The 138,221-nt window shown below is 39.4% G+C and overlaps 2 protein-coding genes across 3 annotated transcripts; one reads left to right on the top strand and one right to left on the bottom strand.

Annotated features, from left to right (window-relative positions):
• Positions 1-17,287: 17,287 nt before the first annotated feature.
• On the top strand, positions 17,288-39,406 carry NSG1 (neuronal vesicle trafficking associated 1). 2 transcript variants are annotated; one of them, XM_082482099.1, is made up of 5 exons: positions 17,288-17,478; positions 18,100-18,250; positions 21,731-21,847; positions 33,699-33,809; positions 39,120-39,406. In XM_082482099.1, the coding sequence occupies exons 2-5, from the start codon at positions 18,122-18,124 to the stop codon at positions 39,318-39,320; spliced, it is 558 nt and encodes a 185-aa protein (XP_082338225.1). In that variant the 5' UTR covers positions 17,288-17,478; positions 18,100-18,121; the 3' UTR covers positions 39,321-39,406. The 2 variants fall into 2 exon arrangements, with proteins under 2 accessions (XP_082338225.1, XP_082338226.1); XM_082482100.1 differs by lacking the exon at positions 33,699-33,809.
• A 136-nt stretch (positions 39,407-39,542) lies between these two features.
• On the bottom strand, positions 39,543-119,058 carry STX18 (syntaxin 18). Its single transcript, XM_082482101.1, has 11 exons — positions 118,845-119,058; positions 79,724-79,791; positions 64,803-64,918; positions 63,631-63,708; positions 63,460-63,526; positions 59,673-59,788; positions 54,144-54,232; positions 45,404-45,462; positions 44,510-44,579; positions 43,852-43,932; positions 39,543-42,254 (listed from the first exon to the last, which is right to left on the bottom strand). Exons 1-11 carry the CDS (start codon positions 119,007-119,009, stop codon positions 42,159-42,161), a joined length of 1,005 nt encoding a protein of 334 aa, XP_082338227.1. The 5' UTR covers positions 119,010-119,058; the 3' UTR covers positions 39,543-42,158.
• Between the last annotated feature and the right edge of the window lie 19,163 nt (positions 119,059-138,221).

Below are 138,221 nucleotides of genomic sequence, written 5' to 3'. Positions count from 1 at the left end.
AGCCATGACTATTGCTCATAAATATCCATAGCCAGCGTGCTGAGGGCTATGAATAAGCATCAGTCAATTGGCTAGTAGCAGGCACTGCTGAAGTGCCATTGTAATTGATGTAAATTGCATGCTATTTAAAAAAAAAGAAAGTTAACCAACCTGGCATAGTAAAATCGAAGGACTGCTAATTGTTATTTATTAGAATAGCAATCTGGCATTTCAGAGCTGCTGTTCAGTTCATCTCGCAAACTTGAATCACTTTTGTTTCCAGAAGACACAGGTAACTGCTTAGGGCTTTGTTTGGGTTTGTTCTGTGCAGAGAGATCTCTGTCATTTGACTCCAGTACAATATAAAAAAAATAAATGATAGTAGTGTTTAAACTTTTGAAGGCATTGGATAATTTAAGTGCATTAAACCTATACAAAATTTACCCTGCCATTTTTATGTGGGTATGTTTTCTGTGCGTACATAGGAAAATGATATATCATATAATTAAATCTTAAGTTCAAATTACTCCCCCTCCAAAAAAATTCCTCTGCTTGAGACTTATGATCCAGTTTAGTTAGAACTGAAAATAGAAAGTTGTTTAAGGAAGGAGAACTTGACTTGGAAGGACTTGCCACTTGTTTATTACCTGTTGCTATTGAGTATGTATAGTGGTTTTGTGGTCCGGGACTTATCTGCATTCTCTCATACTCTTTTTAACCCGGGCTTACTAGATATTTTGCAGTTTCTTGAATTCAGAGATTGGGCTTTAGAACACAGCACTTGTGCTTTGTTTCCATGGCTTCTTTGGCAAATCCAAATGGGCTTAAACTCCTGTTGATAATTTTATAGGGAAGTAATTGCTACACATGAAGTCTTCCCAAAACATCTAAGTGGCATATACGAGAGCAAGCCAAATTTAAGACAAAATCAGTGTGAAGCAAATGGAACTGGCCCCATAGGCCATTTGCTTCTGGAATTCACTTTTTTCTTTCCTTTCATTGTCTTCCCCACTGTGGGTAGCTCCATTCATACGTGGACAGCTGCATTCAATTCTTGCTGCTCACTTCATGCCACTTACCCACCCCTCATAATCCAGACCAGAGGTTAACATATTCAAGCTCAGTGAGGAAAAATGTAGAGGCATATAGGTAAACGGAGTCCCACATAGTTGTAAAACTCTATAAAAATCTCCAGTCTCCATGTTTTGGAGTGTGTGCTGGGATTTTGGATATTTAGCTTTCTTGCTTGAGAAGTGATACATAAACCAAACATGACAAGAAATGTAGCTGGTCCTGCTTGTACAGAAGACTTAACAGAAAGCAAGCAAACGTGAGCTTTATAGGCAGATTTGAAGGCGGAAAATGTGATAGCTTGGGAAATGTGTTCTAATGACAACTGAAGGGCCTTAGATGTAGCTATTTTGTAATTCAGTATGCTAATGACTTCAAAGTGACCTGTGCTCCACTGTGCTGCAAATAGATTTCTTTGTATTGGTACACACAGACTTGTGCTTTCTGGTCCATAGCCTTATTCATTAATCCTTACTGACATCTATTATTGAATTTGCCTTCTCTAAACAGTTGGTTTCTAGCTCTGTTATTAAATCTCCATGCTAGGAAATAGATAAAAATTACCTTTAAAATACAGCCTAGTGAAGACACAAACTAGTGACTCCGACATTGTTTTCTTCTAAAGACAGTTCCCCTACTGTTTAAATATAATTTTTTTCTTTTTTTTTTTTTTTTTGGTAGTTGATATTCACATGTGTGTTCAGATCTGACAACAGTTTTGTTCTCTTGGTGGGGGAATTTTTCCTGGAAGGTTACAAAAGCCCATTAATACAACTGCACAATGCAGTGCTGAGGAGCGTGCATGCATGAACTACAAGTCTGCCAGCTTTTTGTGAAGCTCTGCAGGGGGCAGTATACTGAAATAAAGCCTTTCAGGCCCTTTTAATGTAGTTCTGACCTTCTACTCTATATTAAACAGATGACTGGAACCAGAAAGATAGGTCATTGTGATTGCAGTTAATATTTGTAAGGACCAAAGCAGCTCTCAGCCTTTGAGGTAGAAGGGAATCATCTTAAGTGTGAAAATGTATCATCACAAGAATGGAGAGGATCAAAGGAAGGCCAGCTGGTGCTCGGACATCTTTTCATAACCTTTATTACAATGCTAGAATACACTAACCTCAATGGGAAGTCCATTCAGTTCGTGTATTTCAAATAGATAATCTGTATTCTGGTGAAACAAAGAAAGCTTAAAAAGCCCCTTCTAAAAAGGGGGTGGTCGACACAAATTTGCCTATGATTTAATCATATTGGTTTTCTAAAATCAGCTTAGCTTTTCCGATTGAAATAGATGAATGTATGACATGCCTATTTTGGAAGTGGCTGAACATTTGTAAATTTAGGTACAGAGAGTTCTAGCTGATTTTACTGTGTTTTACTTCCACTTCAGAATAAAGGCCCTCTGCATTTTCACTTGCCGTGCACAAAAAGTAAGGCACAGTATTTCAGGGAAAATCTATACAGAACAGCCATAAGCATTGTCATCCAGGAGGTGTGTATACATGGAGTCGTGAGAAGGCCAAGAGAAGGCTGACTAGTTTTGACAAACACTTAAATTTAAGCTTGGGCTTCCAGGGAACATCATACCACTGTAAGTATATATGAAATTAGCAGTATCAAAGCAGAAAATCAATGAAGGTTGCTGTTTAGAGGCAGGCTGTTACCATGAAGTCCTGTGTCCACAGGCTGAAGGCTGTGCTGCCAGATTTGTGCTGAATGGATAGGGAAAAGCAGTGGGACTGGAGACACAGACCAGAGGCGACCACTTCTGCCATGATATTTTTTAGATGGGGAACACTGGAGATTACTAGAATATCAAAGTTTAGACTCAAGTGTTGAACAGTTTATTGGTTACTTTCAGATTTGGATTTCCATCGGTCACTTTCTGAATTTGTTCCATGGATCCAGAATGGGGTAAGTATCCCTTCTACTTGTTGAGCAGGGACTTACTTCCAACTAACTTTATTAAACGTTTTGTCTAAAAAGTGACACCTATGTAAGAATTGCCTTACTTATGAAGTTAGGCTTTGACAGGAAGTTCAGCAGTCAGTCTCTTAATAGTGCAAAACAGTAAATGGACAAAAGAATATTGTCTTTTCCTACCCAGAAAGCGACGGCAGACAGTAGTCATCACATCAGCTGAGTAATGACTGCAGCCTGTGAAACAGGGCTGAAGTTCTGACAGCTTCGGGAGATGCAACAACTTTGTTTCAATTCAAAAGTCATTAAAATAAGTCCTAAATGCTAAAGCCCAGAAGAAAAGGTATTTAATTTCTTTTTCTCCAAGTAATTTGCATGTCAAATCTCTCTCTCTCTCTCACACGCACTCTCTCCCTCTCTCTCCTCTTGGTGATGTCTCTCTCAGCAGCTGTCTAGTTGTGAATCACTCCTGTCATCTGAAGCATATTTTTAACACTTCAGGACGTGCTCTAAAAGCAAATGCTGTTAAGCAAACAATTTACACTGTTTTTCCATACGCTCTCTTCACTTCCCAAAACCTTTCATAATCATGGTATCAAAAGCTGGGTCACAGGGGAATCAGGTACTGGAAAATACAACCTTTTGTATTTGTGAGAGTATCATAACGTTACATCAAGTTCTCATGTAATGCAGATCTTCTGTCAAACTTGCAGAAGACTTGAAGTTGCCTGAAGCTTGAGAATTTCACTTCATTAAGATTCATATGAATGTTGCCTTTGGTTTCAGTCATTGTAGTCTGCACCTTCTCAAGCTCAAACTTCACTTTGAGCTTAGGAATTGAGCATAGAAAAAAAAAAAATCACTGTCAAAGCTTAGTTCAGCTGCTGTTATGGTAAAGTAGATTTGATTACACCATGTTTGCTTCAGAGCAGTTATTTTACAGCCTGAAATGGAAAAAATAATCATGGAGCCTAATAAATTATTTGTCTTGTAATCATGAGTTTCAGAGCTACCAGAAAAAAAGGACACTGACTAAAAAGGTTTTGATCTTAAAAGCTTTTCTGCTTTTCTCATCTCTTCTTTGACAGCAGGATGCCCGCTGCGGCCTTAGGGACCCAAGGATGTTTGCTAGGTGCCTGGAAGGCCTTTGGAATCATACAGTAATGAGTCAAATAGGAAGAAAACAGTATTTTGTTCTTCTCCCACTGGCTAGTAAGTGACTCTTCTAGTAATTCAAATATTTATCAGGAATACAAGTTGTTGAGTTCTGGATCCAAATGATTACGTTGGCACATAGGCAAAACAGGAATCCTGATCGTGCCCAGCCGGAAAGAACTTTCTCTTTCCAAATAAAATGCAGTTTGTAAATACATGGGACCAAGTTAGTTTTGATTTTTCCAAAGCCTAGAAGCAATAATCCTAAAGGATGCTTTTGACTAAAGTCCTAACGCAAGTGTTATACAAACAGTATTTATGAGCCGTGCACTTCCACTTTGTGCTTGCATCTGAAACTTCTGTTTTAATTTCTTGTTGTTTTGATGTCATATCCCTCTGTATTTTTTAAGTGCTTAGAAGAACCCTAGTGTGACAAAATACTAAATAATAATCAAAATCTAGGACGTAAAATGATGTAGTGTAATGTATTTCTGTTATGGAGTGGTCTCACATGTGGACTGCAGTACGGATGAGAACCTTCTGCGCTATGACTGTCCTGCATATACCATTTGTCTTTGTTAGTAACTTGGGTGTAGTGGAATCATCAAAGAGTTATCACTTCTGAGCGTTTTCTTTTAGAAAAGGAAGCTTTGTCAACCACCATCAATATCGCCACTATTCAGTAGCTTAATTGTAAGACTTGTGCTATTTGCTGTTCTCAAAAGTTCTTCCCCCTGAAGATGTGATTAGGTAAAACCTGCCACTAAAAGGAGTTAGCCCTTGGTATCGCAAGAAAAGCCTGACATACTATAAGTGCCTAGAAATCAGAAGACGGAAAGCATTTCAAAATATTTGTAGCCATTTTTTGTAAGTCACATTCAGGATGCTTTAGAATATACCCACATGATTTTTGAACGTGCAGTTTGTATCAAGTAGTAAGCTCCTTCATCTCTGCCTTATTCCTCCATGAATTTAGGTTAAGCAATTTATTTTCTGCTATAAATCTGCTGGGCCAAACGTCTCTCTCATGTATCATCACTAGTAGGTCGGATCCAGAGTAACTGGCAGTTTGTCCACCGGGTGGCAGTGAAAGCCCGCGTTACAAAGGGGATCGTCCCAGTGGCTGAGCTGCTCCACTGCGGCTCCTGTGGAGTCGTTATTCGGCCTGGAGCACCTTCTCACTGCACAGCCCAGGTAATGAGACTGTGGCTGTGTCCATAGTGATAAACCTCATTCCTTTATGTTAGGAAGCAGTAATGTGTTAACTGGTTTGCTATCTACATATTTCACAAACTGTAAGGAAATAATTTCTTCTCCTAAGCATCCCTTCTGACCAGAGCTGGAGATAGCACTGCCAGCCACAGCCAGAATACGTCTGTGCTTCCGTCTTGTGGATATTGTGACTTGTGATATAAATAGCATTAGTTTTGTAATGTGCTTTATCACCACGTGTTTTGTCAACACTTGCTCCTACCTTTTGCCTTAATACTTTACAACTGTTCCTGCAGGTGGCTACAGAAAGCCAGCCAGCTCCCTAGCACTCGTGAGTGGTCCCTTGGCAAACGCTCTGACCCCATGGCAGAGCTCTGTGGGCTCTGGGGACCTCTTATTGTTTCCTGACACTATTTTTTAAAGAAACCCTTAATTACTTCTTGAAAGGATGCTCAGCACACGAATTTGTTTTAACACTACTTTATTTTGAATTTTCTGGTAACCACCTTTTGCCATTCTTCGATCGTATCATGTCCACCTGCCAACTCACCTGCTAACTTAGGAAGTTATTCCCTACTAATTCTCCCAGCAGAACAAATGTCTTGGCTTCTGCTTCTGGCAAGGATCTGAAAGTATGGTACAGCTGCATGTGTTCAGACTGAAAGCACAGGGATCAGAGAAACAAGTCAAAGCATAAACAGTGAGAAGTTGTCTGTGTTCAGAATAATTAAAGTATGAGTGTTTGGAAATTGCAAGATTGAAGTTGCTTAGCTGCACCCTCCTTAAAATGGGAGGAAAATAGTTAAAAAATAAATTAAAAAAAATCTCAAAGTGGTTCTTTTAAGAGTAAGCAAATATTCTTTTTAAAAATTTACAAAACCTAAAATCTAACATTAAAGTGAAAAGTACAGATTTTGGTCTTTACATGTAATTTCCAAGGATGTCTTGCTATGGAGTTGCAATATTTGGCTTTGTGGTTTTGGCTGTACAGTTCAGTAATAGGTGAAGATCAAAGACTGCGATTGGTTTTAAACCTACTTTACAGGTCTGGCAGCAATAAAGGTATCTGTGAAGTGTTATGTGTCAAATAGTACAACTTTGTCAGTACTTCAGCTTTACAGCCCAACTACATTTACCATTTGTGGTAAGGGCTGTCATCGCTATAACTGGTATTGCCGTGTTGTAACTACCTGTGCCACTGCCAGAGAACCAGCAGATTGCCTAAACTGAAACAGGATGTGCACCTCCCTCTTGCTTCAACAGGCATTTTGCTGCTATAGCATTTTCAACTCTGTTCAGTGGTATTTTTCCAAGTAATCTTAGCTAAATTTAAATGTGTTTATTTACGTGTTAGTTACTCTTTGAAAGCATATTGCTTTCTGTGTTTCCTGAGTGCACAGCAGCTGATAACCACAAGTACTATGCTTATTGTAAGTATCTGAAGTACTCAGCTCAACCAGAACTGTCAATTGCTTTACTGAGAAGCAGTTTTGTAATAGAGATCTGCTAAAATACTGTTGCCCAAAAGCATTCTAAAACAACGTGGAACAATTATTTTGCAGAAAACAATTACTTTCCAAATATTTTTAATGTTTTGTTACTAGTAGTGTCTTGGTAACTTTTTTAAAGTAATCTAAATGAGTTATGTACATTGGATGAGGATATTAAGTATATTCAGGCTGTTAGATTTGTAAAAGCACTTAGGTGTCTTAAAAAGACACCCTACTGTACCTAGCTATATACAGGCAACCCCAGATGTATGTAAAAATGTCTTTAAAAGTTGGTCTTCAGTTTCCAGCAGAGCTGGACATTGACAGTCTTTCAAGTTTGTGTATACAACGTATGTTGGGTTGGTTATACTATTGAAGAAACAGGTAAACCATAGTTGCTATCCATTTGTACTCAATATCATTATTTATGCTTGACATAAGTGTAATTTTTCCCAAATGAGACGAACAATAAGCTTCAGGATGAGCTGTAAGGATGAGATGTCTTTGTACAAATGGAACTGTCATTGCACTATGATGTTCTGTGGGCATGATGATACTGTTTTTTAAAAAAAAAAAAAAAAATCACATCTGAAACTGACATAGTTGTAGCCCAAGCAAAAATTGTGTTTTGAACAGGCTTAAACTTTCTCTGAAAATCCATGAGTTAATATGCTGTTCATCTAGAAAAATGTCTTGAGTGAGAAAGTAATTAAAAGCCTCTACAAATTAAGATCACAACTTTTTCCCAAAAGCAAATATTAACGACTTAGACTTACTGAAGCTCAATATGATCTAGTTTAAGAAAAAAATGTCTATATGGATTAAAAGTTATTCCCCTGCAGTGGGGAGGTGGCAACCCTGCTACTTCTGGAATGTTCTGTAATATCTATAGCTGCGCAGTAGGACTAGCTTGGCAAAACAGACAGGATAGCTCCTGAATGGCTGATGTCCTCCCTTAGTAGAAGTGATAGCTACTTTCTTGTCTTTGTGGAATATTTCCTTATGCAGCACTCTTTTTTTACTTTCTAGTAGTTGACATTTATGTATGATAATTGGAGATAGATGAAAACAAGAACAGACTACTGGGAAACGACAAAAATATCCATATGCTCCTCTCTGTGTCCGGTGAGCTGTTGCTTTATGATCTTATAACTATCTGCAAATTCTTTTTTCATTAAGAGCGACTTGGATCGAGTTCAGCTGAGCAAAATGCAGTTAGGCAGTTGGGAAGGTATTACGATACACCACTTTGGACTTCTTTGTAGGGATTATAACTTGGAGATTGTCACTAAACTACTACTGTGAATTATCTTGGCCATCCCAACACTCTTGAAAAATTGTCCTTATCTGCCTCTCAAGCCTCAGGCCTGATTTGCTTTGCTTTTGGAATTCAGCTTTACCTATAACGGGAAATGCAGCAGGGAATTGTTAGTTCGTCTTTGTCCACTGCTTTGAAGACGAAAAGTATTTTTGGAAGTTGCTTGGTACAGTTGCTCGTATTCTTCTCAGGCAAAGGAATCTAACATTTGCTCTCCACAGCCTGCCCTTAGCCGAGCATTCAAGGAGCTCTCGCTCCCCTTCTGTTCCCACAAGGCAACTGGATGTCTTTACTGCCAGTTCTGATTGAAGACTGATTCAAGAACCCAATTTATGGAGAGTCCTGAATGTGTTTGGCAATTTCCTCAGCTGCTGTACTTTAATGCTCAGTGGGAACCCTATCTTTCTGGAATTGTTCCTTGCTTGTCATTTTTATTTTCTATTTTTCACTGCGTTTTCATTTTGACTAATTCTTTTCCAAATGTGCACCACGTTTAGAGATTTGATGGATTTAAAATTCATAAGTACTGGGTTTAGATTTCTTAGCATCCAGGGTGCTTAATGGTCTCAGTTGCCGTTTCCTAAAGTAACATAAGTAATTCAAATACAGTGGTGACAATGCTGTATATTTTACAGCATGCAAGTAGGTTTTAAATTCTTAGATCTCTTGCTGTGAAGTACCAGTAATCCTGTGTGAGTCAACATCTGTGCTGTCTGGGTGTAGCTGGTCTTGGTTTTTGGTTTTTTCAGCGAGTAAGTAGAGCAGGAATTATTCCTGTGGCAACCAGATCCTGGAGAGTTAATACTACTGCTTTGAAGTTACTGCTGATATTGCTTGCTTCATCTTTTTGTCACCTTCCTTTGCATAGATTGTCAGTTTAAAGCAATGCAAAATGGGTTACCAGGATAGGAAAAACTCTGCTGTTTTAAAGCCACGATAAAGCTCTAATCTTACAAATGAGCGTGATATGCAGTACATGTAATCTGTGAATGAGGTTTTGCTGTTGCAGTTCTTATAACAGGCAAGACTTGCATGTGTAAAATCCTTTCCATCCAAGATATAAAACTAATAATATTGTGTTAATAGCAATACATTTTTAAGTCAAGATTACCCTTCTGATATTAGTTAATTAGTTACACAGTTCTACTTCATTCATTCAGTTATTCTATTGTGCGTGGAATGGTTCAAAGCTGCACAAGGGCAGGTTTAGGCTGGACTTTAGGAAGCATTTCTTTACTGAGAGAGTGGTCAAACCCTGGAAGTGGCTTCCTAGGGAAGTGGCCGATGCCCCAAGCCTGTCAGTGTTTAAGAGGCATTTGGACAATGCCCTTAATAACAAGCTTTAACTTTTGGTCAGCCCTGAAGTAGTCAAGCAGTTGGACTCGATGACCACTGTAGGTCCCTTCCAGCTGAAACTATTTATTCTATTCATTTCATTTTCTTGCTCCACCTGCCCAGAAAAATATTGATATAATAGTAAGCACAGTACCTTGCTGTTTAGTAACCTGTTTGGAGTTCTCTGTTTTTCAGTGTACCGTATCGAAAGCTTTATTAAAAAAAAAAAACAACAACTTACAGTGGAGAGCTGCTGTAGTCTAGGCACCTAATTCTAATAATTCATTACTTCCTAAAAGGCATAATTCATCCTTTCAGTAAAGGTAGCTGGCTCATTCATGACTTGCTTTGCAGGCTCCCTCTTAGTTTTCACTTGTTAGGCATCCACAGCGAGCAGGTGTTTTGTACATCCCCCTCTTTTTGCCTTTTGACATTTAGATATCTTTGTAAATAAGAAGCATATTTAGGAGCCACAAAACAACAGGTATGAAAACTGCCATAATTAATAAATGAAATCCCTACAGATTTAGGCTCCTCTGTCATTTGGCTGTTTTGGAAAACTTTTCCCATTATGCTGCATCCCTTTCCATTCATTTCAGCGTTTCTTCTCATTGTGTATTTAAATATTGAACAACTTTTTGAAGTGTTGACCTGAATTATCAAAAGTGATCATTAATTTCCCATTGTCTCAAATTTTAAGTGCTCAAATTAAGAGTGGATCTTGACTAGCTGGCTCCCTTCCCTTTGCTTTCTTGAAGCCTTTCAGTTTCCCTGCTAAAGACTGAGCTACCCCAGAATCACTTGCTGCTTTTGGCAATTTCTGTCAGTGGATACTGAAGTCAAAGTGAAATCTTCTTAGAATTCTATCACAAGTACAAATTGAATGAAAAAGCATAGGTTTGAATTTACATGTATGTTAGAAAATGCCTGATTGCTTTTTTTTTTTTTTTCCCCTCTGGACAAATTCTATTTGCAAACTGAAATACAACAAAATCAATGCCATGTGCAAAAACTTAAATGGCAGCTTTTGAAAAATTGCCCCATTAACCTGATGAGTTTCTAATTACAGTAAGATGTAAAAGCTTTTTTCCCCCATGCTATGTAGGATTTTGTCCTAACAGTTTTTTTTAAAGCTACCCTGCTGTTAAAATAATTTAACTGCAGTGTTTGAGTATAATTTGTCCTATATTTCTTTTGCTTTCTCTGAGGAGTTACATAACTTTTTCCATTTCTAATGAGTTTTCCTAAATATAAATTGTGATGTTATATTATGTACCTCCTTTGGCTCCAAACCAATTAATTTGAAGTGGTTCAAGGCCAAAGAGAAGTCTAGGATCGCATCCTAGTGAAAGGTTTGTTTATGCACTTTTTGTTATAAATAAATGGTTCAGGGGTTAAGTCAATCTTCTGTTGAAATTGATCTTATCCTTTAAATTCATGTAATATTCTAAATTAATAGAGGGATCATTTGGATAGCTGCATGACCTTGTGTTACTTAGATACTGTTTAAAATCCATTTGTATAATAGCCAAAACATTATTGTGCTTTTCTAAATCACAGAACTTCAGCCATTTAAATGACTGTTTAAATCATAAGCAGGATTAACCTGGGAAGAGATCAGTAAAAGATCAACCCCCCTCTACCCCTGGAGCGGTGCTTCTTTGCCTTTAAGTACATCCCATCACTGCTATCTCTCCAAATCCCTCTGCCAGAGCTCTGCCTCTTCATCATCAGGACTGTCACCTTTCTGCCCCAGCTTAGCAAAGTGGTGGGTCTGTCCATACTGCCTCTCCCTTTCTCCCCCAGACTCGGAGCACTCATTTCCCCTGCTGTACTTTGGCACCTTACCTTCACTAAGAGATGAATCTGCAGGTCTACAGATGGTGTGAGGAAATACAGTACATAATCTGCCTTGCAGCACAATTTCTCCCTCCTGCTGCATCTGCAAGCTCAGAGTACTGACTCTCGGAGCGATCCTTCTGGCTTTTACTGCGCTGTATTTTAGGTGGGTATATCACTGATGCTTGCTTCACCATTTGAGAAATGCTGCTCTTGAGAACCTGAGTGCTTAGAATGTCCTCTGTCTCAGTGTTATTTCAATGTGTGGACTACGTTCCTTCTGAAAAATCTTATTTAGATGTCTACACATGAATTCAGGGTGATTAACATTAGGAAGCCAGATTTGAAGAATTTTTTGATGCTTTAAAGAATTTCACAGCTTTCCAGTGACCATTTCTCAATTTTCCCCAGTCAAAAAAGAATTCAATCTCCTCCTTTGCAGTGATTTTTGAAATAAGAGGTCTGAATCCTTCAATAGCAATACCTGTATTTCCATTTGGCAATTGAACAAATCTGACAGTAATTGGCAGTAACTGAAAATCACAGTTTTTTTGTATTGCTGTTTTCTGTCATCAACAAGGTATCGCTTTTGTTCATGCATAGGTTCGCTACCCATTTATCAGTTTCAGCATGAATGTAACAATTCCAGTGTTGTTCACACATAAGCCTATCACATATACATATACAAACTGGAGAATACAATCCTAAAGAGGAAGTTCAGTTTTAGCTTCATTGCTGTCCTGGTGTGGATTTACTGGGGAGAGAGAGGGACTGAAGAGGCTGTAAAAACCTTAGCACTATCTGGTGAGGTGAACTCCTGCTTGTATCATGTGCTGGTAGCCATGCAGCTAGCTCTACCTGCCTGACTTTGCCGTGGATTTCTTGCATCTCCTTTGGTACATCACTTAATCTGTGTTTCTCTATTACTGACTAAGAGTTTAATATAATTTCCGGAGATTATTGGCTTGTTAAAACAGACTAGTGGTTCGTCAGCATTTAGATGAGAATGCCATTCTTCCTTTGGTATTTGTAAGTTACCTCAAGATTCCGAAGGGAGGGTCCGCTTGATGCTTTTGGGTAAATAAACTGCGGGAACACCTGACAAACAACAATAGGTAGTGCTGCTTTTCTTCAGCAGAGTTTGTCCCTTTTCATGAATGCTTATGTTGCAGAAGCAATTGCTGCATTGCACTGCATCAGCACTGTTCCTAATCCTGATTTGGAAACATCAACTGTTAACTTGACAAAGCGTGACACATGGTATGTTGAAGTGTTTTCAGCTGCACTAACACAACAAATTGTAATGGCTCCAGAAGAGCCATTTCAGTTGATTGTGTCAATAAACTACAACCCACAAAGAAAAAAACACGTGGCCAACCTGAATAAAGCATCACCAAATCACAAATAATAGGTTAATGGTCACAATTTTTGTCCTCATTTTTAGAAAAAGTATTTTGCAAGAAAAAAACATGTAATTTCTAGAGCTTTTGCGGGTGATGAATCAGAAGTCCAGCCCTATGGCACTTACCAGTTTACAATATTTCCTTCATTTCCATATGTAGAGGGTGTGTGACTTTATTCTTCATACTTCTGTTACAAAATGAGGACTTGGCATGTGTTCTCGTTTAGGTCAAAATGCAGGCTGTCCCATGCAATTGGTCTTTCCCCAGCTTTTGTGAGACATAGGCCTACTGTTATTTAAAGATGACTTCTGTATCATTTACTGGACCAAAGGCCAGCAGACACAAGCTTAGCATTACTTACTTTTTTTTTTTTTTCTCCATTACTTAGTTCATTAGGAAGAACTACATCTGCTTGATGGTAGAGCAAATTTTATGCTTTCACAGTTAGGTTGATGGTACACACAGTGAATTCTAACCTCACTGAGACCATTAAGGTTTCAGAGTAAGTAAATCAGGGTCCAATCTGACTTAATGAGACTAGCCGCTAGGTCATCAATTCTGTGCATTCGCTGCGTTTCTGTTGCCTATGTGCCAGTCAAAACCCACAAGGAGCTATCGTATTTCCTCAGAGATCACTAATATTAGGTAAAGATTGCTGGCCATGACACTTAAGTGGCTCAGCAAGGATGTGCGTTATTTGTTAAGCACCTGGAGCTTGAGTTACTCTGTAGAAGGTACAGAGGAGGACAGTCCTTTTCCCAAATTTACAACCTCCTGAATAACCATAGCAAAATGACCTACAGCAGGAGCCCTGGAGGAAAGAGGTGTGCTAGTTTTGAAAGCACATTTCTTTTCAAATATTCTTTACATTAATATATACCTTTTTGCATCCTTAAGGCAGCAACTTCTGACTAGGAAGCATGTTTTCTTTTGTTTTCTTAGTTATCCCATTCTTTCTTCTAATAAAACCATCAGTAGCAAACTATAGGTGGTTATTTGCTATCAGAAATGAAATCCTCTTAGCTGCTCATTTCACATACCTGGTAAATAAAGACACTTATTAGTCACAGGTATGTGTGTATGTGTATGCACACGCACACACAAACACATATCTTTTTTCTGTTACACCATACTATATTGGGTGAAATGCATTTAAAATGAAAAACGGTAAACCAAGTATTTGTAGTAGTAGCAAGTGGCAACAGTGCAGTATCTAGTTGCTTAACAAAAATGCTATGTAAGATTTTTTCTGTAAAACTAGAGAACTGGGTGAGACTGTGCCTAGTTAGTGTAAATTCATAAAAGGCAGATTACCATTAAAGAAATGCACAGCACCAAAGAGAAGAATAACTTACATCATAGGCTATCTAAAATTCTCTTTTTCTCTACAAGAGACAGCAAAACAGAATACTCTGTGAATATGTTCAAATAACTGACAAAAAAGCTTCACTAGTCAACTGGGGAATTTACATCCATTCATCTTAATCTGATACTTCCTCAGTCATACATTTAATATACAATTGCCCATCGTTGTTGACCATCTTCAGCCAATAGAAGGGCTCAAATATAAAATCACGGAAGCTGGAGATGAAATGACCTAGTCAGTCAATTTGTTACACCATTTGTGGTGTTATTTTGGCTCCCTATAGTATACTGTCAAATATACTTCTGATCATTACTTGGGACTTCTGGTGTCATTGGGATTCTGAATGACTTTGGCTTCACACACAAATGAATGGATTACACTCATCCCTTGTGGGCTATTCATCTGTTCTGTTCAAAAACACTTGCTTGTAAGACAAGGTATTGCCAAAATGAAATAATTAAAGTGCTTCATGTTTTCTGAGAAACTCTTTCATTTCCACTTGCAGGTGCCATTTTCTGTATAAAATGAGTAACACTTTTTTTTTTTTCTACTTAACACATCCAAGTATGATTTATGAAATGTTACTCAAGTAAGACAAGCTTATTTTACACTTTATTTACTCAGAACAGAACACTGATGGGAGAAATAAATGAGGTAGACAAGATGATCCATAGTCAGAGACATGACTTGCTTTATGCCACAGCCAAGAAGGGAATCTGGGCCTCTAGCATTACAGACCATTGACCTTGGAAAAAAAAGAGAGATGGAATGCATTTTGGATTGGATAACTGGAACAAACCACGTAAGAAATGAGTATGTATTGAGAGCTAATGACTGGATGCCAGACACTTGGGTCAAGATGCTCTGAATGTGTAAGGCTGCAAAAATAAAGCATCGAGAGGTATATAAATGCTGCAGCCCTTATAATGCACAGAGGTAAATTCACTGTTTCAGAGTCCTCATCTCCTCTGTTTGGTATGATCTTCAACAACAAAATCAGAACTGCTTGCTCCAGTAATTCAGAGGCACAACAATCAATTTCTACCTTGAAAATGTTTTATTTGGGAGTATTCCGTTCTACATTTGAAGTAAGCTATTCCATTGAGAATGTTTTAAAAATAAGTATTGGCCCACTGATCATTCTAATCTTCCAATATTTTTATTTGGCTGCTGCAAAGGTAGTTATCCAGACAGCAGTTTAACTAATTAAGTTGTACTTCCCAGAACTGTGCTGACGACACTAGCGTTATCAATGATGTTAATGACAAAAAAACAAAGCCAATGAAGGAAAATCCATTGTTCTGTGCCCTCTGAGAAAGGAGAAAAAAAAATCAATTATTTGTGAAAGAGCAAAAATGAAAAGAGATGATAGGAACCAGAGCACCTTTAAGAGACCAACAAAAAAAAAGTTGTATTACCATTTTAAACTGTGAGATTGAGATTTATTTTTATAACAATAGGATGTTAAACAGTCTTGAGTACATTTTTTCATTAACTTTGTACCAGATTCGCTGAGATTCTCCTATGTGAAGTGAGTGAAATCATGACTCCAATGAAGTCAACAGGACTTTCTCCAGTGACTGTAATCGAACTCGGGTTTCACTTGCACTAACACCCACTGAAGAACTTGCATGAGATCTAAAAAAGGATGTAGATGGCTAATGTGATTTTCAGACAAGATAAAATTCTCAGATTAAAAACAATACTCGTAAAAGTGGATTTTTTTTTTTTTGAGATTTGGAGAAAACCAACCCCAAACAACCCTTAGTTTTGCTATGCTCTGCGTAGAAAAGCCCAATTTCCCATTAAAGACATGAAATTCTGACTTGTATGTGGCAGGGCTCACTGCTGAAATATCTCTGCTTTTCTCTACCTACGCACATTATGACCTTGCCGTTTTAGAATTAGCCCAAATTCAGCCACCGGTGACCGGTGTCTGGTGCTTTTAAATTCAAAGCAGGAAAGCCGTGTCTGTAACTATCAGTTCCCAGGAGAAGACAAGCTGTGACCAGCACGGTTTGACTTTTATCCGCATTTGCACCAGCACCGTTAAATATTTCTGTGGACTGAGAACTGTATCCCAAGCACAAGCAGTCCTTTAGTCCCTGCCCCGTGTGGTACCAAGAAAAAACCTTCTCCGAATGGCAGAATAAACTCGCACAGCGATGCCCTGGGAGCGAGAAAAATTGAAAGAAGAATCGAAGTAACTTCCAATTCCTGACTACAATCTAATTTTTAATACTCGGCAGTAATTTGTGCTTGCACGAAGCGCAGCAGGGAAGCAGAGGGGCTGCTCCTGCCATCATCCGTGAAGAGGACGGCTGCTTCCGACGCACGGAACCGTGCCCGGGCTGAGCGCCCGCCCGCCCCTGCCCCGTCTCTCCGCCATCACCGCCACTTGTTGCGCGGCCCACAGCGCTTGTCCCCCCGCGGACTGGGAACCAGTGCGCCCGCCCGGCTGCGGGACGAGCGTGCCGGGTGCCGCGGGTTAGAGCAGACAGCACAGGCAACAGGAATCGCTTGGTTTGTTTTATTTATTTATTCATTTATTTATTTAAGACAGACAAGATGATAAGATGTCCTCTCCCCCTCGGGCTGCAGAGCCCTGCAATACGCATTTTACCTTGAAATGACGCGAGCGCCGGCTCCAATATTCGCGTTTTTCCGCCCTCCCCCAATCCTTAAGCGAGGAGGAGACTCGGTCTCACCGTCCTGCCCCGCACCCTCGTCCTTTCCCTGCAGGAACCACCGGAGGGCATAAAAAAGGAGACGCGCCGAGGTTGGCGCTCACCCGCCGGCGACAACCCGCCGCCTCACGCCCCGCCGGCGAGGCGAGGCAAGGCGAGGCCGGAGCCCCCTCGCCGCCACTGCCTCATTAAGCGCCATTTCCCCGCCCGAGGTACCGAGGCTCCCCTGGGGCGGGCACCACCTCAGGGACAAGGGGCTGCCGTGAGGGGCAGGGCGGCGGCCCGCTCCGGCAGCCGTTAGCGCAGGGCAGGGCGGGCCGCCGCCCCCGTACCGTACCGTACCGTACCGTACCGTACGGCTCCGCCAGGGGAGGAGCGTGGAGGGCGGTGCGTCCCATCCCGCCCCCCCTCCTCCTCCACCTGCTGCCGCTGCGCCAGTCGCCGGCTGGGGGGAGCCGCCCGCCTCATCCCCGCGGGGACCCTTTGTGCTGCTGCCGCCGCCGCCGCTCCAGAGCTGCCCTCAGCCAGGCGGCGGCTGCGTCACGGCCCAGGCGCTGCGGCCGCCCGGAGTCACCCCGCCGAGGGAGCACCGCCGCCTCGCCCCCCTCTCCGCTCCGCCATTGCTGCGCGGGCCGCGGCGGAACGTACGCCTCGCCGCCCACCCTCCCCCCGCCCCCCCGAGGAAGGGCCGGCAGCCGCGGCGGTGAGTGGCGGGGCCGCCGCCTCACACCTCGCCGCCTCCCTCGCGGAAGGGCCGGGAGCGGGCGGCGGCGGTGGCGGTGGCGGTGGCGGGGCGGCGGCGCCCGTTGTTGCCCCCCTGCCCCTGTGAGGGGAGGCCGGGAAACGCCGTGGCAGGGCGCGGCGGGAGAGGGGCCGCGGGGTGCCTGGCGGGCACGGCCCCGCTGCGGGGGACAGGCAGCGAAGGGAGCCGGGGCCGGGCGGGCGGGGAGATGCGGCGGTGGGGCCGGGGCGGGGGCCCGCAGCGGAGCCCGCCCGACCCCCGCAGGCTGAGGGGCGATGCCGCACCGGGGCCGGGCGGGAAGTCATCGCTCGGGTCAGGCTGCAGTGGGGGGGGAGGGGGGATTTTGGGGGGGATTTTGGTTTTTTGGTGTGTTTTTTTTTTTTTTTTTTAAACTTTGACAATAGAAGCGCTGGCCGTTGTTCTTCCTTCCCCAAACGCCAAAATGCAACCGGTTCACAGAGACCGACCCCTAATTTTCTCTCGCCGTAGGGTGTCTCGGGTTCCCCGGGGGTGGGGGGAAGCTCTGGTGCATTCCCGAGGTTCTGATATTTTGCGTTTCTGCGCGCGTGTGTGTGCCAGCAGAAAATCCTTCTATCCTGGAAGAATGGTGAAACTGGGGAATAATTTCAGCGAGAAGAGCACAAAGCAGCCCCTTCTGGAGGATGGATTTGACACCATCCCCCTGATCACACCCCTGGATGTCAATCAGCTCCAGTTCCCACCTCCTGATAAGGTACGGTAGGCTTTAGTTTCCACCCTGGAGACTCACACCCAAATCTCAGGCAAACAACAAAAGAACAGGTTATGTGTAATGAGCAGCTTAGAAATGTCAAGAAATACTGAGTGGTTCAAGCCACGCTGGTTCTCTCTGGGGAAAAAAACCTAACGGTTAAGCTAATGAAAATCCAGTAGTAGTGATTTGCATTAGAAAGCAGTAGGAAATGTTAGTAATAAGCATGTATAGATTTCAGTGCTGCTGTATGAAATATATAAATGTACAAATGTAAGCTTCTCTATGCTGTATGGCCATAACCCTTCCTACTTTTTTTTTTTTTTTTTGTACGTGGAAGGTACTGCACGTTCTCTGTGAATGACGTGAATTTTCTCTGTCCAGAAAAAGCCCCCCTGATGAGGGGATAAAGTCCTGCTTTATACCTCCCCATGATGTATGTGGGCAGACTGGCCACAGAGAGAAAGAACTTCCATGTTCCTTCTGTGCTTCAGTAGGAAATTAATGCTAGCCCTAGACAAGCCGAAATAATGAGATGAGAACAGGCCACTGAGTTTTCTCCTTGGCAACTTATTTGGTTCAAAATCCTCCAAATAGGTGAATCGGATGCTCCGTAGCTCGAAGGGAGCAGTCCAAAGAGCTGCGCACAGGTTGGAAGAGAAATGTGCTTTTTGGATTATTCATTACATGGCTCGATTACTAAGGATTTAGGAAGGTGATGTGATAGCCTGTAAATTTCTTTATTTTCGTAACAATAAAGAATTGGGTAAAGTGTTACTACAGGTAAGGCATATAGTAGTAGGATGCTTTTTCAGATATTTCAGTATTCTGTTTTTCAGTATCCTATTTTAGTAGGATACTTACTTGCACATTTCTCACATATACATCTGGCAGAAAAGCTTGGCGGTCTTTGAAAAATACAAAATTTAACTGGGAAATGGGCAGTGATATCTTCATGCTGATTTTTATTTTTGGCATTGTGTCCTTCATGAGCTCAATTCTATTTGTAGATAAACTGACAGCTATACATTTCTCAGCTCAAAAAAATTGACGTAATCTTATCTTGGGGTAAAGAATTTTAGCTTGTGAAACTTGCCTCGGTAGAGTGTTGCTTGTAGGCAATACAAATAAATTTGTGACCTCCATTTTAATTGCTAGCAACATCATTCTGTGTTGTATGTGGTGACCAGTTGGCAGGCATAAATGCAATCAGCCGTAACAGCTGTTAGAGAGCCTGAGGGTCCATTTTCTGCCCTCGGTTACATGGGTGTAAATCTTGTAACTGAGGACAAAATTGCACCCTAAGGCTTTAAAACAAGTTAAGTCTTACGGCGCCTGCCAACTGGTGACTGGATATAACAGATTACTAAGGACCAATGTCCAAAGGAATTTGTTATGGTACTACACTGCTAAGCAGAAGTCTGAACTAAGGACCTGTATGGTAATAGGTTTAACCTGAGCGGAGCCTCTGTAGGTGAACCCAGGAGGTTCTCTGCCAGCCTGATTGCTCCTACTAGAATGGGGCGGAACTCCTCCCACCTTTGTGATGTTTGCCTTGAAAGAAAGCAAATGTACAACTAGGCTAGAAGCATAAATAAAGGAATATTTGTTTGGCTCTTCTACTCTTTCTTCTATTTGTATATTAGCTTTCCTTTCCTTTCCTTTCCTTTTGCAAACATAGAGGGAAGGAATAAAAACATGTATTTATTCGTCCTACTCATTTCCTTCTGTAACTTTGTGGTCAGTCATGTCAGTGTGTCTTCACTAGTTGCTACAGACTCCAAGGCAGTAGTAGAGTGACTGATGTGGAAAAAAAGAACCAGTATTAAGTCAAGATTGACACACAGATCAGATTCTGAAGTATGAAGACACTCATGTATAATAAATAGGAGTACATACTTCATATATCTATGCTTATTATTCACTTATAAGGCTCCAGTGTGGCAGTGAAGCATAACTTCTTGAGCAGTAGTGACTACAGTGCTGAGAATTTGATCATTTTGACAGCTTCTAAATTAAACGGATGAACTGATGTAAATTCATATTTAGGTGTGTTAAACAAAAGAAGACATTACATAACCAAGCAGATAGAACTGTACGTTCAGTGTCAGCTGAATGTGATTTGAGTTGCCTGAGATTATGCAACATAAAGGAGGGAGGAAGGGAAGTAAAATGTTAAAAAATATTCAGGAAAAATCTTCAGGCGGTTTACTTTGATCATGCTGTTGAGCAATCATGAAGATATGTAGTTATAATTGTTATCTTACTAATTTTAGCTGAAATAGGTTTAGAAACTACCTATGTCCTGCATGTATGTGTATAATGCTGTAAAAGGGTCTAATAAGCTTTGTGGTACTGAGTCTAGGTACAGTTACATGTTCTAGATACCATTTCAGGGAAGTGAGAGGGGAACCCAAAGCTTTAGTTTCAGTACCTGGTTACCTGCAAGTGTCACAATTTTAATTTCAGAATAATGTAGTTGCTATTGATACCATGGGCTGCTCTAAAGATAGGATCTGGTTCTAAAAATCTAAATCATCTAGATGTTTATTCTTTGGAACAACAGAGAAAATTGAGCATATCTTACTAGCACCGTCAGTACGGTAAACTGCACCCTACCTTGAGAGTGATACTTTGAAAAAGATCCTGAAAAATTGTAGGAGACAAAAATGAGGCAAATAGGTTAGGTTTGTGAAAATTTTGTACAACTAGAATGCCTAGGAGAGCACTAGAGAGGTGACTGACGTAATGAATATTTTAGGAACGCAGGTAAGGTGCTAAATTGTGTTGCTTGGGGCCATAGCTCATAGCAAGGAATAAACTGAAGTTAAAGAGCCCTGGGTGTTTCTCGAGAAATCTCATTAACACAAGGGTTTGTGTGCATCTTGCTGCTTTCAGCTGATAATTCAAAAGTTAGGTGTTAAAGAGTGCCAAGACCTCTAGTCTAGCACATAATGAATAGCAACTAGATGGGTCATTTCACTTCTTTTTAAACTCAAAATCCTGCCATCAAAGAACATGGCTACCGGCGGCATCATCGTCTGCTAGATTTCTATGGGTACTCTTCAATGCTCTTCTCATCCTATTGGTCTCCAGTTTGAAATCCCATTAATGAGATCTCCTGAACAAAACAGGAAGATTCAGGATTTGGATTAGAATGAAGTAGATGCTTGCCTAGTATTGCAGCAGAGTACCACCATGGCTGAAGAAATTGAATGCTGGCTGTTCCATAACAGGTCTTCCTGTAGGTCCATTAAAAACACTTTGGGAGAGTTTTTTGAGAGAGAGAGTTTTTGAGTTTTGTTGATGACTGCTACGACAGGAAAAATAACTAACAGCTTACAGCTTCCAATGAAGAATTACAAAAAGTGGGGGTAAAAAACCCATTGTGCTAGATATGCTTGTAAGTAGGTAGAAGAAGAGTTAATAAGATTCCTGTGACTAGTTTCAGCTTATGGCTTTTTTTTTTTTTTTTCCTTACAGGTTGTGGTCAAAACGAAAACAGAATATGAACCAGATCGCAAGAAGGGGAAGTTCCGTACTCCCAAAATAGCTGAATTCACAATCAGCATCACTGAAGGGGTTTCAGAAAGGTTTAAGGTAAGCAGTGCTATCTGAAGATGTTAACAAGTCAGTTGTGCTCACAGAAGTGTTTAAAATCAATTGCTGATCATAGTCAAAACTGGCTATAACTAACAGTGGCTGTTGTGGGTATAGCTGGACATGAGGAAAATAAATTCAATGTTATAATAGTTCAGTATTAAGCAATTAGAAGCAGAAGCAAATCTGGCGGCATTATTGCTTGCAATCACTCACTGGCAGATGAATTCAGAAGGCACTTCTGTCAGCGTGCGGGTTTCAGAATGTGGCTGGCCAGGTTATGTGGGTTGCATGCAGGTAGCTCTCATGGCGTCGATAAAGCTCCTGTTAGTATTGAAGGACAAGAACCACAAGAGTATTTGTTTTCTTTTTGGCTTGTTATTTTTCACTGTGGCCAAACCATTCTCTTAAAAGCACTGTCATAGTCCATTATGTATTTTTTTATAGTTAAATGTGTAACTTGGCAACTCAGGGCTCTTTGCTATCAGTTTTCCAGGTCCAATTGTATCTTACAACTTGATGGCGACTGTTACTGGCAGATGGCAGTTCAGCAAGACTCTGGCTCAGATTTACTCCTTAGCGTCCACACCCCTATTACTCCCTTTAGTAGTCCGGGAGGAAAGCTGAGAGCTTAACTGGTGCTAGGATTGAATTTCCTTTCCCCCTTCTCACTGGAGGATAGGTTTTCTTGCTCTGTGTAAGTAAAGCAAAGCAGGAAAGTTGGCACTTCAGCTCATGTTTTCCTACCCATTCTCTTAACAAAGGAAGACTACAGCTTTTCAGTGCTGTTAATTTGGCGTCTTACGCAAGGATGCCAAAGCATTTTTAAACAGTAGGTAACCACACTGTTCATCACACGAGTACAAATACATTTGGAAAGTCCAATGTTTAGTATGAGGGGAAAAATACAGAGTTTCAATAAAGATGTGGATTCTTTTCACATCGCATGCTTCTAGCCTCTGTTTGCGTGATAGGAGTTCTAGGGCACACCCAAAGATGCTAGTTCTGTAATTTGAAGAATGAAACACAGGAGCTGTGCCTGACCACTGATTCTAAAAGCTGCCGCGGCTCAAGCCTACCTCAGAAGTGTATATACAGCTCTCTGTTTGTTTAGCAAGCTCTAATTCCACAAAGTGAAGCCTCATGGAGGGGTTAGATGCTTTAGGCTACACTTGCAAAAGAACTTTGCAGAGTGTTGCCAGCACAAATGTTTTAAGTGCAGGTCACTTGGTGGAGTCTTCAGCCGTACAGTGAAGCATGTAGGTTCCCAGTAAGCTGTGTGGGGAACCATCCCAGATAGGTAATAAGAGATGTTATAGGGTGTGGCAGGGGTTAGAGGTAAGAAACCTAGTTCCAGTTTTTCTATTCCTTGATTTGAAGCAAGGACATCCCATCCCTCAGGGAAAATGACTAAGGTTCTCTTTCTCCTCCTCACACCATAGTACCAGTCCTTGAGAGTAATCGCCTTCCTCTCAGGTGGGGGTTGTGCACACTATGTTGTTGGGTAAGATGCAGATGGGCAGCTCAGAACAAGGAGGGCTTCTGTATGGCTGTCTCTTGTGTGTGTCCTGGTCACACTAAGGTGATCTGAAAATGCTTACTATGTTGTAGAAGAGAAAGGGGAGAAAGTGTTTAATTTGAGTACCCTGCTAGGACTTTGGTTCCAAGCAGAACCTCTACCTGAGGAATTTTGAGCTTATCTGCTAGCTGTAGGGACCAAGGGATTTCATCGCTTGAACATTAAATTGTAGGTAAGGAAGGGTTTTTAATATCTTAAATGCATCTAAACATTTTGCGCATCCCTTTGTAGATCTGGGTTCTTTCCGTCTTTGTTGGGAGAGTTGAACAACAAATAAATAGCTTGTCATGCTGTTGGGTAGTCTTTTCTAATTTGTATAGCTGAACAGTTAGAAGCCTGAGCATTTTTGCATTGCGTTTTATATACCTTCGGATGGCATACTTAAATAAAATGTCTTTTAGATACTACTTTATGATGATCACTCTGGGATTAATCTCATACTACAGGGTTGCTAGGTTTTGCTGCTAGGTAACTACTGCATCAGAGAGAGGTTTCAGTAAGATTTGGTATCTCTTGGGAATTGCAGGGTGATTCACGCTGTGGCTGTAAGTCTGGGCTTTAAAAGAAGAATGTGGGAGTTGATCAATTAGGAAAATTGTGGTTCAGTTAATTGAAAACAATAGTTCCATGCAGAACATTCAGATCCTAAAAATGTCCCTTAATCTCTATATAACAGTTTTAGAATTGAATTATGCTGCTTGCAATGTTTTAAAGAGAACTGACTGGTTCTCCAGCAGGGATGATTGTCATATTCGCCACTCCCAGTAGTAAATATTACATGAATAATTGATGAAATTTCATAAATATGTAGATGAAAAGTACTGATTGTGTGAGGTTTTCTCCTGGGTCCTTATTAATTGTGAACCATCGTGTTAACTGCTGCTGTTGATTCTGAGAGAGCAAAAGGATATTTGTTTGAAAATTAAATATTTGCTATAATTATGAAATGCATTATTTAACTGGTGGGATATTGACTTTGGCTTGTGTTCATGAAAAATGCTTCGGATGCCGTTTTAATGACTTCAATATTGTGCATCACCGATGCATAAGCTTGCCACAAGACAGAGCCCGAATGTTGCGCTAAAAATAAAAAAATCAGTCAGTCGTATTTACAAATAATTCACATGTGTATTCTGAGATGTACTTCTTAAATAAGGACAAAGCAGATTGCATTTTTGGGATTCAGCAGTGCAGATCATCTAAAGCTGTTCTTCTTGAAAATTACACATTATAACAAATAAAGCAACTCCAGCACAGGCATATGTCATGTAGATCACTTGGTGTTTTAGCAGCTGGGTGAATAAGAAATTATAAAATGTAGTTTCTGCATTCAGTCCACATTACCACAGTTATTACAACAGAGCTGAGAATGTTTACAAAGAAAACTGCAAGTATAATTTCCCTGGATGAAGCCACATTCTGAATTCAAATCAGAATCTGTCAGAAGAATGTGAAGACTTCCTGATTCTGAGAACCCTGTTGTCTTAATTTAGTTTTATGGCACTAACCACACCAAGGAAGATGTGATTTTTTTCAGTGAAGATTATTTTTCATTGAGAAATAGAAGTCTTGCTTTTGTTCTTGTTCTTTCAACAGTGTAGGCTTATGTGGGGAGTTGGTCCTTCACATCTGGAAAGCAACTTTGAATGAGGCAGATTTTTCTCTCCTATAAATTGTCCACTGTACAGAATAACATAACAAGGCTGGAAATGTCATTTCAAAGGAGTCTTATGAAGCGGGACATAGGAGGGAGCTATTGCAGGAGAAAATTGATGGTATCAGTTACCCAAGGCCAAACCTTTGCCCCTCCCATTGACAGTGCAGCGTTTTACAAACTCCAGTTGGATTTTGCAGTGGGATGTCTGTTCTGGCACCCACTGAATTGGGCTACAGTTGACAGTTGTGCACAAACACACCAATTTGAAAAAATGTCTGTTGTATCAGAGCATGAGATTTTTTTTGGTCTTTGGGGAAATCTGAATAAAGAACATTCAGAAGTATTTTGAAAGCAAACACTTATGTTTCCCAATAAATTTCAAGCCCGTAAATAAACCCAAGCTGTGGTATGTCTTCAACCATTTGGTTCTATTCAAAGGCAATCCAGTTCTTTAGACTTTATCCTTGACATCTCTACATAGATCTAACTGTGGAGCCAAAGCCTCAAGCTTATTTCCGTGGTAAGACCATATGGTGCAAGCCACGTACTGTCAAGTAGCAAGTAGTAGTTTGAAATGTCTGCATGAGGTTATGGAATAGGAATTGAGGCTTCCTTTCAGAATCAGTTCTCACAGTTTTACCTGGTCATTTTAAGGCTGAAAAAATGTACGCAATAAATATTTAAGTATTCCATTTTTGATGTCTTGAAGGGGCATCCTTTAAAACATGTTTCTGCCTCAAGACTTTTTTACCTGTTCTTAGTAATACCAACGATGATTATTTTTGCAAAAATAATCAGAGACAAGGAAAATACTTCTCTCTGTTTCTGTGTGACTACTCTGTGTGTTGAGTACCTCTTTGTTCCCACTTAAAGTCTGTTAGGTGCATGAGATGTCAGCTGATTCCCGTACAGGATATCACTTCCTTAAGTATATTCTGCATCTGTCACTTAGTGCTGGAAGACTGACATGTACTTACTGCCATAAGTAGCTCTGTTTTCTTCAGTAGAACTACTGACGGATTAAAGTTACTCACAAGTATAAGCATTTGGCAGGCTTTGAATTTTTCCATTATTACTTCAAGCAAGAAAAATAAAGGAGATTCTTCTTCCAATGTAACTGCTATTAAAACAATTGATTTTAGTAAATCACTGCATGGCAACTGTTGTTTTTCCATTTTTTTAAATGTTTGATAATTCTCTGATATGACATTGACAGTCCTGCTAAATTTTTGTCTAAAAGGAATCTTTTTACAGTCGGAGCTGGAAGATTTAAGTAAAGTGGGTGCCCAGCAGCAGCTCCCCTGCTCTAAGTCAGCTGTCCTCTTCCATTGTATCCATTAGAAATCCTTTTCTTGAAGCAGAACCAGCGACACTGGTGACACATGATCACAGTATCACAGTATGCTAGGGATTGGAAGGGACCTCAAAAGATCATCTAGTCCAATCCCCCTGTCAGAGCAGGAACACCTAGATGAGGTTGCACAGGAAGGCGTCCAGGCGAGTTTTGAATGTCTCCAGAGAAAGAGACTCCACAACCTCCCTGGGCAGCCTGTTCCAGTGCTCTGTCACCCTCACTGAGAAGAAGTTTCTTCTCAAATTTAAGTGGAACCTCTTGTGTTCCAGTTTGAATCCATTACCCCTTGTCCTATTATTGGCTGCTACTGAGAAGAGCCTGGCTCCATCCTCATGACATTCCCCCTTTATATATTTATAAACGCTAATAAGATCACCCCTCAGTCTCCTCTTCTCCAAACTAAAGAGACCCAGCTCCCTCAGTCTTTCCTCATAAGGGAGATGCTCCACTCCCTTAATCATCTTAGTTGCCCTACGCTGGACTCTCTCCAGCAGCTCTCTGTCCTTCTTGAACTGAGGGGCCCAGAACTGGACACAATATTCCAGATGCGGTCTCACCAGGGCAGAGTAGAGGGGAAGGAGGACCTCTCTCGATCTACTAACCACCCCCCTTCTAATATAGCCCAGGATGCCATTGGCCTTCTTGGCCACAAGGGCACAGTGCTGGCTCATGGTCATCCTGCTGTCCACCAGGACCCCCAGGTCCCTTTCCTCTACACTGCTCTCTAACAGGTAGTTCCCCATCCTATACTGGAACCTGGGGTTGTTTCTGCCCGTGATGTTTTGGGTCTTTCCAGATGCAACACTTACATAGCCTTTTTCTCTTCTGTAGTAACATTTTCCAACTTTTCTCCTGGCCTCAGTAATGTCTTCTGGGTTTATATGGGAAGGTAACAAGGTTCTTTTCTCAGGGCCACAGGGTTTCTTGAGCTGCTTCCTCAGATCACTGTAGTTCAGAAGATAATACATGGTGCCATGTGATGGAAGATGATGGGAGCATTGTTATGAACAGCTGTTTTAAGCCACAGTGCTAGACTCTCAAGGCCACTGCCTTGTTAACCTGTTTTTTTCTAACGGTATCTCCCTCAGGTTTCATTAATTGACTCCCTTGCAGGCTAGTTCTGTTGTCTTGCACTGTCACTGTTAATAAGCACTGGGTCTTTAGCATCTTTTCAGTTACTGTTCTTCATGAGTCTATATGCCTTTTTTGCTGCTACTCCCAGTCATCCCCAGGTAAGCATCCAAACCACTCTTCCTCTTTGGCATCTCTGTTTGAGACGGACAGTCTTTTGATTTCTCCTGCTTTTTCTGTACAATCTACCCCAAAACTATCATCCTCTTTGAGCACAAAGGTTTGATGGGAGTGTTCTGGTGAAGAAGTTGAGTTTAATAGATAAGATGGCAGTCATATAGCTAAACATGACATGATGTTAGAAATAGTCCTCTGAAATGAGGCACCTGGTTGTCTTTTGAGTCACCAGTCATCTTGCATATGTATGTATATTCCTATAGCAAGTATGGGAAATTGTACCAGTTTGTTCTGTATAATTTGGATTGTTCTGTATAATTTGTCTTCATTGTAAATGAACGCAAGTCAAATGTTGCATGTATAGATGTGACTTGCTCTTTTTTTTTCTTTCACGTTGCCATTTACTCCAAATTGAACATTTCATAATCCGTAAGTGCATTGTTTCAGACACGTTTTTCCTGTAAACTTCTAGGGACAGGCCCAGCTAATAACAAACAAGAATATAATTTTGGAAGAGCAGGAATGTTAGGGGAAGTGGAGAGCTGATTTCAGTGTTCTGTAACATGCTGGTGGAGGGCATTGTGCAGCTGGAGATGCAGGATTTTAGTGGAAAGAGGTGAAATGGAGGTCACAGCCATTTGCAGGGAAGTCAATGTGATGATGTTTTACGAATTTTAGTCTGTGGGATGTAGCCAGACGCAATCTATTGTAATTATAGTCTGCCTGCCTAAAATTCTCTTGTAGTTTAAATTGGATAGCAATAATCTTAATTTCCTGTCCTAAATGGTTGTACAGAGTTGCTGTATTTCATCCCAGAGGGCTTTGCATTTCACTAGTGAGCAAAGCATAAATTGGTGTTAAATCACTTCATAGGAAAGGTGCTCTATAAATGAATGTCTTCACTCTTTTTGTTTGGTGCTAGCACCAAGTCTGTGCCTAGTACTTTACAGACAAAGCAGAAATGGAAGTTGCGTTCCCAGGAGGCTGCAATTGAAATAGATAATGCATAGATGTAGAGCAGAGATGAGATGTGACCAAGTGCCAGTGATTGAGCAGTGAAAATTACTGCATGTCTTGTTAGTTCCACTTTAGTTCCACTTCTCGTGATAACAGGAATGCTCCTAGGTGGGTTTGTAAGCTGAAAGATGCATGATGGAAGGAGAAGCATGAAGGGAAGGTGGTGCAGAGCAGCACAGTAAGAGTAGGTTAATGAGAGAATTTCAGGGAAGAGGAGGAGGCATGACGAGAAAGGTGGAGGTGAAGGCAGCGGTAAAACAGATGGCACCCAGGCTTTAGTGGGACAGTGGGATACAGGCAAAATGGAAGGAGATTAAGAGGAGCAAAAGGGGCAGACTTGTGCATGCCTTGAAACATGGCTTGTAATTTGTTCAGAAAGGGACAGGAGCCAGTAAAGGATGCAAAGAGAAGCAGGCACAGTTGGTGCAGTTGATGAATTTTGCTGTAATATCCTCTTGATTAAAAAGGGAGCACAGTAAATGTTAGCGAAGTGAGGAAGGAGGAGACTGCAGTAGCCAGGCTGAGAAAATACCACTCTCAGTGTTTTGCAGCTGTAGGAAAGTAGGATGGACTGATTGGGAAGATCTGGCAGATCTTGATGGTAAAGCCTTATCATGAGCTGTTTGCATGTTAGTGTAGTAGTCAGATCTGGTGAGTTTCATTTGTTTGCCTAAATGCTTACAGAAACTTAAGACAGGTTTATTTTTGCTGTGGGTACACTTAGTTCATTCATTAGTCATCTCTCATTTTGATTACTGTAATGGCTTCTGACTAGACATTGTCCTTCTTCTGCTCTTCACTTACAATCTATTCAAAAATCTGCCACATACATAATGTCTTGTCATCTTTTCTGTTCGCTTAGTTTTGCTGCCAGATCCCCTTAAAGCCAAATTTAAAGAACACTCTCCAGATGAAAACAAAACCACACTTTGAGTTCCTTGTTAAAAGAAATGGTTGTTTGTGCTATTTTGTAGTTATTTCATAAAAAGCATTTTAAAAGCCCGTCACTCGTGTGGTTTGACAGGCACCTTGGAGTTCTTTAGGATGTACATCGCAGTGAATGATCATAGTAATTCAAAAGACTTCTGCCTCCACTGTGTGGGGTCCTGCACTCAACCAGCTGGCTGCTGCAAGGAGAAGAGATCCAAGATTTTCTTCTGGAAGAGAGGGAGTGGTGCTTGTGCATGCATTGCATCTTCTCCTATCTCGAAGAGAGGGAGAGGGCAAGTTGCTGCTAGTGCCCGGTAGGAAGAAGAGAATAACTTTCCTTCAGTTTATAGTGAGTGTGCAAAGTTACCCTGAAAGAAAGCAATAAAATGCCAGCTTAGGTAGTGCTCGTGGTCTAAAGAGCAGCTTGTCGCCTTCCCTCTTCCTGTGCTTTTATTTCTGAAAGGCATCTGGGAGGAGAGGGCTCAGAAGATGAGGCAGAGAGGTAGCATTGTGCTGTGTTACCGGTAGGGGAGAGAAGCTGACTGTCTCGCGTTCAGAAGTGATCTGACAATTGTGGACCATTGGTGGTGGGTTATTATGACAGTGACGGAAGATTGCTATTGGAATTAAGAGAAGGATTTTCAGTTTATAAGGGAGAAATGGAATGGATAAAGAGGTGATTGGGATCACCTTGGAATCCAGTGATTGGTTTCTTTCCATCTGTGGTGTTTGCATGTACAACTCTCCTTTACTTAAATAGAAGTTACTCATATCCTGAAGGATGGTTAGAGAAGGGAGCATCTCTCCTAATAGGAAGGAGGCAAGAGCTTACTTGATTGGGGATTTGCACATGGAGTATGATTGCAAATTATTGGAGATAATGAGAGTAAAAATTACAAGTTAATACCAAAATTAATAACATTAGGAAACACAGTAAGTGTGTTTCCAACAGCTTACTGTGTGGCAATGGAAGAACCATGCTGGACGTGACTTGTATGAGCAGTGAGAACTTGCAGCTCCACTTAGGTCAGTGAAACAAGTAAATGCTCCATGTCTCAGCAAGTCAGCCCTGAGTCTGTGGCTCTGCAACTTGCCAGGCTCCAGCAATCCACACAACTCTGGGACTTTGACCTTTCAAAAAACATAATCACTTTCCAAAACAGTTTCAGAGCCTTGGAGAGAGTGATTCTGCAGTGATTGTGGAAATGGTAATATTTTTCTGTTGTCTAATATTTCTCAACTACAAAATAGCTTGTTAGCTTTACAGTATGTTCCTGACACCTCATCTGTATGTCAGAATGGTTATGACTGGGAAATAATGTTATAATTCTACTGTTCCTTGCTTAGCAGTGAATGACCCAAAATCTGCAACTTGGGCCAGGCTGTGTGTGTTGTAGAGCTACTGGGCTGGGAGAGGAGTGCTCCTTCCTTTCTGGTTCCTCACCTTCCCGTGCTGCCCAGCAGCAGCTGGAGCTCAGTGGTGGAGGAAGGCCTTGGCCCCGTGGCCTGACACACAGACAGGCCTGCAGACCTGCCTAGGGACCCAGGCATGGTTAGGACCCCTTGTCCTGGTGGGGCAGGTGGACCCTGGGCATCTGCATCAGGGTGCAGCGTGACACAGGCAGTATGTGGGACTTGGAGATACCAGCAAGGCGTTAGGGAGGTGGGACAAGGAGCCCCAGGGAGGAACCGCAAACTTGGGGGAGAAAGGTCAGTTTTTCTAGAGGCTGAAATGCAAGGAGAATTTTGGGGGGAGAATAGAGAAAGAGGCTCGTTACAGTTGTGGGGAGCAGAAAACACTGGAAGATGGGATGCAACATTTGGGCCAAGCCAGGGTTTGAAGGTACGTGTGTGTGAGTGGGATGGGTGAGGAAACACAGGAAGGGACCCCAAACAACTGTAGAGGAAAAAAGGGAGAGGCCTGATTAAAACCGCATGAGAAGGGCTGAGCTAGGGCGTGGGTTGGCCTAGGGAGGTTATGTTGTTCGTTATTAAACTGGGCCACAGAGAATGACTAGAAAGGGAAATGTGGTTTATCTCTTGGCTTCGTGCAGGACATAGTGAGACATGGGACACGTGAGCAGAAAATAGGAGGTTGGCAAGACAGAGTGATCTATCCATGTTAACCTTTGTGTATGCAAACGAGTAATGAACTTGGGGAAAGACTAATTGGATTTGAAAATTGATGTCAGTGTGAGGTTTTAGAGGGTGATTATGATTTTTATTTTTTTTTTGTAATCCAGTGACTGTTCTGAGAAACTGAAGATGTTGCTATTAACCAGAAAGGTCCTTTGCTGCATGTCTCATTTCGATCGGCATTGTTACATTAATATCTACATTTCTTCTGCTAAATTACTTTCTGATCTGCAATTCTCCCTGCCTTTCCTCCAGCCCTCCTTATTTTTGCTTATTTTCTGTCTATCACAAATCCTTACACAATCCTCAGCTTCAGCAGCACACAATACTCCCCAACCCTGTTTCAGCCAGGAAATTTAGTACTCACTGTTGTCTGCCCATGGTGAAGTTTACTTCCCCATCTTGAGAAGTCCCTGAAAGTTCATCTCAGTCCTTCAGCGTACTAGTCGCACTGCCACACGCAGTTTGCAGTGTTGCAAATCCTATTAGTTCTGGGGTTTATCATAAAGGGAGTGTGTGGTGGGTTTCTTTTACCAAGAGGCTTTTTTTTTGTTGCTTTCTCAAATACCAGATTATTCTGGTTTGCATAATTGACCCTGATGTGCCTAAGTTCTCTTTTCAGGAAGTGAATGTAGCTGTCTTACTGCTTTTCCTTTAAAATTAAGGTTATATTATACTTTGTTTTAATTAATTAATCGCATAGTCTTGTTTCTGTTTATTACTGTTTCTTATGCTGTAGCACATGCTGGCTTCTTTCTAACTTGCCAAAAAAAAAAAGCTCAACCACTCTTACTCTGTAATCTCTGTGAGCTACTAATTTGTTTATCAGTAGAAGCTTTAGAATAATAAAAAAGCACAGCTAGGACACTCTCCCAGGTAACGAATATGTGCTCAGCCCACACCTTACACAAAAATGGGTCTGAATTAGGGAGCTTTGCAGTGTAACTGTGAGGCGAAAATCTTGTGCTTTCTGTTGTCAATGGGTGAGGTAATTCTAGAGGTAGTTCCGTCTTACATCTCACCTAAAAGGCTGCTGGTCTCCAGCTGCTCAGAGTTTATTCCTGGGAAAGGTTAGCTTGATACTGACACTGAATTCAGATTCAATTTAGCTGCGTCTTGGATTTTCCTCCAGCCCAAATTCAGGACCAGAGAGGTACTTAAAGGACATGGTGAAAAGCCAGTGCTCTGTAATGCGGTCTGTAATGGCTTCTCTGTGAGCACAGTGGAAAGAGGTGGAACAGAACTCCTGGAGGCTAGCCCGATGTTGAACATGGTGTATTCCCTTATGGATCTGGCAGTGAGCTATTCCTGTATAGTCTCTGTGATGAAGAAGTAGTGTTTCGACCTATAAATTAAGGAGCATTGAGCAATGAAGCATGCAGACTACTGGAGTAACTCTCCATAGCAGGTGCAACAAACTCTCATCCTAACAAGAGAGGGCAGACATCAATTTCTCCTTGACCTGCTAGAGTCACCTTTGCATTACCTGGGTGACACCTGTGCTGACTTGCTGTCACCCGACTCCATTCTTCGACAGGCACAGGGGAAACAAACATGCTTATCAGCCGATGTAAACTAGACTTCCACTTACATCATCCAAATACTGAAAAAGCAGCAGACCCAGGTTACCTCGCTGTGTCCTTCTGGCCTCATGTGTACACTGAACAGAAATAGAGCCAAAAAAGCCTTGCAGTACGGAGACAACGGGCCACTGACCAGATCATCTGCTTCCTTCTCTGAGAAGGGGGAGGTAGAAGCACTTGTGTGCTGCTTCCCTGTTCTCCCTCAATAATTAAGTAGCTGTTTTTATTCTTTGCTTGATTTTTACTGTAGAGTGCATTCATAGCTGGCTTCTGCCGCCTGTAGTAACAAACAGCGATATAATAAGCAGTGCATTACTAACATGAGCATGTTTTGTTTTTCTTTACAGGTAACTGTGCTGGTCCTTTTTGCCCTTGCGTTCTTAACGTGTGTTGTATTTCTGGTAGTCTACAAGGTTTACAAGTATGATCATACCTGTCCAGAAGGATTTGTTTTCAAGGTAAATTGCATACCCATTCTAGAAGAATAGGAGAATATGTAATGTTCTGTGTGTTTTCTGCATAACCTTGATTAAGTCACGCTGTATTGCATAGAAATTTGTGTTTGTTTTCATAGGTTAGTGTGCTTCCTGCTATGTTTCTTTCTGCTTAATTTATAATCGAGCTTGTACTGTTGTACAGTTTTCACGATGTTGTTATTTTGCTGGTGCTTTAAACATTGAAAAATATAGTGAAAGTCCCAACACCAGTGTCCTTCAAACTTCATCTGCAATTGTCTGGACAAAGCCCTCATCTATTGGGCATGTGGTTTAATGTTGTGTGTTCCTCCAAATTCATGTGTCTTAGGAAAGAAGAGAATGATAAAACCTGGAGAGAAAAGAAAAAAAGACTGGAATACATGTCAGAATAGAGTGATGCTCTCATTAAGAGTAGCAGAGTTACCTTAGGGTTATTTTTGTAGAAAGAACTTCTTGTTCTAGAACAGTGACCTCCGAGCCCTACTGCCACAGGCCAAAAGTGATGCCAAAAAAGGGAAAACACATTTATTGGAAAAAAATACTGGTTTTAACCGAAAGGGAGGCTGGGGCTCACTTCCTTCATGTGAGATGGTAGTGCTCACTCCTCAGCTGTGACCTGGGCCGAAAGTCGGAAAGGTAACATTGATTTCTCAGTTGTAAATTTAGCAGGATTGAACTTGGCTGTAATTAGATGAGAAAAGTAGCAGTGATTATGGCATTCTTCCCTCTAATTTTTTAAGAATATTTAGTCATGTAATGAATCAAATGGGTACCTGGTATGATCTTTAAAAGGATTTAAGAAGGAAGGGCTGCCTCAGCACTCCTTGACGATCCTGTTCAGTACTTTCGATTGTCACTTCAGGCACATGAATATCTCACAAGAATCTAGTCCAAAGTGACAATCAGTGATCCCCGGCTGGATTAATGTGGCTCCGAGCATTCAGTTTTAGGTTACTGCTTTCCCTTGGTTAAAGGGGGAAAGATGCTGTGGTTAGAACATTTGGCTGTAACACAGGAGATCCAGCTTTTGGTTCTGCTGTTGTTTTTTTTGTGTTGTCTCAGGCAAGCACTGGAACCCCTCTGTGCTCGTGTCTCATGGGCCTTTTTTTCCTAAGCTTTCTCTTGGCTTTGAGCAATCTGCAATAAGGACTGTACGTTCCTACTGAGCCTATCTTGATGGGATGCTGACTTGACAAGAATGGCCAGTTACATGCTCTTGTCATAAGTCTAGTAACAGTCTGCTGCTTCTGCTTCCTTTCATACCCTGTTGGCCCTTCCTTTGACTTGCAGCCTTCTGGCTTGTCTTTTCTTCCTAGTGTCACAAACTTTTAAGGGGAGAAGAGTTCCTTAGCTATATTTCAGTTGCACTGTGAACAGTCTGGTTGGGTTTGTCTCCTTAGGGCCCTGTGTTTGAAACAGAAATTAGTTTGGCAGAACATCTGTAGGTCGTGCTTTGTTTTTAAGGTACGGCACATACACAGGGCTGCGTTACTCTCCCGGTGTGGGGTTTTGTGGAGGCTGTTTCCTAACTGCTTGATGGCATAATGCCAGGAGACATAGCATCTTTGGTCACGTAACTCTCAGGAGTTTTACAGAATAAATGTGTTAACAAATGACACAATGCCTGAAACTACAAGTGTTGACATGAATTTGTATTTGCTGCCTTTGCATCTTTTTTGGGGAGAGTCCATAGTACGTCATGGCATAGTTTGGCACAGATGTCCTAAGAGAGATGAAGAAGTCTGTCATCTTGTGACCAGTGTCTCTCTGGACTGGCTTTGTGCTTTGGGTGGACTCAGCAACATTCCCTGGCCCGGATGTCCCCAGGCTTTGGATGCTGATGTGGTTTCCTGGTTAAGTGGAAAGACGTCCCCTGCCTTAGGAAGCCTGGTACCACGGGAATCTCTGCATAAGGCTGAGCTACCACAGCTGTGAGTCACTCACTCTGCTCTGCTCTGCTCTGATGCTCTCATACATGGAGTGGTTCCAAAGGTTTCAGTGTTCGCAGCCTTTTCTCTGTCCTACACATCCAGGGCTTGAAGGTGTGCTTAGAAAAGGTGCTAACTTTCTTTTGTATCGCAATCTTAAACTGCTGGAGCCTCAATTTTGTGCTTGCTCAAGCTTTCTGACACAGCCCTAATACTGCTGTTGTGTAGATCATTCCTCTGAAGCACTTTACTGGGTGTTGGTGAGACTCACTGGAATTTTCCTTAAAAGACCTGAGTGTACTTACATCCTGGAGGAATTTCTCTGGGGCTTCAGTATGCTCCATCCTGCATCTGTTACCCTTTAGCTTTCCTTGCCAAGGCACCTGTGTTCTGTCAGACTCATGGACAGTACAACAAAGTAATTTAAATGCACTAAAGACAACATCATCAGCTATTAAGTTTGGAATTCCTGACCCAGCAAAGTGAATAGGACAGAAGATACCATTTATAAGTAGATACCACTGGGGTCTTTATGTCAAAGGAACAAATGGAGTCATCTTAATACAGCCAGATATAGACTGGCAACCAGGATTTTCTCTGGCATCAAAGGTCTTAACCCATAACTAATTTCTGAAATAGAAGGGGTGTGAAAGAAGCAAGAGACTGGCAACTCACTCTGGAGCATCCCAGTTTCTCCTCATGGCCTTCCTTCTTTCACCTGGGAACCACCAAAACAATCAAGAAGGATGGAGAGGAATGTTCTGCGTAAGCTGAAGGTCTCAGGGAAGCAGCAGGATGGGAATCAGCACCAGTTTCCATCGCTCCATCACTCCTGAGTGCTGCATGGGTTGCCTTGATTAGGAGCTGAGCAAAGGGGGCTGTCCATGGGCAGTACACAAAGAGCAGTGAGTGAAATAGGAGGTTTTTCTCGTCTTTTCTGGAAGCATGAAATCCTGGGAGCAAAAATGCAGTCAAGATGGAAACTGCTGTGTGTTTCTTTAGGCTTTTCTGTCAGATGTTGTGCGTGTTTGTGACTACAAAAAGTAACATTACTGAGTCATTTTGCCTGTTACAAAGCAAATTGCTTCTAAAAGCAACAAAAGATTCTGTGGCATTTTGTTAGACTGGCAGTAATCTTGGCTTGTCTTCAGTACTAATAATTATATTTGCTTGAATTTCCTTGGCAGATTTCATTAGATTAATGGATTGCGTTCCTTCCTCAATTTTAAATATTTAGAATTGTGACTACATCCCATGACTGGGTGAAATAATCACTACAAAGATGTCTGTGTCTGCGTACTTCCTAGTAATTTTATCACATTGGAAGTAGTGTTAGTTATCCCAGACAAAGCATGGATAATACTTCCAGAAGATGGCATGGTTGATGTAGGTGAACACGCATATCAAATAGCTCCATTCCAGAGTTGTCCTGGATTATTTTTTTTAAATCCAGGTCCTGCTCTTGCAGCTGGTGCATATGATGATTACGACCATGGGGAAACCTCCGTTGACTTAAGCAGTGCTGAAAAGGCATGAGTGTCTGCTTAGCTGGGGTGAAATCCTGTCTTGCTTTGCAGTGCTACTTCAGAGCTGTGAGGGCAGATTTGCCCTGGCTGCTCAGTTGACAAAAGATAACAAATAAAGGGAACCTGGGTGGATGTGGTAACTTTGAGCACTGCTGCGGGTCTGACACACATCCAGGCTTCTGCTGCATGAGCAGGTTAGAACTGATGAGGTGTGAACTCTGTGGGAGGGCTGTTAGTCTTGTGACAGCAAGTCTGCTTTCAGCAGTCAAATTTGCCACAAGATAGTATTCATGGGCAGCAGGCAGGTTCATAAGACTACCTGTAGGCCTGTTGTCTTGCTTTTTTTTCTTGTGTACCTTTTGATGCTTTTTTTCACTCTAACATTTCTAGGATGCAAAATTATATTAAGCCAAGATTGTCTGCTGGATCTTTCCCCCAGTCATTTTGTGTGTAATGATTTAAACCATTTGAAACTGTTACTACTGGTGCTTATTTACGCCGCTTTTTTTTTTTTTTTACTGACAAGGACAAGAGTCAACCCACAGGTAAATGTGGACACATTTGACATGATAGCATCTGGTCCTAAAATCCATGACATCTTTGCATGTGTTTTTGTGCTCAGAAATTTCCAGTATTAAGTTTCGTTTGCCAAGTTCTATGAGAACACTAGCAGGTCCAAGTTGCTGTGCTGTGGTGTTACAAATTTTAGTCTTCCAGTGCTGGAAGCAGGAAGACTGAACAGCCTATTTATTTTTGAAATGGAGTAGAAATGATTAAATTTACTTTTTTTCAAGCTGCAACTACTCGTAGCTTATATTTTAGAGGGTCAATTCAGTTGCCCAGATGAGTGCCCCAACACGCTTGAGGCATCAGGCAAGACTGGCAGATATGGCAGAGGACCTGCGGGGAGACCTGTGACCTTCTGGAGCAAAACCGGGGGGGGGGGGGGGGTCACAGGATAGTTATAGGTAATTTTTTTCCTTCAGTGCAACTAGGTGCTTCGTAGGCTTTTACTGTGTCATCACTGGAATGGTTGCTAGATGATACCTGCTAGCTAATGCACTGCGCGTGCATGTTCACTTTGATTTTTAAGGTGACAGCAAAGTTTGGATCTTACTTAGTATTTAACTCCCTGAATCGGGTATTTCACTTCCAAAAGCTCTGGGCATCCAGCAGTTTCTATGTAGTGCCTTCACGCTTCTGGGAAATTAAATAATGTAGTCCTACAGCTAAAGATAGCTTTTTAAAAGTCTGCTATTGGCTACATCTTTCTGACACTCAAGAGTGAAGCATTTTGTATCTGTCTACACACTTGCACATAAGCTTGGCCACCCACGCTGTTTTCCCTGTGTCTTATTTACTGGGCTATAAAACTGTTCGTACCTTGGCACCAGTATATCTATTAATTTCTGTCCCTCAGAGTGAAAACACCATATTAAAGTGCCTGGAGCAAATCTAAGGGTAGGATGCAGACATCTGTGATTGTAGCCCAAACAGCTGGAACTAGGTAGGGAGGAAATAAAAAACCAGCAAAACATGGCTGGAACTAGAGATTGAGTACTTTGAAAAATAATTTTAGGCAAGCATGTTTCTTGTATGTTAATTATTCTGGCATAGAAACCCAGACAGGTTTTCCTGGCAAATGCAGGAGTAGTTTCAGGATTGCAGGGAAGAACATTTTGAACACAGTAGGACAACACTGTAGTTAGTTAATTGCTGTACGTTGCATCTTGACTCACAGAAAGCGAATGTTGGCTCTGACTAAAAGGAAGAGGAAAAAAAAACCTAACGTACTTCTGGTGTGTATCTGTAATCTAAGTGATGGATTTTCTTTTCAGAATAATCAATGCATTCCAGCTGGCTTGGAAAACTACTACTCTGAACAAGACTCCAGTGCTCGAGGGAAATTTTACACAGTCATAAACCACTACAATCTGGCCAAACAAACCATCACGCGCTCAGTGTCCCCGTGGATGACAGTACTGTCAGAAGAGAAACTATCTGAACAGGAGACTGAAGCCGCTGAGAAGTCAGCTTAGTATGATAAGCTAATTATTAACACTATGTCATTTGAAGGTAACTAAGGGACTTTAAGGAACTTTTCATTAAATATCATTATGGATAATTTAGAGGTTACTCATGTTTATGGTGCAATTGCTTCTGTTTGCTGATACTGCTTTGCAAAAAGAAAACAACAAAAACTTGCTGCAGAACATTCATGGGCATAAACCAAGGTGCATATCAGCATTGCTTTAGAGCTTTGACACCATTTTCAATGTTAAAAAAAAAATCCAATATTAGATTATGTTCTTGCAGTTTATTGGATACTGACAGATTTCTTCACTGGCTTTTCAGGGCTTGGACCTTAGATAAATCATGTGTTCTGTTGTCTGAACTGATATTTTATTTATTAATTTTTTTATTCTTTGTCATTTTGCAAACTGAAACACCCCAGCCATAACTAGAGTGATCTCTTGTTCAGCTGAAAGCTATATTTAATACTTAGTTTTGGCTCAAGCAAGAATGATAGTCAGCATTGATGTCAAGGGCATAATGTAATGACTTGTATGGAGAAAGAAACATGTCAGGTAGCATTTTTCTTATATTTTCTTTACTGCTGTTTATTTGTAAGTGATAATGAAGTTCTCTGCAACAAGGCATGCTCAATGTTTTATTATTGCTATCAACAGGATTTAACTGCATTTCCACTGTGGCTTAGCATCTTGGTAAGGATGTGCACTGAAACACAAACTAGCTAGACATTATGGAAGAAACACTGACAGTTTTAGTGACGGATGTTGAGGATAGTGTAAAAAAAAATACACAGTTCAGGATGTTCTAATGAGAAATGACATCTTTTGGTCATACTTAAAAGGCAGAAAGCCTATTCACAGTAGATGTAGTCCACTATGTAATTTGTTGGATACAACTGAGGGAGTAACATGTCTAAATTTTCTCTTTTATTACATGAACATTTTCCCTTTTCATTAATTAGAAAGAGCTTTCAGTTTATGTATGGTTTGCAGTTTGATACTTTTTAAAACACAGAGCATCACAAATGAAACAATAGCATATTAGGTAACACGGCTGGCTGTTTTAAAGCTACATGTGAAACTGAGTGAAGAGTAGAACTGTTTATGTATGGCTTGGGAGGGGAAAAGATGTAGAAGAACATAGTATTGTGGATGCACGTTAAAGTTCCATTGTAATTACAAACTTATTTATTCTTTGTGTGAAACCATGTTTTCATTTTTATTATAAATCTTAAATATATATTACAAAAAAAGACATCATTAATTTAACAGTTAGACAAAGTAAGTGTGTGAAGCATCTGGGCAAGCAAGCCACCTTTTTTCTTCATGTCACTTGAAGGGGACAAGGTGTAGTGGATATGTCAAAAGTTTCTCTTTTTTTTGTAAAGATTATACAAAAATGAAAGGAAAACATCAAGATCTACAGTAGAACAAACAAGGTCAGCTCTGCCTTTATTTTTTCTCCGGTAGAATTGCTTTATCAATAATACAGTCAAAACAACCATTATTACTTAATTCTCTAGATTTGATCTGAAATGTGCATTACACAGTAATACCTGTAAAAGGCTTTTTATTAAGTCATTATGGTATGTGGAATGCATAAAAAGCAATAAATTGTGTGCCAAATTTTTCTTTGTATTTAAAAATTTCAACCTTATATTAAGATATTCAAAACACACCATGTTTGCATTTTCCAACAGGTTTATGCTTTATTGACTGTAACTAATTCACAGGTAACTTTTGACATTTTCACTCTGTGCAGAGTAAAGAATAAGGACGCTGCTGCTTGTTGCTTATAATGTATAGAAATACACGTTTTAGAAGAGAGATAGCAAACCACAGATTTTCATATCAACATATTTACAGAGGACATTCAGATTTTACATGTTGGAAAGATCTGTTCCCCGAGACTGTCCTACATAGAAGTGATTCATGATACATCTCCCCTTAAATTTAGGACAATAAAAACTTTAATGCACAAGTAAATACTGATGAGAAACAACTTATTTCTCTCTCTCATACCAATAAACATTAAAAAACACTAAGCTTTATGATCTAGGAGAAACAGATTGATTATGCTTCTTGAAGTCAAAACCATTTTTTCCTCTGATTTAACAGGAGGGAGTTTATTGAATTTTTTTTTTTCCTCCCAATTGTAGTACTTTGAATATTTTGGCTTTGATATTGTCTATCCTTTGGCTTTGTTCTGACATCTCGGAACACGTGTTTCATTGCACAATCTGTTTGTGTTGTATTCTCTCTTTTCACCTAGAAGTAAAGCTTTTTAGTTCGCTTGTTGTTGTTACTATTAAATCAGCCTGATCTCTGACTCGAGTAGTTTCAAAGGATGAGAAGCAGAGGTCATGGATGTGCAAAACGATTGCTGTGTGCTGCAGCGGTATGAGGACTTAAAAGCTTAAGACGGTGCCGATGCTGTCTCATGGTAACAGTTTCCTCTTGATCTGGTCTGCATGCCTGGAGCTGGACTTTAAACATCACAGATGTGGGGGTGACTACGATAAAACTCTTATCCTTGTTTTTTTTTTTTCCTTCTGTTAGCTATGCTCCAGCTTGTGGCTTTCTTACCGACTCTTTCAAAGGTTTCTGTGTTCTTTACAGGATTAAGTGGGGTTTTATGTTTGATAAAGGGATTTTAAATGAATGCTATTGGTCCCCTCTGCCCTAATGGAGATATATATATATGCTTATTTATTGGAAAATATTTCCATTGCAGCGGTATGAAAAAAATACATAAAATATACAGGTATGCCCTATACCCTGCTCGTTAGAAAAAAATGTCAAAAGTTCTACAAACAAAGCATGTAGACAATGTGACACTTTTAATTAATTATCATACCAGTCCAGGAAAAGCAAGGAAAAAGAGCACATCACAAGGAAGAACAGGATCCATACTCGAAATCCAGCATTGTTTTTGATGGCCTGTGAGGAAAAGGTTATCTCTGTTACCATCACCAGTAAACATACAGTAGAATTCCAACAGTGGCACCCCCAGGATGACTGTTAGCGGCTTCACTCTTCCCTCCCACAGGAGAAAGAACCAAACTTGCCATTAATTGCAGGTGAATAAAAGTCAGGTTGGCTGTGCGCCTCTTTAGGTTGATAACATTAAAGTTTCTCTCAAAATCTTAAAAATTTAAAAAATAAAAATCTCAAGATCCCACACAATGGAAATATGCTCAAAGCATTAAGAGCTCCGTCAAAACATACATGCTTGAAGGCTAGTTTTAAGTTCTGAAAGTGAAATTCTGTGATTAAAAATAATCAGGCCTTCTTCATTCTATTAAAATCTTCTGACTAAAAAAAAACAACCAAAGCCTGACAGCTATTTCTGGAGGTTGATCCAGCACTGTCAATCACTTATTTCAGTCTCAGAGCAAGCATGGCAACTATTATTCTTGGATTCTCCTTCACAAAATTGAAACAGGGGACCTGTTTTTCTTTCTCATTTTTCAGATTTACACATGAAATAGATTTTTTTATATGGTACCAACATTAACATGAGTGATCAAGCTTTGTATTTATCACCTTTCTCTACTGTTTCTCAGTGTGGTTTAGGAAACAGTTCTACCTACAAATATAAAAAATGAAGCAAAAGTAATTTCAGTTCATGCCATGTTGTTGAATACTGATCTCTAACTATGAACGGGGGGCGATCAGCTGACATCGATGGACCCGCCAGGCATCCCATAGAAAGCGCTTAAGGATTGCGATTTAAAGGCGGAGTAACTGTATGCCAGAGTTAAGTCTTTAAAAAGCCAAAACATCTTCCCCACCATGTGCCATCCCACCATGCCTGCTGGCCAGCTACAGAAAAGAATACTCCAGCTATTCTACTCTGCTTGAAGAAATGCGGAAAAAAGTTCCAAAGCAGAAATTATAAGTCCCTTTGTTACACTTGTTGGATGCACTTTTCAGGAGGGCTGAACAGTAGGTAACTCGTCCTTGAGTTATATGTTCTGTGTGCTTTCAGGAGGGAGAAAAAAAAGAACTGAGCCACTTATTAGCCTAATTTAGGAACTCTAGTTTTTACTGAAATCTCAGTTCCTGAAAGAAAACATCATCTCATTCTAATTAGTAAGACATGGCATAGATTTGTTTACTAGGAGCATGTGAGATGCATTCAGTATGGTAAAGAGACTCTGCTGCTAACGCTCAGCATTTTAACTCCAGTTTCAGCACTGTCTTTTATTCTTAGTCTGCAATTTCTCTCTCTTTATTTTTTTAAACACATCACATGTGCTTAAATACATGCCAGGTGACCTTCGTGTTTAAAAAAATAAAAAAGGCCAAGTAGTTTTCTGCAGACCCTGTATAGCTATTCAGATCACGGTTAGGGAGACAAGCAATGCAAACTACAAAGCAGCTCAGCTAACTTGGACAGTTTTTCCAAAGTCCTGTCCTGCACCCCGGCACACATTGCGCCTGTACTGGAGGTGAGCTTGTACATGCTGTTCAAAACAACACTTGGGCAGAACCGGAAGTTAAGAGAGTTTAAAACACAACTTAGAGACGTTACCTCTCTTATGTCTTCGTTCCCTTCTTTGATATTCTCTGTTGCACCCACAACTAATTGATGGATATTGTCAATATCAGTTTCCTGTTAAAAAAAAAAGAAATTGAGAAACAGTGATGCATTTCAGGAAAAAACACACTTCTAAGGACTTGGAAAACAAGCAGAACTCAAAAATAAAATAAAATCTGGTATTATTAATAGCTTAGTTTTGATGACAGAGGCAATTAAGTTAAATTTGAGGCATAGAGGCAATTAAGTTGTAATTTCTTTACCTATGATTTTATGAACCTGAATGGAGACCACCAAGACGAACAGAAAATCTCCCATTTATCTAGAATCAAATTTAACCTGTCTTAATTTTTGCCAGCTCTTTTGGAAGAGGTACCGCCATTTACAGAAAAGATGCTATTGAATAACACATTCAACAGGATACTAATTCTGAGGCGCATTCTAACACACACATATGTTGCATTTTCCATTCCCAGGACATACTGATGTAACAGTAAATATCTTGATTTTGCAAAACAAAAATCTTTTCCTTCACATTTGTGTCAAAGATACATTTATCTTATGTTCCCATCTTGCATGCAGCCAAGACCAAAATACCCCCAAGACAATCCTTCAAGCTGTACTTGCTGCTGTAGTATTAAATTATACCAACCTGTTGCAAGACTTTTTCAGTGAAGATCTCTTGCAATCTGGAGATTTCCACCACTTTTCCTTCAATTTGTCTTGGGGAAGAACAGAAATACTCCATTAGAAACTCGTGCAAACACTTCCTGCTCCTGCAGATTCAGCCTGCTGAAGCTGGTAGACGTGCTCTTCAAAAGGCAGGGCTGGTTTGTTGGCCATCTGTTCTGCAGCAGTAGCCTGTGACTAGTGCTCTGACAATTACTGGTTTCAAGTCCACCGGCCCACAGTGAAGCTCTGGGAGAGGCCCACCCGGGAATTTGCAGATGGCAGCCTTTGCTGCCAGAGCTTCATCTCTCTTCCTTCTTCCATCCAATATATCAAAAACCATGGTGGGCCCCAAGTAGTCAATTTTGACATACCCTTTTTATGTGCTACTATGAAGTATGGAATTCACCTTGCCTAGTACTAATAATCCAAAAGTAAAGCTCAAGCTTGAGTTAGTCATTCAGGTTCTCCTCACTGCAAGCAGAGAGCAAGTGGCACCACTGCTCTGCCAAAAAGACAGGTCTCTGCACGGGGGTGAGCAATTGCACCTCCCCTCCTGCTCTCTGTATATGCAGCGGACAATTTGCTGTGAGTGGAAAACTTAGTCGTTTAAAACTTGAATAAGTGAGACAGACCATAAGCCTTCCAAATTTAACCAATACTACTTTGCACAGTTTGTGTGTCACTCAGAACCTTTCTTTACACTGTGGGACAGCACAATGTGTAAACTCGTACAGTTCACTTCCAGGGCGCTCCTATTTCATCCCTCCTCCTGCCACAGCACTGCAATTCACGCAGCCAATTCAGTGTCTGAGGGTGTTGTCCGGGTTGTGGGACCAGCACGTGTAGCAATCCTGCAAGTAACAGAAAACCTTACCTGACTTCATCAAAGAGATTATTCATTTCACCAACAAGTCTCTGGTTCTCCTGTTCAAACTGGAAGAAGGGAAGAAGGAAATCACACACATGAGTTCACGTGCTTGGACTCGGGGAGCTTCTTCAACCCCCACCCTGACCAGCCAACTTCCACCCTTCTTTGCAATCTATTTACAACGTCTCAGCTAAAAAGATCTTCAAGAATTACTCTTACTGGCCTAAATGAACAATATGAATCTGCTTATTTATATCCAGTCACTGCAACACTCATCATTCTCCCATTAATGAAACACACCCAAAAATAATGTGAAGATTTTGCTCAAGTTACTTTGCAGTAAGGAAAAATATAGTGAACAAAATCTGTCCTATTTTAGAAATTTGAGTGGGGAAAGCTTTCATGCTCGTGAAAGTGTGTGATGCTCTTCATGCCATCTTTGCACTGTCATTCACATTATTCAAGTACTGCCAGTGGCACGAAGTTAAGAGCTTTTAGATTTTGCTACAATATGAAATATTTTGACATCTAGTGCTTCACACTTTACAAATGCATTGGCTTTAGTTATTCCAGCAGACCTCTTCCATTTGAAACTCATGAGTAATCAGTGAAACTGCTGGCCCTACATTTTTCAAAATATAAGCATAAATAGAAGACATACAGGAAAACAAGCTTTGACTTTTTAGCTGTACTTGACTGTCAGATCATTTGGGATTCGTTACAGAACAAGTGATCACGCAGCAAGTGCAATGGCACGCTTTGCTGAAACAAAACCTGCACAGCCACAATACAGCTGCGAAAGGCATTCCATGTCGTAGTGGAGTTCGTTGGAAACCACATCACAAGGACTGTGTTTTAGAGACAACCCCTTAGGACACACTGAGCTGGGAATTTCAAGGTGCCAGAACGAGTTTGGTCCTGCAGGCTGGCAGCCAGCTACAGCTGGATAAAGGCCGGAGAGGGGCCTGCAGCGTGCGGCTCCCTGCCCCAGAGCCCCGTGCCCTCAGGGAGCCCCGCGCCTGCCCCGACACAAAGGCTTCTGCCATCAGGGACAGCACAGCCCCTCCAACACAAAGGCTTCTGCCATCAGGGACAGCACAGCCCCTCCAATTGGAAGGGTCACAAGTCCCACGTTGGGGGAAGGCGGGGAAGCGTATTCAAGGTGTCTCTGCCAATTAATGCTACACGGCCAAGGCCTTGGTAACAGCTGGACCTTTGTGATATGGACACAACTGACCCCATCTGCATTTTTCTCACAAAGTTAGGAAAGACCTGGTCTAGGTGGTTATAAAGAAATAGCACACGGGATATACATTTCTGCTGAAAACGCTACCTGCTATGCACATCCCACAAACCCGAGTGATGCATGAGGCAGTGTGAATACCAGAAAACAGGATTCAGAATGCAAATAATTTGACACAGGAACTGTGCAAGACAGCAAGGCCTGTTCTAGTTCAGTTAATCTCCTTATTTTGAACTAGCCTACATAACACACTGGGATTTTGGCATAATTCAATCACATTACAATTTCATTAGCAGTAAAAGCGCAGCAGTCCTCTCAGCCACCTTGCAAGGTCTCGTTATCCTTTTTAAGGCAGCGCAGTTTGTTGTCAAAGATGAAAACGCCAACAGAGCAGCACTGCTTACAGGTCAGACTTGGTTGTCAGTCAGTGCAATAGGAATTGCTCGCGATCTCAACATATGCCCAGAGAAGATAGTAAGAATTTGAAAACGACTATCATCTTGTGCGAAAAGCAAAAGGAAGGAAGGAGGCGGGGGGGAGGGGAGTCTGATGCACAGAAAATTATGGTAACAGCGGGGGTCGTGTTACATCAGTGAAAGGCAAATGGGTGTTTTGCTTTTAAAGCAGTGCTACTGAAATAGCTGAAAATGAAGCACTTGGTATTTCAACGTAGTTTAAAAAACAATAGTCATTAAGATGCAACATGAAAATCAGTGGCTATAATATGACATAGAGTTCACCTGACCCATAGCTTCTTTCACAGAGCCGATCTGTAGGAGTACGTAAATGTAACATTATTGTGCTACATTTGGTGACGATCTTTGCTTCACCACTGTGACCCCCACCCTGCCCCAGTCATGCCACCAGCGTCTCTATCCCAGGTCTTTTAAGATCTTCCTTATACAGCTTGTGCAACTCCTCGTGCACATTGCTTCAGATGCTGATGTATCTTGAAATGATCCAGAATGTTCCAGCTGAAACTTCTGCCATATCAAGTACTTTCATAATCATAACACAGAGAGAAATAAAGTGTGTATACTATGTAGGGTGAAGTGAAGAAGATCTAGTGCAGCCACTGCAGAATTTGTCCTGCTCCTCTCTCTCCCCACATACACAGTCCTAAGCAAGGGCTGCTGCTCATCTGACATTTTAGCTCACTAACCACATTTTCCTCCCGAGTTTTCTGGTAGATTAGTAAACTGAATCCCACCACAGGATGAGTTGATAGCGCTGGCTTAAGGGAGAGTGCATAGCAGGAGCTGAGAGAGACTTCTGCACTGCCACAGACCAACACAGAGAAACAAGAAAACAAGAAAAGAGAAGCCACCTTTCATACCCTTCACCTTCATTCCCTCCTTCTCACACCAAACACCATTGCCACCTGTCCCCCAGGGGTCAATACTTGGTCCAATTTTGTTTAATATATTCATTAATGACCTGGATGAGGGGACAGAGTGTATCCTCAGCAAGTTTGCTGATGATACCAAACTGGGTGGGGTGGCTGACACCCCAGAGGGCCGTGCTGCCATCCAGCGTGACCTGGACAGGCTGGAGAGCTGGGCAGAGAAGAACCTAATGAGGTTCAACAAAACCAAGTGCGAGGTCCTGCACCTGGGGAGGAAGAATGCAAAGCACCAGTATAGGTTAGGGGCGGACCTGCTGGGAAGTAGCTCGGAGAAGAAGGATCTGGGGGTCCTGGTAGACAGTAAATTATCCATGGCCCAGCAATGTGCCCTTGTCGCCAAAAATGCCAATGGAATCCTGGGCTGCATAGGGAAGAGTGTGGCCAGTAGGTCGAGGGAGGTCATTCTCCCCCTCTACTCTGCACTGGTGAGGCCACAACTGGAATACTGTGTCCAGTTTTGGGCTCCCCAGTTCAAGAGGGACAGGGAACTGCTGGAGCGAGTCCAGTGAAGGGCAACTAAGATGATTAAGGGCTTGGAGCATCTCCCTTATGAGGAAAGGCTGAGAGAGCTGGGACTCTTTAGCCTGGAGAAGAGAAGGCTGAGGGGAGACCTTATTATGGCATACAAGTATCTGAAGGGTGGGCTGAAGGAGGATGGAGCCAGGCTCTTTTCAATGGTTCCAAGTAACAGGACGAGGGGCAATGGGCACAAGTTAGAACACAGGAAGTTCTGTTCAAATACATAGAAAAACTTCTTTACGGTGAGGGTGACAGAGGCTGGCACAGGCTGCCCAGGGAGGTCGTGGAGTCCCCTTCCCTGGAGATTTTCAAGACCCGCCTGGATGCAGTCCTGAGTAATGTGCTCTAGGCAATCCTGCTCTGGCAGGGGAGTTGGACTAGATGATCTCTAGAGGTCCCTTCCAACTCTGAAAATTCTGTGATTCTGTCCCCCATGCTTTGTGCTGTAACAGCTTTCATCTTGCTTAAGGCCCATCAGGACCTCAGCAAAACCGTACCTGACTCTCCGCTAACAGCAAATTAAATGTCAACCCGCATGACTTAGGGGGAAATGGTTACTGCGTTAAACATGAGAAATTTGTAGGTTTAATTTGGCAGAAGTGAGTGTGAAATGACAGGTATGTTTAAAGAAGGGTAACAGTGAATCTCATAGAAAAAGGTTTAGTCTTCTGACATAGGTAATTTATGTCATGAAGAATAATGAAAAATTATTATTTCTTTTAAAATACAAATTTGTTTTTGTACTAGAGGTTCACTATCTACCTGATTGGCAAGAACAGCCTTCTCTCCTTGGTTAAAGGACTCCAGAGAGTCCAAGATCACAGATGAGGAGGAGGGCTGTCGGGCACTGTCACCTTCACCCTGGGGAAGGAGCCCAGCCCCATGGGTCGAGGGGGAATGGAGAGGAACATACTGCACAGCTCCCTGAAGTCCCGCTGATTTCCACCCTAAAGATCCAATAGTTTTGTTACATAAAAACATATCAGTGTGGCAACACATTCAAATGTCATTGTCACTGCTGTCTGTAGTGTCTCCTACACAGCAGAGCATTTGTTAAAATATAATTGACTAATACAGTGATATTTACTTCACAGCAGCATATGGGTAAAGGTGTTTCATCACTGCACTCCTTTACGTTGACACCACTGTATGTCTCGTTCTAGTGGAGTCACCTCAGAACAAAGTCAAGGAATGGAGCAATGAAACAGAGCCACGAGATATAGCACTGAGTCACTGGTTGGTCCTTAAGCGACTAAATGGGGTCAGCAAGCAGTAATTGTTTCTCCGACTTCTGTAAGGATAAGTATTTCTGCACAAATATTCAACATCAAAAATTCCCTGTTTTGCTGCCTTAGTAAAACTGAGATGATAACTAATTTAGAACACAAATTTTCAATAAAGACACAGTGAATGATTTTAATCCCTTACAAATAGCACAAATCCATTTGAGAAAGTATTCTTTAAAAAGTCCCTTTGATATTTAAAACCCTCCACTGGCACGGACTGCCTTTTAAACTGCTAAATGATCTTTGCCATTTGAAATCATGGCTGATGGACCGCCTGGTGCAGACACCAGTAAGATATGCTAAAACAGTCAACTGAACAAAGGGTTAGAGCGCAGAACACATCATCTACCAGTGTGTCACAAAGGGATTTACATGATGGGAACATAAACCAAACGCTAGCAATCAGTATAGCTCAATGATTTACGGCTTATTAAAAGTAGCCTCTTTTATGCCAGTGAAATATGCTGTTACCAAAGTATGGCATAAAGTGACAAACTGCTTAAGATATGTCTAAAAATCTAATGCATAGAAGAAATAATCACAGTTCTTTTTTGTTACCCATGAGATAAGTCATTATATGTGCTGGACATGAATTTAACACAAAACCAACCAACCAAAAAAGATAAAGTCAGGGAAAATTAGATATTTTCACAACTCAAACCGCAGAGCCAGATTTGTTCCCACTCAATGCAACCACAAGACATCTGCTCACAATAACTATAAAAACCATTAATATACCTGTACTCAGGGTTATAAACTGAAATTTATTGTGCAAATCATACAATAGCCTGCAACCACTTTGAACAATGTAAAGTTCTCTCCTGTGGGTAAAATACTGATAGAAATTGCTGCTGTAGCAATATGATAGGGCTTTAATTCCTTATTTTACCCATAGGAAGGATCACGGAACTGTGATTGAGAATCGTTAAGTACGATTTGACACAACACATTCCAATTTAAAACCAACACGGCAGTTTCTACACTGTAACCGACCCTCTTCTGAGAGCTGCTGGATTTTCTAAACAACTTAAATGCAGTTGGTCCACGATTCACAAATCAAATGTGGAAATTAACTTCTCTGTAACAGCAAACATAACGCAGAGGAGAAATAATTCACTGTCCTTTGAGTGAATAAATTAACTAAAGCTTTGAGGGTTTGTTACATGTTTGTAATGACCCTTTGATTCCTGCATTAAAAGCACAATGAAGTCATTAAATATTGGCAAGTTAGTATGAAGGATTTATGTGAGCAATGAAAGAAGCAACGCACATTCAAATACACAAATTATTTCCAAGCTACACCTACATTTACACCTTGGACCCAAATTTACCTGAAAATTAGAATTTAAAGCCTTGTTAGGAATGAAATTATACAGTATCCAATTTTTACTAATAAAGGCCAACTTTTAGCTCTAAGTTTCCTCAAAAATGCACTGAAAGAGCAGTTTCACTGTGGAATCCACCACATACATCCATAGCCTTTGTAAATTAGCTAATTTTATTGCTTATAAAACAGAACAAACAAAAAAAACCCACACTCTCTGTTTACAGTTTGACAACTCCAATAATATGCTATTCAATCCAACAGTAAAAAAAAATTACCTGACAAGAAACGACCCTCACTGGGAGGCATTAACTATAACTAGAAACAATCAGCTTGCTTTCTACGTGACAACAGGCGGAGAAAGAAAAAACTCTCTGTATTAACACTGCCATGAATGCTGACTCACTTTTCTTTTAAATCATAATAAATGTAGACTCCTTCCAAGGCATAACGTGGAAGGAACTGATGCTCGTTAGTTTGCAGGAGAGGTAGGAAGCAAGCCTGCATTTCTTCACAACAGTGCCAGCGTGAGACACAGCTGAGATACAGCCCGCCCTGAGTACTGGCGGTCACGCTGGCAGCCTGCAGCGAGGTACAGCAGGAGAGAACAGCTCCGCCTGAGATCAGAACCACGGCAAGATTCAACAGGAGATCAGACATCCAGCTCAGAACCAGCCTGCTGCAAAACTTCACATAAATTAGAAGCAGAGAGGAGGCTGTTCTAATGGTAACTTTCCTTTGTATGCTTTTTTCAATTCTAGTTTCCTAGTAGCAGCACCAAAATACAAGTACTGACAGCACATAACAAAAATAAATTTTAAATGCAAATTCACATGTGGAAATTTAAGAATAAACTATGGCACAAGAGCAATAATAATATTTCACTGTATGAATATATATAGGACTTCAAAGTATGCTCTTTTTATTTTGGTAGCATTTTGATCTTCTGCTTCTCTGAACAGACTAGTAAATTTGTCTCTCTCTTCCCATGGAGCAGACTGATAAACTTAAAGCTGAGATCTAAAGTTTCCAGCACAAATAATGTTTCTAGGCTTATATCACAGCACTGACATCAAGGCACTTTTATATATTATAAATTTTCTTGCAAGCTATAGGCAGAACTGTGTAAGGACATATTATAGTCTGAGCTAAAAATTTATTTAATTTGGAGTGGGTTTTTGGAACATTATTTTTATACCCCTCTTCACAGGAAGTGCAACTCCTGAAAGCACAAAAGAAGTAAATCAGTGTAAAACAACCAGTAAAAGTTTAAAAAATATATAATAATTTAAAAAAAGCATAGCACAGGAGAGGTCTGAATGGGTAAAGAATAATAATGGATATTTTAAAAATGTCTGTTGGCTCTCTCCTAGGAAGAGCTGTCCGAATGCCTGATAAGAAACAGTTTAGGATTGGAGGTTCAGGAGTCTAGAAATCCTTTAAAGCATTACACTATGAACATAGTTTTTTCTCTTACTTAGGTCCCCTCACAAGTCAATAAAGAGAAGTTATTCCAGGGAAAAATTCAAATCCTCAGTGGGCAAAAATCAGCATTTTGAGATGTTTATCTTTCTTCACTCTTGATAACAGAAATAGAGAAAAACTCACAGACTTCGGCAACTCATCTAAGTTGTGAGGTATCTGGGGCCTTGCTCTAAAAAGTATAAAAGGATTTAATGAAAAAGAAATGTATTTATTCCCAAGGCACCATGGCAAGCGATGTAACATGTTTAAAACTTAATTAGAGTGTGAAGTCTACAAAAAGCAATCCAACGTTTAGTAGTCAGATTAGTAAGCCCTGTCAGAGCCATCACCTCTGACACTTGTTTCCTTCTGAGCCCCTGGAAGCTTACAGCAAGGGGGCTAATAATATTGTGCCTATACATGAAGAATGAAAATATGTAAAGAATTCTCTTTAAAAAGAAAACAGAAAGCAGGAGTAAGCCTTTAGATTTCAGACTGGCACTCAAGAACAATATGAGAGCATCAAGAGCAGCCTCTGAAGAACCTTTTCTCTTTGACAAACCTTACCATAATTACACGCAATTTACTCATCTCTGATGGGAAGAGTGATGCGTATTGTGTTTGGGAACATCTCTAATCACTGCCAAGGAAGCTTCTTCACATATTCGTACTGCAGCAGCCCTTTGCCTTAAAGCTCACAATTTTGAAAACTAGCCAGTAGATGGGCAGTTATAAATCATTTTTTCTTTCTCTCTATAAAACAAGGCAACGTGTGCTAATGTAGAGAGGTTTTCTAAGAATTCTGAGCCATGTTCAAAACAATAAATGTTAGGAATATCAAAAAGTCTAACAGATTGGTTGTCAGTAATCAGGCCTATCTCAGAATTTTTATAGTATATCACTTCAACTGTAAGTAGAATTGGATCAAATAATATGTAAACATGGCGATAGTGGGGAAATGCAGAATAGGTAAAATTAATGAGATTCTGTTGGGAGAGAAAGCTTGTAGCTACTCCTTCTAGTGAACCAATCTGATTTTTATAATCCAAAAAAATAAAAAGGAATAAAATGAAGCGTAACTTCACAGCTATACTTAAATAGTGTAACTATTTAAGGTGTGTTCTAGTCAAGTAAAAAAACAGCCAGCACGTTATTCTTTCAGAAGTTTCATAATGCATTTTCTGATGTTGCCCTGACTTCTATTGTTTCCTAGCTAACAAAAAGCAATTAATAATTGTAATTTTAAAAACAATTTTGATTCCAAGTCTTGAAAAAATAGTTGTTACTAATTTCATGGGTCCATGTAGGTATGTTGTAGCAATTTTAAATATTAGCTGCTACCAGAAGAACCAGGAAGCCATGTGCAAAAGGTATGCCTTGTTATGGCTTTATTCTGCATAAAATGAAAGTTGAGAATGAATTTGGGTGAATCAGTGGTTTCTTAACACATACGAATACAGCAGAAAATACAATAAAATGGACAATAAGACACAAGATATACTTACCATTTGTATTTCTTCAGGTGACAGCTCATCTTCACCTTTGCCATCCCCCCATAATCCAAGGTTACTTTGGGCATCGGGCAGATTCCTGTCTGTAGAAGAATCACCAAACGCTTGAGACAATGCAAGACACTGAGTAGTGAAGTGATAATCATTTTTCATGCATTTCAGAATGTTGAATGAATTGTTATATCTCATTTGTCATTAACTGAGATTGACCCTAAGTTTACAGCACAAAACTACACCAATAACCTTTAACTTTTAAAATGGGACAAAAGTCTATGCATATGTTTAATTTTGTGAACTATGAGGAGTTGCACTGATATATTGACTGTGAAGGATGTAAAACAACTCACAAAGACTTGTTAGGGCACAAAATATTGTTGCATTTGTTTTTTAGCAGAATAAACCACACAATTTTCAAAATGACAGTGTATATGCAAACTACTGTCTTCCAATAAGACTTGGCAGAACCACCAGCTCCTCATTCCAAAAAGTGAAAACAGAATATGAAAGACATTTTGAGCAAAATTCACAGGACAAACTATTTCCTCACACTGTTCAAACTGCATATTACAGTGCAAATCCTACAGCATGTCGTACAAGGGGTCTTCGTGCGTATAATGGGAATCAGATCCCACAAACTAACCCTTACACATCATAGCTGCTTCAATGATTTCAATAATACTTCCCCTTTGATTAAAGCTAATCATCTGCATAAATCTTAACAGGAGTTGGGCATAAAAGATCTTAAACGGCTATTTCTGAGATATTCCCTTCTGGAGGATTTATTTTTAGGCTTAATTATGTACTTCTGGTTATAGATGAAGAAGTTAGAATGGGAAAGACAAGAAAGTATGCTACAGGAACCTACTGTTTCTGAAGCTGTTCTAGCATCAGTGTTTAAAATCCTAATGTTAAGACTGCCCTCTTGAGAAGGCGTCTCTTCTCCCCACTGGCTGTGACATTTTTATAAAACCCAAAAGACAGATTTGCACCACCACCAATCAAAGCTGAACGTGATCTGACTTAATCAGATGCAGGTTCCAAATTAAAATACAGAGAGATTTAATTTTTACTTTTTCATAGATTTCAGACTTCCTATTTATCCCAGTCAATTTTTTCAAGCATTTATAAGTATTTTCATTTGTTTTGTTATAACCACCTAAACCTAATTTTTTTCAATTGCATCATCATTCAGATACTGACTTCTCTTGGGAATCCTCTGAATGGAATAGTTCTATTTATAAACAAATATACGAGAAGGACTATAAGAAGAATTTTTCCCCTTTATCCTTCATTATAATATTTATTTTTCAATAGTTTTCACAAATATTATAAGAGTATTGTTGCGTATGTCTCCTTTATAAATGTGTATTTTGCTTCCCAGCAACCAAACCAGGATGTACAATGACAATGTTACAAATGAGGGATCTGCATAAGGAATATAGTAAATTTAAAGAACCACCACAAACCGAAAATAGATCTGTTCTTTGTTACAAGAAACAAGAATATCTTTAAAGATTGTTTAGAAAGGATTCAACTCTATATTTTCCATGGAGTACCACCTGTATTTCACAGAAACACAAAACTTATTTGCTTAGGTAATCAATGTATTTACATTATATCAAAATTACAATGAATTATTTATTGGATTCAAAGAAGAGAAGATAATTAGTTTGTGTAGCCAAGATATAAGATATATTCCTATTTTATCCCAGAGGAACCAATTACTTTCAGGCATTGTCAGCCCTGTTAAAAAAACAGCACCTGTATCCAATGTGATTGCTAATAAGCAAATATAGTTATGGTAAGAGGTAAGTGAGAAACACGTACCTCCCCAGGGCTCCTCCTGTCACTGCGGTATGTTTGTGGCTACTGGGAAAGTTGTTCTGCAGCTTTCATTGAGCTGACTTTAATGCTTTCCTGCAATTCACCCAGCAAAAGCCAAACTACGTTTCTTTTGCAGAAAGAGTAGTTGTTAACGCATGACAGAGACACAAAGTAATGATCAAATCCCCTGAACCCTTTTCCATGATGAAAGGAGACAGCTGCTAAGCTTGTGGACCAGTTCAAAAGCTACTCATCATTTACATGTATTTCCATAAACTAAATATAAAATTTGTAATATGCAAATAAATACTGTCAGCGTATAAAAGCAATCTCCAGAGAGACTATTTTCCTACCATGAGGCATGTCCAGTATAATTCTAATGTAAACAGGTGCTTTCCCTGAAAACAAAAGTTATCACATTTTGCTCTGGTTTCTGAACAAAAAAAAAAAAAAAAAAAAAAAGGAGAAACCAGACAAAACCCAAGTATTCAGCTGTTCACCATAACGTTCAATTTAAGGACAGGACCACAAGCTGCTCTCAGAAGAACTATCTTTACAGCGGAGATATTTATGCAAGGAAGCCAGGCACGCTGATAATGGCTAATTCATAAATACAAATGATCACCATTCCCTAAACCACCAACATCCTAAGGATGAAATAGTTTATTTCTAAACATGGTATTTTCTCCAATTTCTTAAAAATTTGAAAAGCTACTTGTAAAAAAAAATAAAAATAATAAAAATAATGAAAGTCTACAAGATTTAAACTGGGCTTCTTGTTCCCTAGCCATCTTGTTCATGCAATTCCCACACTTCGACAACCACCTACCAGAAAAGTCACAAGGCTGATTTCTATAAGCAGCAGAAACCAACACTTACACTTATGTGAGGAATCACAGGCTGTGTGCATTTATAAACCGTTTCAGACAGATTTATTTTGATATACAAGTTCCATAGTTTTCTCAAAGACTAGCCAGCAATCCCTCCTAAGTACTGCATCAGCATCACTTACGTGATGGGACCCCTACTTAAAGCATAAACTAATAAAAGTGAAAACTGGAGTAATCAAAGTTAATCTGCAAGAAACAAAGCTTCATTTCTGTTTATTGCAGCGGTTTGTTGTGTCCAAGGCAACGAAAGAACAGTGTTTTCCATGGCGTGGCACGCATTTTTGGAGCTAAAAATCCTAACGACACTGTGCAGTGGGAGTGCGCGCTTTCAGAGATTGCGGAGACATTCCATAACAAGGCAAGAGCACGGGGCAACAAAGATGCTACTAGGCTGCTGCTTCTCTGTTGGCACCAGCTCACAGCTGCAGAACACTGATAACGTGTTAAGGTGAAAGTCATCTGTGTGCCCTTCTGCTGCATCACTTAAGATATACTATAAAAACATAGTAAGCACTAGAAGCTACACATAATCAAAACCTTTATTTCTTACAATAAATTCAGTGTTGGGGGGAAAAAAAAGCCCAACATACTGATAGGGCTGCAGAAGTACAAACTGGTTAGGAAGCAACGCCATATCAGAAAATGAAACGGTTTGCACGCCATGAGGTAATTCAATATTAGAGGTTTCATCCAGAAATGAAGTAGCCACTTCACATGAATCCACCCTTTGTATGGCCCTAAAGTCACCAACCAGAGGAACTTTACTCTTAATAAAAAAATCACTAAGGAAACAACAACTGATTATCAGAATAATATGGCCACCCAGTGCATTTCTTTTATCTTGATGAAGTATTACTCTAACGTAATGTCACATTTCATACAGTTTCTGTTTCTCTCCAAAAATAATTTTCATGCTGTGAATCACAGGTTTACCTTGGACTCCCCTAGACAGCACAACCAGAACTCAAGCCAGGGAAAGCAACTCCAGAATCACAGAAAGAAGACTTCTCTTTAGGTATGCAACCTGAAATTATCTGCATAGTGGTGGTACTCCAACAGGCACTCTGCTACATCCCACAACAGACCAAAACAGCTAAGAGAATAGAATTACATCCCCTGGCCTCAGAAGCAGGCCACTAAGGAATCACAAGCAATGTTCACAAGTCATAGAATCACAGAATGGTTAGAGTTGAAAGGGACCTTGAAGATCATCTAGTTCCAACACCCCCGCCATGGGCAGGGACACCTCCCACTAGACCAGGTTGCTCAAAGCCCCATCCAACCTGGCCTTGAACACTTCCAGGGATGGGGCATCCACAGCTTCTCTGGGCAACATGTTCCAGTCTCACCACCCTCAGAGTAAAGAATTTCTTTCTAATATCTAATCTAAGTCTACCCTCAGTCAGTTTAAAACAGTTACCCCTTGTCCTGTCACTACACTCGCTGATAAAAAGTCTCTCTCCACCTTTGTTGTAGGCTTCCTTTAAGTACTGGAAGGCTGCTATGAGATCTCCCCAGAGCCTTAAGTCCTGTCAATGACCCTGGGGTCAGAGACACTGCTTTGGATTTCTGGCTGTCTCCACCAAAAGATGAGATGCAATGCTTCCAGCAGGGCAACTCAATGATGTGAAGAACATCCCCAAAACTACTGAATACGGCCAGCCAGTAATCTCCCCTCTGTAAGCATATTCTACCTTTGAGTTCCTACTGTAGTGTCCAACTCAAGGTCTCTGTGCTTAAAAAATAGAAAACATTCCCAGAAAGTCATTGAGGTACTTTCTTAGCTGTGAGTGAAAGGAATATGGAAAAATCAGACAGACCTTTGAAGATAGGTAAGTAAGTGGTGTCACAGTTTAACCTCAGCTAGCAACTTGGACCACTCAGCCACTTGCACAAGAAGGGTAGAGAGAAGAGGGGAAAAAGGGAGAGGAACAGGCTGCCCAGGGAGGTTGTGGAGTCTCCTTCTCTGGAGACATTCAAAACTCGCCTGGACACCTTCCTGTGCAACCTCGTCTAGGTGTTCCTGCTCTGACAGGGGGATTGGACTAGATGATCTTTTGAGGTCCCTTCCAATCCCTAGCATACTGTGATACTGTGATACTGTGAAAGGGAGAAGAAAAAAAAACAAACCCAAACTGACTTGTGGGTTGAGATAAAGACAGTTTAATAAAACAATAACAGAAAAGGAAAATAACAATAATAATAATGACACAGGTCACTCTCACTGCCTGGTGAACTGGTACCCTCCCTGAGCAGTGATTGTTGATTCCACCCCCCCCTTCCTGGCCAACCCCCATTTATATTCCAAGCATGTCGTCTGTGATACAGAATATTCCTATTGGTCATTCTATTGTTCTGCCTATGCTTCTTCTCAGCTTCTATGGGAAGCTGAAAAGAGTCCTTGAAAATTATAAAACATCACTTCGCAACAACTACAACGATATATCGTATTGACATCCTTTTCACAGCAATCACTAGAAAGAAAGTGAACTCTTTCCCAGCTGAAACCAGAACAAAGGATATTGATAAAAATAAACAAACAGGGAAGAGTTAACAGAGTTTATTGAGAGGATGAGGAATCCAGCAACTCATAAGGCTTTTTCAGCTGGTTGGAAAAAGCATGTAAAAAAGTTTAAGAATTTGCTTCCTCAGTCTCACAATGTGCTCCACAAAAGCATGATCAACTCATGGAAGATGAAAACAGAGAAGGTGCAAGTCACAGGAACAGGCCTTTGTAATGTGAAGGAAGTACTATTGACCAGACAGGCCCTGCCACAAAAAGTAAAATATAACTACATTTTATTCTTACCTTTGCTTTCCTCAGCAGAAAGTTTTTCTTCAGAATCATCTAAAGGATTCTGTGAAGATTTTTCTGGGGAAAGATTTGATTTGGACACATTGCTTTGCTCAGGTTCAAGTTTGGACCTAGAAGCACAAGAGCCTATAACTTAACTGATATTCCATGTTGAATGTCTTTAAAATGAGAAGAAGCACAGATTACTAAATTCGTCACTTTAACTCTTGCAAACTTCATATTAAAGGTTTCCCAGTCAAGATACAAAATGTACTTAGCAACTTTCACTCTTTCACTGAAATATTATTACAAAAGCGAAGAGAGCACAAATAGTATTCCTGAACAAAGCACATTACATGTTCAGAGTTGAGGAGAATTTTGAAGGCTATAGCATAAAAGAGACAGACATTTTATTAAACTTCCTTTCACAAATCCAGTGTATTAAAATATATATATATTTAAAAAAAACAAACAAACATCATTTTGGTCATATTGAAAATTCTTTTTAGTAGCAATGACCAATGCCACTACTTTATTTTTTTCAAGTAATAATTACAATTTTACTTTATTTTGTCAATTATCATAAAGGAAAAGTAAGAAAATACAACAGAATTAGCTTTTTTCCTGAAACAAGTATTTTTATTTAACTAGCTTTAAAGAATAATTTAACCAGGATGAAAGTGATCCTTCCTTGTCTGCCACAAGACCATTTAGAAGCAAGGAAAAGAAAAAAATATATGCAGTGGACAGATATATACTACAACTAAGCTCCTGCTATGTAATTTTAATACAAATGCAATGTAAAAAATGAGAAGCATATTCAGTGATTATATATTAAGTACTTGTCAAGTACATTTCACTGTGGCACCAAAAAAAGTTTAAAATTAGAGGCAACATTTTTTCCAGTAAACTTCTTTGGTTTATTATTGTCTACAATGAATTCTGTAACTGTTATGTAGTAGACAGTTAAATGTTTAGCAATTATACTGTTAGAGAAGCTGAAGAACAAAAAAATCAAAAAGCAATGGGCTGAATCACTTGCTGTGCCACCTTCATCACTTCCTCCCCTCTTAAATATAATCAACAGTTAATCTCATTATGATGTGCAATCTTCCCCTGCTGCTTAACAGAAGGTGTTGCATTTTGTGTTCCTTTCCTTCTTTGTATTGTGTCTAAATTCTAACCCATAATTAGAAAATTCTGAGAAAAACAGAATATAATGCATTAGTCATCCTGAGTGACTATGTTATTTAAACAAGAAAAAGTAGTAACAGGGAACCTTTCTTAGTTCTAATAACTCTGCAAGTACTGGGATTCTGGCAATTTTACAAAAAGAACTCTTCTTTCATCTACTTCCTCTCAAGTCCTAAATTTGCCTAACAATGAGGAAAAGAAGACTTACCTGGATGCCCATGCAGTTCGAATAATAGTTCTGATACTAATAAACACCAATTCCCCAGATAATAAAAATATCAGCTTGATTTGAATAATTGCATACATAATTCACAATATAGTCTAATGGCAAATGAAGTTTAACATTAAATTAAATATAATTTTGAATACCAATAAACATAAAAATTGAAAATTACAACCAAGTACCTTTACAGAAAAAGCTGCTTGTGTTTTTATTTCTCAACTTTTCATTCTGGGGAACTAGTCCTATTTAATTCGCACAACTTGGCACAATCAAAATTTATGATTTAATACATAAAGGCAACTTATGTAAGAAAATTATAACACAGGCAATTTGTTGAAGAGCTTAGGATGTTTATCAGTATAACAGGAAACAAAATGAAGTACATTTCTACTGCAAACCTTTCAGTATTGTCTGATACACACATATTTTAAGTTGCCTAAATTACAGGAAAGAAGATCTGCACTAGGATTAATTTACTTTTAAAGAAATGTATTCCTTTATTGTTTGTTGTCCTTACTTTGCACAGTATGCTAGTCTAAGTTTTCAATTAAAAACTAACAAAATGCCTGGGATGCAATATTTAAAGAATGCCTTGTTCTTTTAAGTGATGGAACACGTTCTTAGTATCACGTAGCACGTCAGCTGAAATCATTGGAGAAATTACAAATCAACTAGTTGAAGGCATATGAAAAAAAGACAATTTTTCTTCAAATCATCACAAGGATTGGTTTATGTCCTGTGTTTTATTTAAATTGAATTTTATTTACATGCCAATTTAGCCATTGCATCACATCTGCAATGCATACAGACTCCACCAGGTCAACAACTCTTTTCTAGTTCTTACATCCGTAAAAAAAGGCAAAGAGCTATCCTCCAATATTACATAAAAGGACTGCATCTTCTAGGTTATTTTTTAAAGCCTTACTGCTCTTTATTTAAGTGTTCCAGGTTTAGCATACATCAAATTGAGTTGTTTTCTTTGTTTAGTCATCTGAGAAATCTTGAACCTGGGATTTCACATGGAAACAATAATATAAGAGTAGAACAAACAGAATACCTGGTATTTGTTAGCCAATTCTATAACTGCAGGAACCATGATATCTTTTAAATTCTTTAGTGTGAAGAATATTGATAAAGTTATATATTTTTTACACATGAAAAACATCACACAGTTTGTTTCTGTATATTTTTTTCTGAGAAGTTACAGGATTACAAAAAAACCAATGCCTTTTCTCTCATTACTTCTCGCCAAATTTCAGAACTGGTTTGGGGTATTTTATTTGCTTTACTTTTACTACTATTTATGTCTCAGGAAGATATATCTGAGTGAATCTAATTGTGCTTAATCATGCTGAATCAATCTGAACAAAACATACTTCTGGACTTTTGAAAACTTCTCTCTAGTTTCAATGTAAATAGCAGATCAAGCCAAACACCAAACTGATAAAGCAGCATGAAGTCTTGGAAAAACACTCAAGAACTTATTTATTGATGTGTATGTTCCAGACTTTGTTATTTTTAAATTAAAATGTACATAATGGAACTTAAGGTTAGACTTCAAATAATGCAGATTGAGAAGATATGGAAAGCCTTTCAGATATTAAATAAATTGCAAACCTGTTTATTCCCCCTGCCATTCTTCACCTGGGAGTATGCAGAAAAAGAAACTGAAAAAGTATGTTTTTTGATACTTGACTGGAAAAAATAAACAACCCCAAAACAAACCAAAAAGCCAGCAAGTACATCGTCTTTAACTTCTCCTAGACATTTTCACCTCTACATGAGCAGCCTGAATGTATGCCTTGTTAGGAAGCTGAAACTTTTTTGTTTTAGTTAAGAAATTACATTCGAGATTTTTATTTTAATCATGTTTCTACTTGCCATGAAGACCCACTGTCTCAAGTAGCATTTATCAACAACATAATCACTAGAAAGATAGTGGCTTAAAAAAAAGGGGGGGGGAAAGAGAAGTGAACATCTCTTCAGTAACCTAAATAGCATATTTGAGACATATTACTTATGTGCAGGATTTCATTCTAAACTATTTTATGCAGAATATTACTTAATGGGACACACAAAAATATTTTGTTGCATTTGCAGAATTCCAATAGGTTTATTAACCCCCATTTTACTAATTTGATGCTTTAATCATTTAGATAAATGAGAAGCAAAACACTATACCGGCAGTCTGCCATTTACAGAGTTAACTTCACATGCCAGAAGTGTAGAAGAGCCCTGGAATGCACCTGCTGACAGCACAAGTTGCTCATACAACTACAGATTTCCATTAAAACAATCTCCTTAGAATCTAAATGTGAAAAATAGTTTTGTTGACTGTCCTACAAACAAAAGGCACTGTTAAACTATTTTTTTGACACTACTCACAGTCTCTTCTTATCTATCACTCGCTTAACTCGGATGGCTCTTTGTTCGGAATACAGCTTACACACTCCTGTTCAAGATAGCAGTAAAAAACACTTCAGGTTAGAAAAGCACGATTTCTTTCTTGGAAAATAAAATAGTTAATTTTTAACCATTCAATAAACGCTAAAGTACTTTTTAAGTAATCTTCAATGAAGTCCAAGACAGCTGTTCTGTGCTCCTTTACCTGAGCAGACTGGACACCCTTGTGTGCTGAAATAAAAAAGAAAGATATAACACAATCTTTTTACTTTTTACTGAATTTCTCAAAAGTTTGTGTATTCAGTTGATTCAGTTATACTCAAGAGTCTATTAACAGTTTATATACGTAATATATTAGTATTTATTTTAAACATAGCTATATTTAAATATAGGTTCTGTAAAACAGCAAATCATTACAACAACCCAAAAGCTGAAAACAACTAGTGTCTTACAATATTTATGCTATTGATTTATTGCATATGCCACTGGCTCACGTCAATTAAATTTCTAAACAAGAATAGATGTCACCAAGCTAAGCATAGCAAAACAAATCTACAGCTTTAACTTGCTGAAAATATTGAACTTCTAATGTTTTCAATTCTCCAGTGTATAAACTATGTGGAAATCTTTGGGATTTATTGTGTCAAGCATCCTTTCAATTCACATCTATTAATATTTCTTATTTTGGTACTACGTAGCTCCCATGCATGACTGACTTTCAATGATTCTGAATAATGCTACAACTATGTTTAGATGGCTTTTCAAAGACGATGAAAATCTTTGTATATTGATAAAACACGCACATACAGCAAGTCAACTTGAAAACGGCAAACCAGAAGTTCTCTCTACAACTTTCATAAGATAGCATTATAAAGGTATGACCCCATACTCAAGTTGTCAAAAATGCTGTTACTTTACCAGGATTGTGTTAAAGTTACTTAATTATCTCAAACTTGGAAAGATTATACCTGCAATGCCTTACAGGTGGACAAGCTAGAAAGACAGCTTTGGTTCAGGCCTCTGTGCCACAGTGCTAAATTACTATTCAAGTAGTAAATATTTAAGACTATCTTTTTTACACTTGCTAATTAGTGTATTTGAACAAATAGACAAAATTCTATTCTCTGGCTTCTCCTTCCACTAACGTTAAAGAAAATTAAGTACAGTACTAATCAGCCAATGGGATTACACAGATGCAAACAAAAAGGCAATGAGACTTCACTGATCTCTCTCCAAAAGCACTTCAGATTCATCATCCGATATTCAGCATTATATTAGCCTTTATCAATAACTAAGAAAAAACATTTAAGACTTGCTCAGTTTACCTTCTGTTCTCAGCTGATGAATGGCATCGGCACACGTCCTCATAAATATCTGAGCATCTTGATCTATCTGATCACGCTCTGTATCTGTCATCCTCACATACTCAGACATAATATGGCTGAGAAACAAGACAAACTGTCACTTAAGAAATCCCCAACAAAAAAATTTACAACATAAAATTTAGACCTTCTTCCCACTCACCATCTCCACAGAAGCTTTTCTGCAATGATGATTTTCACAGAAAACACAGTAAAAAGTACAGTAATCATCACTGATAAAAATGCCACTTCTATAAAGCTGAGAGGGTTTAAAACATTTTTTGACTAGTAAAAGATGTAAAAAAGCAATATATGCTGTCATCTTGTACATAATCAAATACTGAGCAGATAAGGATAGAATACAACTAGAAAATCTATCATTACTCTCAGTACTTATTCCTGTGAGGCATATTTCAAGTCTAAAAACACAGAAACAAGTAGGATAAAGGAATAGCTCAAATGCTGAAAGTAGTACAAAAAATTGTAACTTGTTTTACTTAAAAGTATGCTTTCATTATCCTCAATACTGAGCTTCACTTTTAAAGCAGCTGTACTATGAAATCTGTGAATTCAAACCATAGTAAAGAAAAATATTGGAAAATAATGCATATTTTTAATATCAAGTCGATTAAAAGATTTAGTAAAAGCTGTTCCCATTGTTTATTTATGTTTTAGATTATATAATATGCAATATTTTATAGTAAGATTAACATATCTTTTTGTTACTAAATTCATAAAAATGGAGGCCTGTCAATAAAATACGAACACACTACAGATAACCACTAGAAAAGCATACTGTATAGAGGTATTTAACAGTGTTTCCACAGCCACAGATGACAGGATGATAAAACTTTTGCTACTGCAGCTTATCTTATGTTCATCTTGGGTTTCCTGATAATACAGTCATCACAGCTTATTACATTTGCCTATAAAAATAGGAAAGAAAACCTTAACTCATACCCTCATTTTAATTTAGATTTTTATTATGTGAAAATTTCCCCACTCGTTCAAGGTACGCATAACACAACTATATTAATGCAGCAATACAAGTAAAAAGAGGGGGTCTTCAATTTGCAAAGGTAGCCTGATACCCTTAGCTATCTCTCACATAATTCACTGCAATAATGCCAAATCTTCCCCGTGTGTGCTACAATCCCTGCCACGGGAATGCCTACAACCAATTCACATCGCCCCATCTCATCATCTCATCACATACAAAAACACCAGCTCCTTCCTGCATCTTCAATGTACTGTCAGCATGGGTCTCCCAGACCTCCTCCACAAGGTTTTAAGCTTACTCTAACATCCCTGAGTATTCTACCAAAATGTCTTCATTCCCATCCCAGGTGATGGATTGCACATCAAAAAAGCAGCACATGGTTCACCCGGCTTGAAAATTAGTTTCTGCTTATTGGCCAGCTAGCACACAAGCACAGATTAGCTGGCAAACAGTAAGGCAAACTAATTAGAAGTAATTTGCTGTATTTTACTTGTTTGTTTCCAACATTGCCATGTATTTGACTTCTAAACATCAGGATTTTTTCCCCCTTCTCATTAAAAGTACTCTAAATGTTATAAAATAATTTTTTATAACTTACAGAAAACCAGCCATATATAGTGTTTCCATTTATATTTTACTAGCTGAATTGCTCTTCTTTGGTCAGGACAGATGGGTTTCATAAATTTGTGGTAAAACCCCTATCACAGCTGTAATCAGTGGTCTAAGCTGTAACCCTAATTTGCAGTCTCTGAGAGAGCAGCTTCTGAATGCTGAAAGATTTTAGATAGTCTGATTGTAGAGACATCTGATGGAAAGGCTTTCCACAGCCTGGTTAAGACGTCATATTGATAGCTACATAGGCAATATAAGGTAACTCATACTGTTAAATACATTAGGACAGATCTCTCCTCCACTCCCTTGGCACAGCTTATATAGATGGGGCTTTTTATTACTAGTCTGTGGCACAGGCAAGTTCTCAGCATGTGTAAAGCCAGAATATCCATTCTTACATCCATCTCTGCGCAGGCCCAGACAGAAGGGGACCATTAAGATCATCTGCTATGCAACGATCATCTGCTATGCAATAATGTGTAACATTGTTCAGTGATCCACACTGAGAGAGTTACTTGAGCATGTTAGGGCACACAGACTTAGGTGGAAAATGAGGATGGACAGCTTCATGACAGCCCCTTGATGAAGAAAAAAAAGTCTCCACTCTTCTATTTCAGATTAGAGTAATAAGTTCTGGCTGGTCTCCTACTGAGCAGAGTATGAAGTTTTTCTCTTTACAAGTATAGGTTCTTGTACCCTGCCCATCTTTGTGGCATTTGCAGAGTTCTAAATTTTCAATGCACTTTTTAACATTACAGGGTAAAATAATGATTAAAAAATGCAAACCAGAATTTTCTTTTAAATCAGACTTAGAAATACATGTGAGAAAACCTGCCTCAGGCAGGCTTTATGTTTTACTAACAGTGTAACTTGTAATATAGTGATACACTGAAGATAACTGTCACAGCTGCAACATTGGGAAACAAGTTGTTTAGTTACTTTTCATAGTTGCTAATACAAAATTATAGTAGATTAAATTCTTAAATAGGAGTTCCAAAGCTTCAAAGGTAGCAAAATGCAGCTTAATCCATTAAAAAAGAAACAGAATACTTTTCCTTTCATAACTGCTTACAGCTTACATAGTGTCTGGTACCAGCACTTTTGAACAAGAGCACGACAAGCCACCCGGAGGCAAGGATACCTGAAACCCAGCCTCCTTGGGAAGGCAAGAAGAGTGCCATACAATCCCATCCCATTATGTCAAAACACATATGGCATCCACTAGTACTAACAGGGTACTGAAGTCCCCATTGCACTCCCCAGTAAATCTGCCCATGGAGATTATACTGAAAATCCGTTTAGGCACCATCCTCTAGCTTTACTGTAAAAAGAACCATTCATTTAAAAAGAGCTGGCCAAGGAAAAACAAAAACACACAAAGAAAAACCACAACCAAACAAAAAAATTCAGCCATGTCCTGGATGGCAGATACACAAATACTTGCTCAGAAGTGCAGTGGCAGTATCACAGCAACAGGCTAATACATTATCAAATCAAGAAATGTCAAATGAACTAGTTTTTTTCAGAAGAATTAGCCAAGACACACACTGGCTAGTGCATGCAGATAAAAAAGGGAGAAGGGGGGAAAAGAAATTCTTCTAGATTTTTATCCTAATCATAGGAGAAAACTCCATGAGAAACATGGGCTGGAAGGCAACTCAGGTAGTTTGTGATTTGTAAGAAGGTGGGTGAAGAGTAAGATCAAGGCAGTGGCCATCAAGTAGGTAGACTTCAATAGCCTAGAAAAATTAGTAGGTTAAATTGCATAGAAAAGGGTAACAAAAAGAAATGGAAAATAATTCAGGTGAACTAGTAGTTTTCATACAGAAATGACATTATAATAATTTGCAATTCTGCCCTTGATGAAAGAGAAGACTAGGCAATCCAGTAAGAGATCAACTTAGCTACTTCATGAGCTCTTCAGAGAACTCAAACACAAAATGCAGAATACAGAAAGTGCAAACTAGGCCTGATTGCTACTGACGAGTCTAAAGGAATACAGCATGTAGGGGAAAATCAGAAAAGGACGAAGTGCAGGATGAGACACAACTAGCAAGGGATGCCAATGATAACAAGAGATTACTCTGCAAATATTACGAAGAGAAACACCTAAAATAGGAAATGCATCAAATGAAAGGATGTATCCTAAATGCCAAGAACTCGGGGAGAACAAGTGAGTGTTAGGTCGATGAAAAGATGAAGTGTAGCAACTTACTTTAAAAAAATAGGGTTAAGGGGACTTACAGACCACTCAGCCTAGGAAAATATAGGAGCAAATAATCAATCAATTTTTAAGCACTTAGGGAAGAACAAAAATATAACCAGTAGCTCAGATGTATCAAGAATAAGTCATATGCAGTGTAATTTACTTCTGGGATGCAATAACAGATCTTATGGATGGATGAAAAGCAATCATTGCTATCTATCTTCTCTGTAGTGTGGCTTTTGTTACCATCTCACATGACATTCTCATAAGCTACCAGCGAATAAATGAGTTAGAAACAAGCACCATATGGATGTGAAACTGTTTGAAAAGCAGAACTTGGAGTAGTTATATACCAAAACAGAAGGACGCAGTGAGATGTGTTCCACAGAGATTTGTCCTGAATCTGATGCTATTTAATACTTCCATTAACAACTCAGACAGTAGAATGGAGTATACACTTATTAAATTTGCAGAGACATAAAACTAAGTGAATTAAAACTATATCAACAGAACAAGACTTCCATCCAAAACAATACTGCCAACCTGGAGAAATGACATGAAGAATTTGAATAAGGAATGGTCAAAGCCTCTTTGTTGCAGCAGGAACAATTATCTGAACCCACAGAGAATAGGGAACAACTGATTAGGGAACAGTTCTTCAGAAAGTCATCTGGGATCATATTGGATCACAAACCAAACATAATAACAACATGCTGTTGCATAAAAAGTCATCGTTACAATGGGATGCATAAATGCAGTATAATCCATTATGAATGAAAGGTAATCTTTCTGCTATCCTTAGCTTTGGGCAAGGCCTCAGCTGGAGTTTTGTTTCATTTCAGCACCTCACTGCAACACCAACCGAGACAGAGTCCAAAAGAGAGGAAAATGTATGATCAAAGGTCCAAGAGAACATTTATGAAAACTCAAATATACTGTAATTGTTGATTCTAGAAGAGACTAAGGAGAAATCAAAATAAGTTATAAAATTCTAGTAGCATGGATAAGGAAACAAGAAAAAGCAGAGGGAAGATATGGAGTTTCCACTGAAAGAAATATTTAAAAGCAAGCAAAACATGGTGGTAGAATGACCTAGTCATTCTCTTTTTGAATGTGTCAACCATGCTCCTTTCCAACCTATCATTTCTATGATCCTATTTTGCTGGCAAAGCACAAGGAACCAGAGCTGATGCAGGCGTTACACCAGCTTTTGGAATTAGTAACTCTTCTGCTGGTGCATAAAATATTTTCTGCTTACTGATTCAATAAAGACACCAAATCAAGCAGAAAAACTTGATTTTCCTCCAACAATGTATTACGAAAGAGACAGGGGCAATAAGCTGAAACAGAACAGTTCTAAAATATTGATATGTACTGTTTTAGCAGAGATAGGACCAATTTACCACCTGCAGATATTACCTTACAAATATATACATAAATGCTTCCCTCTGTAAGTGTGTAGGTATACGCGCATATGTACATGTATGTATAACCTTATTTGTAAATACAGCAAACATTTTTAAACTTCTTCCCATTGGGCACCTAGTAGCTTTTAAATTATTTTATTTCTTATTTAACTACTAAATTTAAACCTTATTATGTTTTGTGCATTTGAATTTATTGCCTTTTTCCATCCAAATGCTGTCCAACATAAATCAAAGGTAAAAACTTGTCTACTCAAATGACAAAACATTCCACAACAATATATTTGAAACTTTTTTTTTAAGTCTGTGGGGAAGCTTCAGCTACTAGAACAGGCAGTACAGGCATACCTGAATCAGTATTTTCAGTTTTGTAAAATATTGCTGAGAATTTCCAGAATGCTGCTATGAAGAGTTACTATTTCTAAAACCTGATATATGAACTTACTACAATCAAAAAAGAAGTAATTTGAAAGTAATACCGTGGAGAAGAGGAAAATGCCATATGCTCTTCCATGAAAAAAGCCCTTACAGATTATCTACATGTTTTACTATCTTAGTGTAATAAACAAACCCTTACTTCTGGTAGAAACACAATTAAGTCAAAGCAAGAAAGCAGTCTGGCATTGTACAGGAGCCAGCAAGACACTATTTTTAGAGTTCCTTAATGGCTACTTCTTTTCTTTTAGTGGTTAAGCCATGGGAACAGTCTCCACAAAAAATAGGTTAAGCGTTCAATGATTTTCTATTAGGTGACAAACATGTAACGGATTTATTGCTTCTGTTTCTTTTTTTTAGCTTTATTAGGCAGATAAATGCTAGGGCAAGAGGCATAATTACTGGGCACCAACATGATTTTTTAAGACAGATAATTTGTTAAGAATTTTTTCAAAGTATATTATTTGCAATAAACAACATGAAATATTCAAACACTTAACTGTCCAGAAGGACCGCAGAAGCATGTAATGAAGACACATCAGAAGCCACCCATCCAGCCTTTCCCACAGAAAAAGCATCGTTTCTACTCAGAACCAATCTACACTACATTCATGAACTATGTGAGCATCTCTGCAGTTGCAAAAGACAATGCATTAGATGTCTAATAATCCCAGATGGAAAGCTCTTCTCTCACAGATTTTCCTTTTAAGTGTGAGGTATTCTGTGGTCAAAATCTAGAATTCTCTCAATTCTTTTCCAATGCCTGATTAAAACAGTAGGAATAACTACTGGTCTTCAAACTATCTAAACCTTGAACGACCCTTCAGAGAAACTGGAGGCTGTGGAGGAATCCCAAGAGGACCATTTCACATTCCCAAGTGTTAGGGCGCTACAGCTAGTTCCTCAAACTATATTTAACGCAAACATACAAACTGCCTTGGCGGTTCAACGATCAAAAACATGAAAGAGCTAATGATGAAAAGCAAAGGCACAAGTTGTTCACAGACAAAACATTAGACAGTTTACCAAAGATTGAAGATAGAATCATAGAATCACAAATGGGTTTAGGCTGGAAAGGACCTTGAAGATCATGCCATAGGCAGGGACACCTCTCACTAGACCAGGTTGCCAAAGGCCACGCCCAGCCTGGCCTTGAACACCTCCAGGGATGGGGCCTCAACAACCTCTCTGGGCAACCTGTTCCAGTGCCTTACCACCCTCAAAGTGAAAAAGTTCTTCCTAATGTTCAATCTGAACCTGCCCTCTTCTAGTTTAAAGCCACTCCCCCTCATCCTATTGCTACATGCCCTAGTAAAAAGTCCTTCCCCAGCTCTCCTGTAGGCCCTCTTTAGGTACTGGAAGGCCACAATAAAATCTCCCCGGAGCCTTCTCTTCTCCAGGCTGAACAGCCCCAAATCTCTCAGCCTCCCATCATAGGAGAGGTGCTTCAGCTCTCGGAGGCTCTCCTCTGGACATGCTCCAGCAGGTCCATGTCCTTCTTATGTTGGGGACTCCAGAGCTGGATGCAGTACTCCAGGTGGGGTCTCACGAGAGTGGAATAGAGGGGCAGAATCACCTCCTTTGACCTGCCGGCCACACTTCTTTTGATGCAGCCCAGGATACGGTTGGCCTTCTGGGCTGTGATCGCACACTGCTGGCTCATGTTGAGCTTCTCGTCAATCAGCAACCCCAGGTCCTTCCCCTCAGGGTTGCTCTCCAGCCACTCCCTGCCGAGCCTGTATTTGTGCTTGGGATTGCCCCGACCCAGATGTAAGACCTTGCACTTGGCCTTGTTGAACTACATGAGGTTGGCTTGGGCCCACCTCTCCAGCCTGTCCAGGTCCCTCTGAATGGCATCCCTCCCCTGCAGTGTGTCTACCTTGCCAAACAGCTTGGTATCATCGGCAAACTTGCTGAAGGTGCACTCGACCCCACTGTCCATGTTGCCGACAAAGATGTTGAACAGTACAGGCCCCAGTACTGACCCCTGAGGAATGCCACTTGTCACTGCTCTGCACTTGGACATCGAGCCGTTGACCACAGACCGTCCAGCCAGTTCTTTATCCACCGAGTGGTCGATTTGTTGAATCCATGTCTATTCAGTTTAGAGACCAGGATATCGTGTGGGACAGTGCCAAACGCTTTGCACAAATCCAAGTAGATGACATCAGTTGGTCTTCCCTTGTCCACCGCCTTTGTAATCCCTTCATAGAAGGCCACTAAATTTGTCAGGCATGACTTGCCCTTGTTGAAGCCATGCTGGCTGTCACCAATCACCTCCTTGTTTTCTATATGCCTCAGCAGAGTTGCCAGGAAGATCTGCTCCATGATCTTGCCAGGCACAGAGATAAGACTGACTGGCCTGTAGTTCCCTGGGTCTTCCTTGTTTCCCTTTTTGAAAATAGAGGTTATGTTTCCCCTTTTCCAGTCAGCAGGAATCTCGCCAGACCGCCACAACTTCTCAAATATGATGGCTAGTGGCTTAGCGACTTTATCTGCTAGCTCCCTCAGGACCCACAGATATATCTCATCAGGTCCCATGCATAGTGACATTTCATGGTCACTACAGCCCAGGCTACCCTTGAGTTTAACACTGTCTACCAGCCCCTCCTTGTTGGCAAGAACAAGGTCCAGCATAGCTCCTCTCCTCATTGGCTCCTCAACCACTTGGAGAAGGAAGTTGTCCTCAATGCAATCCAAGAACCTCCTGGATTGCCTATGCCTGGCTGTGTTATCCTTCCAACAGATGTCGGGGTGGTTGAAGTCACCCATGAGAATCAGGGTCTGTGAATATGATGCTGCCCCCACCTGTCTATAGAGGGCTTCATCCACTTGGTCTTCTTGGTCGGGTGGCCTGTAGCAGACCCCCACTGTAGTGTTCCCTGCTCCCGATTTCCCTTTAATCCTGACCCACAGGCTCTCAGTTGGCTCTTTATCCATCCCTAGGCTGAGCTCCATGCATGCCAGCTGCTCCTTCACATATAAGGCAACACCACCTCCTTGTTTCCCTTATCTGTCTCTCCTGAAGAGCCTGTAGGCCTCCATGGCAACACTCCAGTCATAGGAGTCATCCCACCAAGTTTCTACAATGCCAATGAGATCGTAGCCTTGGAGGCATGCACACATCTCTAGCTCCTCCTGTTTGTTCCCCATGCTCCGTGCGTTTGCATAGAGGCACTTCAGCCGTGTCTTCATTGAGGCTGACTTGGCTGGAGCAGCTGTAATTACATTGCGCTGTTCTCCAGGCAGCATTCCTTCGCCATGTATTAACGGTGCCTCCCCATTGGCTCCTGTTGGTCCAGGAGCTCCTGGCTTGTCTATGTAAGTCTTTGAGGATGCTGCAGCATAGCCAGCACATATTGGAGCAAATGGCTGCAGGCCCTCACCAGCACCCTGTTCCTCTATCCTTAGTACAACATCCCGTGGTTGGTCACGGGCAAACCCGATAATACCCGCTTCCCCCATCGAATCTAGTTTAAAGCCTTGTTAATAAGCCCTGCTAATTTTGGGGCAAAAACCCTTCCCCCCCTTTGAGTGAGCCAACTCCCAATGCTGCCAGCAGGTCTGGTGCCACATAGTCTATTCCATTGTTGAAAAACCAAAAATTATGGTGGTGACACCAGCCACGGAGCCACGTATTAACAGACTGAGCTCGTCTGTTCCTTTCAATGTCTTTGCCTGCAACAGGAAGTAGGGATGAAAAAATAACCTGTGCTCCGGATCCCCTTAGTGACTGTCCCAAGGCCCTGATGTCTCTTTTAATCATCCTCGCATAGGATCTCACACAGCACAGCATAGAAAGCAACGTAGGAATTTATTACAGCAAATAGACTGAGAGGAATAACATATAGAATGCATAGCAGTCATACCTAAAAATGGGAAGGTAAGTAACAATCCTCAGCTAAAAGGAATAATCAGTTTGCTTAATAAGCAAAAATAAAAAAGCATCCACATATTGCTAACATCTTCAGGAACCAAGAGTTCCTGCCTTCTCCTTTCCAGGAAGGGAGATCAACTTGTTCTGCTGGAAATAGTTTGTGACCAAAGGGAGACGAAAGAAATAGCCACCTACCCTTACAGCTAATTCTCTAGAGAATCGAAAAAAAGGAAAGGTACTATTCCTTTTTCTGTTATGGCAACATAAATGAGAAATTATTCCACTAAAGTCAATAAAGTCTCATCAGCATATCATTTGCAAATGTAGAATAAGAATCTGATATTCAGAATTTATAGAATCAGGAAGGGGCTTTTTTTTTTTTCTTAAGGTACTGTTCATCACTAACTCACTAAAGATACGCATTAGCCAAATGCAGCAATACTGGGAAAGTCCTAAAAGATCACAGTTTAGCAGGGACGATTTTCTAATATATAAGTGTCTAGTGTTTACCATATTTACTTATCAATTGAAACTTACTTTTGTGATTATCAAGTAAAACCAGAACTGATTAACTTTTTTTAAAGTTAAGGAAAAGTCCCATCCCTGGAGGTGTTCAAGGCCAGGCTAGACATAGCTTTGGGCAACCTGGTCTAGTGGGAGGTGTTCCTGCCTATGGCAGGGGGGTTGGAACTTGATGATCTTTAAGGTCCTTTCCAACCTAAACCATTCTATGATTCTATGATTTTTCTGACACATTGCCTCAAGGACTACACTCCGTATCTGCTTTCTGAACACCACTCTGAAGCTTAATAACCTTACTGGTTATTAAAAGCTGGTGAGGAAGTCCTTGAGATAAACCAGATATGAACAAATAGCCAAGTAGTGTTTACCATTCCTGTTTTTACCTATTGCCAGCACATTTTCCAATAGAAACTAATTAATTTTCAAATAGTCTGAGATGTTCTGAAGCATTTCTTGATTGTTGAGTTTCACTTCTTCCCAAAAAGTTTCCTGGAGAGATACTGCAGTTAACAACATCGCAAGTGACAGCTCAGAGACAGCTGCTATTAGAAGGAACAGTGATGATGCAATGCCCCATGATTCAGCTACACATTTCTTATGAAATATCCTGTCACTGAATGTGTTCACTCATCATGAGTATAACACCCAAAGGGCTTTGTTAGGTTTGAAATGTGTATATGAAGCCAGCAAAAAAATAATTTAAATTCTTTAAGTTATTTTTAAAACAAGGCTCTAATGTTAAATAAAAGCAATGGTACATATAATTAGTGGTCCTTCCCTTAGCAGATGTAACCAATAACAACATGAGTCACTCAGTCTTTGTTACTCATTCAGTGTTTTCATTATTTATTATTTTCCCTTAAAATATGCATTGTAGAGAAAGCCCAAGTTTTCATTATTATTGCCACAGATTTCAAGATGAATACAATGCCCAATTTTTAAGTCAAATGACAATAAATAACCACACATTTGGAGAGGAGCTTCTGTATGTGCCCCTCTGTAAATGAGGGTTTTTTAACAGGTCAGTTTCAAGTTTCTTTCCATCATAACTCATGCTGTCAGTGGAAGATGATACCAATCTCTAGTACCACAAAAGCTCTCAGAAGTTCTATCCAGGAGAGGATCACGGTAGACAAGATAAAACAGGCAAGAAGACAAAACAGAAGAGTTCCTTATCACAGAAAGCTGAAAACCAAGGTGTAAGGGAAAGCAAATGAATCCTGATAAAAAGGAGTGGATAAAGGTGCAATTGCTTGTAAGTCAGTAATCTTAGATCACTGCATCACAATTTTCATGTGTTTTGCCATTCACATATTTTATAGCTAACAGTCAAATCAAGAAGAAAGAAGGTGGATAAGCAATTACTAATTTTTGAGCTTTCTGGACTCAATTTATTTCTTTCAGTTCAAATATTTAAGTTTGATAAAATGGGTCAGGGTCTTAGTGCAATTAATCCTTCTTCCAGTTGTCTTTTGCATTGCTAAAAATCTTCCTCTAAAAAGGAATTAAAGACATCCCCTCTGTAGCAGGTTATTTTATGTATGCCAAAAATAAAAACTCTATTAATAAAGAATTTAGTCTGCAAAAGTAAGGTCAAAGAAGCAATCAAGGACTTGGATGTAACACATTATGAAGAAGTTTTACAAGGTATACAATAATTCAACTTGGTAACTCAAAAGACAAATTTCATCAACAGATCATGCTATAGTTAAAAATCAAATAGCAGGATTGACAAAATACAGAGTAGTCAAGTTTAATTAACAAAATTAAGCCTCCTACATAAATTCCAGCACAGTCTTTTGGTATTAAATTGTTTAAAAAATTTCCCCATAGCTGAAGTATTTAAAAGTTAATAAAACTGCTGTCTTGAATGAGTGAGGCATTTGCTAAGACTCCCGAGACTGACGGCATGGATGCTATGATCCTCTTTGCCATCTGCAAAGTAGAACATAAGCAATGTAGTATGCAATTTGATAGTACTATCTATTTTAAGTTTGACCACTAAGGACAGGATCAACTGCAATCACAGATGAGATCTGGAGGAAATGACACTTCTTTTTTTCCCTCGCCTTAGTTAATACCTGATATGTGGGGGACTGAAAAATCAGTGAGAATTACCATGATAACTGGTTAAAAGAGCGTTTACAAAAAGAACACTAAAAAGCTTTTAGACACCAAAATAGCTTGGGCAAGTTTTTACTCCTCTTATCACTTCAATTTTGTATGCATACTACTGTTACTAAAATGCAAATAGTACCCAAAATTTAAATGTTACTGTTTGCTCTTACTGCAATTATTTGCAGCTTCTCAGCTTATGCATTCACACGAAGCTTTCACACAGTAAAAAGTTATTTCAGTACTAAATTGGTAGCTCCACCTAGTGTTGTTCAGGACCTATTCCAACAGGAATTGAAAAGCAGAGAGCTAGTCATAACACGTAGCTGTACACTGCTTGCTGCTGGAAAAGCAGTTCCTCATGCACCTTGCACACTGAATTGACACCCCCAAGCTTCATTTTCACCAGCACTGACTACAAATAGCTCTCATGGCCTTACACTTAAAAAGCATGCCAAAAATTTTTTATTTATTTTTCATTTTTGAAACAACAAAATACTGCTTTTAAAATCTCAGGGAGATAAAAAAGGTGCCAGAAGTCTTCTGACATCTTAGGGACACGTTTCCATACCACTGATTGTATAGTATTGCTGTTACTGTGACAGACCCTTCCAGGCCTAGAAGTTGTTTCTCAGAAAGACTGTTCCTCCAGTATGGACCCAGCCCAAGGAATAGCAGACAGCTCATCTGTTCCTATTATCTTCTCCTGGGAAATGGGTATCTGTCTGGATAACGCTCCTATTTGGTATCTGTGAAGCCTTTAGGAGAAAGGTATTAAAATGACTTGGGACTCAGTTCCTTCAACCCAAGAGATGACTTTAGACTGCATTTTCTCTACCTTCATTGCAGCAACAGCTTAGCATTAGTCAGGGTTGTGGCAGAATCGGAATGCAAACAGGGCTGACTCATCCCATGCAATACTGCAGTTATGTTGAGGGACTGGAGAAATACAATACAGGAAACTGAAGTTTCAGAAGATCCTTTAAAAGCTTACCTACACTGTTTCATTTGGATATATGCCCCCCCCCCCCCCCCCCCCCAAAGGACTCCAACGAAGTGGGTCGTGTGCTTCCCAGATGACTGTGGAAAAAAGATATTTAGTTGTTTTAAGTGAAATCCCCTCTACCCCAGAAGGGCATTGCCACAATGAATCCACCTTTGTTACCTCAAGAACAACTTGCTGACATTCTCTTTGAAGTGGAAAAATTCACTTGGGAGAAATTCATTGGCTTCTTCATAAAGACTGCCTCCCAGTTTTTTAAAGCATCCCAATTGCAATGCATTGTGTTACACAAACTGTACTTTCTTCCAATTTTACATCTGGTTGGAGTTTTAGAAGTTTTGGTTTTGAACCACAAATCTCAAAATAAAATGGTGCCGCAAGCCCCGGAGAACACCTCTTTCCCTATGCATAACCAGGGTGGCAGACCAACCCGCTTTAAATGACAGTGTGACAAAGGCCAGGCAGTTTCACTGAGCATTCTTTCCCACATGAATATATATCCCTGAAAGACAGCATTAACTGTATGTTATGTTGGACTGTTCATTTTTTTTATCTTAGACATACCTATAGACTGAGAAGGAAGGAAAAGAATCATTAGTTAGATGTTGTGGGGTCTGCACTATGAAGACACACAGACAATACCTACTTCTTTCAAATAAATATTTATAGCAGTCATAAGTGTGTCACAAACCTACTTCTACAATATGAAATGAAATAAAATAAATCAGTGATTAGTTCAACTGAACTGTTAAACTTCTATTTGCAAAGTTAGTTAAGTGGAGATACCTATGAAGTATTTTCTATTTCTGGAATGAAAAATTGTGCAAGCTATGATGTGACTACTAAGTTTGCATGTAACAATGTTTTCATTAAAAAGCAAGCTTCCCATTTCTCAAATGATATGATTATTTGTACTCAGTTCACAAAAATACAAGTTGCAGTAAGATTTAGATCTTAGGATAACTTGACTTAGTAATTCACTAGGAGTGTTAAATCTGCAGATCACAGATAGTCTTATTTTTTCTTACTAACACCAACCTGTAAACTTGTGTTTTAATTTTCTAAAAAAACTTACTACTAAAGCTGCCAGCAAGTAAGCAGATACAGCAGTTTTGAATGTTTCCTAATAGCTGAAGAGAATCAAAACCTTCTCCACACAATAATAACGACCAGAACTGAAGCCTACAGTTTTTGTCACAGAAAAGCAAACTTTGTGCTGTTGTCCTCTGACACCATGTTCTCAATGGTGTCCTTCATCTGGAATTCACATTCCAGAGTCTGAAGTCTGACGAGTTTGCATCATTCTCCTCCAGGACCTGCTGATGCTACTGACTGTATACTTCAGTGGTAACATGTAAGTTTAGTGTCACAGAGTGAAAGGGAAAATCTAGATCACTGAATCTAGTATTCTGTCGTCTCAGGAACCACTTCAAAAACTTGCTCTGCAGGTCCTTAAAAGGTGTTACACTTGGACTGCCAGGTCATTTTGTTTCAGAACTCCTAAGAGAAATCCTCTTCAAACTCTGAGTCTCATTTTATTTAGGACCGTTTTTCACTTGTTACAGCACTATTCTTCATCTCAAGTAGTTTACAGTAAGCTAATTAATAAGCAATCTATGTTTTGGTTTTCGTCTTTATGCCTACAGATTTTTAAGATGTTCTGAAAACAAATAAACACAATGCATGCTTACCTGTAAGCATTAATGTAATCCTTTCTGTGTTGCAGAAGAAAATCTTTCAGCTTTCCAATATGAGAAATCTAAATGAATAGAAATCATAATTAAACTTCAGTCAGATAACTGATTATTTTTATGTTTAAAGTTCAGTATTCCATATTTCAACATGAATTTGTAAAACTATTTATTCTGTAATTAAACAGATTCATAAAATTTACTTTTATACTAGAATTTTCACATTTTGCCAGTAGTCGACACAAAAAAATAATCTAAAAAAGATCTGTTGCAAAGTACAACTCGGAGAAAGGTAGTAAAAATACATCTTCTATCCAAAAAGCATAAACTGAACACTGAACACTACTAAACACTAAATATAACTACACTATTAAACATTAAGAATATTAAACATTATAATAATAACAACACAAAACATTATCTAAACTGGTAGTCCAGAACTTAATGTACATTTTAGAAAATAATGTAATTTTAGAAGATCACACAGTAAAGTTTTAAACATTTTACTGATGACACAATATAAATATTCGAGTTCAGTTACTAGAACTTGTAGAACAAGGTGTTGTCGCTCTCCTTTCTCTTTTGCCATAACTGAGTCACCAGTTTGTGCCCAAACTAAAGTAATATCTCTATAATCTGATAATCATTAGGAAGTTTTGCCAGAGCCTCCATTTCTATTTCTGGATTTCCACTTCACTGTGGATATATTTTGCTATAAATCCACTTGATTTTCTTTATTAAAAGTCTTTACAAAGATCCTTTGAAAAGATGAAAAAACTCCTAAAAATCTGAAAGAATTTTTGTAAACTTTAGTTTGATTAAAAAAGATTCGGTCTAGCATAAGATGCTGCTTATCTTGGAGAACGTAGGAACTACAGAAATTGAGTTTAATTGCCCATAGAAATGAGATGACTACCAATATTTAGCAGGTCTTGAAGGAGACACGATACAGAGGAGGAGAAGGGGGGAGAATTATATACATAGTGGTATATATTTTCAAAGGGGAGGCAGGGGGAACCTTTCTAAAGCATATTGTCAAATATTCATTAATGATTCAGTATAAAAAAGCATGCAGGGAATTTTACAAAACAATAGTTGTTTTAGTTTACAAATACAATAAATGTCATTTACTCCATTTATCTGGGAAAAACCATCAGAAACTGTTCAAGTCATAAAATCCTATTTTCATGCAAATGTTCCTTGTAATTAAACAAACAAAAAAAAACCCCACAAAGAACAGAGAGTAGTTTGGATAAATAGAAGATAAATTCCCTCAATTACTTTTTTCAGAAGATCAGCAGCTCTTTGAAAAAAGTAAGAGCAAAAAATGTACTTAGTAAGACCACAGTGATTTGCACAACTAAAAATAAGTAGTTCCTTGTGCAAATAAATACACATATATTTCCTTATTATAATTTGCTCTGTTTCATTTTTACTATAACTCATCGTACTGGATGAGAATTTTCCCATTTTTTACATTTAAAGTTTTGCGTGTGATTAACAGGACAAGAAATTTCATCTCATTCATAGCAAAATGAGTTTTGTTAGCACCTCCAGTAGATCCAGAGTTTCCTAAAGTGTGTTAGCACTGCCATAAGTGATAGTAAGGGAAATACTGAAAACACTACAAGATCAATGAGGGACAAAGAACCATTCCACAGATGTTCCTTCTCATCACCACTGGAGCTTATTTTTGTATACTAATCTTCTCAGCTCAGACCTGGTATGTCATGAAATTTGCTGAATAGGTAAATTAAGCTTGACTATGAAAGGAAAACATTTAAAACAGTCATACAGTGTTTCAGTAGGACAATAATACTTAATAGGCAGAAAGAAAGCACTACAAAAGACAAAGAGTAGAAATGTAAAATAAGGAACGTGTTTCAAAACATTTACATTAATATGTGAACAAACACTAAACTAGAAAAGAGATTAGCAAAACTTTATAAGTAATAAATCTTAATATTACTGCAATAGCTACAATTTAGGAGTGATTAACAAGCAGAAAGAATCAGAATGACAAGCAAGAACACTGTCTTACAGTAATTAATTCATCTAGTCACAAAGAGCATTCTATTTAGGCTAAAATTGTCATCGTGTGTTTGAATCGCGCTGACCCCACTTTGCCTCTCCTTCATTTGTAAAGCTATTTTCATGAATTTAGAATGACACCATTATGCCCATACTCACATCAAGCTCTTAGTTCCCAAGATTTGCATCAGAAGTGAGACTTCTTGTTCTACTTTTCCTCAAATTCTAACAGCATCTTCTGTGATCCTGCACTGCTGCCATTTCTCTTTTGCTTTTTCTTACCATGTACTACTGGCATAGTTTTAAATTCAATTTGTCATTACCATATCAACAAAATTAAACAATTTTTACGAAAAATAATATCTCACTACTATAACAGAGAATGTGAATTTTATTGAAAAAAAAATTTTTTTTTTTTGGTACAACACTTAATCTTCCGCAGACACAAAATAACCCCGATTATACAAATATAAATCTTGAAAATATCTCCAGCGTCATCAACCTGGGGTTATCAGAGGCATACCATATACTCTTTACAAAGTTATCAAGCTCCAGCCTAAAGGTAATAAAACATCTCCCTATTTCAACTGAATGGCTTTAATGGAATCCTACTGTTCTTATTATGAATAAGATTTCAAATTTCCATGTTTACTGATTACCAACTTCCATCTGTTCTTGCTTCAAAGCTCTGCTTCCCTGCATGAGTGTTTGAGTTTACCAACAATAATCCTATCTCCCTCTAACTTCTGTAGCCCCAAATGACCCCGAGCTTTTAGTTTCTTCTCACAAGACAGTTCTGAAGTTGCCTAACCCTTAACTTTCCTTTGCATTCGCTCCAGTTTGTATTCATCCTTTTCCAACACAGACTATTAGAAGCTGAAAATATCTTTTCTTCCACCATTCTCATTGATTAGTTTTGAGCTTATGCTTTTTTTTGGTCTCTAAATACATATTCTACTACTGAATCTTTCTTCTCCCCACAACTCCAGACCTCAGAGTCAGTCAGAACTTGCTGTAACTGATCATGTGCCTCCCCCTCCTTCCTCTCAGCATTGCATCATCAGTAAATTTTATTGCTCCATCTTAGCCTGGGATTGATTTTAAAACTCATCTTGTTTAGTACTGCTCTTACTTTGGGGAATGCAAAAAGTAATTCCACTATTAACCTCCCTTCAGCCTAATCCTTCTTTCAATACAGAAGCATTGCTTCTGCTTATTCATCTTATTCAGTTAATATTTCCTCTGCTAATCTCCTGTAGACTTCTATTAGCACTTTATCAGATGTTTTACCATCAGACACCAGGTCACCTTAACAAAGGAGAAGCAGATTTTCTTAAAGCATCGAGTTGGTTGGGCACATCCTATTTTTAGTATGATAGTGAATTATACTGCATTGCATCTTGCTTTCTATTTGTCTTTTTTTCTCCTTAAAAAACTTTCTGAATCCCAGACCACTTCTGGGTCAGGCACTGCTGATGCCATTATCAGTTTCCCTCTGCTGACTTAATTATAGGCACTAAATTTGCTTCCTTCTCATCAAATGGTACCATCTTCAATTCAATGTGTTTTCATAAAAAATAACTGCCTTCAGAACTTGGGATTTCTCGATTCTACTGTGTGTGAACTCAATCCAGAGATTATTTGATAACCACATTTGACTGCATTAAAGTTTTGAGATTTTGTACAAATTTCCAATTCTGTGCTCTGGTTCTCAGTGCACATCTTGCTTTTACCCTGCTGGTCTATGGCTTTTTCCTTATTAATTTAGTCTGGAGACCATGCCTAAACTATTCTTAACCTATACTCCAGCTGCATTGCAGATCCACTTTTTCACCAATTCTTTTTTTATTTACATAGCTAAAGAATATTTTAACTTTAGGGGGTTTTAGTACCATTAGTACCATTTAGTACCATACTGACTTTGTCTCTACAAAGTCTGCCCTTCTGCAACAGTTTTCTTGGACAGACTCTCTCCCCCCCTGGTTTTTACTGTCTCTGGGCTAATTTTTTGTGTCTTCTCCAATTATTCTTTCAAGTAGACCTAGAACAATTTTAAATCCCACTTGCGTCTTCAGCATATCCATTTTTTCCACTCCATTTACCCATCCATCGTAACTGCAAGTTCCTATTTGCTGTATATACCTGTTTTCAAAACAATTATACTACCAGTTGACACAGCCAACAAAAGGATATATGAAAGCAATTTGAAGAGGAAGGACAAATACATCTAAGTATTGGCCTCTTGTTGTGGTTCCTATTCTCTGCCTCTGGAAATAAGCCGCCTTCTTTTCTGAAAGTCTGGAGCAGAGAAATAAGCCTCTACTTCAACCTCAAAATAATGAAATTATTTCCTTTTTCCCCCTGAAGGGATAGGAGGGCTTAGAGAAATGCCCTTCATAGTTGCAGCTCTCTTGCACTACATTAAGACTAACTTATCTTGCAGGAAAGAACAGTACTGAATTTCCAGCTATAACTGACATTTTTATGAGAATCATGGGAAAAAAAAAAAAACCTTTTGTCCTAATATTGCCAACATCAGTTATATCGTTATACTAACAGCATGTTCTCAAGCTTCTATTCACTACCAGAATAGGGAGGGTTACATTCTTTCTGACAAGACGACTGCTTATAAAACTCCTGGCTCTCCCTCTACTCTTCCCATTCCCAGTGGCACTCCCTTGAGGGTCAATACCACACACCAAAACAACTGTTTTTTTTAAATTACTCTTCTGAAAAAGGGGGTTAATAATGCTTAAGACCAAATATAAAGAATCGGCTTCTTTCATTTCAGCTCCACAAATACCTGTATCAGCACAAGGAAGGAAAAGCAGAATCTGGATAGCATGACCAAGGAACTTCCTAAAAGATGCATCTGCCATGAAAGGAGGTATATTTAGTTACAACTTAAGAAACTTAACATAACCTCCTAAGTTCAGGTATCAAAGCTGGAGACTCCAGGTGTCATTAAAAAATCCCAAGTGCAGTTCTGATCATGAAAAAGCAATTGATTCTCTACAGTGAAGCAGCAGCAGTTTTCCACTGAGTGGCAACAAAAGCATCAGCATCACACAAGTAAAAAACACTCTATAAATTCACAGTAAAGCCTGTAATGTAACTTTAAGTTACTTTAGATTCCGGTTTGCACTTTTAAAAGTTTTTCATTGTGCATGCGTATGCATATATGCTCTTTAATGCATATATCTGTGTTTTGTTGCCACTGTAGATTTTTTTTTAAACAGCTCTTATTAAAACATAAAAGCAAATATTGCATATAACGCAGGTCCAACACGAGAGGAAGCTGTGAATGGCTGCCATCTGCTACCACAGGTGGCACGCACAGCTCTATTTATACTTGGGGCCTTCACTAGAAATGGTAGATGTTCCTCTATTTACAGATTTTTCTTATGATTTTAGAGAAGGCTATATTTTTAAATAAGAGAAAAAGGAAAGCATTCCCTCCAAAGCAGCATCTTCAAAAGATGCATATACTTTAGAACGAAGACGCTGACTACGGTTCCTTCAGTATCTTAGCAATAAATACAACATTTCTCTCCACTCCCAACAAAGAATTGATCACTCATGAAACAGTAGGTTCCAATTTGCATACGTTTAACCCACTGCAAGAAGCAGCAGCATTGTTTGCAATTAAAATGATTGGAGTAGGTTCCCGTGACATATTGTAGAGAGAATTCGACAGAGCTGAATAGTCATTTTCATTGAACAAACATAGTGTTTTATCAAGTTTACTCTTCCAGCAGAACAATAAGCAACTATTTACTACCATATAAAATTGACTGTTACACCTCACACAATGTTGCCACTATGAGTTTTTAAAACATGTACTTTGTTAAAGGAAACTTTAAAAATACTTAAAATGAAAACATAATAAAAAGGCTCTTGCAAAAGTCATAAACCACAGGGCATTTACTGTAGATTCAGCAGCATTGACAAGCACTACTGATGGAAGTGTCTCATTAACCACAAAAAGTTTTACATTTAATTTTTCTGTATGTCCAAAAAGCCTTGTCCTGATCTTCAAATGTCTTACCTAAATAGACTCCATCTACAGATTCATGAAAAGGTGACTAGCTTCTACAATATGGTCTCCAAAGAGAAAAAAAATAAGATTATTATTATAATATTAATATCTAGACATCTATCATGTTTTCGATTCCAAACATACAGTCAATTCAAACATACCCACTGCCTATGTCAGAAGAAATTAAGAATTTCAATAAGACATTAGGTGATGTACAGGGACTGCACGTTTCCAACCAAAAGAAGTACAGTCTCAGCACTAGGAGGAGATACAGTAATTGCTATAAGAACAAACCCCCCGTTTTTATTTAAAAAAAAAAAGTTTCCAATGTCTAAACCATATTAAAAAAAAGTTTTCCACAGTTAGTGCATGTAATGAAGACAAGTGTTTTCAGAAATCCAGAATAAAACCCAAAGAGATGCTATAAACAGAAACCCAACCTATATTAAATAAATTCTAGAAATAAGAGCTCGGACTCTTACCTAAACTATTACAGTTGGGAAAGACTAGTCAGAAAAGTTTTGATGCAGAAATGACTTCTATGGAGTTTTCCACTACAAAATCCCTTTGATTAGATAGTGTTACGAACTTTTTAAAACTACAATGCATGAAAAACCAGGTCCCACACAGCTTCTTTCTAGGTTATATTTTAAGCACTGTCAGCTCATTGAATACACAAGGGCTCCTGCAGGATGTTGCCTAAGAACAGACAAGATTTTGTTTCTTAGAATACTGTTACCTGGATTCTACGTTTCAGAAACTGGAACCTCCAAAAGATGAAACAATGTAATTCCCTGATACATTGATATGCCACTAAGATTAAAACAATAAAATGAAACCAAAGATTAAATTCAGAGCTGAAGCTTCAGCTCTGAAATTAATAGTGTGAAAACTGTCATTTAAAGGGGTTTGAATGGTGACTTATTAGTAGGCCATGTGGTGGTGCTATCCTACCAGAATTCACTGCAGAGGGGCACTGGCTGCCTTCAAATGTCAATTGGCCAGTTTTCAGCTGATTTGTCTCTTGAGGGAATACATTCGGTTTAGGTTTCCCCAGAAAACGTGAAAGTTTCTAAAATAGGTCACATAGATCGATTGCTCTTGTAATCCGAGACCCAAAAGAGCAAATAATATCTAAACTGTGGCATGGGGGTGGCCCAACGCTGGAAGCGGGTAGCAGGAGGCAAGGAGACAGCCAGCCTGGCTACCTCTAATCTCAGGAAAATTATGACTTTGTTCAGTTTCTGCTTTACATCAGCATATACGTTACAGCAGCAGCAACGAGCAGGGAAACATTTTAATTGCATTTTATTAGTAGTCTTGCATTCAGAGCAAAGGGATCAAAATAACCAAGAATGGGGGCATTGTATCAATAAAATGTGTGGTACATGCGATAACATTCAGAATTGAATTAAAAGCCATGAAAATGAAGATTGAGGCACTTTGACTCTTCAAGGTAAAGATGGTACAAAACTTTAAAAAGATTTTAAAAATAAAATGTGCAATAGTCAGTATTTTTTAAACTTAACACAGTATTTTTTTTTGTAAAACCAAAGTAACATTTTAAGGAATCACTGCAAACATTTGCATTAGCCATTGTAGGATATAGGAAGATAAAACCTGTTTGCAGAATACCACAGGCAATATTCAGTGATCATTAACCAACTGATTAAGAAACCTCTAAACTGCAGTAAGAAACAAAGCCAGTTTCCTAACACCTGGTCTGGAGCTGAAAATGCACCCTTTTACTTAATATCGAACTGGCAAAAAGGAAAAAGTAAAAAAGCACTGCCTTGCACACTAAAAAAAAAATAAAAATACAGTTTGCTTTTAAAGAAATACTTTTGCTTTTTTGTTTGTTTTTAATTCCTGCTTTACCTAACATATATTTATAAATACTAAAAATTCTCTCATTTATTTTTGCTCCACTCAGTTCACATTTGACACATTTAGCCTCTAAAGTGCACTTTAGAGTGCACTTGGTTATTTTGATTTTTTTTTTATTCACTGTTTATTACAAAAAGTGGAAAATTTGGTAGTAATTAATTCACTATCAGCCTAAAAGCCTCACATTTCATTTTATCACGCTTTCCTTAAAAATAATCCAGAATTGGCATACGATTTGGTCAAGTGCATGATGAAGAGATTATTTTTGGAATTTTGTGACACAACTGCAAACCATTTTCCATTCAAGACTCTTCTAATAAGAATAAGGTAAAATTAAGACCTAAAGAGCTCGAAAGATCCAGTTCCCCACTGACTACAATAAAGACTGAAAGTACCCAGTATTATCACCAGATGAAGGTTTTGCTGGGGTGTTATGTGGGTGTGGGGTTGCTGTGTGTTTTAAAAATGTGTATGGTACCTACAACAAACTCTAAATTTATAGAAAAAGTATTTTAAAGCCACTGATTTTTTTTTTAAGATTGAAATTATCCTAAAGTATATCATATATTCTTAAAACTATTTTAATACTTTATTTCAGACATTTAAAAATACAGAAAATAAGCCCCCTTATTTTATAGGATAATTACTTATAAACACTGAATTTCAATTCTGAACCAGAAAACTGCAATACACAGAGAATTTAAGATAAAGAGGTCTGTGCTAGTTTTGTCACTGCTTTCTTCTGTCTTGTGGGAACACACTGGTTTGATATCTGCACGTACAGAAGCACATCTAAATGTTCTGAAAATGTATTCTGAAATGGCTGTAGAGTCAACAGGAACATGAGGTGACCTCCAGAAAAAATTAACAGTAGACATTCTACAATGTAGCAACAGGCTAAATGGTTTTAGTTACCAGTCTTCATTTATTCTCTGTGGCAACAAATACTTTCAATAAAAAAGCAACATCTGATTTTAATAAAACTTACTATTTCCCTTTCTCTTGTTTACTGTCCAACTCTAATCATAACTTTCTTTAACATTTATATTTTTACACAATCATTCAAAACCTCATCGACTAAAATATAAACCCTACAACAATTGTGGGGAATGTTTTGGTTGAGAGATAAAAGCAAATTGGTCAAAATACATATTTGCAATAATTGGCCTTTACCATTGCTGTTCAAAACGCTCCATTTACAACCTTTCAGTAACTGCATTCAACTTTGCTTGCGTCTTTCTGTAAGAGATACTTTTCTTGTCCCTTGTTCTCACAGTCTGAACTCATTTAGTACTATGTTTTCTTGACTCAAAGATGTTTTACGCCATAAAAAGATTTCCGGTCTCGTGTAACAGATATGCAGTAATCATAGAATGGTTTAGGTTGGAAAGGACCTTGAAGATCATCAAGTTCCAACCCCCCCACCATAGGCAGGGACACCTCCCACTAGACCAGGTTGCCCAAAGCCATGTCCAGCCTGGCCTCGACCACCTCCAGGGATGGGGTAATAAAAGGTTACTCTGTCTGACCATCATTATGAAACTCAGAATCCAAGTTTTTGCTGTGCAATTCAGAGTCATATATGCATGTACTTCATTTTGGGACTGAAGTGAATCTGCTTCAGCAGAAGCCACCACAGGGCACCACCAGCACCGACGTGCTCTCTTTGCTGAAGCTGTGGCCGGACTGGAGCCTCCCTCATGCACACCGCAGTACCATGCTCCTCTGCCAGGCCCTTTTCATTCACAGTTCTACATTTTCAGTGTATTTACACTAATACATCTATACACTGATGTCTCAAAACCCTACCACTCTGTTAAATACGATTCAGGGGGACAAGCACTGTTGTGTTTTGGTGTTCAAGTATTTTTCTGGGGTTTTGTCATTGGTACAACAGTGTTCTTAGTGCAAAAATCCTTTTCATTATGTTTCAAGACCTTCATTTGTATTACACAGATGAAATGTTAGGTTGTTAGTTGGTTGCTCTAGCATTTATGCCCATTAAAACACTTGACTGGACCAAGAATCCAAGTGATTTACGGTATCAGCAGAAAAATTAAGACAAAGGTCCCTTTCCCCCCCACCTCCTCATGTAACAGGAAACCCCAAGACCTGGATCATCTGCCCTAAATCTTAGGAATTTACTGGGCCCTGGTCACTGTAAACCCTTACGTGGCTGACGCAGGCTGACACACTGATAGAGGCTACTCACATCTTCAGTAAATCTACACAAAGTTTCTCAATCAGGCACACAGATCTCTATTCCATGCTGCCTTACTTCAAACAGACAGCTTTGCTGCATTTTCTGAGCGAGCTACTATTCCTCTGTTACAGCACCTACGAAGTAGAACCAAATAAAAAAAAAAATCCCTCCACCATCCCTGGGGAAAACAACTCTTCTCAACTAGCCCTTAAAGCAGCCAAAATTTTGGCTAAACTGAGGCAAGGAAAACTACAGTAGCAAAAAAAAAAAAAAAAAAAAAAAAAGGGATAATCCTTGATAACACTTTTACTAACTCTTGGCCCCGAGAGAGATACTAACACAGTCAGTCTGAAATCCAGTCTGCTAATATTATCCTGTTCCTGCCACCCTGCTCCTTTCTAAGAAAGAGAAGTGTCTTATAAAATAGTAATTCAGGCAAATCATTACAAGTCATCAACTCTACAGCAAGGGCTAGTTTATTAAAGCACAAGCTGGCCTAAAACATCACTGAGAACAAAGGCACCTTACTGTGTCCCCACTCAAGAATCTTCTGACATGACCGAAGTCCAGCCATAATGTCTAGGAAAAATCCCTTCCTTTAGAGTGCATTGCTCTGTCATATACCTATTAAGTTAACTATCAAACAACCACTAGCTTCCTGAGGTAACGTATGATGTGGCATGAAAAAGTGTCTCTGGACCCCTACATTTGTTCACCACAAAATGCTACTCATGTTGGTTTTGATCTACTTAGGGGTATTTGCCAACTGGTTAGGCATATGAAAAAACTGGTCTCCCCAAACCATGGGAGAGAATAACTTCTAGTTGAAAAAATTCCAGTAGATAGTCATGTAGAAATTTATCCCGAGAAAATGCTTGCAGAGTTTGGGAGCAGTGAGCTTTTGCTGTAATTAAAAGGGACATCAATGCTATTCTTTCACATCTGAGTAATGCTGACAATTCAAAAGTATATTTTTAATCACTGAAAGCAGAAACTCCTGACAAGAATTTAAGTTGTGAAGTAATGCACTTTTCCTTTCTCACTTTTTCTCAGCCATGAATCTCAGTAAAATTTTTTAAATGTCCATTTCCTGTAATTTTGGTAATTTTAGAGTATAATTATTTTTACATTTTTATGATGCCTTTGGGGTATCATTACAAATATTTTTTAAACATTTAAACTTAGAAAAATAAAATTAAGTAATAGCTTCTCTTAAGGAGAGACTGTCAGCCCTGTTCTGGATAAACAATCCCTTTTAAAAGCAATCTAGAGGTTTATATCCACTGTAACCATAGAAATTAATCTTGAGATTAAACAAAATAGAATAAAACATAATTTATTTAACAACAATCAGAACACTGCTATTGCAAATGAAAGCTGGGTTTCTGTTTTTTGTGTTTGGTTTTTTTTTTTTTTTAATTGAATAGACAGCTTTGTATGCAGTCATCAGATTTTTACTTGATGGGCTACTTCTAACAACTTAATCATACTCACTTAACCAACTTGAACAAAGCATTCAGATTGCTGAGTATTTCAATTTTACTTGAGATAGATGTCAATCAGTAAGAAAAAAGCTAAAGACTTTAAATTAAAGAAGCTGAAATTAAACGTAAAAAACACTTTTAATGATAAGAGCCATCTTGAGAAACTGCTATGACATTGTGAGGCAAACAAGAAAGCATGAAATTTTTTTATGAGTTTTTCATATAAAAAGTTTGGGAATAGCAGAGAAGAAAAAAAAAAGCACAAACTGAGAAACATTTTTATATGTCAGCATAGCTAAAAAAAAAGACATGTTCAGAAAAAAAAAACCCAAACAACAGTGTTTCCTATAGACTAAAAGTATTTACAAGGTTGCATGAAACATTCCAGCATGCAGACCCCCAAAACCAATCATAATGCATAAAGAACTTCAAGGTTAAAATAATTAAATATTTACTGCTCAGTTAAGTAAGAGCTAAAATAGTATCAGCATTTGCTGTATTTTTAAAAAGCAAGGAAAAGAACTTGAAGTTCACATGACGAAATACTGATATGCTTCACAATATTACATCAATACAAGAAATCATAGCCCAAAACCTAGAAAAAATTTTCACATCACAACAGATCGAAAGTTTCCTGTTAGAACATCTGTAACAGCCACATAAATTTAACAGTTGTGAAAAATATGCAAGTATACAGCAGAATGAATCTTTATCAAACAAAATACAACCTAACAGATCATTTCTCTAATTCCCATATGTATTACGATAAACTATTATCAGAGTACCATATAAGAAAAAAAAAATTCAGCCTTACTTAGAACTAGAAAGCTAACCTCTGAACTCTATACTCTAAAACCATTTATTCTATCTATTATACAATGACAGATACATAATCACAGAAGAGAGAGAAAGAAAATTAAGCTGCTTAAAATCCAGAAGTTTCTAAAAAGACTAAAAATTGTTCATAAGCCAGAGTACCAACTCTGAAGTCTTCAGGAAGCTCCTCTACATGCGGTGACACCGCAATTTGAAAACCAACAAGTTGCTACAATACTTGCAGCTGAAAAACACAGTGTTTCCCATAATTTGAAACTTTATTCCAATTTTAATTTTTTTTCTCACTCCCTGTGATAAAGAGACGAGTTTCCAGAATGCCATTGCTCTTACCTACTTGACTGAGGGTCTTTTAAAGAAGTGGACAGCTGAATGTAAAAGGGCAACCATTACAAAAGCACTAATTTCAAAGAGTAGGGGTTTGTTGCCAATATATAAAATAATTACATTCTCTACCCCAATGTATGAACAGTTCTAGAATGCCCCATCAATCCAACCAGACTAAAATCTGCACTGTTACTGGTTTACTCCAAATACTTTTGTCTGGAGATCCCCCTGTAAAACCTCACTTGAGCAAAACCTGAACCTGGCTCTTCATTCACAGCCAGAAACCAAAGCGTTAGTTACAACAGCCTGAACTTTTACCATCAAGAACACAAAGATAATGCAATGCCACACTGACAGTATTTTTAACATGAGCTCCCTCTAAACTCATCTCTCTCATACAGAGAACATAGGTGACTTTTCCCAGCAAAGTAACCTTCACTTGTCTTGCAGAAAAGGTAGATTGCGTACTCCTGTTATCCTCCCCCTCCCTCCTTCACACACATGTACCCTCCCAGGAAAAATTTCTATTTCTTCCAGCTGCATGAAAGCCCAACGGCACTGAATGTTCCTCTTACCAGCACCTCAAAGAGAAATTTATGAAAACCTCTGTGTCTAGCAATGCTCCTTAGCAGCAATGGCAAAAATACGTCAAAATAGCATACATTTAGGGCCTGGAGCATCCTGGCCCAAATCGATCCTTGTTCTTGCAATGTCACTATTATTAGTAAGCAGAAAAGAAACTTGGATTTGAGTGGGGCAAGCTAAGCAACTGTGTAATAAGACACATAAATATGCATTATCCTAACTAATGCTAACATGGAAGATACAAGCTTCTGGTTTCCTCCTCTCACCCTAGTCTGTAAAGGAGAACAATCTAGGAGACGCAGCTCACAAGGCTCGTCAAGGCTCACACGGAAAGCTTGGCTTATAATACAAATGGGAAAGAAGAAACTCAACAAAGCAAACATTGCAAGGCCATAAAATACAACAGTCCATTCCTGTCTCCTAGATAACTCGCCTGTTTACTGGAAGGGGCTACCTCTCCCTGCAATGTATTACTCAATTCTGAAAGCATTATGTCTATCTCTACAAAGCCTCAAATTCATAGGAGCCCACAACTTAATGTAGTGGGTAGCTTTTTGATGGTATGCATCCACAGAAAAGAAAATACACAATGTGCAAATAGAGAGACAACACAGAAACAACTACAAAAAACACTATAGCAAAAAGCACTGACACACAAGAGGAGGAGAGAAAAGAGTTGGCTGAAATAAAAAGAAACAGCATCTGCACTGAGACATACCAGCACCGTACACTGCTGCATCAAGTCTGAGGTTTCAGCCAGCAGTCAACTAACTCCAAAGAGCCTCCAAGAAGAAAGGGCTGTAAACTATGGAGTTATCTTCATGGCTGCTCAGGAAAGCAACACAGCCTCCATTCTGAAATTATTAAGCGACTATAAAACTGAGCTCCCAGCCAGGTGTGAGGCAATCTTAGGAAGCAAAATGGTGAAACACACTGTGACACATCTTATATTCACAAGCACTTTGCAGCGAGAGCACACTTTGTTATCCAGCACTGAGATAAGACCATGTTAACTACCAGTGGGAAGAAAGACATTGTGCTTATTCTGTAAACTGATGAATCACAAGAGCTTCAGAAGACAAAATCTATTAAAAAACTATTTTGCAAAAATTAATTTGACTTCCAATTTTACCTGAAACAATCTACTAGAAAGAGTAAAACAGGGACTGCTTCCCTCCCTGCCTGATTTTCAAGATATATTTTATAGGCATCGCCACAGTTTTTCTACAGCTTGTGGCACGTGAACATTTCCAAGACATTACAGTTTTTACAGAGGCCTTACTTTTCACAACTTTCTGCTAATCTACATATGGCCATTGCCGTAGCATGTAGGGCAAGAAGGAACCATCAAGTAACTAAAACACCACCATATCAACAGGTAAACACATACAAACTGTCCACAAGTTTATAGATTAAGCAGTAAGAATTACTAAGAAGCTCTGTGTTAAGATTCAGTGTCCATCAAGCAGTTTCATTGTGTCTTGCCAACCTGTACATTTTGGGGAGGGGGAATCAATGTTACCTCTGTGCCTTCTGCCATAACAACTAGATTAGCCAGGCTGGGCTGCAATAGCTAAACGCTACTGCATTGCAGGGGGAAATAACAAAACAACTGGATAGAAAATACTTGCGTTTCAGCAGACACGCATATGTAGAAATAGGAGTATCTCTTGTAAGATGGATACTGGTTTGCATGCAATCTTCACTCAAGGTTAGATTAAAATGGTACTGCAATTTGCCACACCAGTGTTTCACAGCTCTCATATGAATTCTGTGAACAGTCTCTCATGTCAAGGACAGAGGTGATACCATGTTTTCCATTTTTTATTTGGGTTACAAACACCTTATTTACAGATGTCATACCACTGCTCCACAGTTCTGCTCTGCATTGCAGATGAGTCAGTACTACTGAAACACATTTTGTCAGTATTTCAGTATTCTGCTGATACACTGGCACAATGTACTTAGGAAGAGAGAAAGGCAAACATGAGGTACCTCCCCACTGGGGAGCGATCTCACTAGCAACCCTGAAGATGAACATTTTAAGGCTATTTATCAGAATTAAAACACAAAAGCTTACGGTAAATTCTATTCCCAATATTAAAGAGACTGTCAAGATTACGTGGTAAATGTCAAGCACATATCTGTGTGAATAGATGGAATGGGAATTTGTAAAGCTCACTGGCACAGAGGTGAAAAAATAAGAGCAACACTGAAAAGCAAAGGAAGGAAGGAATTGAAGATGGAAGAGAGAATAAAAACAGCAGGAGAAGGGCACGGTCTGTAATAAGAACAAAAAAAACCCCAAAACGTCATAAGCTGCATCCTGGCTAAAGCAACAATTATATTTTCAGTGCAAATGCGAGACAGACACCCGAGACACAACAGCCGGCATGTACTTGGAAAAATGGGACCCTTATTTATTGTAATAAAACAAAAAAACCACTTAATAGGGGGAAGAAACAAACCCCCAAACCAATAATTTAATCTATTAAGACGTAAAATATTCTCCTTGAAAGTGTTCAAAATAGACTAAACAAAAAACCGTATGCTCTAGATATACTAGCAAATAGAGGGTTAATGTGACCTCATGTTTTCAGTAGCATGTATTACTCCTTTGCGCATCAGCATTAGAACCAGAGCATCCCAAAATTATTTTTCCCCACAGAAACACATAATGATTTCAAATGCCTGCAGCTCTAATATTATACCAATGGAAAAGCACATTGTTGAATGCACTGTACAACTGTATAGCAGCAGTGCAGATATCAAAAGCCCCGATATCTAAACCAGTTTGAAGGTATTTTTTTTTTTGTCCTGAATGTTCTTGTCTCCTTCATAACTACTCAAACACTGTTTCTGCAATAAGCAACTCAAATGTCTGACATGACTACAGCATCAATAAGCAAGGAAGAGACAGACATAAATTACTAATCATAGAAAAACAGAGAAGGAAAGTAAAAACTGTTGTCTAAATAGAAAGTTTTACTAATGTAAATTTGCTTAGTCGTATTTAGTTGCACTGTATCAAATTAGCTGAACTATGACTTTTTATGAAGTTTAAGTAACACAACAAGATTTTTCTTTTATTTAAACTGATTTGAGGAATTTGCACTTTAGAAAACAAAAAAGCACAGCTTTAATGACTGCATGCATCTTTTAATTGCTTAATCAGCAGCCATTACTAATATTAAATAATGATATGAATGGAGCCAAGAAAAGGAAAAAGTCTAAAAAGTAAGAGCTGGGAAGGGGGGAGGCGGGGGGAAGACAAAGGAAAAAAAGTAATTATATAGATTAGAGCTTCACATGGACTGCCCTTTTCCTTTTAATTTCTTTGTCTTTTAAGACAAATTAGACAGCAATAAAAGGAATAAGCCTGCCTTCTGCTGCAGGAAAAGAATTAAAACAATTGACTAGATATTTGTGGGCAACCAATTTATCCTTCCTGGAGGTAAAATTTTCTTACTATTTAAATAAACAAGCAACTATTAATTCTGGAATATGTGCTGATAGAAAATCAGGAAACAAATACAGTAACAAAGGAATCAAATAGAGTGCAAATGAAGAAGAAAATACCAACAAAAACAAATCAGTAGCACTAAAACTGTGAGAAAGATTTCAAAAGACAGCTATGATGGAAAACAACAGAGACAGAAATAAAAACACACATTGTGAAAAAAAAAAAAAAAAAGCTTTGGAAGTAACAAATGAATGCAAAAGCAAGCTACTCTTTTAAATGAGTGAAAGAGGAGAAAATGGGGTGACTCCTGAAAAGCCACTACTTTTTGCCAAAGTCAAATCCAGGGATTATAATACTGTTAATATTCCCTTTAGATTTAAAAATGATCTTACAAGGAAAGTTAAATACATTTACTTGAACAGAGGCAGTTATAAGATGCATGCTCTCTGCCTGGTTTGGAGCATGTGTTCCGAGCCAGAGGACAAACGTACAATTGCAAGAGCTGATTTCAGTAATCTCGTTTGAAAACAGCAACACGAAAATACCCACTGAAGCATAAAGGACAAATACTTTCACTTTTAAAACTTCCCTTTCCATTAAACTGAAAACATTGTTTTTTTAAAAAAATAATAGTACTGATTGTTTTTCTCTTACGTTACAAATATAAAGTGTATGCAATGCACATGGCAGAAAAATCTATTAGGTAGTGTTAGTTGAATGCAACTTCCTAACTGAAATTTGGTAGTTTCTTGCAACAGTCACAAAACAAAGTCCTTTTGCTAATGAGCGAAGAGGTGGAACTGTACCAAACAACCCTCACTTGGGACAAACAGAGTTGATAAGGTCATGAAAAATCTTGAAAGAGACTACGAAACAGTCATTTTTCCATTTTTACTGTAACACAATTTTTGTGTACTGTAACAGGCATTACACTTTTAATGATTACTGTTAGTAGCCTAAGCATTTGGGGTGAGAGAAGGAGTGTCACCTTAGACTAAAAATTATCTAGATCAGACTAACACAGTGCAAAATCTAGACTTTTCATTTCAGGTAACCTACAGACTAAAGGCATTGCCTTAGTTTACTCTCAGAACATACTCATTTTAGCTATTGGTCTAAAATGCTTTTGTTTCTGAAGTTGTGTTCAACACTGAAGCCCTTTAAAATGAAATGGAGCACAAGCAACAAATTCAGCATCCTGGATGTAGTAGCCTTTTCCTATGAAGCTGTAAGACAATTTTATTACATAAATTAAAAATTCAGAAATTTATATCAACCATCCTTACTTTCAATTACAAAGCCTGATGGTATGTTGAATGGCAGCATAAACTTTACTGGAATTTCCAGGTGATTTGTTTATTTCTTATGGCCATTGCAGTAAAGAGGAGAAAAAAAAAAGTGCAAAGTGCTTAGGAACTTACTGGAAGCACTTGATGTTTTTAGACAGCGTATTGTCCTATCATCTATGATAAATCTACTAATACAAATATGATTGAACAACAGACTATGACATTTGCCCTTAGCAAAGGTCTTCTCAGCTCCTAATGAGGAGTTAAGGCAGCGAGGAAACAAGTTCTCAGTGCTTTTGTAAATAGGATTTTGATGAAAGACTGAAATTGAAGACCGGATTTCCTGACTTCTGACTGATGTTATATACCAAAAACTACTACATTTCTTTATCACCTACTATTACAAATTTTGCTTTAAAATTATGATTACGAAAATATTTTTATAAATTTCCCTATTACCTTCTCAGAACACTCTACTTCATCCAGAAAACTACTATACACTACATAAAAAACCCAAAAGACAAACACTAGAGAACTTTTTCCTATGCTTACAAAATATAGAGACAAAATGCATTCAGAATAATCAACGAATCTTTTGGGCCTCTCGGCTTTACAGTTAAACAACATTTTGTTAGATCATTTTTTTCCTCAAGTGTTACAAGGAAAACCAAGTACACATCAAAAGATTCCTGCTTGTCACATCAAATTTACTACTCATTGGAACAGTATGCCTTATTCGATAAATACGTGTTGACTTGGAAGTCATCGTGAACCACATTCTTAACTAATTACAGCAACTGCTACAAAATACTGATTACTATTATGAATCAGTAAGTTAAACTAAAAGCAGCAATTATCATAGCCTTCACTTGCCAAGAGATGCCATTCCATCAACAGCACACCACACAATTAGGAGTTAAAAATATAGTGTTTATTCTGTCCTTAATCGTTGCTCCTCCACTGCTACCCAAGAGATAGGAAATGTACTACTGCAACAACAGAAGTCTTGCATGCTACAGTTGGGTTTCTGCAAACTACATGCATCTTTATTGCAAAGAACATTTTTCAAGTGAAGGTTGCATGTAAACTATCATATAAGGAATAAGAATATCATGTGGGCAAAGTTATTATGTCAGACAGTGAATGCAGCACGAGACACTTCTCAGCAACATGTATATTATGTGGTTTGCTTCGTCTGTGGGATAATATCAAAAGATGCCTGGGCTTCCACTTGGTGGTCAAAGGGATAACCTACACTAGCTGCTAAAATTTGTAGCTGTGTATGTATTTTTTAACACTGTCTATATGGCTGAAAGGATAGTCTGTTTGCTCTAACTGAAATAAATTAACAAAATAGTTGAAAATATATTCAGCATAGTTTCTAATCCGTGTCAACAACTGGCAATATTGCAGTCAGGTAGATTTGGGGTTAATTTTTCTAAAAGAGCAAAACCCAAAGTTTTGGGGTTTTTTTAATCTGAACATTAAATATATATATGAGCACAGAGAATAGATTACATAATTTTGTTCATACAATTTCATTGTAGCAATATTAAAGACTCAAAAGAGCTAGTTAACTCACTTTTGCTACATTTTAAATTATGTATTCAGTAAACTCTTAGGACTTGGTGTCATTTTATTAACTTCACTGGGTTAAAAATGCCATAAACACTAGGTCAAAAAGTAAAAATTTTCATGATCTAGCAACTAGGTAGCAAAATAAATCCATTAAAAACTATCAAACAAAGCTAAAAATAAAATTAGATATAAATTCAAGTTTTAGACTGTGGTCAATTGAGGTCTAGACAAAACCCTATGTTTGTTCACTGCCTAGTCTCCAGTCTGCTCCAAGTTTGAAAAGGTAATTGAACTCAGTCTATAATTACTGGATTAGATACAGATGGGCTCTGTACATTTCAGGGGAGGAAAGAACTGTTTTGATTCATTTTATGATTGCCTGTAAGGTCAAACTTTTCAAAATGTACTTTCATCTGTTAAATGGTTTCTCAAAGTCCCAGGGGGACATCTTCAATAACTGATGTTTTAAGCAATTTGGGTCTATCAGATCCAGTCTTTGAGTGTAATACACTGTCCATTTTCTGGAATTATAAATGTGCATGTAGGTTAATTGCTACAACTCGTACATATTTTCAAAACTACACTTTTAAAAAAAAATTTTACTCAACAACTTCTATGTATAAATATTTGTAGAATTATTTTGGTTTAGGCTACAGAATATCTTTGGAAATATGAATAAATAGCACAAATTAGAAGTGTTCTTACTTGCAAGTCCTTCCCATTTGTCAGAAGTTTCTGAGAATGCTCTCTTAGGACCCAATTCAACAATGTATGAACAGTCCCAAAGAATTCAATTCGCTTCTTACAAACCAAAATAGTGAGAAACATACCTTAATAAAAAGATCCTAAAAAGCACTTGAGAAGACTTCTCTTTTAGCACTCTCTTATTTGAGCCTTCATCCTCACTCTCACTCACAAGATAAAAAGTAGAACAAACATTGAGCATTAAACTTTCACTCTGCTAAGAATTTTTTTCAAAATCTTTTCTTCAATTAAATCAACCATAACTCTGTAGCCTGCTTCAGTACAATCAGAATTTCATCTTGGATCCTTAAATGTCTTGCTTAGTTACAAGTTCAAATGCTCCACAAAGGATATCTAGCTCTGCTCTCAGTTAGGGACTGTCAGAGCTACCGAAATAGCAATTTAAAGCAGAAAACACACTATGCAATCAGAAGGCAATCTAATAGTTTGGTTCATAGTCTTAAAAGAGGTAGGAAATTTAATTCTAAACAACTTACTATTCAAGAGTTTATTTGCATTACAACAACCTTCTTAACAAAAAATACTTTCTTACTGGAATTTTATAGGCACAACATACGTTTGTGTTTAATCAACAACAATCTCTCACTGGCAACAGCCTCAAACAGTTTGCTTCATAGGATCTGACACCTATAAAGTTGTTCTGCCAGAGATTTAGTATTTAAGCACTGGCAATAAGGATAATAGGAAATACGTTAATATAATCTCCCTCCGTCTCCAAGTGTGCTAATAAAAGAGGCTTAAGAGCATAGCAAATTATCCCATTTAATTTCCATGATTAACATTTTATTCATATTATTTCAAAGTCCTCCACATAAGGGACAAAACCTGGAGTCAGAACCAACCACCACAAAGCCCCAGCAGAAAGATGCACAATAATAACAGTTATTCCTATGCCTGCTCTCACAGAAGATCGTGCCTATCATCAGCCGATTCATACAAATCAGTTTGTTCAAAACAGTTCAATCCATAAAATGCTTGCAAACAAATGATGGGTTTTTGTAATAGTAGGTCTTTTTTAAACACAAAAGCATCAGTAACAACCACATATAAACAAATTAAAAAAAAAGTCTTTGAAGTAAACTTCTTTTTCTTGTTAGTGTCAAAAAAAAAAAGCACTCAAATTTACTCAAAAGATAAAATCCATGTAATATTTGCATTATGTTCCTTCCCATCTCTCTAATGGATGCTTTTAAATGTAATTCTTTAAAACTGGAATAATATTCAAATTAGAATTTACATAGGGTGCGTATGCTTAATTCAATAAATAAAGATTGATTCTTTCTTTAAGAGCTATAGAGAAAAGGCATCTTTTCATTCATTGTAAGCAAAAAACGTTTCCTTCAAAAAACCACACGTCTTATTTTCCCTACAAAATAAAATAATAATTATTTCAAGTCTATTGTGTGAATCCACAAACCACTCCTGAAACTACTGTAATTTTTCAGACAATAAATTGTGAAGAAATGGTAAACTACTAGCCAGACCACTGTCCATTCCATATGCCATAACACAGAAGAAAGTAAATATGATGTAAGAAGTTATACTAGGTCACATTTTAGACCAACTAATTAACTTCGATATTTTTTCTTTTTTCTCCTCCTTTACATTTTGATTACCTCTAAGAAGTATTTTCCTGTATTTGCTGTACGCTCCTTTATACTGTATTCAAAACATAAGACAGTATCTGAGCTCTCATAAATATTTTTCATCTATACTTTAATGGGTTCCACAGCGAGCTAAAAACTAAATTATATCATTTCCTATTCCTAAGAGAAATTAAGTGTATTCTTACAATAAGCTAGTCTTGCTCATGTTATGGTGTATCATTGTGCCTTTACACAAATCTTTAAAAACCAAAGAAAGGAGATATCCAATTCATACACATGAAACTGGGTCAGTATGCAGACTACAGCAATGTAGTATTATTTAATCAATGAATACCTCACCTTGGTTAAGGACTTCTTCAGTCTTAAGAAAACCAAATCATTTAACTGTCTTTGTGCATCCATTCCTCTTCTGAAACTTGCGAGGACAAAAATCAGAAAAAAAATGAAACAAAACCAAGCCAAACATTAAAAAGTGGTTGCTTACTTTGCAGTAACTAACTTCTGTAGTAGATAACTTGATTAAGCACCCTGTTAAATCTAATATAGCTATTTTATAAATACTTTAACATGTTGTTTCATGTAAGTTCACTTATTATTAAAAATGAAGACAGAACATTCATACATTCACACAGCCTAAGGTCAGACTGACCAGAGTCATAGGTCACTGGAGCAGTAGTCTGGGATTTGGGAAACCAGTATTCGATTCTTTGCTTTGGTACGAAGCAGTGTCCCGTATGTAAAAAGGAATTCCTGAGCCATCCCGAGACATCAGAATTGGACACAACATTTTGTCATTTTAGTAGTGCTATATCCTTTTCCTTTAATTGATAATTCCTTCTATGTTTCATTAAACTTACATCTTCTGAAAACTTAAGAGTCAATACCGAAATAAAGACACTTATGTACAGTATTTACTAGAAGACGAAGAGACCGAATTATACCCTACCATATCCACAACCAGGATCAATAAATGCCCTACTTGCACATGCAAAGGTAGTATCATGCCCAAGAATCTTTGTATAATAATGTAATGTAATAACTTTTCTGTATAGTTGAATGAGCCATGCCTCAATTTAAGCCTACAGAAAGGAACACTTTCTATTGACTATCACAGCAGAAACTACAGTATGCTACACACCGTCCAGCTGAATCAACCCAAAGAAAATAACATATAACAAAGACAACTGAAGAAAGGAGAATTTTAAATTAATAAAAAATTTGTAGCTGTCACTTGGAAACAGGTATGCAACAAGGTTCTGAAAGAAGAATATCCCAAGAACACACACATCTGTTTAATATTACAAGCCAACTGTCAACATCCTAAGTGAAGTTTTAATTTAATATTTTTTCTTTCTTGATGTTTTACCTTTAGTCAATGCCTTATGAGAGTATCAGCTTTCTATAAGAAACTGTTAAATATAAAGAAATGTTATTGTAGCATGTTTATAAAATCATAGTTCGAGAACTTTTTATTTTTCTAAAGCCTGACCACAACTTAATTATCTGCAGGACATTCCAAGCTCACAATTGCAAGCTCCAGTTCCCAAGCAATTTTAAACAATATCTACTGTACAGGACATACGGTATTGTAAATACCACAACATGGTAGTGTTTCCAAAAGTCAGCATTAGAGTCTTTAGACGTGGGTTTTATTTTCAATAAATATTTGTTTCCATACTAATCATTAAATGGTTTTCATCACCTTTACATGTTTGTCTTTCCCATGACAGTTTGCTATCACCATTTATTTTTAATATAAGTGAACCAGTTATAAGACATACAGATATAATGTATAACATGCCTTATGTTATACATAAAGTATCGTAAGAGTAAGCAGTGTGTTCCTGTGCAGCTTACACAATGTTTTGCTCGTTTTCCAGGAAAGAGCAAGAGTAAAGGCAAGAAAAAAAAAACTTGTTAAACTGGAGATAAGGTAGGGGGAAAAATAAGACCATCAGCTCAGCCAAACACTCTCAAAGGAAAAGAAATTCCAGCCTAAGAAAGAGAAATCTCAAAAAGCCTGGGAATTCAAAGTTGTTCCTCTTTTGTAAGAACATCCAAACCACTAGAAAATAGGCAAGAAGAAAGAAAATCCATGATGCAATTATGCCTGTATTTTCGACATCAATCTGAAACCCAGCAGATGATGCAATACTTCTAGAACAACTCAGAACTCCAAAAGTATGTTTTCCTCTTCAAAACACCAATACTCTGTAGAACACCTTGGTTTCAACACATTGCTGACAAACTCCCCTGTCTTCCTACTCCTTAAATCAACCTTCCCTTTCTCTGGAGACTGTTTCAGGAGTCAGGCTACTCTGTGCTCCCCGGCATGCTGCCGCTACAGAGCCAGTGTGAGGAGTCCCCACTGCACCAGTGGTGGGCTGCCATATAACTCCATGCTTCGTTCTCAGCTCCTCTTTTACCTGCCTCGCCTCAAGTGTGCGTTTTGTTCCAGAAACCCCCACAAGTCCTGCAGCAAGATTATTTCTGGTCTTATAAACATAGTGATATTTTACTTTCACCTTTACTAAACATTGCAGGACTTACTTCCCCCAGCCCCAATTGAAACAAAAAAAAAAAAAAAATAATCACTGAATGATCACACTAGAATTCTAATTCAAATATTAGAGCTCTAATAAACTTATGAGTCAAACTAAGACCCCCTTCTGTTATTTTCAACCATAGACCAGCATAACATTTAAGAGATTCTGGTTATCCTCACAGGACCTCCAACAACATCATTTACTTGAAACCCATTTCACACTTGCTATCCAACTGAGACACGGAGAGGTGGGAAACACCAGTCAGTTGCATCTTGTACTAAAGAAACAAAATATTCAATTTAGAATCGGTGAGAATCATCCACATTCAAAACCGTTCAAAAATGTCAACCAAAAAAAGAAACATCCAGTGGGAAACAACAAGCAATCTATTAATAGTGGAAAAGCAAAGACTGAAAGGAACTTGGATTACATTTAAATGTATCTGGTTTTTGTTTTGTTTGTTTTTTTCAAATGCTGGACAATATCTACAGAAATGGAATACATTTAAATTTAGAGCAGATGCAGCACATGCACTTTTATATTGCTCTCACCACCCTCCATTAAAAGGGAAGGCAGAGCCAGAATGAAGGGGTAAAAACGGACAACAAACACCTCAGGGTTGGTACCTGATCACTATAAAAAGTCATTGTTTGGCAGATAGAAAGCTTTGACACACCACCCTGAAGTCAGGAAATTCACATTTTCAAGAAAGTATCCATGATTTAAAATTCTGTGCAATTATATCACACTGTAATATTTGCAACACTAAAGAACATTTTCCCCAAATTGCTGGAAACAATTCATACCTCAAATTTTCACCCTTTAATTGCTTTCATTGCTGAAGCTATCGTACCAGGTTTTTAATATTTGCCAGTCTGAAAAATATTTTCAAGTATAGTGGTCTGAAGTTTCAAAGCCAGAGTATATAATTACATAATCTTTCACTGGAAAACTATATCCTTTTGTCTATGGTAAAACATACAAAAACTTAATCCACTCATTACCAAAAACATCACAAAGAATCAGCTCAGTGTTACAGCAATAACTAATGCTGGTGATCAAAACGAGCCCCAATTAGCAAAAAATGCAAGTGTCAGTACTACTTGTGAAAGCAATGATTTGTAACCTATTTTTTGAGAATTTCCAAAATATTTATGCTTTGAAATAGATTAATTTGAAATAGAAAAGATTAAGAGAATTGAAACTTCTTTTTCTGATTATATGTGTGAAGCATAGCTGGCATCCTAAATTACAGTATCTCCCCATTTTATTAATATTTCAATACACTTCAGAGCTCAAAGCAATTAACATTTGTGATGACTCAGAAATTCTGTTCACTAATTGTCACAGAGAAGAAAACTCCTCAGTCCAAGTCTAGATTTAGCAGAAACTAACAAAAGTAGTACTTTTCAAATGTCCAAAAACATCCCCCTCTACCTAACTCAGCAAGCAGGATACACCATACACACAGAAAATGAGAACTGCAGGAAGCTGGGAAGAGTCACGGGTAAGCTCTTTGGGCTACTATCCACCAAACTTGTCCTATTTTCGAAAAAGAGGAGGAGGAGAATCAGAACCTTAAAGTTACTAACTTCCAGAGAAATTAGCCTTATTTTGGCTTCACTGCCAATACCTGGAAAAATAAATCCAAACAGTTAAATCTCTAATAAATCACACTGATATTCTTTTGAGTCTGCTTGGTTTTAAGTTCCTTTCTGTCCCAAACAAGAGACTACATTTAAAAAAAATACAAATACAGAGCCCAAAGCTTCTAGCAATGACAGTGGATCAAAATACTCAAAATAATGAGCTGTTCTTGCTCCAAAATCTTTGATAAAGTACTGAAGAGAAACAGTAAAAAGCATAAATGCATCAATTAAATTCACTAACCTGTAAGTTTTAAGTTTCATTCTCACTCTTCCTTCTTCCATTTCCCTTCCTGTCTTTCTTATTTAGATGTATTCTATCCAAACCTCCGTATCATTTCCTCGTATTATTTTTTTTTTACCCATATTTCTACCTCTCATGATAGACTGTCTCTTCTCCAACCTACGTCATTCTATTTTCTTCCAGTTAAGCCTGCTCACTTTCCGTTGTTTTTCTCCTTCATTATATCTCTCAAGCTTTTCAGATGCCCCAGGATCCACCACCCTGCCCCCAGCTCTCCTTTCTCCTTCTTCAGATGTCATGCTAATGTAACCTATGGTCGAGAAAAGAAGGAGGCTACACATGATAAACCTCCAGATTCTTCCATTTCAATATGCACTACAAATTTCCATGAATTTTATCCTTATTTGTGGCAAGATGACAAATCAAGAACTCACAGGAGGTGTTAGTTCAATGGACAACCATGGTCAGGAAAGAATTGACAGTGATCAGTTACATGATGCAACAGTTCCTCCAAAAAACACACAACCAACCTGGAAGGAGGTGAGGACGAAGACAATGTACTCAAAATGGGAACTGCAGCCTTAGATACTTTTGGACTCCTCAGCATCACATGAGGTCCAGTTAGTCAAAACAAAACTAACAGGCAACTAAGGAAAGTTGACTCCCAAGCCAACTTCCAACCCTGCTGTTCAGTTACATTCAGAAAACAATTCGCATGGAGTTAAGAATGTACTTAAAAACAAACAAACAAAGCAGGGGGGGACAATGACAGACATCTCCCAAATGTAAAAGTCTGTAACTCTTCCCCCAAGGCCAACCTATAACCTCACCACTTTTACTCATGTGAGTTTTCCTAAAACCAGAAGCATCACATGGGGAACATTAGTGATTTGGCATTTAATCCTACTGCATTAAACAAGGTGAATATTTCATTCCCCTCCAAAAACTTAAAAAAAAAAAAAAAAAAAAAAAAAAGAATCTTTCCTCTGCTATTTCCTTAATCATTTTTTTGTGTTTCTCCTCTACTAATTAAAATTATCAACTTCTTTCCCTTCCATCTCTCAGGCTAAATTTCTTCTCTAACAAGGATGAAGGAAATGAGAAGTAAAAACAATAAATGCCCATAATAAAAAACGAACATCAACCATAACTTACACAGAGGAAGAGATAAATCTGAAATATTAGAAAGCAGTACACTAACTCCCTATTTGAAAAAGTGTAATTCAGCATTATATTTTCTGCCTAGAAAATGGGGGAGGGGGAACCCATGCGCATGTAAACGAGTACTTTGTGAACAAGTACTGTGAACTTTGAGGAAAAAAGTGACTGTTCATAACAGTCAGAATTAATTCTAATGACCTCAGCTATGGGCCCAATTTACTATAACTTACCTCTCATTAAAAGTTAAGAAGTGAAATGAAATATCACTTGCTGTCCAAAATTTGGCACGGTCATTAATTTCTAATAAAGACTATAATTGGCTATACCATAAGCAGTATATATTTCCCTTGCATCTAAATATTCTCTCATGGGAGTTATTCTTATGTAATCATTAGAGTCAAAACGATTGTATAAACTAGCTTTAGTAAATCAGGTTAGAATTTTTTTAGTTTGAGTATAAAACTAAAACCATTAAAGCGCAGCATTTAAACCATTTTTGGCCATTTCCCTCACAGCACTGCTTAGGATCAGCTATGCAACTACAACAGAAGTAGTTCACTACGTGACCATGCAGTCTTTGATGCACTGCCTGTGTTCTGCCATGGACTTTAAAGGTACCACTCTCAGATATGGAAGGTTTTTTTTATTTGGAACTATTTTTGATTTGTAAACCCCTAGAAATTTTACAGTGAAGGTGCAGACTTGCCTTTCTCTATGTACTGGCTACTGACTATATACTGTAACCAGACCCATTACACAACTTTGGTTGCTGAATTTTATTCTTGGTACCTCTTCAAACAATCCTGAATATTCTGAAAGGGATCGGAAAGTATTTATGTTTAAAACCACTCACTTAATTGTGCTATGTCAATAATTATGTCATACTATTCAACATGGTCCTATACGGTCAATTTGGGGGACCAGCTACTGGTTTGGGCATTCCCCATGCTTTTTTAGGTTTTATTAATGCAGTAACAGTGGCAAAGATTAAGGCACTGTAAACACCATATACAAACACCCCTACCCCTTTTTTCTCCTAGGAAAATGCTCCAAATACCAAACTGTGCAAAGATGTGCAGGAAGATCCCATTTGGGACCAAGGACAAAACATCAGCTCTCCATCTCTTCCAATAGCAATGCTATTTTGAATTATCCTATAGGCTGTATCCAAACAATGAAACCCATTAGACTTATGCAGGTATTCATGAAGAGCTGTTTTACTCAGAGTATGTAAGATTAAAAAAAAAAAAAAAAAAACCACAACACACACCAAACAAACAAAAAAGCCACCACTAACCTACATGTAGCCAGAGCAGTACACTACAGAAGTCAGATTGCTTTGTAATTAAAAGGTTTGCTCAAAATTTACATTCAGTGTCATTTGTTCCAGCTTTCACAAGAACTAGTTTTGCAGACAAGTTTTATGTGGGGATTTTTCCTCCTCATTATATATTTTTTACAGAGTAGCCAAACATACTTTTGATGTGAATATCAGCCTATCATACCAATTTTTTTGAAGAATCATTTAATCATCCTACAGAATCCATACGCAGAAGTTATATGAATAACAGATGTTGTAGCCTCATGAATCTGGCATCCTTATGCGTTCAACAGCTTCAAACACAGACATTTGATCATTCTGAAATTTTGCATTAGAAACATTAACCTTTCAAATTTTCCATTCTCAAGGATATTTTTTCAGATATGTCTGATACTGCTTTTGAAGAATTCATACTCCAGCACTTCATTTTTTAGCTTTTCACAAGACCTTAAAGAAGAGGCTCTCCCTAGCAAAACACAAAATTTCATTCATGGTTGCAATCAAGCCCACCATGAAATTCTACTTGACCATTAATTTATCTTTATTTCTGTTAATATGCTATATCAGCCCTGATTCCATTTCTCCAACACATACTAAACATTCAGCAGTGATAAAAAATTCTCATTCCCTCAATATTTTCCAAATAACTAAGAAAGCAGACAGATGATATTCCAAATAGCTCACACTTGCCATAAAAAAGTAACAGGAAAGGCTTAAAAAAGTAACAGGAAAGGCTTAAAAAAGTAACAGGAAAGGCTTAAAAAAGTAACAGGAAAGGCTTAAAAAAGTAACAGGAAAGGCTTAAAAAAGTAACAGGAAAGGCTTAAAAAAGTAACAGGAAAGGCTTAAAAAGTCAGATTTCCTAAGACAGAAGTTCAAGCGCCAACCACCTTCCAAACCTGACAATCTTTTAAAATATCCAAAACTGCAGGTTTAAGACCATGGTAAAGCTGTGAACAAGTGTCACTAAACTGGGCCTATGCTATATCTGAACTGCTTATGTTTGTCACTGAGCACTTCAAGCACTTTTTTTTTTTATTTCACAGAATCACAGAATGTCCTAGATTGGAAAAAAACTGTAAGATCATCTAGTCCAATCATTAAACTAACACTGATAAGCCCACCACTAAACCATGTCCCTAAGCACTAGATCTACACAACCCTTAGATACCTCCAGGGATGGGGACTCCACCACTGCCCTGGGTAATGCATTCCAATGCCCGATGACCCTTTCAGTATAGAAATTCTTCCTAATATCCAAACTTCCCTTGACGCAACTTGAAGCCATTTCTTCTTGTTCTATCACCTGTTACTTGACAGAACAGGTCGACTCCCAGCTCTCTGCAACCTCCTTTCAGATAGTTGCAGAGAGCTGTAAGGTCTCCCCTCAGCCTCCTCTCCTCCAGGCTAAACAACCCCAGTTCCCTCAGCCACTCCTCTAAGACTTGTTCTCCAGACCCCTCACCACTTTCGTTGCCCTTCTTTAGACATGCTCCAGTGCCTCAATGTCCTTCTTGTGGTGAGGGGCCCAAAACTGAACACAGTACTCAAGATGCAGCCTCACCACTGCTGAGTACAGGGGTAAAATCATCTCCCTGGTCCTACTGGCTTCACTATTCCTGATACAGGCCTGGATGCTGTTGGCCTTCTTGGCCGCCTGGGCACACTGCTGGCTCATGTTCAGCCAGCTATCAATCAACACCCCCAGGTCCCTCTCTGCTGAACAGCTTTCCAGCCACTCCTCCCCAAGCCTGTAGTGTTGGTGGGGGTCGTTGTGGCCAAAGTGTAAGCCTGTTACACTTCATTGCATGCAACCCCAGCAGTGACAGAACAGGGGGCACATCTGTCTGGCAGAGCATCCCATCACCCCAGCAGTGCTCTCAGCATCCCACACCAGCTCCAGTGACCTGGGTGAGTCAGCCCAACATGGGGAACCAGCAGGAAACTCTGCCAGTAACAAAAAGAAAAGAAAAGGCAGAGTTTTCTCTTGACCCAGTGAGTTGAACTGATTCACCGGGCAGGCACGTGACCACTATTTAAGGGAACGAGAGGAAAAGATGGATCTGGTCAGCATATGGGGCCCTCTGTTCCCCTTAGAAGGGAATCACCCACCAACCGTTACCCTCCTTTTATTTTTAACAGCAGAAGTCCTAATACACGGGGCTGGCTGGCTCACCCTTGGCAACCTCCTGCCATGGGCCTTCCTCTGTGTCCTCATTCACCTGCCCCTCAAGTTCCAGAGACTCATACCTGCTGTGTAAGGGCAACTGGGAAGGTGAAGGAGGCTGGGGAGGGTTTCACCTGCCTCCCCGAGCACAGGCCTGTTGCCATTCCTCCCCATCCCTTAGGTCCCTTCCTGCCGGATGACAAGAGGGGAGGGCATCCTCTGCTACTCGCGGAGCCTCAATCTGCTCCCTCGGCCTCAGCATGCGGCTCCACCAATCCATCTCTCTCTCACACTCCCTGATGGCCCTTAACCTTTCCACCTCCTCTTTCAGTCCTGCCACCGTGCTGAGCAGACCATTCCCCTGCTCACAGCGCACACAGGTGTTGTCTTTGCTGCCCTCCAGTCTGAGGGACGGGCTCAGGCACTCCCTGCAGCCAGAGACCCGCACGGCTGCGGCTTTCTGTGGGAGCTGTGTTTGGCTCACAACATTCCTTCCAGCAACGGCTTTGGGCCGTGCAGTGACCGCGGTCGGGTCCTCTTCCCGGGCGGGCAGTGACTACTGCTTTGCCTATGGAAACAGCCGGGGGACCAGTTACTGCCCATCGCTCTTACCCGTCCGCCCGGCGGCGCTCTCAGCCCCCGCCCGCGCGCCCCTCCACGCAGCAGACGCCCGTGTGCCGCTCCGGCTCCGCGTGCGCTCTCCTGAGGTATCCCGCATGACATACGCCCACCGGTCACTGCCTGAGCGCCTGGCGCTTTCCCTGCCCGTTTATAACTGCCGCCTGGGGGTGTGGCCCCGCCCCCTCCGCGTCACAGCCCCGCCCACGCGCTGCCGGCCGCGGCCCAGGCCGGGCCCTCCTCCCGCCTTCCAGAAATTTCCAGAAGCCCCGAAAAGCGCCCTGTGTCGGCCCGCGCCGCCGCGACTCCCTTCCCCGGTGCGGACGTACCCGCACTGGAGCTGGTCCCTTCGGCAACCGTACTTTAATAAAAAGTATTATTTAAATACTTTTGCTCTAATCCTTAAAAATCTTCAGTCCCTTGGCACATTAACTCAGCTTAATCTCACATCTGATACCATACCAAGGAACTAATGTATTGTGTTTGCAGGGCAATATTTTGGTAGTGGGGGGACTACAGGGGTGGCTTCTGTGAGGAGCTGCTAGAAGCTTCCCCACGTGTGACAGAGCCAATGCCAGCCGGCTCCAGGACAGAGCTGCCGCTGGCCAAGGCCGAGGCCATCAGTGATGGTGGTAGCGCCTCTGGGATGACACATTTAAGAAGGGGGAAAAAAAAAGTCCTGCTGTGCAACAGGAGTGAGAATATGAGAGCAACAGCCCTGCAGACACCAAGGCCAGTAAAGAAGGAGGATGAGGAGGTGCTCCAGGCTCCAGAGCAGAGATTCCCCTGCAGCCTGTGGTGAAGACCATGGTGAGGCAGGCTGTCCCTCTGCAGCCCATGGAGGTCTACAGTGGAGCAGATAACTACCTGCAGCCTGTAATAAGTAATTTGGCAAAAATTTTGCTTCAGCTAAAATGAATGTGTGCTCGCTATGGCTTCAGCTAAGATGGGTGTGCGCTTGCTATGCGTTTGGAAAAGGGATAGTGTTAAATAAGATATCAGACGAAAGCAACAGTTAGAACTACCGAAACTTGCAGAACAAAGGGTGGTGTAGTTAGCTAAGATAACCACAGGAGTGTAAAGAATGAAGAAGCCACAAGAAGGACATGGTGATAAAGACTTCAAGCCTCCCTCCAACGACTACCAGGAAGACCCCTGAGGAAGCACAACGCCTGCACCGCTAGAAGGGAGGGGGCGTGCTCAGGGGTGGGTTGCATTCCAAGAACTTACTGATTATGTAATTGAGGGTGGGTTGTGTTCCAAAAACTCATTGATTATGCAAATTATGTTCCAAGAAGAAACATCAATAAGGATAAGGAATACAAAATAAAATCAAGCATTTGTAAAGGAAAAATGAGCCTCAGGAGGAGAAATTCCCTGTGTAACTCCCAGCGCTGTAATAAATATTCTTTGCTCCACCGAATTTGCCCCAGACTAAAATGCAATACAGTGAGCACGTTTCTCACAATTTGGGGGCTCGTCCAGGATACCTGAAGCCCAGGTTTGGAGCCTTGGACAGGTGAGTAGACCAGGACGGCGCACCACTGCTGATTTCAGCAATCCTCAGATTTTCCCCGCCCTCGGTGACGGACCAGCGGCAACAGCCCGGTGAAGGGGCTTGTGGACCAAAGAGGGGTCCCAGGGATAATACTTGTGCACGAGACCCGGGTAAGAAAATTGACTGTTAAGTACTACTCAATACAGTGAGCGCGTTTCTCACAAGCCCATGGAGGACCCCAGGCCAGAGCAGGTGGATGTCCAAAGGAGGCTGTCACCCCGTGGGAAGCCTGTGCTGGAGCAGGCTCCTGGCAGGGCCTGTGGACCCGTGGGGAGAGAGGAGCCCATGCTGGAGCAGGTTTGCTGACAGAATTTGTGACCCCGTGGGGGACCTGAAGGACTGCACCCCATGGAGAGTGCCCACGCTGGAGCAGTTCATGAAGAACTGTATCCCATGGGAAGGACTCACATTGGATAAGTTAGTGGAGGACTGTCTCCCACAGGAGGGACCCCACACTGGAACAGGGTAAGAGCGTGAGGAGTCCTCCCCCTGAGGAGGAAGGAGCAACAGAGACACCATGTAATGAACTGACTGAAACCCCCCATACCCGTTCCCCTGCGCCGCTGAGGGGGAGGAGGTAGAGAAAATTGGGAGTAAAGTTGAGCCCAGGAAGAAAGGAGGGGTGGGGGGAAGGTGTTTTTAAAGATTTGGGTTTATTTCTCATTATCCTGCTCTGATTTGATTTGTAATAAATTAAACTAATTTCCCCAAGTCAAGTCTGTTTTGCCCATGACGGTAATTAGTGCATTTTCTCTTCCTGTCCTTATCTCAACCCATGAGCTTTTAATTATATTTTCTCTCCCCTGTCCAGCTGAGGAGGGGAGTGATAAAGCGGCTTTGGTGGGCACCTGGCATCCAGCCTGGGTCAACCAAACACAACTATATAAGCCTGTGAAAGTACAATGAAATGCAGACTTTAATATCCCTCCATACTACATTTTAAATAGCCTTGTCACTGTAAAAGCCTAAGGAAAAAAAAATAATCTGCTTTTGTTTTAACTGACCAAAAAGCACTAACATATACATAATGAATTCTACCAGTCTTATGAATTTCAAGCAATGGAAAACCTGTCACTGTTATTGCAGCTTTCTTGCAGGGATTCCCTCAACAATCATTTCTTACCTGGTCCTAGTCAATACCTAACTGGTGAACAGGTGGAGAGATGCTCAAAACATTCACCATACATACAGTGCTAGTCATCTTTCATTACATATCAGACAACCCCAATGGTTGTACAATGCAGCTGGCAGCCCAAAAAAACCCAAACCAAATAAACAGTGATGGGTCAATGCTGTGGCAAAGAAAATATTTTCAAAAGTTCACAGCCATAACGTTTGTCTTTGATTCAGAAGAGGCAAACAGATCAGTTTTGTCACAGTTTAACAATATCACCAGCAACAGCAGCCTCTGCAACTAACATTACAATCGTTTTAGATAACCTGGTAACATCCTTTTGTTACCAACTTCCTCTCAAATACAAAAACCTTCATCAGCTCCCCAGACTGCAGCAATACAGTATCCCTGAGCATAAAACAGTCAGCTTTGAAAAAATACAAATACAGAACACTGAAGTATTTTTTTGTGACTAACACAAAATACCAAGAGCACACACCAAATGTATCCTCCCATCTCTAAACCAGTTTCCCCACACAATATTGACTCAAGTCAGAGCTCTTACATTCCACATTCTCCATGCCTACTTCAGTCCACGTAAAAATCATGCCAAGTTTGAGAATGTAAACCAGGACTTTATAACTGTATCTCCCAGGTGCAATTAAACTTTACCATAAATACAGAAGGCCACTGTGCAGACACAGAGTTTTCTTAGGAAAGAAAAATGAAATTCAACAGAAAATAAGGAACTATTACATCTTTGACAGCTGCTTCTCCAAATGCTAAGCACCTTCAATATTCCTTTTGAAACACCAGTTAGAGTCTGTCTTGGGGGGGGGAGGGGAGGGAAGTAAACATTTCCACAATCCTCAGATCCTACAGCAAAACTCATAGTCCTTCAGGGGGGGTAAAAGGAGGAAGAAAATATACCATGTATGATAGAGGGTTACATTGCGTAATACAGTTCAGTCAAGTGCTCAAACACATTAACAATGTGATACAAAACCTCTGTGGGATGGGATAGAAAGGAGAACTCTGATCCTACAGCTGTGTGGCTGCTCCAGGCAGGGCTGAGCACCTGCCCAGCCCCATGCTCCAGCTGTGCCGCATGTTTGGACCAGGGCTGGCTGCCGCTCCCACAGCTTGAAGCACAAGCAAAGTCAGCACAGCTCTACCTGCGAGAAGCTAGGCAAACCTTCCCAGAATATCACATTGAAAGGAGGAGGTCTGTGTGTGTAGACTCTGCATAAGCATTCCAATATTTCCATATCTGCATGTCAAATGGAAACCTTCAACTAAGGAATCTGGGTTTGTCTAATTTGTAGAAAAGGAGGCTGAGGGGCGATCTCATTGCTCTCTACAGCTTCCTGAGGAGGAGTAGTGGGGAGGGAAGCACTGATCTCTTCTTCCCTGGGATCCAGCGACAGGACATGTGGGAATGGTTCCAAGCTGTGTCAGGAGAGGCTTAGACTGGATACTAGCATTTCTTTACCAAGAGGGTGGTCAAACACTGGAGGTAGCTTCCTAGGGAGGTGCCAGATGCCCCAAGCCTGTCAGTGTTTAAAAGGCATTTGGACAATGCCCTTAATAATGGGCTTGAACTTTTGGTCAGCCCTGAAGTGGTCAGGCAGCTGGACTAGAAGATCGTTGTAGGTCCTTTCCAACCAAAACTATTCTATTTTATTCTACAACCAAATAAGGCATAATGAAAGTGGTGCCCAGGTGTAGATTATTCAGGGTCTCCACTGTTACCCTATATGGATTCTGACTGGTATCTGTCACAACAAGTTTTAAAGTCAACATTAGTTAACCATTTGATAAGTTCCTCAGATTAAACAATAAACAAAAAGGCTGTACATAGACATGGAAACATTCACTAGCTTTTGTGGAGCTTTTTAAAAAACAAATATGTTAAAGAATTAACGCATCTATCAAAGACTTCACTTGCAAGCGAAGTTGCATAACCTTGGCAGAAGCAGCTAAATTTTTAATTGCGAGGCTACAACAACATGTTTGAAAGAGGGTTTGACATATACATAATCAAACCAAACTGTATTCGGCTGAAAAAAGCAACTAAAATCGTAACTTATTTTACTACAAAGCTTATTCTTCTAGCTACAGTTTCAATGTTTTATTCACACATTACAATGGTGGTTTCTGGCCTGGCAGGTTGTTGACTCACTGTCACAAATGTAACTGAGTTACAGAAGCAGAGCAAGGCCAATCCATCTTACTCCTACTCACTGATCACCATGTTGATAGAAATCATGTTGAGACATGCTTCAGCAACACATTTTAGGCTTGGCTTTTTCTCCAAAATAATTTTTTATGCAAGTACCATTAATTAAAACCATTCTCCCCCTCAGATAGACCATTCAGCTCATCCACGTTGGCATTAGCTGTTTACTTCACTTGAAGTTCTTGTGGATAAAAGTATCTTGTTAAATTACATCTTTGTTCTTTCTGTTGCCTGGACAGTGCCCCAAGGAAGCTCAGAAAGGACGAGGAGCTCAGAGAGAAGACTGGGGCTAGTAGGAAATAGTAGCTGTGAACAGCGGGGAAACAAAGGACTAAGGCAGGAGGAAAAGGACGTAGCTCAAGCATGCCATCACTGCACAGGACTACAGCTGGGCAATGAGAAGAAGATGAGGGTGAGGCTAGGTTGAGTACGAACAAAACTTGAGAAAGAAAACCAAAACTGCAAGGAAGCAAAAGCAAGGGAAGAGAGAGAGAAGAGTCTAGAAGGGAGGAAGAAGTAGGCATGAGCCTAGTCTGAAACTATAAATTATTTGGAATACAGACACTGAAATTGAGAAGGAGGAACCAAAGTGCAGACAGACAATACTGGAGGCAATGGGGCAGAAGGTAAAAAGCTTCAGAGGGAATGAACAGAAGCCTGAGGCTTTAAGAGTATCTAGAATGGAACTTAAAACTCTCAGATTTCCTCTTGCTTCCTCTGCTACTGCAAATAACTGTGAAACACTTTGGCAAAGTATCCAAACACTGTCTACTGGTAAATCTTTAGAGGGTAACAACCTGCCCTCAGCATCAGCCCAAGTGCTGAAGTTCTGAATGGCAGATTTAAAAGTTGAATCAGTGTTGACGATGCAGATAAATGTCAACATGATGCCCTGTGATAAAGTTTCAATCCTTTTTAGAATTCTAGGTATTTACACACACACAAATTGTGTTATAAAGGCTGTCTTGTTCTAGAGTGAGACTGAAGGAGCACGTTCTCTCTAACACTGCAGAATGTGGAGTATCTTTAGTTAAAAATCAGTAAATGCAGCAGGTGAAAAAAGCTATATCTCATGGACAAAGATCCTGAATCTAGTTTTATGGTCTGGTTTGATCACTGCAGATAGATCCCTACCATAGAACTTCCAATTGACAAGTCACTTAAATCAACTTTTTATAATGGTTAATAATTATATGTTCATTTAATGGTACCCAGCTTGACATCCACTGCTTAGGCCTCAAAGCAGTCACTGAGCTACTGAACATCAAACGTCAAGTGCTACAAAACACATTAGTTTTTAAGTACTCTCTCTCAGAATTAGGAAAAGTACAATGAGCACAGAAATGCAACATTAATATCTGTACTTGAAAACTAAATTAATCATAAGTTCAAAAACCACAGAACAAGGTTACTTATGCATTCCTTGTTTAGTCCTAAACTTGCATATGCATTCTGTAAGCCTGTCTCTTTGGAGAGTGTACTGAGTAGTCTTTCAGTTTTTCAAAATATGGTCCAGTACCTTATTAAACATGTTATTCAAACCCTGCATTGGTATCAGAGTTTTCTCCCTGCCTTTTACTCAGAATGGAGGAAAATAATCTGCAACAAACGTTCACAGCATGACTGTGGACTGAGGACTATTATTAAAGCTGGTCAGCCTTCAGGTCTGTAATTCCTTAACTTCGCAGTGCTTGTCTTTTCAAGTCTTAAAACGTTCTGATTACCTTTTCACATGTAATTTGTATAAACTGGCACTTTATACCCATATTGTGTGACAGAAAAAAAAAAAAAATACTAAAGACAGCACGTACAGTGCAACATTACAAACGCTGACGCTCATTATCTGCCACGGAAGAGTTCCCTGACGTGGCAACTGGCACGAGGAAATGCTCGTGTGAACGCGCGCCGGACCGCGCGCAGACCCGAGGAAAGTCGGTTTTGCACGATGAGAAGCGCCAGCCCTGGCAGGAACGGGGCGGGGGGGAGGGTGGGGGGCAGCTAGCAGAGCCCCCCCCAGGGACGGGACGGCCCTGCCGCGGAGCGGGTCCCCGCCCGGCAGGAGCCGCGCCGGGGGGTGGGGGGGACGCGGGCGACAGGCGGGCTCGGAGCTTTCCCCAGCCGCCACATCAGCCGCCGGGCTCCCGGCTCTCAGGCTGCGCTCCCGCCCTCCCAGCCCACATCCGTGTGGGAAAGAGCTGCCCCGGGGTTGTTTGCGGGCGACTCCGGGGCCCCGCTGGCTCGCCTCGGGCCCCCGGGGAGAGCCGGAGGCGGCGGCCCGACGAGGGGGCGGGCTGCCCGCGGCGGCGCCCGAGGCGGAGCCGCTGACAAGGCGCCGTCAAGCGCCGGCCACCGGCGGGCCCGGCTGCCGCTCGTCCTCTCCCCCCCCCCCCCCCAGGTGCCCGCCGCCGCACTCACCACCTCCCGGGCCCGGCTGGTGAAGTCGCTCTTGGAACGGGCGGCACTCCGCTTAAGCAGCTCGTCCCTGGCGCTGTCTCCCACCGCCGCCACCCCCAGCGCCTTGTTGCGGGTCTTCACCGTCTTCACGCTGGCCTTGAAAAGCAGAGTGATATCCACCGCCATGGCGGCCCGCCCCCTCCGCCGCCGGACGGTGCCGCCGGCGCACTCTTCCCCGCGCAAACACGGCCCCGCGCGGCAGTTCCGGCCCGCCTGGGAGCGGTGCGGGGCCGGGCCGGGCCGGGCCGGGCCGGAGGCGGCTCCCCGGCTCCCGGCTGCCGCCGCCTCCCGCCAGACAGCAACTCTGCGCAATGAAAGTTATATTCCGACGAAACTTTGACGTCTTAGACCGCCCCGCGGTGGCGTGGTGGCAGGTGTCGCCAGGTGGTGCTGTTATACGCCGTCTCGCAAGGTTGTAGCTTGGCGACTTAGTCCGTGGAAGGACAGGTTCATTAGAGTTGATTAATACATGTTAGCAGATCTGCACTGGGACCGGGGATTGGGGCTGGTGTGAGATTCCCCTAGGAAATGGTCAGACGTGTTCACCCTGGAGAAGAGAGGGCTGAGAGGGGATCTCATCGGTGCTTGTCAGTATCTAAAGAGCGGGTGTCAAGAGGATAGGACGAGGCTCTTCAGTGGTGCCCAGTGACAAGGCAAGGGGCAACGGGCACAAGGTGGAACACAGGAAATTCCACCTCAACATGAGGAAAAACTTCTTTACTTTGAGGGTGGCAGAGGATTGGAACAGGCTGCTCAGAGAGGTGGTGGAGTCTCCTTTTCTGGAGATATTAAAAACCCAGTTGGTTGTATTCCTGCTGTAGGTGAACTTATTCTGGCAGGGGGGTGGACTAGGTGATCTCTAGAGGTCCCTTCCAACCCTGAGCATTCTGTGATTCTGTGTGTATGTCCCCTGAGCTGTACAGGTGGAGCAAACCTTCTTACACCTGGAACATGCAGCAACAATTTCTTCTCCACCAGGATGCTGACCTCCGAGGTTCTCCGACCTGCTGCCATCTGATGCTGGGACAGTATCACACCAGTACCTGGAAGACGTATCACAGTCAGTTACAATACAGTGCTGTTTGTAATCTAACTGATTCTGAAGAAACCTTCCTTATCGAACCAACTGTATTACCATGTTCTGTGCAGCTACGTGAAATTGCGTGGCACAGAGGGGAAAACTTTTGACCAAATAAACAAATGGTAGTGTTATGTGTGTGTGTGTATATATATATATATATATATAAAGTATGCCATATAATACTCTGGGATCCAGCAGATACCATGCACATTTTAACTGTGCTCTCACTGACCAGAAGCACATTCCCTGAGGCAGTCCCCAAAGAACACAATTTCAAAATCCTGCCTCTCCCCAGTGGACTGAAACTTCATCAACCACAACTATGTTTCCTATCTGCTCCAGGCTGTCTTCCATTGATGATTACTACCCTGCTTTCAGTTGAATTCTCATCATTTCAGCCTTAGCTATAGATTAGTGATTCCCTCAGAGTTGTATTGGGATTAGTATTCATTCACACTTTGTTATTATTGTTCTATTTAAAGTTGTGTTTTTATTGTGTTACAGATATATATATTCCTAATTAAAGGAACAGTTTTAAGTCCCTGTCCTCGGTGCTGGATTTACCACGAAAATCTATTTTAAAGTATTAAAAAATTGGACAATGAAGGAGACTAAACTTTTCATTCCAGGAATGCCAGCAGTATTTGATCGAACCTCGAACCAAATGCCTTCGCTCTTTCAAGGTTAAGAAATTGAGTATAAGGTACTTCAGCAAAGGACGTATTTAATACAGCTGTGTGAAATTTACACATAGTAAATCAGATAATTTCAGGTATGTTTCCTAAAATTGGTTGTTTTCCTTTCCTTTGCATTACCAAACCCAAAATAAGCACACTTAATAAAATTCCAGGAATACCTTGTTGATCCCACTGACACCCTCAGCCTGGAACTCCCTGAAGACACTTCTGAGACGCATTCCCCAATGCTACGTGTTAGAGTAGTTTTCACATGCTGTGGTTCTGCCATCCTTACTGTAACTAGTACCTCACTCCACAAGTAGGTTACTTCACAGGCAATGGCACAGGTAACTTCTTGCCAATAGAAATAAGCTTGGCCCACTGTAATTAAGCTCCTGAAAACATAGGTGGTAGAATTAACCTCTGGTTGCAGCATATTCAGCTATATAGCTTGTTCCAAAATTTAATGAAGTTAACATTTACACTCCCTTGAAGTATTACCATTGAAGTAGGCACTGGATAAGAATCTATAGATTTTTGCAATTAGAGTGCTGCTTTTTTACATTTAAACTGTAGGAATAGGAAAGTTATTTTGAAATTTTGAAATTTGCCTTCCCTTCTGCTTTCAGAAAACAATTTATTGGTGCCTATGTCATGTTATAGTTTACTCATTTTCTACTGAAATTTAGGTGCTTTAAAATAACTGGAATACTCTATATATTTTTGGATGAAAAGAAACTACAGTTTATTAAAGCAAAGTAAATTTTAACAGACATACTATAGTTTACCTCCTAACTTTGCAAAGGTTTATACACATACTAAACCACTGTGAATACTGTAAATACGCCCATTGAGGCCAGCCGAACCCCACATGTCACATACAGTCAAGCACATACCCTTTTTACCAGATCAGGACCTTAGCTGGAAATTCTTTGGGAGCAAGGTTGTGTCTTTATTTCTACTTTTACTTATTTATTTGTGCTTTATGCATGTGACCAGTAGTTACTGAAAACCACCCCAAAACAGAACCTCAACAGTCTTAAAACTTCAATTTGGGCACAAGGAAATAAACAGAGACACATTTTAAAAGAAACACAGTGTTAAAACTCCATATAGCTGATCTCATCTGTCAGAAATGGACTGAACAGTTAATCCGGCAAAAGAAAAAGTTGAAGTACCTTTCTAATGTGAAAGAAGGTTGCTCAAATGGTCTAACTCATTAGGTATATAATACCCAGGGCCTCTGCTGTAGAGATAAAAAGATAGCTTTGAAGATTACAACTGCTTTAAAATCAGTTGCAAAGAACTGGTGCCCAGAGCTTTTATTTGAACTTGATCCTAGCTTCCTGTATACAGTAACTGCAGCTACTCGGTCATTTTTTGCACTTCCACAGCCACCTTGTTTTGAAAGTTGAAAGCTTACTTTGGAGCAGATAGGTTTCAAAAGTACATGCTGGAGCTTCCTGTAATTGCTAAAAAGACTAACCTTGAAATTTAAGATTTTAAGGTTGGAGTAAAATTCTAAAACACACACAAAGGACTACAGTACCACCACAAGCAATGCAGATAGATCTGTAAGAATGCATGCGCTGTGCCCTCAGTCGTGCCTCAGCAGGAGCATGTCTGGAAGAGGAGGAATTAGGAGTTTGCAAACTACAAGAGTTTTGTGTGCAGTGTGAGGACAGCAGGCTGGTCATCAGGTCTTGGTGTACCTGCTTAACGGGCATGTCCAGTAAAATGTCCTGGGCAAACCTGCTAGTGAAAAGGAGTCAATGTTTCCCTGTGGTTATCAATCAGGGTGCCCATTAAAGAGGGGCCGGTGGGCTGCATCTTCACTCAGAGACAGGTAACTCCTCACGTTTTAACTTCCTTTTGTGTGAGAAGTAAACGAAAGAGATAAAGCTCCTGAACTTCTTCCCTTCCAATGCACTCCAGCTAAAAGGGTTCAAATTTGGCATGGACAATAGAAAACTATCTGTGGCCCTTTTAATACATTTTGTATTTTTTCTGGCATAAACCCAGTAACTTTATGTGATGGCAGTGTTGCAAACTGAACAAAATATCACAAGCAAGGCAATTTACCTACAGTGCACATTTGTTAGCAAGACAAGTCAAAACGGGAGAAGCTATATTTGACGACTGTTTAAATTTTTAACCCAATAGCATGCATGCTTATTGGCTTAAACTCAAAGTAAATAGAACAACTTTGTAGATGTGTAAAGAAATCTTGTTTGGTGTTTAAAAGCAGGATTGGAAGACAGTACAACCTGTTACAAAGGAATTATGGTCACTGTACAATAAAACAAAGTTTTGTGGAAAGAATGGATATGGACTGCATACATAAAAGCAACTTGTATTGTCTGTGGCAACAAATATTGACTGCTAGAAACCAGTTCAATTGGCAGTATCATCAAGTTTCTGTTATTCCTCTTGGAACAAGATCATCACACCAAAATTTACACCAAAAATAATTAAAAAAAATAGAAACCCCTCATGTAAAGTATATTTTTACCTTAAAATATATCTGCATATATGAAGTCTAAGAATAGAAATTCAGGGGAAAAAATAACTTGATTTTCTGATTGTTCAGAAGCATATTAAATTCTTAGAGACATTACGGATAAAACCATTCTTTAGTTGTAATGTAAATCCTAACATGATATATGATACCCAAACTACATCATCAAAGTGTGAACATGTGTTCAATGCAATTAAGCTTGAACTATGGAAATGTTAAAGACTTGGCTACTGCAGGCAAGAATAATTCTCAGGAGTGATAATTCTTCCTCATGTAAATGGAAATGCTGTCCCTGCCTTTGGACACTGTATGTACAAAGCATGTAAAAGTCCAAGTGAAGAAGAAAATGATAGGTCTTCACCAGAAAAAAAAATTACCTTTTAGATAAAGTTTTACGAAAAAGAATGACTATGGGTTATATGCTTATCCTATGCACCAAAAATAAATTATATTTTCCAAAGCAGCAGACGTCAGAGGGTAAAATCTTCAGTTCTTTGCTCAGAACTCAAATTGTAAACCTGCAGATCTCCGCTTATCCTACAAAGCTTTGAATCTTATACTACAGTGTATATGAGGGGGTTTTGGCCTTATTATCACTACTGCTTCTTGACTGATCCAACAACGGCAGTAGTTACAGGAAATGTATACGTGCAACTAATAACTCTGCTGCTAGTTTTTTAAGTAGTTTATCATCTAACCTGGATAGCACCTGATTAGTGGATCCAAAGCAATGGTAGCTAAGAGGAAGGCTAGAATCAAAGCCTTAGGTCAGATTCCCCAAAGGCAGTTAGGAGCCTCACTCCTAAGGAGATCTGAATCCCATTCAAAGTATTTATATATCATTTGATTTCAGTGAGTTTTGGCTGTCAGGGCTCACCAACAGCCTTGACTGTCCCTGACCAGCCTCCTCTCCCTGTGGGCTGATATCAGGGAGGTGCCTGGTGCCCTGGGCTGGGTGTTCCCCTGGCTGCCCAGCTCCCCTCACTCTGGGGCAGCAGGACAGGCTCCAGCTGGTGAGGCCCTGCTCTGCTGGCTGTGGTGTTGCAACCAGCTCCCCATCCCCGAATGAGCAGCTGTTCCTCACTCTCCCCTGACATCGAGCACCTAAATATCATCATTATGACAGTCATCATCAGAAGAAATAAGGCCATTAATACCTATGGCAGTAATTTCCCACAACCAGCATATATGCCTGAAAAAAGTGAATAGAGACAGTGTTCTTTATCTTAAATTTCACTGGAGAGATTTTAGCTCGTTCAAAGTCTCTCTCCTTTGAGAACTTCCAATATCCTCCTAGACTTTTGCAGACTGGATGGTTTCTTCTATGAAGCTGTGCACGGAAAGAATACAGCTGGCACTTACACAAAGAAGCTCAGTCTACTGAATTCTGTAGTGACACTACTGCAGAGACTCACAAAGTCAAACTCTGTTCTTTCTCAGTTCTTCAACAACATCCATCAATATTTGACTAAGAAGCTGAAAAAGAAGCTTGGCCCCTACATATATGAACAAGGCCATGTGCTGTCTACCAGGCAAAAAGAAAGAGAAAAAAAAATGGAGATATTTTTTCAACAACAAGAAATATACACACAATAACAACAAGAATTGTTTCCCAGGTATTTGGCTAATTTTAGTAAATATTTTATGAAACAGCTGCATTACCTTCTAATTTTTATCAGTGAAGTCATTTTTGAGAGCAGCCACTAAAATATTAGTGAGATAGTACAGGAAAGCTTGTGCTGTTGCTACCCCAATGTTTCATGTGCCTTGAAAACGTTGTATTTTGGTCTCTAGGGGTATCATGCACATTACATGTATTTTTAAGAAAAACATTTCTTTAACGAAAAACGTATTCAGACCTTCCAACACCACTGAAAAAAATAGTTGAGCATATACTCAGGCCAATTCTATGTGGCATATACAAGAATCCCACGTCTTTCTGCTGCTAGACCTGCAACATTTGCAGACTTGCATGTTCTATAGTTTAACACACTGCTGTCTGAAGAGCTGCTTCTTTGGACAAATGATGGCAGTTAGAAGAATGGGAATTTAGGAATGAGAAAAGAAAATAAGCTTAGAGGAAAGACGAAAAGTGGAAGAAGTGATTCAGATAAGGTCTATACCAATTCAAATCTTACAATAAATTCAAGCTGGGAGCAAAATGTAATGCAAAAAAAAAAAAAAAAAGAACTTGTAAAACAAACATGGGACTGAAAGGTGAAAGGTCCTGGGGCAAGGCACAAACAACACTGTGTAGCTGAATTTTAAGAACTGTGAAAATATACATGGCAATAACTGACTCGAGACAAAGCGAGCCCTTTGAACACTCTCTAAATGGCAGTGATGAATGTTAAAAGGCAGCACAGGAATAGTCAAGCTTGGTCAAGCATAGGAATGTCCAAATGTTTTAGGTAGAGCTTGTTTTAGTGCCTAGTACATTCACAACCTAGTTTGCTGCTTACAAGCTTCCCTGAGTAGATGAACCCTTATAAATTGAGCAGCAGCCAACACAAAGGAATCTCAATGCAGATTTCTACAAGTATAATTTAATATAGGTAGTGAAGAGAATGAATATCCCTAACAACTACATATGTGGCTGTCAGCCTATGGGGTCTTAGAAATGGGATACAATGAGCATAAACCAGACAGGCACGCATTTTGAACACCACTGCCCACCATATTGGATACAAGAGGATTTGGCTTGAAAATATACATGCAATAAATATTGTGTATGTGGGATGCTCACATTATCCCACAGGCTCTGAGTTACTGGCAGTGAGCAGAGCTAAAAGTAAATATTGAAGAGATCCTTTAGAAATTCCCCAAGAAAAATAATGTTGATATTCCCACTGTGAAAAGAGTAGGAGAGAGGTTGAAAAGAAACACTTTTCAGGAACCATCCCACTATGAAGACTGAAAAGCAGCACAGAGTGGTACACCGTAATATAGTCCAGATTCTATTTATTTCTTAAGATTCATGGGTTTAGGAGTTAAACCAACCTAGTTACTCTCTAAAATTCCAACCCCTTAATAAAAATGGAGCAGACAAAAATCTTATAAAAAGTATTAAGGTGAACTTCAGTCAAGGAACAGTATAGAGCATACTAATGTCTTGCATTAAAGAGGAACTGTATTTAAATGTGATCTTCCATTGATTCCGTGTTAACAACATGGAGAAATGACAGTGGGGTGGCCCTTATGAGAGGATGGGTAGAACAAAAATGCAAAAAGGGTAGAAAATTTAAAATGTAAAAAAAAAACCCAAAACTATTTAAAGAATTATTTTAAGGGAGAAGAGGAGAGGAAAAAGAAAGAGCTTCTCTCAAGTTTTTTACAGACAATGGTATAAAAAAGGGAATTGTGAAATACGGGCCATTTTTGTTCGATTTTCTCATAAGAAACTCAAAACCTGGTGTGTACTAACAAACCATGATGCTTGGATCGACATTGAATTTATATTATTATGAGAGATCTAAAAGTAAAAGAGGAAAAATCAAATGGGGATTTTCATTCAGTTTCATTTGATGTTAACTTCAATGACCAACTGATATGTCAGAGAAACAATATCTTTCTTAATGCTCGAATGCTCCCTGCATTTATAGGGTCAGAAATAACAATAAGCCAAATCAAAGACATTTCCGTTGTTGGGATTTGACTCAGTCCCAGCATACGTCACTAGGGATCCTACAAAGTCTTTGCCAAACCCACAAAGGACTGGAGTAATTCCATAGCTTCATTCTGACATTTCTGAGGTTAGGCAATGGCTCACTATCTGCTAAATATCATGCAGATTAGCAGTACAGTGGCTTGTCATAGTGGCTTTCAGAATAAATAAAGCACCAGCAGAGGCACCAAATTAATTGACATTGCAGTACTCAGAATTAAGTTCTCTTTAGTTCTATTGCTTATGACTTTAAGCTTATGTATGTTCTCACAATATTTGCCTACTTTTATTACAGCTAAGCTCCCTGAACTTGTTCGTGGCCCAGTTGCACAAAGCACCAGTGTGGGTACAAGGGAAAGGATGGGAACAAACAGCTTGGCAAAGAAAGAGTAGAAAGGGACTGCAACAGCTCCAGCTTATATTGGTTTATTCTGTCAGTGAACAGACCCAAAAAACAAACCAGCAGAAATAAACCAGGCAGACTAGCCTAATTGAGAATAATTTTATTCTCATTTGTATCAGCTCAATTTAGTAACTCGACAAAGCCAGTGGAAGAGGCATAAAAAATATAGTGTCTGACTCTACTGTTGCTTATCTTGGTAGAAGCAGGAGTTAAACTTGATGTAAATAGGTGTCAGAGCACTTACGGCATGCTTACAGCCTGCATAGCAGCACTGTATAGAGATCCCCGAGCTGGCTCCAAGCAGGCTAGCATGTCCACAGCAGACGGGATTCAGTGCCCTGACTGTTTCTGCCAGGGTGTAATCATATCCCCTTAGCCTTTCAGCTTAGACTTGTACAAAGGCATTATTATTGCTATACAGAATGTACCTTACCTGATAGGGCCTTAGGGCCAACTTGTTCTTTTCATGTTGATGACTGAGAGTCAGTGTCCGCGCTTTCCTGGTCGTCTGTCTTTTCCAACGGATGAACGTCCAGTTTAGAGCAGAAATTCTTCTCGTTAGCCCCTAAGGGAGAAAGAAGGAAAGAATTTGTATGCCTTAACTCTCTAGTCTTAACAGTCTCAACTCATTTTTTAGTCACCTCTACAGCCAGTAGTTCTTTTGACAAAGTGTACCGTTCATTCTAAGGGGACATCTGTGGTGGGTGAGATGCATCTTCTTCTTGCAGAGCCGAATTTCACAATCCAGTTTAGACTAGACTTTCAGCTTAGACTGGGCATCTAGTTTTGAGGCAGATGATTTTAGATTAGATGAATGCAATCTTTCTTATCATGGTACTTCATGTGATAAAAATGGAATATACCAAAATGAAATGATTCAATACTTCCTTGAGAACGCTGGAGGGAGCTCACAGAAAGAGACAGGAAGAGAAGAGAGAAGGTGGCAAGAAAGAGAAGTTACTCCATTTATGTGAAAATTTACATGAATACACCTATAGATTGCCTCTCATTTCAAACCATGTACAAATGTAATAGGGGTATTTTTGCTTATGTTAAATGCGAGTAATTTTTCTTTGTATTTGTATCCTGGCATCATTGTAACTTTCTATTTTGAACATGTATATTTAGAAAACACACATAACAGGCCTTTTCTTTTACATTTAAATTGATGTTTATTTGAGTTCTCTTATTTCTGTTCACTTGGCTTCATGCTCTGCAGTCTGATATTTAATCTAAAATGAGGGAGAGGGACTTTGGCAAACTGTAGTCATACATCCCCTAGGAAAATACCAACATCTTCAGTGAACACAATATAATGAGGCAGTGTCCTATTACATAATTGAGGAGGCATTGTCTTTTATATGCATTCTGGTTCACTTTTCACACTAAATTAATCTTAATAAGCATCTGCTTTGAGTAAAGAGAGTTTTGTGATATTTCAACCATGACCTCTCTGGAAGTCCAAATGATTTCACTTTATGTTTCAGACTGGAGTATTCTTTTGAAACATTTCCCTTTACTATATGATAATCAGTGTGTTAACATGAGCTGATTAATCCCATCAGTCTAACACTGATACCATGGCTCTTGTGCCCTTTCCTCAGTAACCTCATGGCTGCAAAATCACTGGCTTCTTAAATGAATTCAGGGCAATCCTACAGATTATGTTATACAGGAGGTCAAACTTGATGATCACAGTGGTCCCTTCTGGCGTATAATCTATGAATCTGTAACTCAAACTGGAAGAAATACAAATAACTGCACAACAGCAGTAACTGAAGAAATAAAACTAGTTGCTTTGAAGACAGAGCCTGATATATTTATGAAAAAGTTTGTATGAGCTGGTTGCCTGCAATAGCTGGAGCGTGGACTTGGCGGCCCTGCAGTCACTTCCACATCTATTTTACTGTGTTTCAATTGCTCATCAGCTTGCTCTCATTTCTAATATTTATTTTAAAACAGTTTTTGATACAGTTACTAGGATAACAAATTAAAGATGGATTTTAGCGTTTTAAAGAAAGGCTCTCTTTCATTTCAGATGACAGACTGAATTGAGGCCTATGAATAATGCTTGTGTTGACCTGCCAGAATATGTCTCAGCAGCGATGAATTCTCAAATACCCAGGCTGCGCTTATTCATTTTGAAGTCAATGGGAGGGAAGGCAATACAGCCTAGTTCTGAATCAGGCTGCATTTTAGCGTATCAGTGATTCATTTTCTTTAAAAAAATGAAAAGACTTTGCAGAAGCCACATTTGATTTTGTGAGTGTGACTTTTGCTATATAGTTTATCTGATTAAAATTATACTACCATACGGCATGTGTTAAAGACAATGTTCAAAATCTGCTGCAGAGTTCCACAGTTACAGTTCTCTCCTGCCCTAGTAGTTTGTAAGACTTGACAGAGTTGCAGCTCAGAGAAGATCTGGACTGGACGAATATAGGAAATGGAGACATTTCCAAGAAACGTAGGAAGTGGGTTTGATAATTTATTCAGTAACACACCAAGGACCTGGTCCAATTAAAATCATGGTGAAATTTACACTGGCTCAGTGGGAATAAATACAGGCCCAAACATTTAAAAAGAAAGCTTCTCACTCTGGATATTTGTCTCAGATGAGACAAAAGGAGATTCCAGTTCCTGTTTGTCATTAGCAGTTTCATGGCACTTTTTAAGAGCATTGAGATTGGGAAAAGGATTGTACAGCATCATGTCTTGGCCAAATTTCATCTCCATTAACTATTTTTAACCACCTTAATTTCTTCCTGTGGTTTCCATTATTTATAGCGTTGCTAGGTTTTACTACCCCTGCTGTGTTTTCCTCAAGATGTAGTTGCCTTCCACTGGCAGGTGACTAGCTCCTGGTATACTTTTCCTACCTCACGGCAGGTTTTATGGGATTCTAAAGGTATTTGTGGAACACTTGGAGCTACTTATTTGTAAAAGAGTTTGGAGATGCTGGTTTAAACTCGTTATCACTGTAAATCTCAATATGTAAATCAAAAGCTTAAAGCATGGACATACTTAGTTTACATTCCTTTGTAAGATTTCCAGCCTTTTTCTCTTCTGCTCTTCTCTCAATCTAACATGAAGCTAAAGTATTTCTTTTATTGAATGTTCGTATTAATTGTATTGTTTGTATTTCTTTGTCTGCTCATTGGCAAAGCACCAGCAGATTGCTTACATAATTCAAGAAGAAAATGCACACAAACTCAGGGTGCAGATACATCATCTCTCAAGGTAATGTGAGTTCAGGCTGGTCCTGTTTCTGGCCCTGGCAGCCTATGCCCATGTGCTGTCATTACCACTTGTGTGGCTGCCCAGTCAACCAGATTACTTTGCATTTTCTATAGGCTTATATTTCCATCAGATTGGCTTGCTCATGACCACGAGTACCAGCACATTTAATGCAGTGAGAGTGTGTAACCAGAGGCAACTGGGAAGTTAGCACTCCCTTTTTCAGAAATGACACAGTGTAAGAGTGGCATAAACAGATGGGGAAACCACACCTGTGATTTTTAAAGATCACCGGTGATTATGGCTGTCTCTGTTTCTGCATATCTAATTTATTTAAGATATTTTTGGAATGTGTGAAATTCAAAATCCTTTAAACCAGGTGCTCAGACTGAGTTCATACAAAAATTAAATAATTTCTGAAAATCATAGTTATAATTTCCTTTATTAGGGCTTTATATTTAGGCAGATCTTTCAGACATAGATTATTTGGTTGATATGTGTACAGAGCTGAGCATCGGAAAGCTCTTCTTTGTGACTATGAGGTACAATAATACAAATAGGAGCTATCAAAATAATTGTAAACTCACAGCCTTAGGTTACTATTAACTGTGTAGATTTCAATGATACATTGTTTTGCTTTTAAAAAAGTATGTAATGTATCATTTCACGTGGATTTTAACATCTCCACCTACAATCCAAATTTTGAATCAAGATTATTTCAGCGGGTATCAGCTACCATGCATCATCAAACCCATTTATTCAATTCATTGTCCCCTTTCCTTTCCTACCCATAGTTGGCTGCAACATACATACTTCTTGCAATCATAATTCATATGTCAACTCATTTCCGTTAACTAATCACAAATTATCAACTTCAGTTCTATAGGTCTGACCACAGGTAAGTTTTCCCTTTGTCCAACACAATTTAGAGCTCAGATGGAGATTTTAAATGTGATTATAAGTGATAAGATATGTAATTATAGCAATATTTTGTGCTTGAAAGGGCATTTTTAGAATTACATCTTGTGAATATATTTGTGTTTAACTAAATGAGTGTGAACCTATGGTGTGCATATAGTCCAATGCATATGGACTTTTTCCACGATTTTAAAAAAATGTTTAGTAACTTTATTACTTAAAAATTAACTTGAAACATATAAGCTATAAATGTGTAAGTTAAGAGTATTTTAAAGGAATATTATCTGTAGGAGAAATATACCTGTGCATTAGAATTTGCCTTGAAGAAGAATATTACTTTAGCATGGCTGGGGCAGTCTTTCCCAGCAGATTCTCCAGGTAAGAAAGAAAGTGAAGCACCTCCACAGCTCGAAACCACTTCCCAAAAGTTCCGTGGTAGCATTGTTAGAGAAGTCCAGTTCTCTGTGGTGCTTTGTGGGCAGATGCGAAAGGGCAGTTGGTCTGTAAGGAGGAAGCCCACAGCCTCAACACATGGAAAACTCTTGTGTCATTTGCAGCTGCCACAGAGGGAACTCAGCAGAGCTGAGTTGGTTTAGCTACCACAAGACTGAGAGCACAGGACTGGCAGACAGTCACATGTGTTTTCAGTTTTGTCAATTTAGGAGCGTTAGGTATCTTGTGTGATCGCTGGCAGCCTATGACCACTGATGGGCACGTGTCTCTGGACCCCACTTATGAATTCAGTAAAGTATCTTCTTCCTCATGTTCTTATTCTGAATTGAGTTTCAGATAGTGACAGTTAGGCTAATTACTGATCTTAATTCTAGCAGAGAGCTTGAAGACATAGGTTTCCATATGAACATACAGCAAATATTAGTAGACATCACTTATTAGAGCACGCTGCCTCAAAAGGAAAGCAATCAGACAGCTCTAAAACATTTCCACTGGCACTTCTGTTCTCTTCATACCTGAACCACAAAAAAAAAGTGGCTATCTTTTCTGTCCATTCATATCCTAAAGATTGCACTTTTCTCACTGACTTGAAGATAGGAAGCAAGACAGATGTAAAGCTGATAAAAATATGTAAATGTGATTCGTTTTATCTGAAAGAGGCCTCATTCTGTAGTTTTTTAAAAGGCAGCAATTGTCTTGTTTTTTTATTTCAAAGGGTTAGTTTGCTTTTATGACAGTTTCTGTTTCTTATTTGGTTTATCACTATAATTCCTTATTTGCATGACAGGTTTTACAAGCAAAATATTTGACTACAAAATAGTTAAACCTCTGACAGCTTCTTATTTAAACAGTGTCAAATCCTGAACCCACTTGTTCAGCTTTTTCACCACTTTTCTCTCCCTGATTCACAGTGAATCACTGAAAACTAGTGCTAAGAAAGTGAATACAAATCTTAGCATTTGTCTGAAAAATAGTTTTAAATTGTTATGTCCTAATCGCTAAACATGTTAACCAATCCATTTATATACATTCATATATTTCATTTATACTTTGAAATCAAATAGGTGTAATCCCACAGATTCTCAGTCTTTGTGTGAGATAATTTTGGACCCATGTCCACAGTTGGCTCTTGTCAAAATTTAGCTAAATTGGTAAAGGACTGTTAAATCAAAACAACCCTTTTATATTGAGACAGTCATATTAGCACAAACATGGTCATAACCTATTTGTTCACACTTGACTGAATTTATGACAGCTTAACTATTTTGAAAAGAAAATGTCTTTATGATAATATAGCTGCATCCAGATTAAGGGATTATAACAATTTAATTTGTCTTTTTGTTTGGTTGTTTGTTGCTGTTTTTTTTTTTTTTTTCAAATTATTGATTTGGTCAAATTGTTGGGTGCAAAAATTGAGTGTAGATAGGCCTCAGATCATGCTCTTATTAGCAAACCAAACACTGGTTTTGTTTTTGTTGCTGACGTTGTTTGTTTTCATTGCTGTCTGAATGAGCCTTTTATGATCTCTGCCTTTGCCTGGCTGACTGCACCCGATTGTATTTAATTACATTTACTCAGTAGTTTTAGCCGGGATCCCCGGCTGTTACCTATCAAGTCCGATCACTATTATTTAAATCCAATGACTCAGAATCAGAGAATTTATCTTTTACACAGTTATTGCCTAAACATCCAGCATAAACACGCAGAGATCTGGAGGACTTGTTCTGACTGTGCTGATTAAAGGCAAAGAGCAAGATGGATGGAGTCAGTTGTGATCAGCAGGCTACAGCGTCCTGCTGTGCTCCAGTCTCTGCCATTGTGCTGGGCTCTGGGTACCAGACTTGCCATGGTCCTCTCAGCTCTAAAAGGAAAGCTGGCTTTGTTTGCCTGTAAGCATCTGCAAACTGTTCTGACACATGATCTACCCTCTCAGCAAGGCCACTCATTAGGCTGATTATCACTTCAAAGTTTGTATTATCATCCATCTCTAAAGGCAATTAGGAATGGGTGGCTTTGAGTATCAGACACTGGGTGACACTAAGTGACTCATCTTTATTGATTCTTTTGTGAGCAGAGACAGTGATTGAGATGATAGGATTGCAGCCTACCTGCCCCTTTGACTGGTAAATACTGAAGAAAAACGGTGTGTAATTAACTGACAGTTAATATAGGTTCTGTTTAGTGTTCAGAAAGCACAATAGTGGAAGCTGCCCAAAAGGAACAAAGTAATGAAACTCCTTTGACAAGTTAAACTCTAAAGCCAACTGTGTAATTATCTGACAGTTAAAGGGGGGAGGGGAGGACTTGGTTTAGTATTTATGAGACCAAAGGAATTCCTGCGCCTGAACAATAGGGACAGTTACTGACAATAATCATAACAGCTACACAAAATATTTGTTTGTGCAAGTCTGGCTTTCAAGTGCATAATGGTTGGTTTCAGGGTCAGAGGGAGCTTCGCAGTGCAGAACTGCCGTGCTGGGGTGGCAGTGTCCTGTGGCCGGCCGGCATGAAGGGAGGGCAGCCGTCCGCTGGGGCTGTGTCCTGCACTCTGTTCTGCACTGGGGGCCACGGGCCCATAAATTAGATCAACCAAGCTGCCGTTGGAACTTCAGACTTGCAGAAAAGAGCTACAGCCTGGTCTGCACGAAGAGGTGTATTGGCAAAACTTGATCCATCCTGGCTAGCATTCGCATGTAATGTTGTCCTAACAACAAACCCTTCGCTTTTCCAGCTCAGTTATAAATATTCCTTTGGACGTAATGACACAAGCCTTCTGCCAGAACAAGTCCATCAACACGGAGGCAATTCAGAGGCACACTTGCAGGTCCTCCAGCACCACACGATAAGCTGTTCTCCATATACGCACTCTCCCACAATGCAATACTCAGTGTAGGAATGGCCTCCCTGGCAGCATTTTTAAATCCTCTGCATGAAGGTCATAGTAAACAAGGAAGAAAAAGCGAAATTCATTTTCCAATATGAACCATGGTATTTTGGAAAAGGATATAGTCTGTCATCTTCTGAAATGCACTAAGGAGAGAACTTTTGAAGTTCACAAAGGACTGTGGTTACTGGAATGAGCCTTCTGGTAGGTACTGGAGTCTGAAAGAGATGATCAGGGTGTGCTGTCGGAAATGTCAGTCTACTAACTATCATTGGAGTTTCAGAGGAGGTCCTTTCAGAGCCTTTAGGGTGGCATTTTGTGCACTGTTGAGGGCTGTTTAATATTACTTGTGATTTCATCACTCTGGTAGCATGGGGGCTTCTTTTTTCATTTTGTATGAATTGTCAATGAGTAAGTAATGCTTTAAGTTTCTTTGTGAACTGAGGATCTCAAAGCTCATGGCAGACTAAAGAAGCCTAAGAACGTCTCCATAGATGGGCAAAGAAAGGGAAGCATATCAGCCCTGCAGATTTAAAAAAGTATATGCATATACAGCATATAAGTGTAGACTAGGTAGCTTGTTGAAAGAACACTGCTACGTTTTCCTTTCCTTTTCTGTTGACTTCCCATTCACCTTTTCCATATGACAGAGAAAGACCTTGGGGACACATAGAAATGATTTTAATTTGGAACTTTTCATTTTGAGCTGTCTCTGATGTAAATCATTTCCCTACTGCTGGCACCGATCACATCTTGTTGGACATGCTCACAACAGGGATGAAAAATGATCTGTGGAGTTTGCGGGGTTCAGCGAAGGTCCAAGCAAGGAAAGAATGAGGATGACTTACGAAGTTGTGAGGTTAGGCATTGGGAGGCAAGATAACTCGATGGAGGAGGGGATTCAGTTAAATGGGGTGGTTGAATATCAAGTATTATCACTATCTTGTGGCAGTGGGTGCCCAGCAAGACTGTGCGGACAGAGGTCTGAGGCACATATAGGTTATCTACTTTTAGTCATCATGGTAAATAATGAACTGAATGGGGTATGGGTGGAAGATCTCTGGCTTTCATGGTCTTTCTGAAACCGCTGCAGAAGCAGAATATTGTACCAAGTTGGATACTCATTCTCCAGAAAGAAAATACTGACAAGTAGAAGTAGTATAGAAAAGAACTATAAAGATCTATGTGAAAGACTAAACATCCTCAGCTATTTAATTTATCTATAAGAAGCTTAAGGCCATTGAAAACCACCCATTTAGTTGGGAGATATTAATCTATCAGACAAATAACAAGGCTCAACATCTGGAAACTGAAATCTGAAAAATTAAAAGTAAAAATAAATCATACATTTTAGAAAATGGGAGACATTAACAATTGGAAGAGGTTATTCAAGAGTGTGAGGTTATATAGGGATGTTGTGGCTTGCTTTCTTGTTTTAGATCAACAAATTTGTCTTAATTAAAAAATAGGCCAGAAGGAATGGAAGAAGGACACCACAACAAAATTATCCAGCTTGTAGAATGAAGGGGCATTGACTAGATAACTATAGTTATTTCTCTGGATTTATATCTATGAGAGGACAAAGTAAAGAGGAGTTGGGGAGAGAGTGAGAAGTGGGAAAGATGCCTATACTAGCAGCTTGTGGATGCTGCTGAAGCACAACAGATCTCCAGAATCCTGGCCCTTTCTCTGCCGGCCTGCTGTGCTTTTGGCAAGTCATGATGTCCTGCAAGTTTTTTAATTCCCCAGGCATCCTTTGATTACCTTATCTACTTGAAATGAAGTCATAAGACAGTGCTGCTTCTTAACAAAACAGAGGCCAAATCTCAGATACAGGTATTATGTCAATAAAAAAAAAAAAAACAAACCAGAACAACGACAAAGGACTTTAATATGGTTAGGCTCTCCCTTCCAAATCACATCCCCGTCAGGCCTCTGAGTCTTCTTGAGAGAAATGTAAGATCAATTTCAAAGACTTGCACTGCTAAAACAGTTAAAATGAATCAGTATGAGAAATGCATAGTAGAGCAGAAAGTAATAGCAGCCACTGGAGGAACTGTCAGCAGGCAAGTGTGACAAAGGGAGCTAACCGCGTTAACTTTAATTGTGTTAGATTCTTTTAGTCTTTCCAAGACATTTTCTTACATTACAATAATAAGAGACATTTCAAATTCACATGATCTAAAGAATTTCCTTTGGACATGCTGTTATAGCTACCCTCTTCCAGAAAGTACACAGAGAAGTCAGACAGGAGGAAGGAAAAACTGCAAACATAATGTTTGGTAATTCATTTTGACCTCCACTACCCTTTCGTAAGGTCCATTCTACTTTCTCTGTCTCTCACTTTTACCTTCTTTCTAATTTAATCTGATCCAAACAAATTATACGTGAACAGTCATTTTCGTTGAAGTCTTGTTCACTGCGATACTTAGCAAACAATCAACTGACGAACAAGATAAGGACAGCAGAAGAAAGATAAGCTTTTGTTTATATAGTGGAATCACAGATAAAGACCTAAGCAGGCCTGAACAAACTCAGGAACCAGTGATATTATCTTTTGAGCTGTGGCACTGTGGTCGCTTCCATTGTATTTATTTGCCATACATATCATAAAGCCTAATTTACAAATAATTTCAAGTGTACACATTCCAAACTGGGGTTTTTTGTTTGTTTGTTTGGTTTGTTTTTTTGTTCTCCTTTTGGTTGAAATTAAGGGAGAAAGTCTGAAAAATAGATTTTTTGCTTTTGAACCTTTGTGGTTTTAGTCTGGAAAATGCAAAGCAAAAAAATAAAACAAAAAAAAAATCACCTAAACTGACAGAAAAAGAGGTAACAGAAAAGAAGAAAAAATGTGAAAGCTGCAATATAGGAACTTCTCATCTCATTAGGACTTACTTTTTTTCATGGTGTTGGAGAGCTGGTACCACGACTATAAATGAAGTACCAGTTCTATGGATTATAAACACCACCACAAGAGATATGCTTTGCTTTCAAGTTGAATATTTCAAAGCACTTTATGAACATTAGCAAAATAAGACCCATAGCTTTCCTGCAGAGTAGGTAGGAAAGATTAAGCCCTCCTCACGGACCGGCAAACTGAGTTACAAAGCGATCAGGTGACTGGCCTGAGGTGAAGCAGCAGGTCCAGCAGGGTGGGGAATGGAAACCTGACCTCTTGACACATGCCTCTATTCCCTAACCACAGGACCTGTACTTCTCCTTTACTTCTCCTTTAATAGTCCATGTAAAGTAATAGTCTCTGGATGAAACCCGTAGAAAATTGCACTCTCTGAAGATATTTATTTGGCACCTTTCATTAGCACTGCAGCCACACCATTATCTTTTAAAAGCATGCTCCTATTTAAAATACACTGAAAACTAAAGCAATTTATTTATTCTGTGAGAAAATACATGTGTACAACTAGAATATAACCAAATATTTAACTTGGTGAATGAACCATATATTTAATTTGATGAATGTGAACTTTGCTAGCAAGTTTTTC

Source organism: Vanellus vanellus, assembly GCF_965231255.1.
Source record: "Vanellus vanellus genome assembly, chromosome: 4".
Taxonomy (NCBI): Eukaryota; Metazoa; Chordata; class Aves; order Charadriiformes; family Charadriidae; genus Vanellus; species Vanellus vanellus.
The sequence above is the reverse complement of the archived record's forward strand: the minus strand, read 5'-3'. Positions and strand labels throughout refer to the sequence as shown.

Coding starts and splice junctions, on each gene's coding strand:
- NSG1 (XM_082482099.1), top strand. CDS start 18,122: ATGGTGAAACTGGGGAATAATTTCAGCGAGAAGAGCACAAAGCAGCCC. Junction 18,251..21,730: donor AGTTCCCACCTCCTGATAAG/GTACGGTAGGCT, acceptor TTTTCCTTACAG/GTTGTGGTCAAAACGAAAAC. Junction 21,848..33,698: donor GGGTTTCAGAAAGGTTTAAG/GTAAGCAGTGCT, acceptor TTTTCTTTACAG/GTAACTGTGCTGGTCCTTTT.
- STX18 (XM_082482101.1), bottom strand. CDS start 119,009: ATGGCGGTGGATATCACTCTGCTTTTCAAGGCCAGCGTGAAGACGGTG. Junction 59,789..63,459: donor GTGATAGATAAGAAGAGACT/GTGAGTAGTGTC, acceptor TTGTGCTTCTAG/GTCCAAACTTGAACCTGAGC. Junction 43,933..44,509: donor CTGAAAAAGTCTTGCAACAG/GTTGGTATAATT, acceptor TTTTTTTAACAG/GAAACTGATATTGACAATAT.